Source organism: Prunus mume, linkage group LG8, assembly GCF_029339155.1.
Source record: "Prunus mume cultivar Tortuosa linkage group LG8, ASM2933915v1, whole genome shotgun sequence".
NCBI lineage: Eukaryota > Viridiplantae > Streptophyta > Magnoliopsida > Rosales > Rosaceae > Prunus > Prunus mume.
The window spans coordinates 7,174,493-7,295,149 of record NC_142705.1 but is presented as its reverse complement, the minus strand read 5'-3'; the positions used below and the strand labels follow the sequence as shown (position 1 = coordinate 7,295,149).

Sequence of the window (120,657 nt, the reverse complement as noted above, 5' to 3'; positions counted from 1 at the left end):
TTGACGGCATGGGCTAAATTGGCCATTTAAAATAATTCGAAGGCTAAATTGGCCGAAAACATAATCTAGGGGGGACATTTCAATAGTTGATATAGTTTAGGGAGGTATTCGGCCGTTTACCTTAATTCATATTCACTTCTTCTCACCATTGATGGGTTTAAAATATTTTGCTTTGTTACGAATTTTGGGTTCCGTTTTCAACCATGAATATTAGGTTCCTCTATAATTTCTAGAGTTCATTTTCATGTGTACAGTTCACGTGAATAGTATCAACCATAGAAACATTTTTATTGATTTTCCACCTATTGCAAGGACAAATGGGTGAAAGTTCTCTAAGAAAGCAAAAATCTAACAAACAACACCAACCCATTGCTTCAACCTAACTCCAACACCTGCCCATCACAAAATGAATGAAGTTAAAGTTCTACCCCAAAACTAGTTGGCAAAGAGAGAATAGCCCAACTCTTTATAAACCCAGGCTAAGTCCCTTAAGTTGTCAATGTAGGACAAACACTCTCACGACCCCGCACATTTGGCAAACTTTCAAGCCTAACACGTGGACAACATATAGTAGGTGATGTAGGAGCACGTGAGGCTGTTGGGCCCAACACTTAAAGCGTTGCTCTGATACACTGAAAGAAGTTGAGGTTCCACCCCAAAACCAGTTGGCAATGGGGGGAGTAGCCCAACTCCTTCTAAATCCAGACTAGATCCCTTAACTTTTCAATGTGGGACAAGTATTTTCAACACGGCCCAACATGTGTAGCGAACTTTCAAGCCTAACATGTGACAATACATATTGGGTGACGTGGGAGCAAGTATGACCATTGGGCCAACACGTGAAGCCTTGCTCTGATACCACGAAGGAAGTTAAAGTTCCACCCTAAAACCAATTGACATTGGGAGAGTAGCCCAACTCCTGGCTAAGTCTTTTAACTTTTCAATGTGGGACAAATACTCTTAACACAACAGTCTCATCTCTATCTCTGTCTCTGTCTTTGTCTCTCTATGTCTCTCTCTCTCTATCTAACTTTTTGTTCACTGTGTTGATTCTAAAAAATGACGAGAAAAGAAGAGGAGGGAAATTTGGAATTAAAATAGGCTATCCAACAGAACTACACAACTTTCTAACCGAAAAAACAAATCAAATTCAATTTTCAAGAATGTCCTGGCATCGACAAGATGATGAGGTCGGTTGGATAGAAGGATTTCAATTTGGTGAGGAAGCAAAAGTGGGGGTTGTGGTTGACTACGATCGAAGTGGGAAATAAGGTTGGGCTGAGTTTGAACTATTTGGATCTGGTGCAGCAAGGGAAGCTTGTGGCGGTGATAAGCAGAGGCGTTGCTGCTTTGGAGGGTGCATGGAAGATGAAGGAAGATAGAAATGGAAGAAGAGAGAGAAAGAATGAGATGGATTTAGGGAAGAAGGTAAGGTCTGTTGGAGATTATTTTTATTTTTATTTTTATTTTCATGAAAAGCTGGAGATGAATTTTGAATTTTAAAGCTTTCCCTTTGTTAAAATTTTTTTAAAAAAATTTTAAATATTACATTTTATATTAAAGTTAATTATTTTGAACATCATATTAAAAATCAAATATTTTTCCTTAAGTCCTTAGAAGTCTTTTTATAAAGGAATTTGTCTTTAAAATTTTGAAGATAAGATGGGTAGGAAAATATGACAGGTGGGTGAAAATAACAGCACTCTTCCTTTTTCCTACAATGGGCCCAAATGCGAAGAAAACTAGCAAGTGTTTTTCATTGCCCAAACAACTCCAATCTGATCTGGGCAACTTGAGAGTATGAGGCCCAAAGTTTGTGGAAGACCAAGAGACGCAAAACATGAAAAATGTTTTCCTCTACATCCATAATTAATTGGAAAAATGTCACTTTTGGTCCTTCTAGCTTGACAGATTTTTTTATTTTAATTTTGTCAATTTAACTCATGAAGTTTGTTCTATCATAAGTCAAGGACACATCCAAATGTCCATCCAAAACTCTGTCCAAAATACTCCTCCATGTAAGAGACAAGTGGTTATTCCATCAAGAAATTGGACAAAAATTTGGAAATGTCCTTTAAATTGCAATAAAATCAAACTACATAGGTCAAATTGCAAGAATTTCGTCAAATTAGATGAAAAGTGAGTTTTTGCCTAACTAATTTGCTTCCTCTTTCATTTCTTTACATTTTGGAAAGAAGCATAATGCATTTAACTTTTTTTTATAAAAGCTACAACAAGTTGACAGAGGGGCCATATAACAAAGTTCATTTATATCGTTAATAAAGTCAAAACTTTGATCCTATACTGTAATATAGGATTCAAATAAAACTTCACTTAATCAATGGTATAATTTGACTAACAATACAATGTTACAAAATCCACTCCGCGACGCAATCCCACACAAGTTTTATTGGTTCTCCATGCTTGTTTATAGAACTTAACAAACCCTCCCATTTTAGGATCCTATATTTAACCCTCCCAACTATATAAATATGCACAATCTCATTTCTCATTTCAATCAACATCTAACTGTCCAACCTTCTCTGATACAAAGAAAAGACCTTAAACTTCTCATATCAAGAAACAAAAATGGCGTTCAACACGAAGCTTCTTTTGGCCATCTGCTGCGTTGCATTGGTTTTCACTCTTGTCTCTGCAAACATTTCCCAAGCAGAGATCGATGGCTTCCTAGAGGAGCACAACAAGGCTCGTAAAGAGGTCGAAACAAACCCCTTAAGTGGAACACGACCTTGGCCCAGTATGCCCAAGAATATGCCAACAAAAGAGTTGATGACTGCGCTATGGAGCACTCAAGGGGGCGTTGGGGTGAGAACTTGACCTCCGGCGACGGCATGACCGGCGCAGCTGCCACTAAATATTGGGTCACCGAGAAAGAGTTCTATGACCCCAAGTCCAACAAATGCGTTAAAGACGAATGCGGTCACTACCTTGCTGTGATCTGGGGCAAAACCACCGAGGTCGGATGTGGCATTTCAAAGTGCAAGGATGGAAAGAACTACGTCGTTTGCAGCTACGATCCCATGTACCAACCCGAGGACGAGCGCCCATACTAGACGCTTTATGTACACACACCTACATGAGGCTTGTTGAGAGGTCCCATGTTTTTTTTTCTTTTGCGAAATATTTAGAAAAATAAAATGTAACGAGTGTATACGAATACTTCCCCACACTCATAACTTTCCTTTACGTGACTAGCACTTGATATGGTATTGTGAGAGGTTACAAGAGAATCAATAAAAAAAAATGAAAAAGAATAATATTATTTCATTTTCGTAAATTCTAACCGAATTATTATCTCATTCTCCTTATGTATCTCTCTCTTTTTGAAATATTATCTCATTACCTCATTCTTTCATTCTTAAGGTTGAAAAACTATACATATTTCCTTTTGAGTGCTGCAATTTTCAACCCCCCATCTCCCCCCCAATCTTATTTGAAGGAAGTTGAGGTTTCACCCTAAAACCAATTGGCAATGGGGGGGAGTAACCCAAATCCTTATAAGCCCTTGCAAGGTTTTATAACTTTCCAATATGAGACTTTTTACCTTCACGTGTGGCAAATTTTCAAGCCTAACACGTAGACAACACATTTTGGGTGACATGGAGCACGTGTGGCAGTTGGGCTTTCACATATGGGCAACCTGCTCTGATACCATGACGAAGTTGAGGTTCCACCTCAAAACCAATTGGTAATAGGGAGTAACCCAACTCCTTATAAGCCATTGGAAGCGTTTTTGACTTTCCTATATGAGAGTTTTTACCTTCATATTCTCACAGTATTTTCTCACCCACCTTATCTTACCTCATACTACGTAAATTTGAAAAACACAATCCTATCTTTTCACCCACCATTATTCCTAAAATACCATAGCCCACTATTATTTCAAATAAAATTTATAAAAATGGGAATTTTTTATTAAAAAAAGTAAGAGAACTTCCAGCGTGAGGTCTAGCCTTGGCAAAAGGCTGCCTAGGCCAAGAAATGCACCTCTAGCGATACAAAACAGCCAAGCCAAGGCTTGGGCTCCACCAATCTGTGGTAGCCCCAAAGACAAGAATAGCTCGAGCTCTTCTGAGGGCTATGATGTCAGCGACAAATTTTATTTATTTATTTTTTTAAATCACAAATTGCTTCGGCACAAAATAAGAACAGTCCTTCCATGCATAAATGGTTGGGAATTAATATTCTCATCATCTTTGGTAAAATCAAGTCCGCTGCGGAGACGTTCATAAACTGCTATATTGTAATTCTTAGTGGATGATCCCAATTTAAGTTTAATAGTACATCATAATAGGGGACGACCTTACTTGTTCAATTTATCTCTCTCAACTTGGATCTCATGAGGCAGGTCTTGAAAAGTTTTAACATAAGCATGAGGGATTTGCAAATCCTCCAGATGTAGAGCGTGCATGGCCTTGAACCCAAACATGTTGCCTACAATGAAAGTAAACGGGTTAGTAACAAAACCTTCTTAGAAAAGGTCACATAGAGATTGTCCTTTTCATGATAACCTTTGAAATAATTTGGGAAATCATATGAACTTTCGTCCAAATTTCAATAATAATATTATTGACTGGGTAATGGTCTTCACTTCCAGAACTTTATCTACACACACAAAATTACGATTTTTTGGAAACTTTAGGAGGTTAGGATTTTTCAAATAAAAAAAAATGTTTTATATGAATTTTGGAATGCTAAGAATTGTATTGGGAGCAAGAACAAAATTAAAAATAATTGGAAAGCTCCACGGAACTTTTATATAATTAAAACATACCGGACAAGTGGCGGCAAGTCCCTTGTATTAAAAGACTAGAAAGGAAATAATGTTAAAATTTCAGCCCTAAACATGGTTTACTTTGGATGTTACTTGATATTTTGACAAAGGAATTAGGTTAAAGCTTTTGTCAAATGAAGCATGGGAAATATTCAGATATGTTCATCTATGCTTATATGTTTATTCTTTTTCAAAATCCTAACATAGTAAGAAACCTAAATCCTAATTACATAAGAACTCGCCGATAGTTACTTATAAAAACACCACGCTTCCTTGCTTTCTCCTAACCCTCTTAGACCAACTAGCTATTGCATTGCAAGGTCAAATAATAGTCAACCTCCCACGATGGTTGACTATTACATGCCCACGGCGGCATCCGCGTCGGTATGGTTGTCCGCCTACGCCTCTTTTGCTGGGTTCATGATGCTAGTCCGCTCCATGGCCACCGAACTCATGCCCCAACCACTCCGCTCATACATGTCCTCAGTCTTCAATCACCTTTTTGCCCCTTTCTTCTCCCGCGAGGTCACCCTCCTGTTCGACGAGCACTACGGCATGACCTATAACGAACTCTACGAGGCCATAGAGGTCTACCTGCGAATGAAAATTGGCCCCTCCGTGAGGTGCCTCCGCGTCAGCAAATTGCCCCGTATCAAGGCGATCAACGTGTCGATCGACAGGGACGAGGAACTCGATGACACCTTTGACGGCGTTAAGATGAAGTGGTGTTACGTGGTGACCCTCGAGAAGCCCCGCAACGGCAGTAAGGATGAAAAGGAAAAGGAAAAGCACCGGTTCGAGCTGACTTTCCACAAGAAGCACAAGGACAAAGTGATCGACTACTACTTGCCCTACGTGCTGGCTCGGGCCAAAACCCTAAAAGAAGAGCAGAAAACGCTCAAGCTTTACACTAACCTAGATTATTGGTGCGGCGACGGCGACGAGGACAATGAAAACTGGGGCTCCATAAATCTGGATCACCCGTGCACGTTTGACAAGTTGGCCATGGATCCGGAGCTCAAGAGAATGATCATAGAGGATTTGGAGAGGTTTGTGGCGAGGAGGGAGTTTTATAGCAAGGTGGGGAAGGCTTGGAAGAGAGGCTACTTGTTGTATGGCCCACCTGGCACTGGCAAGTCCAGCTTGGTTGCGGCCATGGCTAATTATCTCAAGTTTAACGTCTATGATTTGGACCTTGCTGCTATTGAAGACAACTCTGAATTGAAGAGGGTCATGATGTCCACTACAAATCGTTCTATTTTGGTCATTGAAGATATTGATTGCAGCATTAACTTGCAAAACCGGGATGATGATCAGGACAAGTCTAGTAAAGAAACGTATTCTTATAAAAAGGTCAGTAGGTTGGCTACTTTTATTTTCCTCCGTTTTGTTTTTTATCTGATCCAACTTTTATAATAAAAAATTCTCTGTGTTCATTATAATTAATAAATTTTTGGATGATAATTAATGGCAGCCATTGACACTCTCGGGCCTATTGAACTGCATTGATGGTTTGCGCTCAAGCTGCGGTGACGAAAGAATCATAATCTTCACCACAAACCGCAAGGAAATGCTTGACCCTGCCTTACTGCGTCCTGGTCGAATGGACGTCCACATCCACATGTCCTATTGCACTCCAAGCGGGTTCAGGGTCCTGGCCTCTAACTACCTTGGTATTCGCGACGGTGAAGATCACCGCCTGTTTGGAGAAATCGAACGGTTGATAGAGAGCACAGAGGTCACTGCTGCACAGGTTGCTGAGGAGCTCATGAAGAGTGACGACGCTGAAGTGTCGCTTGGAGGGCTTGTCAATTTCCTCAAACATAACCAGGCCGAGAGGGAGAGAAAAAAGGAGGAAGAAGAGGCTAAGGAAAAGAAGCAGAAAAAATCTTCTAGGTTTTCTCTTTTGAAGAAACGTTTGAAAATATTTTCAACGAACTCCTGAAAGTATTTTGAAGAAACCCGTTTGGGAATAATTGGTTGTTTTTCAGCCATACATTGTTACATTGTTTTTTTGAGGGAATGTTACATTGTTTAGGATATCTGTTATGTTTGCATCAGGATTTAAATTTTTTTGGGGTCTGTTTTTGGTCAATAGTGTTTTTAGTCCATTGCAAAATAAATAATAATAATAATAATAATAATTGTGTTATTAGTCTTCATATATATAGAGAAATAAATTTTATAAAATCAGCTATTAATAACTTCATCCCATGAGCTGCAACTGACACCAAGTCAACTCATGAAGACTTATGAGTTGGATAAAGGTGCAGATACGGTCAAGACAGTCATGACCGACTTTGAGCTTTGCAAACTAAGCAACTACCCTTCATTAATGAACAAAAGATTCTCCTTGCACCTCAAGTTGTGGCTCATTATAAATCTCACCTCACTTGCTACCCTTTGGGATTTGAATTATAGGGCAACATAAATGTTTTCTCTCAACAATGTCATGCCGGAAACGGCGTCGTCTATGTTTTCAGCCTATGCCTCCTTTGCAACCTTCATGATGGTCTTCCGTTCCATGGCCAACGACTTCATCCCGGACCCTCTCCGCACCTATATTTCCTCCTCCCTCAGTTACCTTTTTAGCCCTCTCTCCGGCTCTTCTCGCCTTCTACGAGTACTCCGACATGTCCCGCAACCAAGTCTACGATGCCGCCGCGGTCTACCTCGAGAAAAAGATCGGCCCCGCCACGCAGCGTCTCCGCGTCAGCAAAACTCCCCGGAAGAAGTCCATGGGCGTCGCCATCGACAGAGACGAGGAAGTCATCGACACGTTCGACAACATCAAGCTCAAGTGGAGGCTCGTCAACAACAACAGGCTGCGCTACTTTGAGCTGTCGTTCCGCAAGAAACACAAGGAAAGAGTGATGGGCAGCTACTTGCCCCACGTGCTTGCCCAGGCAACCGCCATGAAGCAAGAAGAAAAGGTTCTCAAGATTTATACACGTCATATCTTGTCATGGGAGGACGTCGTTGAGGATGGCAACACTGAATGGGGATCCATAAACCTGGAGCACCCGGCTACGTTTGAGACAATGGCGCTGGAGCCAGATCTCAAGAGAACCATTGTAGAGGATTTGGAGAGGTTTGTGAGTCGGAGGGAGTTTTACAAGAAGGTGGGCAAGGCTTGGAAAAGAGGCTACTTGTTGTATGGCCCGCCGGGCACCGGAAAATCCAGCCTGATTGCGGCCATGGCTAATTTTCTCAACTTTGATGTGTTTGATTTGGAGCTTACTAGCATTCGCAGCGACTCTCATTTGAAGAGGGTTTTGCTGTCTACCACAAACCGTTCCATTTTGGTCATTGAGGACATTGACTGCTGTAAGGTGGATGTTCAAAAACGAAAACATGATTCGGATTCTGATTCAGATTCAGATTCGTATTCTGATTCGGATTCAGATTCAGAAACGGAGAAGAAGTCGAAACCTAATACTAAGACCGGGGTTAGTATACTTTATATTTGTTTGTTATATATTTTGGTGTTATAGATTCAATCAATATGTTGCACGATGCAGGTGACGCTATCGGGCTTGTTGAACTTCATTGATGGTTTGTGGTCAAGCTGCGGTGATGAGAGAATTATTGTCTTCACCACCAACCGCAAGGAGAAGCTTGATCCTGCATTGCTACGTCCTGGCCGAATGGACCTCCACATCCACCTGTCGTATTGCACGACAAGTGGGTTCAGGATCTTAGCCTCTAACTACCTCGGAATTCGTGACGACAACCGCCCTCGCCTCTGTGGTGAAGTGGAAGGGTTGATAAAGAGCACAGAGGTGACACCTGCTGAGGTTGCGGAGGAGCTCATGAAGAGTGATGATGCTGATGTTGCTCTTCAGGGACTTGTCAATTTCATCATAAATAAGAAGATTGAGACTGAGAGGTACATGAAGAAATTGAAAACCAAGAAGAAACGACGTCGTAGAAGACGGATCAGAAACTTGTTCAACTTCCATCTTTGGTGATTTTGACTGTCCAATATGACTGTGTGTGCGTTTGGGACTTTGCTTATTTGTTTAACAAAAATTTGTTCTGAATGTTGGGTTTTGTAATTTGTATCTGAATGGTCCAAAGAATTTTGGAACTGTGGAAATGGGCTTTGTCAAATTCAGAGGAAATCAGCAGGGTGAGAGAAATGTGCTTTGAGCAACTACAGTCTCTCTCTCTCTCTCTCTCTCTCTCTCTCTCTCTCTCTAGATGTGGTTCCAACTCCAATCTCTCTCCTGTAGCAGTACAGTCAAACAACGTCTTGATGCATTCAAAATATGTGGACCAAAAATATCATGCCTTTTTGTGTGTGGGGGAAATGCAGTTGGTATGCTCCTTGGACAGCAAGTCTTTGCTATATATGCATTTGAGCTTAATTACTGACAACCCTTTGCCAGTTCTTCTTTTAGCACCAAAATGAGTGCATAGCTGCTCTCTGAAACTCTGCAACTCTCTGAAACAGAGATTGGGACATCAAACAAGCTTTAATGTCGCTAATTCATAAATAAAATTACACAACATCAATACTTCTTCTTAGCCAACCTCCTCTGCCAAAAACCCATCTGTTTGAAAACAAACAAAAAACAACACAATGTTTTCTCTCAACGATCTGAAAGATCAGATGCCAACAACACCATCGGCTCTGCTTTCAGCCTATGCCTCCTTCACAGCATTCATGATGCTGGTGCGCTCCATGGCCAACGAGCTCATCCCGGCTCCTCTCCGCTCCTACATCTACAAGGCCATCAATTACATTTTTGCACCTTTCTTCTCCGTCGAGTTCACTCTGCTCATCGACCAGTACTTCGGCATGACGCGCAACCAAGTCTACGATGCCGCCGAGGTCTATCTCCGGACAAAGATCGGTCCCTCCACTGTGCGCCTCCGCGTTGGCAAAACGCCCCGGAAGAAGACCATCGGCGTCACCATTGACGAAGACGAGGAAGTCACCGACACCTTCGACAATGTCAAGCTCAGGTGGCGTTTCTTGGTGGAGACCAAAAAGCTCGGCAAGAGCGACATGACTTCTACGAAACGTTTCTTCGAGCTGACCTTCTGCAAGAAACACAAAGACAAGGTTTTGAAGGCTTACCTGCCCTTCGTGCTTGCTCAGGCCGATGCCATCAAAGCAGAGGAAAAGGTTGTCAAGCTCTACACTCGTCATTACCGGTCGCGCAGTGATGAGGACGACGACGGCTGCTCCGAGTGGGGCTCGGTGAACCTGGAGCACCCGTCCACGTTCGAGACAATGGCGCTGGACACAGAGCTGAAGAGAACCATTATTGAGGATTTGGAGATGTTTGTGAGGAGGAGGGAGTTTTACAAGAAGGTGGGCAAGGCTTGGAAAAGAGGCTACTTGCTGTATGGCCCACCTGGTACTGGAAAATCCAGCCTAATAGCAGCCATGGCTAACTATCTCAAGTTCAATGTGTATGATTTGGAGCTTGCTAGTATTTATAGCGACGCTGTGTTGAAGAGGGTGTTGCTGTCCACCACAAATCGTTCTATTTTGGTAATCGAGGATATTGATTGCTGCAGAGTGGATGTTGGAAACAGGGCATCAGATTCGGATTCGGATTCGGATTCAGATGACCAGGTGAGTACCTTTTTTATTTAAAAATACTTAAACTTGACGATGAAAGGTTCAATTTTTAATATATGTAAGACTAATTTACAGTTTTGATTCCACTAGTTTGAAGTTTGAATTCCCCTCAAGTCCCTTTAGTTTTATTTTGATAGTTTATTTCGTGTATGGAATTTGGTCATTTGTCCTGTTAATAACAGAGTTTGATATACATGTTACTGTGGCCTTGACATGGTGCTACAGGTGACACTATCAGGCCTGCTCAACTTCATAGATGGATTGTGGTCAAGCTGTGGCGATGAGAGAATTATTGTGTTCACCACAAACCACAAGGATCGGCTTGACCCTGCACTGCTGCGTCCTGGTCGAATGGACGTCCACATTCACCTGTCCTATTGCACCACCAGTGGGTTCAGGATCTTGGCCTCTAACTACCTTGGCATTGGTGACAACAATCGTCACCACCGTTGCGGGGAAATTGAAGGGTTGATAGAGAGCACAGAGGTGACCCCTGCAGAGGTTGCCGAGGAGCTCATGAAGAGTGAAGATGCTGATGTTGCTCTTCAAGGACTTGTCAATTTGCTCAAGCGTAAGAAGGCCGAGAGCGAGAAAAAAAAATTGCTTATCAAGAACAAGAAGCCACGAGGCAGAAAAGGGATAACAAAGTTGCTGAGGTTCATCTTCCCTGCAATGCATTCTGATGCATGATGATGATGGCCTCCCATCTCCTAGTTTAGGTTTCAAATCTTAGATAAAACCTAAACCCTTTTGAGATACATATTGCTTTCGAGCTCATCTCCTAGTTTATGTTTCAAATCTGAGATAAAACCTATAGCTTTAGAGCACTCTTTATGCTATTTTATCTGATGTAATGACTTAAATGCAGAACTTGATTTTATGAACTCAAGAAATGAAAGCACACAGAACCAATGGCAGATAGCAAAGTGAATCACACACCATCTCATAAACTAATTCACATACAGGAGAGAAATATTAAAATCCTAATACTTTTAATTATGATTCGAATATGACTTGCTTTTTGTCCTTAATTGTGTTGTTTGATTGATGTAATGACTTGCTGAACTTGGTTTTCTAAATCGATCAAGAATGGAAAAACAAGCAAATTAATTAACTTGTATGATCCAGAATTCCAGATGCATGTGATGTGTGTGGGAAATGCTAATATGCAAGTAGGATATAGAGATGATAGTATAGGGTCATTTGCAATTACAGAGCTCCGAGATTTCAAGCAATTATAGCCTGTTTATTCTTTTCTAATTTATATGTGAATGGGCCAATGAGTGGGGACTCTGGAAGTGTGCATTGTCCTATAAAAATTCAGAGCAACAAAGCAGCAGCGTGAGAAATGTGCTTCAAAATTTAATCCAAAGCAAAGGATTAGTGGATTGGAGTAATTACTCCTTTGCAAGGTTTTGTGTTAGTCTTTCGTCATATGTTTAATATACTATTACTCAATAAAAAATGTCATATAAAAAAAGAACAATCTAAAAGGCCCAAATCAATTTGACAAAAACAAAAAGGCCCAAATCAAGGAAAATTCCATCAGAGCTTGAGAAACCCAAATCCAGGAAAAGATCAATGTGGTCAAACTCACGATTCCAATCTCTCTTCCTCATGAGGGAAGTTGCAGAGCAGCAGAGTCAAACCTCTACAATATTCTCTTCATGCAATTCAAATTATGCGTGACAAAAAATTTCATGCTTTTGTTGTTGTTGAGGAAATGCACTTGGTATGCGTTTAGTACAAACAAGTCTTTGCTCCTATATATGCAGACAGATGAACTTACTTGCTACAAACCAATCACCAATTCTTCTAGCAGCAAAAATGAGTGCATTTCTCTGAAACTCCGCAACTCTGAAACACAGAGAGACTCTTTCTGGTAATAAAAAAAACTGCTGCCCTAAAGAATAAATACCATCTCAAGTTTTCGAAACAAACACAATGTTTTCTCTCAACGATATGAAAGGTCAGATGCCAACAACAGCATCCACTCTGTTCTCAGCCTACGCCTCCTTCGCAACATGCATGATGCTGCTCCGTTCCATGGCCAAGGAACTCATCCCTGAGCCTTTCCGCACCTACCTATTCTCGGCCATCAATTACCTTCTTACCTTTTTCTTCTCCACCAAGTTCACTCTAATCGTCGACGAGCACTCCGGCATGATACGAAACCAAGTTTACGACGCCGCCGACGTCTACCTCCGGACAAAGATCTGCCCCTCCACCGAGCGCCTCCATGTCGGCAAGACGCCCCGCAAGAAGGCCATCTCGGTCGCCATGACGAAATACGAGGAGGTCGCCGACACCTTTGACAACGTCAAGCTCCGGTGGCGTTTCTCGTCAGAGAGCAAGAAGGTGGGCAAGAAAAACAAGAATGTTGAGAAGCGCTTCTTTGAGCTCACGTTCAGCAAGAGGCACAAAGACAAGGTTTTGAACTCTTACTTGCCCTTTGTGCTTGCTCGAGCCGAAGCCATCAAGGACGAGCAAAAGGTTGTCAAGCTTTACACCCGCCATCTCTGGCCAAGCAGCAGCCACGACGACGACGACGAGGAGGAGGAAGGCAATTCTTACTGGGGCTCGGTGAAACTGGAGCACCCATCTACATTTGAGACAATGGCCATGGAGCCGGAGCTTAAGAGAGCCATTGTAGAGGACATGGACAGGTTTGTGAGGAGGAGGGAGTTTTATAAGAAGGTGGGGAAGGCTTGGAAGAGAGGCTACTTGTTGTATGGCCCTCCTGGTACTGGTAAATCGAGCTTGATTGCGGCCATGGCTAACTATCTCAAGTTTAACTTGTATGATTTGGAGCTTGCAAGTATTTACAGCGACTCTCATTTGAGGAGGGTGCTGCTGTCCACCACAAATCGTTCTATTTTGGTAATCGAGGATATTGATTGCTGCGGAGTAGATGCTAGAAACAGGGCAGCGGATTCGAAATCGAAATCGGATTCTGAAGACAGGGTTAGTACCTGTTTTCTGTGTGTTTTTATTTTTATTTACCTGTATCTTATTTTGATGATCATAGGTTCAATCTTTTACTATATGTAAGGCTAAGTTACAATTTTGATTCCACATCCACTAGTTCGAAGTTTGAACCATATTCCACTCAAGTCCTTTTAGTTTTATTTTGACAGTTTTATTTCATATGTGATTTGGACATTTGTCCTGCTAAAAAAATTAGATTTTTACGTGGCCTCATGATCTAATTGCAGGCGACACTATCAGGCCTCCTGAACTTCATAGATGGTTTGTGGTCAAGCTGTGGTGATGAGAGAATTATTGTGTTCACCACAAACCACAGGGATCTGCTTGACCCTGCATTGCTGCCTCCTGGTCGAATGGATGTCCACATTCACCTGTCCTATTGCACAGCAAGTGGGTTCAGGATCTTGGCCTCTAACTACCTTGGCATTGCCGTTGACAACCGTCACCGCCTCTGCGGAGAAATTGAAGGATTGATAGCGAGCACAGAGGTGACCCCTGCAGAGGTTGCCGAGGAGCTCATGAAGAGTGATGATGCTGATTTTGCTCTTCAAGGACTTGTCAATTTGCTCAAGTGGAAGAATGCCGTGGCAGAGAGAAAGAAACTTGCCAATCAAGAAGCCACGGCGCAGGAAACAAAGAAAATTGCCAATCAAGAAGCCACGGAGCAGGAAACAAAGATAATTGCCAATCAAGAAGCAACGGGGCAGGAAATGGATAACAAAGTTGCTGAGGTTCCATTCCATCTACCGGAACTACACATTCTGATGCATGATGATGGCCTCCCATCTCCTAGTTTATGTTTCAAAATCAGATTAAAACCCTCCTAGTTTATGTTTTAAAATTAGATAAACCCCGCTTTTAGATCATCTTAGCTTTCAAGCTCTCTCTTACGTACGATATCTTATCTGATGTAACCTACTTGCTGAACTTGGTTTTATGAACTCTATGAATGAAAACAATGGGAAGTTATATCTACGTCACATAGAAGAAGAAAAATTACTATACATTAATTTATGTTGGTTCTTAGGCCTAGCTAGAAAGCAATCCGTGTCAAAGTTCACAGCAAGAATGAGCTCCATTAAAGTTTGAGAGAGCCAAATCCAGGAAATGTCCAAGACTGGGCCAGACTTTTCAGTCTCCTCTCTCTCTCTCTCTCTCTCTCTCTCTCTCTCTCTCTAATGAGGGAACTTGCTGCAGCAGAGTCAAACCTTAACATAGTGTCTTCATGCAATTCAAACCATGGTATGCTTGTACAGCAAGTCTTTTGCTATATATATGCAGATGAAATTAATTACTAAAAACCAATTACCAATCCTCCTTCTAGCAACAAAACGAGTACATAAAACTGCTCTCTGAAACAGATAGATTCTTGCAAAATAAAACAAACTATAATTGAATGAACATACACTCCACCAGAAATGACTCTTAAGGCATGCATACATTGTGCACTGTAAAAAATCATTTTTTATGGCGCGCATTCAACGCAAGCCGTGAAGAGTGATGATGCTGATGTTGCTCTTCAAGGACTTGTCGAGCAACAAAGTGGTGGATGAATTCATTGAAGGGACTGAGAGAATATATCTATGTCACATACAGGAAGAAGAATTAATATTACATTAATTCATGTTGGTTCTTAGGCCTAACTAGCAATCAATCCGGGTCAAAGTTTGAGAAACTCCAATAGGTGTGGTCCAACTCGCAACTCCAATCTCTCTCCCTAATGAGGAAACTTACAGCTATCTTTTTCTATTTTATTGTCTTCATGCAATTCAAAAAGTATATATCATGCTTTTTCTATTTTTCAGGAAACGCAGATTATTGTATGCTCAAATTCTTCTTTTAGCACCAAAAGACTACTCTCAACAAGGCCAGTCATCTCTCATCACTAACTTTTCATAAATTTTCTTAATCTAATTTTTAGTCAACATTTAACTCGACCTTCGATTCAATAAATATGTTATTATCCTTGATTTATTTTAGGTTAGATGATCTAACTTTATAATTAACGTGGTGACCAGAGAGTTTTTTGTGTTTTAATAATCAAAACTATGTTGCAATGCAATTGACATGGTCGGTGTTATATATGTAACAAATTGGGTATTGCAGTTGACACTCTCTGGCCTACTCAACTTCATAGATGGATTGTGGTCAAGCTGTGGCGATGAGAGAATCATTGTGTTCACTACAAACCACAAGGATCGGCTCGACCCTGCATAATATTGCTGCGTTCTGGTCGAATGGACGTCCACATTCACCTCTCATATTGCACCACAAGTGGGTTCAGGATCTCGGCCTCTAACTACCTTGGCATCCACGGTGGCGGCAACAACCCTCATCCTCTATGCAGAGAAATTGAAGGGTTGATAGAGGTTGCAGAGGAGCTCATGAAGAGTGATGACGCTGATGGTGCTCTTCAAGGACTTGTCAATTTTCTGAAACGTAAGAAGGTCGAGAGTAACAAAACCGAGGATGAAATTGAAGGGTCGACTGAGAAAGCAAAGAGGCAGAAAACTGATGAGGGTGAAGAAACAGAGTAAATTGCTGGACTTGGGTTTCTGATCAACTCAGACAATGAAAATATAGGGAGACTAGATGAGTAAAGTTTGAATTGCCGTCCGCTTCTTTGTAGCTCTTTTGTTTTGTTTGAGTTTTTATTTTATTTAATAAATTAGGTACATACTTTTGAATATCTTGTTCGAAATATTTTTTTTACTCTTCATATTAGTACTTCACCCCCATTTACTTCTCATTAACACAATCTACACCCCCATTTACTTTTTTTGCCTATATATTTTTACCTATCTAATATAGGTGCATATTGGTCAGTAGTTTACCTATATATTTTTACCTATCTAATATAAGGTAAATGTACCTATCTTTTTTTTTTTCTTTTTTTGTTTTGTTTAAGAATAATGTACCTATCTTTTTCTTTTTCTTTTTTATTTATAAATAATTATGTACCTATCTTTTTATATATAAATAATGTACCTATTTTTTCTACATAAATATGTCTTATCAATTTACCTATCATGTATTGGACATGTCGGTTTTTTTTGGGCATGTATCACCATAATTTTCCAACAAACAAGATCAATACTTTGTTGGGAATAAAAATAATTTATATTGGGCGCATGCAGAGAGAGAGAAGATATATGTTTTTTTTAATTTTAATATCTGTCAAAAAATTTAAATTCTTTTTAAATATATTTTTTTAAAATATTTAATTACACCTAAGCTAAAAAGTGACTCTGCTTTGCCACATCATCATTTAACAGAAGATCAAACGTCAAACTGACAAAATGTGTAAATTGGTCGAATTTTAAAATGTTAGGCATAAATTGACAAAATTAAAATTTCGTGGCCCATTTCAAGAATGACCACAAACCTTCGGGGGGTAAAATGATGTTAGCCCTATTATTATATGTATTAGGTTATTTATGTATATTGGTGTGTGTCCATTAATTTATTTTTGGTTGAAACTTTTTTTTGATGCTCACATCTTGGAGCACCGCCATTAAGTTTTTAAACCCAGAAAGAACAGGGTCAAAAAATAAGTGTTCTAAAAATAAGTGCCCAAGAATAGGTTCCAAAATTCAAAGCAATTAAATATAAATGTTAAAAATAAGGGATTTGACAAGTAAAATAGATGGTAAGTACTTAATAAAAAAAAAAAATGATTTTCCCACTCATATTTTAGTTATAAAAAATGAGTGCAAGTAGATAAAATAAGAGAAAAAGAAGTGAAATCACCACTTAAAAAAAAAAAAATGGTAAGTACGATGAGAGTAAGTATGAACCAGCACAGAGAAACTTATTGTTGGACTTGGGTTCTGAACAACTCAAGCATGAAAATGCAGGGAGACTAGGAAAGTGAGGTAAAGGGTTTCTTTAAAATGAGCTTCAGATACGTAATTAACTAAACCAGTTAGCTTTTGTCTACTTTTTTATATTTGGACATAACTTTGCGTGTTATTTTGGTATCCAGTTCGAATTTGGACTAGTAATCCATCTGTTGCTTATATGTTTTAGTTCATCTTAACTTAGTTTATAGCTGCTTTGTTTTTTTTCAGTTGTTGTTTTTTTCAATATAAACAATAGTCTAAACTAATACACACAATTAAAATATTATGAGAATTCATATGCAAATCAAAGCAACTTTTTATTAGAATAGGCCCCTTTAGCCTTTTTATACATAGTACGTCTTCATGGGTTTGAATTATTTGGAGAAATTTATATATATCATGCGTTGCCGAGTCAATAACGTTGGATGCTTGCTTGTGATTGGTCAAATTAACAACATTGCTGTCTAAAGTAAATGATTGAAAGCATCAAATCCATCAAATCAAACATGGATGGTGTGCATGCAGTAGGCTTCTTCCTCGCTCTTGCTATGCAATTGTGACTGTGGTTGCACTTGCTATATGAACTTCCTTCCCGAGTAAGTATCAACCCCAATATACATATCTTTTAGCAAAAAGTTGAAAGCTTTGCTCTCCCTCTCTCTGTGAAAACAGAGAGAAACTACTAGGAAATCAAGCATTCATGGTCAATAAAAAATAGTTTATTGCCACTACATACGTCATATTGAATAATAGTTTTCTGCTTACACTAGTGAAAAAAACAGGACGACACATACCACGCGTGCTTTGCCCACAAAAAGAAAAAGAAAGAAAGCATTAGTGTTGTCTCATCAACTTTGGCACTTATAAAAAAGTCGGTGTGTATTTACTTTTCAACAGGCCATTAGCATTATGTCTGATAAGTTTAATGGCTTGTTGTATCCATTTTTCTCCATGCTGCTTTATACAATTTGACCCAAAAAAAAAGAGCTTTTTACAAAATTGAAAAAGAAATATTTGTATATGGGGAGAAAAATAATCAATTATTGGGATCATACTTTTTACAATAAGCATTATAACTTTACAACAACATTAATATAGAAACGAAAATAATGAAATATCTACTTATATTATAATACGTATTATATATACCATACTCGGTACTTTAGGTAGCCTTTTTTTTTTTTTTTTTTTAAAGTGCCGAAAGGAAGGTAATGTTTGACTAGGACGCTACAGATAAGACTAGTGATGGAAAAGAAATATCATATCCTACTCAGATTGCTAAGAGAAAAAGGAGGGACTTGGTCAACAGAACGACAACAAGAAACTCCTAAGCAACTTCTCAAGCACCAACTCAATTATTATATATATAATATACTAGGAGTTTTTATCGAGAGATCTCTCAAATTAATTTATTTAAAGAACACTCTTGTAGGGTTCATTCCGTATTGTATTTCACTAATTTAAATTATCTATTTTGTATATACTCATTCAAAAATCATATTTACAAAAAAAATTACTTGAATTTGATATCATTTGACCACTCAATTAAATTATTGAAATTTATTACTTTCTTGAAGTATCTTTGTAGGACACAATTGGATATCGAAACGGTTTTAAATTTATTTAATTTTTTTGTAAAAATATATATAAATGTATATTTGAAAAATAAATTGTTTGGATCGTTGAAAATAAATTTATAATGGACACGAAAAGGTGTTCCTCAACAAAAATTATTTGGGGAAGAAAGGGTCTATACGTATATATATCATCTCCTTGTTCTCTCAACCTTTACTGCCTTCCTTCCTTTCCCTTGCTTGCAGCATATCCATCCATAATGATTTTCATCGTGGAACAACTCATGCTCTTCATTTCTACTGCCCTCAGTTACCTTTCTACACTTTTCTCCCCTCATCCTCGCCAATGCCATGACCTTACTCTCATCATCCACCAGACCAACGCCCCACCCAACCAGGTCTACGAAGCGGCCCAACTCTACCTCCCCACCATTGACTTGATCAATCCCTCCACCCGAACCATCCAAGTCAGCAAAACGCCTCGCCAAGAAACCGTCAAGCTTGCCATCAACAGCGGTGAGCAGATCGCCGACACCTTTGAGGACATTAACCTCAACTGGCTCTACGTGGTCCAAACATTCCCGAGCGGCCAGGTAACACGTCACTTCGAGCTAAACTTCCACAAGAAACACAAAGACAAAGTCCTGACCTCCTACTTGCGCCATGTGGTTACTCGGGCTGAAGCCATTAAAAAAGAGGAAAAGATTCTCAAACTTCGCAGCGTTAACTCACCATCACGAGTGGATCTGGAGCACCCAGCCACGTTCGAGACGATCGCCATGGAGCCCGACCAGAAGACAAAGATTGTCAAGGACTTGGACAGATTTGTGAGGAGGAGGGAGTTTTATAAGAAGGTGGGGAAGGCCTGGAAAAGAGGCTACTTGTTGTATGGCCCTCCTGGCACTGGCAAGTCGAGCTTGATTGCAGCCATGGCTAATCATCTCAAGTTTGACGTGTATGAATTGGAGCTCGACGGTATTTGCAGTGACTCTCAGTTGAAGAGAGTGTTGCTGTCCACTAAAAATCGTTCTATTTTGGTGATTGAGGATATTGATTGCACCGTCCGCGACATGCAAAACCGGAAATCGGAGCAGCCCACGGTTAGTACATACTCTTTTTTTATATGTAGATTTTTTTTGGGCGTTCACATAGTGTTCTGTTGATATTTGCAGTTCACACTCTCAGGCCTGCTAAACTTCATGGATGGTCTGTGGTCAAGCTGCGGTGACGAGAGAATTATTGTGTTCACAACAAATCACAAGGATCGGCTAGAGCCTGCACTGTTGCGTCCTGGTCGAATGGACGTCCACATTCACATGTCCTATTGCACTCCACATGCGTTTAAGGTCTTGGCCTCCAACTACCTTGGCATTCAAGACTTGAATCATCATGGCCTTTACGGAGAAATCGCAGGCTTGCTAGAGAGCACAGAGGTCACCCCTGCTGAGGTCTGTGAGCAACTGTTGAAGAGAGATGATGATGTTGACGACGATGATGCTGATGCTGCTCTTGCTGGACTTGTCAACTTTCTCAAACTCAAGAAGCTTGAAGAGACTAATAATATTGATAAACCAGAAACTCAAGAAGGATCTCAATGTTAAAGATGTTGATGGTGACAACTCGTCCACCTAGCATGAGCTAGGGCAGTAGAATAAGTTGGTGTCGTATGTCCCATCTGATTATGAAGTAATTTATGGTTATATTCAGACTCTTCCCTTTTTTTCTTTCTTAATTATAGCCTACCTACTACCAAAGTAGATAAATTATGTGGAAAAAGACATGCAAACAGAGACCTTGACTTTTGGTCAACAAGGAAGGCAAAGAGAAGCGACCACCAGCATTTGATGGAAATTTCTATTAACAAGTCTCGTTGACTTAGGGTCCCTTTTTGGGGTTGACACGTAATTGTGAGCATAAACATAGTTACCATGTTGCATTTTCTGAAACGAAATGCATACCAAATGATCTTTCTGAACCTCTTGCTCTGATCAAACATGATCAAATGGTGTGCAGAGAAAATTAACAAAGTGACAAAACCCGAGTAACGTAGTAAGTTTTATATTTTTTCTTACATCCTTAATCAACCAATGCAAATATATTCCATTCCTTATCAGTTGTCCCATTCATATATTTATGAAATACCATATCAGTTTGCAAACATTTTTAGATTTGGTTGAGCTTGAGACATGGTTGTTCAAGGGAATAAGGGGATTGAGAATTGTTGATTTTCAAGTAGGAGTTTGAGACATGGTTGTTCAACCTCACAACTTAATAAGCATATATACTTCCACAATCAACACCACCTCACTCTATCAACACTTGATTTCGTTGAATTAAACTAATCTCTTTGCATTAAGATACCAAGTTGACAACTCCTAAATTATCTTTTAAGTTTATTGCCTTGCTACCACTTGGTATCGATTCCAAGTTGCTAGGCTAGTTTATTTTCCTAAAATCAGTTTATCAGTCTGTCAAAGGTACTTTGCAACACTCTATAAAATTCATTCGTCTTAGATCAAACATGCTTTTCCACTATGTTATGACCCATTAGCTTCATACTCTCATGTTTCACTCTAGAGTGCAAGTGGCTATTTTTGAAATGAAATAATTAACAACACTTACTGTCTTAATTATATCATAGTTTACTTACCAAAGTGGAGAAGATTTATATTTTTTGTTGTACGTCTTCATAGGGTTTGAATTTTGGTGCAACCCGAAGCTTTTCTGTGTGTTGTTTGATGTGAATGATTGGAAAAGAATGGCAACTCTGTGCGAATTGCTCAAGTTAAAGATCAATCCGGTATGATTGAAAACATCAAATCCATCAAATTAATCATGGTCTGGACTAGGTTCCTTCCTCGCTCTTGCTATCTTCCTAAGTACCAACCCAATGATCTTCTGAGCAAAACAATTGAACGCATCCATCCATGCATGTGCTGGTCTCTATGAAAGCCGAGAGAAACTACCCACCCTTACGTTCAACTTTACATGATGATGAATCATGAATCATTTCCCACTCTCAGTCCAAACACAATCAAATATTTATTGAATATTTATCCAGAGACTTACCTATAAACTAGGTCAGCTAGCACACCAAAAAAAAAAAAAAAACACCATGTACAGTTAAAAAAAGACATCTAGCATAAAGAGAAAAAAGAGTTCGTCAACTAAACGACAATAACCTACACAAAACACAATGCACGCGGTTTTGACTGGTGGTGTACTAGTAGACTTCTTTGTCGATCTTGCCATGTGCAATTGTGGCTGTGGTTTCACTAGTACTGTATATGAACTTGCCCCCTAAGTAACAAACCTCAAATATATATCCCCAAATTTGATTAAAAAATTCCCCCAACAAGAACATCTCCTTCTTCTTCTTCTTCTTCTTCTCAACCTCTGCCTTGCTTACCCTGCATCTATCCATCCGCCATGAATTTCATCGTGGAGCAACTCATGCTTTTCATTTCCACTGCCCTCAATTACCTTGCTACCCTTTTCTTCCCTCGCCATTATCACCATGACCTTACTTTCATCATCCGCCAGAACAACACGCCACCCAACCAAGTCTACGACGCCGCCGAGCTGTACCTCCCATCTATTGAGTTGATCAATCCCTCCACTCGTACTATCAGCGTCAGCAAAACACAGCGGCAAGAAGCTGTCAAGCTTGCCATGGAAAGCGGTGAACAAGTCGCCGACGCCTTTGAGGGCATTAACCTCAAGTGGCATTACGTGGTCAAAAACCTCCCGAACTGCTGTATAGAACGTCGCTTTGAGCTGACGTTTCAAAAGGAACACAAAGACAAAGTCATGACCTCCTACTTGGCCTATGTTGTTCGTCGCGCCGAAGCCATTAAACAAGATAGCAAGATTATCAACCTCAGCAACGTTTACTCAAACAACGAAGTCGAGTTCGAGCACCCGGGTACTTTCGAGACCATCGCCATGGAGCCCAGCCTAAAGCAAAAGATTATAAAGGATTTGGAGAGGTTTGTGAGCAGGAGGGAGTTTTATAAGAAGGTGGGCAAGGCTTGGAAAAGAGGCTACTTGTTGTACGGCCCTCCTGGCACTGGAAAATCCAGCTTGATTGCGGCCATGGCTAATTATCTCAAGTTTGATGTGTTTGAATTGGAGCTTGATAGTATTGACAGTGACAGTGAGTTGAAGAGCGCGTTGCTGTACACTACAAATCGTTCCATTTTGGTGATTGAGGATATTGATTGCTCCGTCAATGATGAGGAACGCAGGGTCAGTTTTTTTGTGAATTTTTATTTTTAGAAAAAACACATATATGAGGTTAAGTGCATCTCTTATTTAGGTATTTGATAATTTTTTGAATTTGTGTTATGTTGACATTTGCAATACACACTCTCGGGCCTACTAAACTTCATGGATGGTCTGTGGTCAAGTTGTGGTGATGAAAGAATTATTGTGTTCACAACAAACCACAAGGATCGGCTTGAGCCTGCATTGCTTCGTCCTGGTCGAATGGACGTCCACATTCACATGTCCTACTGCACTCCGCATGCGTTTAAGGTTTTGGCCTCCAACTACCTTGGTGTTGAGGACTTGGACCGTCATCCCCTTTATGGAGAAATCGCGGGGTTGTTAGAGAGCACAGAGGTCGCCCCTGCTGAGGTTTGTGAGGAGCTATTGGAGAGAGATGATGGTGTTGATGCTGCTCTTGAAGGAGTTGTCAAATTTCTCAAACTCAAGAAGCTTGAAGGGGATAATAATAATAATATTGATAAACCAGAATTACAAGAAGGAAAAAGGCAAGATATGGATGTCAATGTCAATGATGACAACAGTGAGAGCTCAAGCACCTAAAATAATCGACCATAGCTATGGCTATCTAGGCAGTAAAATAAGTTTGCGTCTTCCGATGGCCTAGCTAGTCCCCTTTTTTTTTTTCTTTTTTTTTTTATGAACTGGGGGGTTAAAACCCCAAGACACACAGCAACTACTTACTGCAGACTAGCCGAGTCCTAGTGACTCCAAGCAGATCATCAACAAGACTTGCATCAATCCAGCTTGGAGCCATATCAAGAAGACAAACACCCAAGTCCGGATTGTAGCTCCACTGAGCAATATTGTCAGCCTAGCTAGTCCCTTTGGCTTTAAGTGCTTTTGTATTTGGTTTTGTTTGGTGTAATGTTTCTCCTTTCTGTTTGGCTATCCTTGCGGGGTGCTATGCTATCCTTGTCATGGTTATTATATGTGATAGTCACTTGAACTTTTTGCTAGTCTAATGCTATGACATTGGATGTCAGTCAAAACACATGGACATTGGGTGTGGGTGGGTGTAGAGAAGAGAGGGAAGTGCTGGTTTTTTTTAAAATTATTTATGAAGTTTTCTTATTTTAATATAAATTTTCAACATTGCAAAGTAAAAAATAAAAACATTTACAAGGTGCAAATGTAGCTCCCACCTCAGCAAAATGTGGGCCCCGCCCTAACCATGTCATCACTTAACAGCAAATTTAACGATTAGGTGATACATTGCAACATGGAGGAAAGCTTGAGTGTCACATTTGTCAGAACAAATTTTTTAGGTGGTATTTATGCACAATCCTATAGTTGATGTGGTATTTGTGCAAAATTCTCATATATTAATATGAAAATTCTCAAATAATAGTGATTGTTGCCACTTTATTTTTTTTGTTTAGTGTTGAAATGAAATAATTAACAACAGTTACTTTCTTAATTATATCATAGTTTACTTACCAAAGTGGAGAGGATTTATATTTTTTGTTGTACGTCTTCATAGTGTTTGAATTTTGGTGCAACCAGAAGCTTTTTCTGTGTCGTTGCAATTTGAATGGTTGGAAAAGAATGGCAACTGTATGCAAATTGATCAAGTTAAGATCAATCCGGTATGATTGAAAACATCAAATCCATCAAATTAATCATGGTCTGCACTAGGTTTCTTCCTCGCTCTTGCTACCTTCCCAAGTATCAACCCGAATAATCTTTCGAGGAAAAATTGAACGCATCTATCCATGCATGTGCTGGTCTCTGTGAAAGCAGTGAGAAACTGCTAGGAAATTAAGAAGGGTGATTCCCGAAAAGTCATTATTACCAGGGAGGAGAAAAGTAATATCCACTCAAAAAAAAAGTTCTCGTAGGGTCCGAATTTGTGGAAAAATAAACCTCTAAAACTCTGAAAGAGCCTCACTAAGAAAATTGTTTTCCATTTCTTTATTCATTTTGGCTTTAGGCATTATAAAAGCATAACAATCTAATCAAACAACTCACCCAACCCAACTCCTACGTTCAACTTTTCGTGATGATGAGTCATGATAGGAGAAAAAGAGTCAAGCATTTCCCACTATCAGTCCTAACACAGTAAAATATTTATTGAATATTTATCCAGAGACTTACCCCCTAAGTAACAAACCTCAAATATATGAACTTCTACAGGTCTTTGTCGATCTTGCCATGAGCAATTGTGGCTGTGGTTTCACTAGTACTGTATATGAACTTCTTGCCCCCTAAGTAACAAACCTCAAATATATATATATATATATATATCCCCAAATTTGATTAAAAAGTCCCCCAACACGAACATCTCCTCCTTCTTCTTCTTCTCAACCTCTGCCTTGCTTACCCTGCATCCATCCTTCCGCCATGAATTTCATCGCGGAGCAAATCATGCTTTTCATTTCCACTGCCCTCAATTACCTTGCTACCCTTTTCTCCCCTCGCCATTATCATCATGACCTTACTTTCATCATCCACCAGAAGAGTACGCCACCCAACCAAGTCTACGACGCCGCCGAGCTCTACCTCCCATCCATTGACTTGATCAATCCCTCCACCCGAACCATCCAAGTCAGCAAAACGCCTCGCCAAGAAACCGTCAAGCTTGCCATCGACAGCGGTGAGCTGATCGCCGACACCTTTGAGGACATTAACCTCAAATGGCTCTACGTGGTCCAAACATCCCCGAGGGGCCAGGTGACACGTCGCTTCGAGCTAACCTTCCACAAGAAACACAAAGACAAAGTCTTGACCTCCTACTTGCGCCATGTGGTTACTCGGGCTGAAGCCATTAAAAAAGAGGAAAAGATTCTCAAACTTCGCAGCGTTAACTCACCATCACGAGTGGATCTGGAGCACCCAGCCACGTTCGAGACGATCGCCATGGAGCCCGACCTGAAGACAAAGATTATCAAGGACTTGGACAGGTTTGTGAGGAGGAGGGAGTTTTATAAGAAGGTGGGCAAGGCTTGGAAAAGAGGCTACTTGTTGTATGGCCCTCCTGGCACTGGCAAATCCAGCTTGATTGCAGCCATGGCTAATCATCTCAAGTTTGACGTGTATGAATTGGGGCTTGATGGTATTTATAGTGACTCTCAATTGAAGAGCGTGTTGCTGTCCACTGCAAATCGTTCTATTTTGGTCATTGAGGATATTGATTTCAGCGCCAGAAATGCGCGAAATCGGAAGTGCGGGGTTAGTACCGACCTATACCTACTTTTTTCTTTTTCTTTTTTGGGTGAATTAGGTGTTTGATAATTTTTGCCTTTTGTTTTGTGTAACATAATAAAAATTTTAATTACTATGTTGATATTTGCAGATCACGCTCTCAGGCCTGCTAAACTTCATGGATGGTCTGTGGTCGAGCTGCGGTGACGAGAGAATTATTGTGTTCACAACAAACCACAAGGATCGGCTTGAGCCCGCATTGCTGCGTCCTGGTCGAATGGACGTCCACATTCACATGTCCTATTGCACTCCGCATGCCTTTAAGGTTTTGGCCTCCAACTACCTTGGTGTTCAGGACTTGGACCGTCATCCTCTTTACGGAGAAATCGCGGGGTTGCTAGAGAGCACAGAGGTCGCCCCTGCTGAGGTTTGTGAGGAGCTATTGAAGAGAGATGATGATGTTGACGATGATGATGTTGATGCTGCTCTCCAAGGAGTTGTCAAATTTCTCAAACTCAAGAAGCTTGAAGGGGATAATAATAATAAAAATATTGATAAACCAGAATTTCAAGGAGGACAAAGGCAGGATATGGATGTCAATGTTAATGATGACGACAGTGAGAGCTCAAGCACCTAAAATAATCGACCATAGCTATAGCTAGCTAGCCCCTTTGGCTTTAAGTACTTTTGTATTTGGTTTTGTTCGGTGTTATGTTTCTTCTTTCTGTTTGGCTATCCTTGTTATGGTTATTATATATATCGATAAATAATGAAGTAATGGAAGACATGTGTATAGTCACTTGAACTTTTTTCTAGTTTAATGCAATTGATGATAAAAAATAATTAATATATAAAGCCCCAAACCCTCTCTCTCTCTCTCTCTCTCTCTCTCTCTCTCCTCTATGTGTCTCTTCAGATTCAAAACACATAATAGCTTGATCTCGAATTTAAAAATAGAGGCAAATTAATCTAGAAGAAATGGGGTGGGGGAGCGTCGAGTGGGGCTGAGAGGAAGAGAGGGATGCGCTGGTTTTTTTTTAAAAAATTATTTATAAAGTTTTCTTATTTTAATATTAGTTTTCAACATTGCAAGCTAAAAAATAAAAACATTTACAAGGTGCAAATGTAGCAGCCACCTCAGCAAAATCTGGGCCTCACCTTGATCATGTTATCACTTAACAATAGATTTAACGATTAGGTAATACATTACGACATTAAGGAAAATTTGGATGTCACATTGTTATAATAAATTTTTTAGGTGGTATTATATATAATCCTTATAGTTCATGTGATATTTGTGCAAAATTCCCATATATTAAGGATGTCCTCCTCTTGTTCACTAGCAAAATTAATCGAGCACCATCGGATGGATGTCCTCCTCGCGCTCTCCTTCTAGCAGAATTGATATGGGTAGATGGTCCTAATATTTATCTAGAAGATTTGGCGGGCTGAAAATGAAATTTCCTATGTTGAGATTTACAAAATTCACATATTGTTATAGAATTTGAGCTCGGAATTTTGGATTGTGAAATCTCCCAACATTACCCGCATGTAATTTGCAAAATTCTGAGTTGATAGTATTGGAAATGCTGCAAAATGCTCCGTTTTCCATGAGTGAAATCCCGATTTTTGCCAAAGACAATGGCTGCTATTGGAAATGCAATAATTAACAACAGTTTCTTTGTTAATTATAGTGTACATACCAAAGTGGAGAAATTATGTGTAAGAAGTCGTCTTCGTCGCTATTGCTATGCAAATGTGTGTGGCTGAACAGCATGACATTGGGCTTTTTGCGGTTCCATGTCTTTTACTAGGGATTGTGGGGTCTACCGAAACCTGAATTTTTTTTTTCTTTTTCTTCTTGCAAATCAAGCAAACCTCTGTTAGGAAAAATCTGTAAATGTCTTATACTATAGAATCACTATATTATAACACAACTCTAAAAGTAGACAGTAACAAAATATATTGTATAAACAGGCTTAAGAGATTAAAAATTATTTAAATATTATTAATCAAGGATAATATGGTAAATTCACAGTTTTTCATATAAAAAAATTAAAATTAAAAAGACAAATCAGATAATAGATCTATTTTTATAACACAACTATCATTATCTTTTTAAATTCTAAAACAAATTTAAAATAAAAATAAAAAAAACCTCCGCACATGTGGAGAGGCTAGTGCTTATAAAGCATGTGGAATCTTTTGTTTTATCCAATGTGAGACATTTGCTTTCAAACTTCCAACAACCTCAACTATATATAAACCAAATTTTGATATTAAAAAAAAAAAATTTCCACCCAACAGGAGCATCCTCCTTCTTCTCAACCTCTGCCTCCCTTGCCCTGCATCCATCCATGATCCATCCGCCATGAATTATCATCATGGCCTTACTTTGATCATCCGCAAGGAGGGCTCGCCATCCAACCAAGTCTACGACCCCGCCCACCTGTACCTCCCAACCATTCAGTTGATCAATCCCTCCACTCGGACAATCCGAGTCACCAAAACACCTCGCAGAGAAACAATAAAGCTCGCCATTGAAAGCGGTGAGCAAGTCCCCGACACCTTTGACGGCATTGACCTGAACTGGCTTTACGTGGTCGAAAAACATCCGAACGGCTGTGTTGAACGTCGCTTTGAGCTGACGTTTCAAAGGGAACACAAAGACAAAGTCATGACCTTCTACTTGGGCTATGTTGTTCGTCTCGACGAAGCCATTAAACAAGAGAGCAAGATTCTCAACCTCCGCAACGTTAACTCGTACAATGAAGTCGAATTCGAGCACCCGTCTACGTTTGAGACGATAGCCATGGAGCCCGGCCTAAAGTGAAAATTATAAAGGATTTGGAGAGGTTTGTGAGCAGGAGGGAGTTTTATAAGAAGGTGGGCAAGGCTTGGAAAAGAGACTACTTGTTGTATGGCCCACCTGGCACTGGAAAACCCAGCTTCATTGCAGCCATAGCTAATTATCTTAAGTTTGATGTGTTTGAATTGGAGCTTGATGCTATTGACAGTGACTCTGAGTTGAAGAGGGCGTTGCTGTCCACTACAAATCGTTCCATTTTGGTGATTGAGGATATTGATTGCTCCGTCAATAATGATAAGGAAAACCGCAGTACCTACTCTTTGTTTGTAAATTTTTATACCAAGCGACACTGGGAATCGAATTTAGAACCTTGGATCCTGGGCTGAATTTTTATTTTTATTAATTAGTATATTTGATAGTTTTGTGATTTTGTTCTGTAAATAATAAAGATTAATATTATATGTTGATATTTGCATGCATGCAGTTCACACTGTCAGGTTGCGGAGATGAGAGAATTATTGTGTTCACAACAAACCACAAGGATCGGCTTGATCCTGCATTGTTGCGTCCTGGCAGAATGGATGTCCACATTTACATGGGTTATTGCACCCCAAGTGGGTTTAAGGTTTTGGCCTCCAACTACCTTGGCATTCCTGACTTGGACGGTCATAGACTTTACGGAGAAATCGTAGGCTTGCTAGAGAGCACAAAGGTTACTCCTGCTGAGATTTGTGAGGAACTACTGAAGACAAATGATGAGGATGATGATGAAGATGCTGATGCTGCTCCCGAAAGACTTGTCGACTTTTTCAAACTTAAGAAGCTTGAAGGTGATAAACCCGAAATTGAAGAAGCAAAAAAGCAGAAAATGGATGTCGATGTTAATAATGTTCCGTTCGGTAATGTTTTTAGAGCCTGTTTTCTGTTTTTGTTTCACAAAAACACGTTCGGTGCATCGTTTTCGTTTTCCCTCACAAAACGTTTTCTGAAAACAAATCTGACTTTGTGAACAAAAGTTGAAAATGAAAAAAAGTTGTTTTCAGTGATTTCATTTTCAGTGTTTTCCGAAGACACAAGAATGCATCCCATCAACAACTCTAGCTCTCTCTCTTGACAACCGATAAACCCACCAACAGGAACAACACCCATCTTCTCTGACCCAAAATAAACAGATCTGCAAATTAAGAAAAAAAAACAGAGGAAGAAGAAAAAAAAACAGAGACAAGAAGAAGAACCACCACATACCCAACTCAACCACCATCATTACCCAATCAAACCATCACAACCATTAATTAGTGGATCAAGAGAGAGAGAGAGAGAGATGGGTGGGTGTATGGGATTCATGGCATGGAAGGAAGGAGGAGTGGGTGTAGCCTGGGAAGGAAAGGAAGAAGAAAAGAGGAAGAAAAGGAGAAAAAAGAAACGGCCTGGGGAAGGAAAGGAAGAAGAAAAGGGGAAGAAAGTAGGAAATAGGAAGAAAAAGAGAAAAAAGAAGCAGCCATGTGAAGGAAAAGAAGAAGAAAAGAGGAGGAAAGAGAGAAAATGAGAAAAAGAAGAAAAAGGAAAAAAAGAAAAAAAGGAGATAAGATAGTTTTTGAGCTTAAATTTTTTTCATTGTTTACAATAATTTTAGCCTCTAAAAATATCAGAATTAAAAAAAATTAGAACTGAAATTAGCAAAAATACACCTGAAAAACAATTGTTCTACCAGACACGTTATTGTTTTTGTTTTAAAGATGTTTTAATTAATCTACAGACGCATTTTCATTTCAAAATGCAAATTTGTTTTCTTGTTTTCATTCTCCAAAATATTCTCGAAAACATTCTCCAAAACGTTACCAGACGGGCCCTTAATATTTTCAAGAGAGAAGAAGAAAGAAGGCAGGAAATAAATGTCAAAGTGAATGATGACATAGAAAATAAATGATGGTGATATATAGATGCTGGAAAGTGTTTGGTAGCAAAAATCAACTATATAATATATATATATGTATTAATTAATCTTCTTCATTATAATGGAAAAAGAGTTGAATTAATTATTGTATGGTTAATTATGGTAAGGTGGTTGAGAAAAAGGAAGGAAAAGAGAAGCAAACAAATGAAAGTACTGGGCGTGGAATGTCTGTGCAACCAAATGAAGGCTTTTTTTGTTTGTTGCGCATGTGAATGGTTAGTCAAGCATTTGTATTGTTATTGTACCACTAGCAGTCCAAAAATAATCAATCAAATATTTATCCAAAACACGAGGAAAGGGATGACTTTAGTCAACAAGATGACAATAACGTACTGGGGATTGTGTGCACGCGGTTTTGGGTCTAAGAAACTTGCAAATTAAACCACCTCACGTAAATATCCCCAACTTTGATCCAATTTTAATTTGTAAAAGATGTGATTAGAGAAGGTGCATGTATACATTTTGACTGATAAAAAGGCTACAGTCAAGACTAATGGGCATTGTGGCTCAAATTTTTGGTGTGCTCTTAAGTGATTTGGGTTCAAGTCTCATTGTATTTATGCGTGTGAGTTTCTCATTCCTCCTTCCTAACTTTGGCCCCCAAAAAAATAAAAACTACAATCAAGTGGTGTTGTCTTAACAAAAATTTGGCAAAATGGTCCTTTCAAGAATTTATGCTGGTGAATGTGGTTACAACAACGCTTCTTCAGAAGATAATGGTGATATAGTTCATTTAAGCACCTGGATTATTTTAGAATTCGACTATATTGGATTTGTAGAATTTATTTGAGATTATGCGTAATTATAAAATGATGTGGACTATTAATTTTAATGTGGTTTTTGTAGGTTTTGATTTTGGCTTTAGAGACTTTGGTCACATTGGAAATCAGAAAAAAAGGCAGACTAACAAGAGGAAGGCAAGGAGAAGCAACCACGAACCAGCAGCTGGGGTGATGCATGTCAAGGATATGGACCCACTCCACAGTGAAAACTTGCCGTGGATGCAGGTGCAGCACACGTAGGCACAAATGCCCTATTGGGCTATGGCTAGCCCTCTGTCTTGTTTATATCGTACTCGGAGTTGGGGGGTCTACCCAAACGCTGTTGTGGGTCTGAAAACAGCTTGCAAAGTAAGCAACGTCTCATCTATATATATATATATTATATATAGAAACGACCCTGCAACACCATCCGCATCTTGTTCTCAAGCTGTGCCTCTCTCTCTCTCTCCCTTGCTGCATCGATCCATCAGCCATGAATTTTATCTTGGAGCAGCTCCTGCTTCTCATTTCCACTGCCCTCAATTACCTTGCTACCCTTATCTCCCCTCGTCATGATCTTCATGATCGTCATGAGGACCTTACTTTCATCATCCGCCGGGACTACAGGCCACCCAACCAAGTCTACGATGCCGCCGAGCGCTACCTCCCAACCATTGACTTGATCAATCCCTCCACCCGAACCATCCAAGTGAGCAAAACGCCGCGGCAAGAGACCGTCAAGCTTGCCATGGAAAGCGGTGAGCAAGTCCCCGACACCTTTGAGGACATTAACCTCAACTGGCGTTACGTGGTCGAAACATTCCGTGACGGCAGCGTAGAATATCGCTTTGAGCTAACGTTCCAAAAGAAACACAAAGAAAAAGTCATGAGCTCCTACTTACCCTATGTGGTTGGTCGGGCCGAAGCCATTAAAAAAGAGGAAAAGATTCTCAAACTTTCTAACCTTACCAACTCATCAGTGGATTTGGAGCACCCAGCTACGTTCGAGACGATCGCCATGGAGCCCGACCTGAAGAGAAAGATTATGAAGGACTTGGACAGGTTTGTGGCCAGGAGGGAGTTTTATAAGAAGGTAGGCAAGGCTTGGAAAAGGGGCTACTTGTTGTACGGCCCTCCTGGTACTGGAAAATCCAGCCTGATTGCGGCCATGGCTAATCATCTCAAGTTTGATGTGTTTGATTTGGAGCTTGCTAGTATTCGCAGCGACTCTCATTTGAAGAGTGTGGTTCTGTCCACTACAAATCGTTCCATTTTGGTGATTGAGGATATTGATTTCACCGTCCATAATAAGGATAACCGGGTTAGTACCTACTTTTTTTTTCTTTTTTTTTCGGTGGTGAATTTTAATTTTTCTTTAAATATAGTGACCTTAAATGCACCTCTTAATTATGCATATTTGATAATCGCATTTGGTGATTTGTTCTGTAAATAATAAAAATATTATTTACATTCAGTGTTATGTTGATTTTGCAGTTCACACTCTCAGGCCTACTAAACTTCATGGATGGTCTTTGGTCAAGTTGTGGTGATGAGAGAGTTATTGTGTTCACAACAAACCACAAGGATCGTCTCGACCCTGTATTGCTGCGTCCTGGTCGAATGGACGTCCACATTCACATGTCTTATTGCACACCGAGTGCGTTTAGCATTTTGGCCTCCAACTACCTTGGAATTCAAGACTTCGACAGCCATCGGCTTAAGGGAGAAATCGTAGGGTTGCTAGAGAGCACAAAGGTCACCCCTGCTGACATTTGTGAAGATTTCTTGAGGCAAAATGACGATGATGTTGATGGTGATGATGATGATGTTGATGTTGATGCTGCTCTTGAAAGAGTTGTCAAGTTTCTCAAACTTAGGAAGCTTGAAGGGGCTAATAATGTTGATGAGACAGAAACTCAAGAAGAAGAAAAAGCAGGAAATGGATCTGAAAGTGAATGATGAAGGTGATAACTCATCCATCTAATATGAGCTATCGCGAGCCCCTTTGAGATGGTTTTGAGTTCAAGTACTTTTGTTGGAAAAATAAATATGGATGTTAGATTCCTAGGTTTTGTTTGGTGTCCTTTTTCTGTTGGGTCCATGTTTGGTGTTGTCCTATTATCCGATCTGATTATGATGTAATCACTTTGGTTATATCGATAAATAAAGTAATGGTGTGATTAACCCTTTTTCGTTTTTCCTTTTTCTTGTTCTTTTCAAATTGATCTTCTTACTTTAACATTAAATGTTTGAGATTATGTTCGCAATTTTACATCCCCATATAATTGCATACAACCCACTTGAGTAAAAATCCCATATAGTTTCACTGGAGATGTAATTTGGTATTTCAAGAGATTAAGGATAAACGTAGTAGTTTTTCATGCTTCAGAGTACAAGTGTCTTTTGAAATTACAAAAATTAACTGCTTTTTTCTGTGACCGAATTTTCTTTCACTGAGAATTTTCAAGGCAAGGTTTTAATAAGGCTTAGCCTGTATCGGTTTGCAAGGAATTCTTGTATTTGAATGACTATTAAATGAAATTTTTCTTTCCTTAGTGGTGTTAGGGAGTTACAATTGTATTCTTCCCATTACAGTAGTCAAGTCCATTAATAATAGGCAATGGCCGGAAGGAGGCAATTGTAACTCCCTAACAAGTGGAAAAAAGTTTAAGGAGAGAACTGTTCGCAATTTTTTAGTCCAAAATAAAATGTTCTTGTCATGTCGTAGATTAATACCAAATAGAGGAACTGAGGAAGAGGATGAGTAAGAAATAAAAGTGTCATGTCCCATATTCATGTGGCAAAAGTCATGCAAACTGAGACTTTGACTTTGGTCAACAGGGAAGGCAACGAGAAGCAACCACCAGCATTTGATGGAAATTTCTGGTCTTACAGAAATTCTTCAAACATGTCGCGTTGACTTGGGACCCTTTTACGCGTTCACAAGTAATTGTGAGCAGAATTACCAAGTTGCCTTCTGAAATGAAATCCATACAGCGGCTAGGATCACATAGACATGGATTGTCTCGTAAATTCATTTATGAGCTAGCCTCTTAACTTTGCATCTCCCTCTGTCTTTACCCTGACTCAATTCCTTTTTTTTTTCCTTCCATCCTTAATCAACCAATGCAAATACATTCCATTCCTATCATTTTCCAAATATTTTAGATTTGGTTGACACATGGTTGTTCAAAGGAAGAAGGGGGGATTTGGGAATGAGGTGTATTTTAATAACATTCTTGAATTAGAGAAAGATGAAATGAAGAGAGAATTTGGATGTTATCATTCACTAATTTTCAATTGTATGAATGCAAGCAGGCCAAACTCAATATGTGGAATTTTGGGTCCAAAGTCACTCTAAACGTTTGTATAGCGTCATATGTTATTTTTTCACTCATATCTTAAATAATGTGTTATTTTTTCACATTTACGTATCGTGTGTGTGAGTTTAGTATGTTATTGGTCCTCTCAATAAAAAATGCCTTTAAAAAATGCAATTTAAGATGTAAATGCAATTTTATACATTCCAAAAGATGTTAGAGAACTCAAGGATAATCATAGTAGTTTTTCCTGCTCCTCCTTGGTTCATGCATAGAGTGCAAGTGGCTACTTTTAAAATGCAGTAATTAAAAGCAGTTCCTTTCTAATTATAATACCAAACTGAAGAAGAAGAAAATCTATTATACACCTTCAATTCATGGGATTTGAAATATGTGGTACTTTCTAAAGTTTCTATATATATATATATATATATATACAATAACTCAACTGCAAGGAAGGAGAAGCAACCACCAGCCAGCAGCTTCTGTGTGGTTTGATGCATCATGCATGTGAAGGAGATGGACCCACCCCACAGTAAATACTTGGCAACTGTACTCTCATGCTGCATGGCCTGGAAATTGTATATATTTGGCTATGGCTAGCTCTAGCTCTATGCCTGTTTCATATTCGTACTGGGAGTTGTGGGGTCTAAAAAGCTTTCAAATTAAGCAACCTCAAATATATATGTCCCCAAGTTAATTGATCAAAGAAATTCCCCCAACACCATCCTCCCCCTTGATCAAGGAAAAGTTTCAGGCCCCATTCATTCATATGGCAAAAGACACGCAAACAGAGACTTTGACTTTTGTCAACGAGGAAGGCAACAGGAAGCAACCACCAGCATTTGATGGAAATTTCTCCCCTGTCTTGTAGAACTTCTCCGAACTTGTCTCGTTGACTTGGGTCCCTTTAGGCTTTGACAGACAAGGAATTGTTCTGTAAATTCCTTTCTGTGCATCTGCCTTTTTCCTCCATTTGAGCCAAATCAAAGCTTGCAGAATTCTTGTGTTCTAGGAAGCAGAGAAACACAGAGGACTGTTCAGAATTCTTTTGTTCTCTAACAGGGTTCAGTTGTAAGTGTCTCTATATTTGTCAATCGTGAACCCTTTTTTTCCTTATTTATTGGTTGCAGAAGTTTTGCTCCTTTATTTATTTATTTGATGATAATCTTGGTCTGATCAAACATGATCCCAGGGTGTGCAGAGAGAAGATTAACAAAGTAAACAAAACCCAATTAATGTAAGTTTCACTTTACCCTGACTCAGTTCTACAATTTCTTTTTGCTTACATCCTTGATCAACCAACCAATATGTAAATATATTCCATTCCTATCAGTTCTTCTGTCAATATAATTAGGAGACACCATATCATTTTCAGTAATATATTTTTAGATTTGGTTGAGACTTGGTTGTTCAAAGGAAGAAGGGGATTGAGACATGTTGATTTTTGAGTAGGAGCCTTTGGGAAATTGATATCAAGAAACAATAGTCCATAATTGTAAAAGATAATTGATAGTTTGCTACACTCTTGAGTGTTATATGTTCAAAATGTGAGAAAGTCTCAGTTTTTTTTTTCTTTTTCTTATTAGATTTGTGCAAGATGGTGGATGCTGTAGTAACAGTGTTCTTGGAGAAGTTGTTGGGAGCTTTATCAGAGGAGAGCCGTGTTTTCAGTGAATTCAGGGACAAATTTGAAACATTACAATCTGAGCTTCAACTGATGCAAAGCTTTCTCAAAGATGCAGAGAGGCTCAAGAGGAAGAAAGAGACCGTTCGTCGCGTAATGGCTAATTTGAGAGAATTGATTTATGAAGCTGAAGACATACTAGCAGATTGTCAGCTTCAATCAAGAGATGATGGGCTGTTTTCCAGCGGTTGGTTTATGTGCACCAACCCTTTTAAACTTCCATTCCAATATCAAACTGGGAAGAGCCTTGGAGAAATCAATAGGAAAATTGCCAGCATTAAGCAAGACATTTCCTCCTATCTTGGAGTTCCACTGCTGAATCAACTGGAGCCAATAAATGCACAAAATGACCTGATGCCTAGATGGAGCAGTCCTGTGTATGATCACACCCAAGTCGTAGGTTTGGAAGGCGATGCGAGTAAGCTCAAAGAATGGTTATTTGAAGCTGATAAGGGGATACTAGCTATTGGAGTTGTGGGCATGGGGGGCCTGGGGAAAACCACTATTGCTCAAAAAGTATTTAATGACAGGAAGATTGAGGAGCACTTTGATAGAAGAATTTGGGTTTCTGTTTCTCAAAATTTCAGTGAAGAGCAAATCATGAGAAGTATGTTAAGGAACTTGGGAGATGCAAGCGTAGGAGACGATAAGGGTGAATTACTAAAGAAAATAAATGAATATCTTTTAGGCAAGAGGTTTTTGATTGTGATGGATGATGTGTGGAGCTTGGATGTCACTTGGTGGCTCAGAATTTATGAAGCATTGCCAAAGGGAAATGGAAGCAGCATCATTATCACCACAAGGATAGAGAAGGTTGCACAGAAAATGGGAGTGAAGGAAGCAAGATTGCATTGGCCCAAATGCCTCAGCAAGGATGATAGTTGGCTGCTATTTCAGAAGATTGCATTTGCAGCTGATGGAGGTGAGTGTATGCATCCAGAACTGGAAAATGTTGGAAAGGAGATTGTTGAGAAGTGTAAGGGTCTTCCATTAGCAATCAAGGCAGTTGGAGGAATAATGCTCTGCAAACCATCACGCTATCATGAATGGAGGCGAATTGCAGACCATTTTCGTGATGAATTAGCAGAGAATGATAACTCAGTTATGGCTTCTCTACAATTGAGTTATGATGAACTCCCATCTTACTTGAAGTCATGCTTTCTTTGTTTGTCTCTTTATCCTGAAGATTGTGTCATAACCAAAGACCAATTGGTACATTGGTGGCTTGGAGAAGGTTTTATTCCGCTGAGAAATGGTAGATCAGCAATTGCAGCAGGGGAAGATTGTTTCTCGGGGCTAACAAATCGATGTTTGCTAGAGGTGGTGGACAAGACTTATCATGGAACAATCTCCACATGTAAAATTCATGATATGGTTCGGGATGTGGTGATAAAAATGGCAGAAGATGATGCATTTTTCAACACAGAAGGTAAAAACTGCCGCCATTTGGGTATTGCAAGTAGCATGGCTCAGAAGGCCAATCACAAGCTGCGTGCATTGTTATCTACAACTAAGACAGGTGAAGTGAACAAGATTGCTTCAAACACTGCAAAGAAGTTTTGTAAGTCTAGAAACCTTCGAGCAATGGATTTGTCCAGGTCAATCTTTGATACACCTCTCTCAGGCCTTTTACATCAGATTGGTGTTCTTCAACACCTAACCTACCTTAGTGTAAGCAACACACATCCGTTGGTTCAACTCCCACCTTCACTTGACAAGCTTAGCAACCTTCAGGTTTTGGATGCCAGCTACTGTCAAAACTTAAAGATACTCCCCCCTTGTATTATGACTTTCAAGAAGTTAAGGGTCTTAGATGCCAGCCATTGTGGTTCACTCGAGTATCTACCTAAAGGCTTGGGAAGGCTTTCAAATCTTGAAGTGTTATTGGGATTCAAACCAGCCAAATCAAGCCAGTTAGAAGGTTGCAGGATTGGTGAGCTCAGAAATTTAATTCGGCTTAGGACACTAGGGATTCGACTGAGTTGCTCTGATGAGATTGGAGATACTGAGGTCAATGTATTGGTAAATCTACAAGAACTGCAGCATCTGTCAATAAGTTGCTTTGATAGTCATGGTAATAATGACCTCACAGCCAAGCTTGACAAGCTGTTCCCTCCTCAACAGCTCCATGAGCTCAGCCTAGAATTCTATCCAGGAAAGATTAGTCCATCTTGGCTCAATCCCATCTCACTTCCTATATTGAGGTATCTTTCAATATCATCAGGCAATGTTGCAAGGATGAATGAAAAGTTTTGGGGGAATGACAACACTGTCTGGAAAATTGAGGGCTTACTGTTGGAATCTCTTTCCGATTTCGAAGAAGAATGGGAGAGGCTTCAACAAGTTATGCCAGCATTGAGAGTCGTCAATGTGAGCTGGTGCCCAGAGCTGGTATCTTTTCCAATTGAGAATGTTGGGTTTAGAGGTGGTGTCTGGAAGGAGGAAGTGCACAAAAGCTAAATGCAAATGTCATGTGCTAGCCAGCTAGTGCTACCATTGAATTTTAGCAAGGGTTCAATTCAGTTTTCCTTGTAAATAAGCATGAGGGCATGTAATATATGTACATGCTCTATGTTGCATAAATGTCCTTAGCTTGTGGTGGAGTCTCTAAACTGCCATTTTTAGAGGTATAATTAGAAGAAGAAAGACGACGATGGATATCATGAAGGTGTTCATGGGACAGTCAAATCCTCTGTGAATCTTGATTCCGATTCAGACTGAAAAAAGAGGAAAGACAAAAAAAAAAGAAAATGATACCTGAGTTTGCAATGCTTTCTGACTTGTATACTTGTTGCCACATCTAATTTAAGTTACCTTCTGAGTGTATCCTTTCTGTTTTTTTTCTTTCTGAGGAACAAAATTGCATTGGAAATATATTCTTCCAGGCCTATTGACTAGAAAGTACTTTGTGATTTTTCTTTATGGAAATTTTTTGTGTGACTATTGCAACAATGGAATGACAGTTTTTCAGGAAAGCCAACTCTATCCTACCTGGATGGCCAAGATATCAAAGGGAAGAATCAAGGCTGAATGAATTTGAACTTCCAGTTTTACTGTAAAAGTGCGTGGCTGTGAGTCAACTCAAGCTCACCTTGTTTGAGCTAAATATTTTCACGTCCAACCAACATGCAATTTCAGCCAACAAGGAAACAATCAAGCAAAATCCTTGGAGGTTGGTTTAGTTTGGAAAGAGAAATGACAATAAATCAAGAAGCTTGGTAAGCAACCAGAAAATACTGTAAATTTTGAATCCATGGTGTAGAATTCAGGGGAATTAAGAAAAATATCTGGTTTTTTTTTTTAAAATGCTGAATAATCATAAATAATAACAATGTACATTTGGATTAATCGAATTAAAAGAAAGAGATTGAATATTAGCAATAAAGTTAGAAAAGTTAATGAAAAAATGACTATAAAAACACAAAAAGTAAATGGGTGAATTTCTTAACTGGCATAGAAATCTCTCGAAGTGCATGCGCCGAAGATATTGTGTCACATTTTGTAATTAAAATGGCTAGATCCAATGAAGAATTTCAAATATATATATTTCAGATTTTCTTCTATTACAACTTGTAGTAAATACAACACAATCCAAACCAATCAAATTCAAATCTATAGATTTGAAATCACTATCTCCAAATGCACACTATATAACAAAGGGTGTTTGTTTCTAGCCCAAAAGAAAGTCACTTGGTGAAGAAAACAGACGAAGAGAACACAATGTATGTCTTTCTTTAATTGAGTTATGCTTGTTCTTGTTTGTTTTAGGTTGTGTTTTTCGATTTCGTTTTAGTTAGATTTTCTTTTGAGCTTCAATCTTAACATAATACTCTTTGTAATTGTTTGTTTGATCTAACAAAGAATCTAAACAAGTTAGTGTTCACATAAACTATGTCTGAAAGTAGTGAGAATAATTTTCCCGGGAAACAAGCAAAACAGACTTTAGTGGTCGAAGTTAGTCAGCTCAGTTATCTAGGATTTGAGTGGAGTTGCCTTGCATTTCGCCAACTTCTCTTCTTCTCTGTCTCTTTCTCTGTTGTTGGTTAAGAATAACACAAGACTAGCAAAATGAGCATGGCGTTTTTGAGACCTCGTCAACACCAAGCTCTGAATCGAAACCTTAAAAAAGAAAACAACATACTAATTTCTGTCTCTCTTCGACGTGTCTACCTCACTGTCTCTCCGTCATTTTCTAAGCATGGTCAAATCCCAACTATGTTTCAGGATATATATACCCATTGTTGTCTCTCTGCCCCAATCCCCCCTTGATTTTTTTTTTTTTTGGACTGACCACCCACTGTGTTTATCACCAGAGGTAATAATCTTCTAAACCCTCTATCCCACTGTCGTTTTGTTCAATTTGGTCCCCTAAATTCTGCTCATTTTTATTTGAATTAATTTGCCTTCAGTTTGGTTTTGATGTTTTTTTTTTAAAAAAAAATTTAGGTATTTATAAATTTGAGCTGCATTTGGTTGGAAATTAGCATAATTAGTATAATTTGGTCTGTTTTGTGATCTTGGTTTCCAGAGTGGGAATGTAAATGCGGGCATTTGGGCAGGGCTTTGGTTCCAGGTCTGTATCTGTGATATGAGTGCTTGATTCTTCTGCCCTTTGGCTAATTTTGCATAGATTTTCAGAGAAGGAAACCGTTTTCTAACGTGTGACGCCATGTCTGTATCTCTCTCTGCAAGACCAGGTAATAAAACTGCCATTTCTGTCTCATATTGTTCATCAATAATCATTGAGAATCAATGTATATTCACAAGACACGTTTATATTATGTATATATAACTAGATGCTTCAAATGTTTGGATTTCTCTTAAATATATAATGTGCATTGACACTTAAAAGGACCTTAGGATGTTGAAATAACAAAACCTTGGATGCATTGATATAGGTAGACTCATAAATTCATGATCTTTGCATATTTTGATGTCTCATGTTTGATGTGCATAGAACAATCATCTTTTGTATAATTTCAGTATCTGATGTCGAAATTTCTGAGGAAGAGGGAAAGACTAGAGTTGCGTCGTTGAGGAAGAAAGCAATGAATGCCTCTGCTAGGTTCAGAAAATCTTTGTCCAAAAGGGGTAGAAGAAGCAGTAAAGTCTTGTCTGTCGAAATTGAGGATGTGCACGACTCTGTGGAGTTACAAGCTGTGGACTCATTGCGCCAGGCACTTATATTGGAGGAGCTTCTTCCTTCCAAGCACGATGATTATCATATGATGCTCAGGTTTCTTCCTCTTGTTGTTCCACTTGCAGTTTTGTGGATACTTTTTCTGATTTTTCAGTTTTCTTCATCTAAAATCATTGTACGACAGATTCTTGAAGGCCAGAAAATTTGATATCGAGAAAACCAAGCAAATGTGGTCTGACATGCTCGAGTGGAGGAAGGAATTCGGTGCTGACACAATTATGGAGGTAATCACTGTAAAAATAGTTGGTAAGGCTTTTGAATTTTGCTGATTGTTTTATTTTACATCTCTTCATTTTTTAAATGTCTTCTTTTAGTTTAGATCATATTTTCATTTTTCCCAGTAATAGACTCTCCAGCAGATTCTCATTTGCTTATATTTATTCATCAATTTAGTTACTCATTTATCCATCTTTTTGTCTAGGATTTTGAATTCAAGGAACACAGTGAAGTCTTGCAACACTATCCCCAAGGACATCATGGAGTAGACAAGGATGGACAACCTGTGTATATTGAGAGAATAGGGCAAGTAGATGTGACCAAGCTGATGCAAGCCACAACCATGGACCGCTATGTGAAATACCATGTCCGGGAGTTTGAAAGGACATTTGCTGTTAAGTTCCCAGCTTGCTCAATTGCAGCAAAGAAGCACATTGACCAAAGCACAACGATCCTCGATGTGCAAGGAGTGGTATGTGACAACTATAATTACTATGGAAAATTAGAGAGAAGTTGTTATGTTGTTTAAATGTCAACCATTATGGATAATGACTGCAATCAATCTTAAGAGGCATACACAGTTTAAGCAGTGTGCATATTTTACATAGCGGTCTCACAAGTTCTTCTGTCTTTGAAGTCATGTCTTTTCTTTTTTTCTTTTTTTTTTTCACCATTTCATTGCATGGAATGAACTATTTTAACAAATTTTATGCCTTAGGGACTTAAAAATTTCAATAAAGCTGCCAGGGATCTTATTGCTCGCCTTCAGAAGATTGACGGTGACAATTACCCTGAGGTACTGTCTTAAAAGTTGACATATTTTGGTCTATAAATTTCCGGATTTTTAGAACTTTTATCGTCGATAGCAGAATTGTGATGCCATGAAAAAATGTTGTGAACAATGCAGACCTTGAATCGCATGTTTATCATCAATGCTGGTCCTGGTTTTAGAATGCTGTGGAACACCGTGAAGTCCTTCATTGATCCCAAGACAGCGGCAAAGATAAATGTGAGTACATAGCTTTTGATGCTACAAATGCTAGTTCTTGTCAGGGCCATATTATTAATAAAGGAAAGTTATTATCATCCAGGTCCTTGGCAATAAGTATCAGAGCAAGCTACTTGAAATAATTGATGCTAGGTAAGTCTCTAATTGTGCAATTTATCTTGCACTCTTAATTTTGCTAACCCAGGATTTATAACCTGTATTGTTTTCAAGTGTTCCCAAATGGTGTCGTCTGTTTAAATGCGCCACGGTGCTGCTTCAGTTTGTTTATTTTGATATTCCCTTTCTGGTTTGGCTTTGCTCCAGTGAGCTGCCCGAGTTCTTAGGTGGTACATGTACTTGTGCTGATCAAGGAGGTTGTATGCGTTCTGATAAGGGCCCCTGGAAAAAGCCAGAGATAATGCAGGTGGACAAACCATTCTGTTTCTGTTTTCTTTTCTATATAACATTGCAACTCCGTATACTTTCTTTAGTTTGCAGTTGAATTAAAATTATTATATATTTGACTTGTGCACATGCAGATGGTCCAAAATGGTGATCATAAATGTTCAAGAAAATCTGGAATTCAAGTAGGTCTTACTTGATTTTAACTGGTTTTGTAAGATACATCTCATTTGGTGCTTATTGTCGTAAAAAAAAGCTCAAGCTTATTTATATAATCTTCCCAGGAACGTGACACAGCTCCAACTCTAGCTGATAAGCGACCTTTCTCTCCTAGATTTACAATGGAGCATATCGAGTATCCAGGACTTTCTCGCTTTCAGGAAGAAGTAAGTATCAAAGACTTCCAAGTTCATTTTAGTTGCTACCAAATCTCCGTGTGTATGAAACAATTGCTAGATAAATCAGGCATTTATTTGTTTGCAATCTGAGTATGATAGGAATTGTTGGTCAAATTCAATTGTCAAAACATTCAGCATTTGAAGTGGGATACTTTATTTTTTTAGTTTGCAACAAGGTCTTTTAAGATAAACAATCTTCACAGGCATCCATAGCGAAAAATTTCCATGAATCTTACAAGTGCAAGGAACATGTCCCAATGGTTGGTAAAACTGTGGATTCAAGTTGGCAAATGGCAGGGAGCAGCAACTTTGCCCTATCAAAGGGTTCATCATCTAAGAACATAGGTGACCTTATATCTGTATTTTCTTTCTTTTTATGTGTCTTTTATTAAATAAATAGGCTCTGAGTTTCCTTTAACTTGCAGCAGGAGATTGTTTTTCCAGGGATGATGCTTGCAAAGTTCCTGATGGGTTCGGCTCTCAGATTTTGGCTGCTGTTATGGCGTTTGTTATGGGAATAGTCACCATGGTCAGACTGACGCGTAACATGCCAAAGAAGCTCACTGATTCCACCTTCTACTCCAGCACTGTTTGTGATGGTGACACAATGATCAAAACCCAGGGGCCTTCATACCCTGCCATCTCTGGTACAGATCTCATGTCTGTCATGAAGCGCATGGCTGAACTGGAAGAGAGAATGAGCATGCTGAGTGTGAAACCAGCTACCGTGCCGGCTGAGAAGGACAGAATGCTGAAAACTGCTTTAGGCCGGGTTGATGCCTTGGAGCAAGAGCTCATGGCAACAAAGCAGGTATCTTATCTTGGGTTTCTTTAAGTTCCTTTATGAACTTTTTTGAACAGAGCTGTTAAGCCTATCTGCACAAATGCTGCTGCTGCATCCAATAATAAATGTTCAATAGAGATGTGTATGATATCTCATTCAAATGGTTTCTTTGTTTAGGCTCTGGAGGAGTCGCTTACCCGGCAAGACGAGCTCTTGGGAAGTCTTGACAAAAAAAAGAAGAAGAAGAAGAATAAGATCAATAAGAAAATGGTATGCCACTGACTGACACTAAGATCACAACATCACCTATTTAGTTCCTAATAATAATTCAGCCTTAGATTTTATGTGGAGTTTGTGACATTTCTAATATGCTTTTGGCTTGCAATGCAGTTCATCTGGTGAAAGGTGAAATGTCAAACACAGAAGAAAGATGCATATGCTTTGTTGAATACTTTGAATGTTGTTGGCTCTCCAAAGCCACCCAAATGCACTCCTACTCTAATTATTGTTCCATAAACGTTTACCACATATCTGAATGAACAGAAGTTTTGGCCAGATACAGAGTTTGCCAGACCATCACCATTTTGCAGATTATTTCTTTCCTTTATTTTGGGTCAATGATTATGCAGATATATTTTTCAAAATAAATTTCTAAAGTCTAATAATTAGTAAAGCATATAGTGTTTGGTAGATACCCAATTGGATTTGGGGTGTTTGCATGATCTCTTCTCATCATGTTTTAGTTGTACGCAAAGACTTTCTTATGTTTGCTAGCAGGAAAGCAAGTGTGAAGTTGAGCTACTTAGATTATTTAGAATCTGGATAATAGAGTTTGATGAAGCTCAAGTGGGACCCCACCCACCAAGCAGGCTTAAGCTAGCAAAGGCAACCGGCCTCGGGCAGCTGCCACTTTACACGTGGCGCGCCGCTTGCTTAAGGGAGGAGAAGTGAGCATATAATGGGAATGTTTCTTTGAAAGATTCACACGAGAGAGAGAGAGTGAATGAATGAATTGTAGGGAAAGCAAAGGCAAACTTTCAACCTTGCCGTATCTTCAAGTTGGACTGCCACCCCTAGGGTTTTTTAGGCTTTACATTCCCAGCTGGCTAACTTAGAGCTCCCACCCACCATAAACTTTACACATAGTAATATACATCCGCATTATAAAATCACTAAATCATTCCTTTTTCGTTACACATAAAATAACAAAAAGAGTGTGAGCCATCTAGTTAACCTAATGGTTAATCTAAAGATCTTTAGATTCGGAGAGCCAAAATTTAAAACTTAATAGCAAATGACTTTATGATTATTATTTTTTTCCAAGTGTTAGAAGGGTTGTAAAAGAGGTGGGAGCCAAGGCCACCGCCACCTAGGGTGGGCATGACGCAGATATTGAACTCATACTGCTACACATCGTAAATTAAAATCGGTATGGTACAAGATGAAATTATCGTTTGCAAGGTTGGTACCGTACTATATCGTGCCAAATTAGTATCGATACCATTTCGTACCAAAATGAAACAATTAAAAAATGAACCAATTCAATATTCAACATATTCATTCACCAAAATAAGTGGCATGCTTGGTTTATTTTTACGTAAAGATTCTTGTTCTTATCTATAAAATTTGTCACAATACTCCTAATTTAAGTCCAATGTCGCTTGAGCAGTTCATAAAACACACAAACCATAAAAGATGATGTTGTTCATAAAACAGACATCTTATAATCAATTGCATAATTATAGAACTACAAAATAGACAAACCATAAAACAAACATCTTATAAACAATTGCCAATTTTTTTTTCTTTTGAATCTCCCCCACCAGCCAATACACAATTACTAGCATTTTAGTTCTCAGTAAAAATACATGACCACAAAACAGACAAACCATAATTATAGAACCACAAAACCATAATTTGGTGGGGTACGGTATTGACGGATACCAAATATTTGATACCGCTTATCATACTATACTCTATTGCAGATGCAGATCGAATATCCCCAATCCCAAATGAAACGGTATGAAATCGATATGGTATGGAATGGTTAGTGTACGATTTCGATATTTCGATTTAGATGCCCACCCCTACTGCCACTTGACTCTAGTTATGCTCGTGCTAATGGTATTTCTCTTCTCTTCTCTTTAAGTTTGAAATCCCTGTATACTATCAATGTACAATTCATAAAAATTAAGCTATAATTACTATTAATATTCCAAAAATGAATATTTTAGATCTCTCAACTATAATTTGTATACTAAATTTTGGTGATAATACTTTAAAATTAGAAAATTATTGTGCCGTTGAAGGCATAAATTTCCAAATAAGTAAGTGTTGAAAAAAGGTATATACATGAGTGAGAGAGACTTTCCCTGTTCCTTGTGATAAGTGATTGACTGATAAATAGTCAGCCAAACAAACCAAGCCGAGCTGACAAGGAGCCGCCGTCGGCAGGCTGCGTTGGCGTTGGCGCTGAGCGTGAGCGTGTTTGTTTCTTTAATTTCCATGATTTGGTTGTGTTGATTGCACATGAAAGAAGCAAGAAAACGAAGACCGAAAGAGAGATGGATGTTAAGAAGAGCTGTCGTTTCTGAGCAGTTTTTGTACCGAAATTTGCCGTCGTGTCATGGGTTTGGCTCATTCTCATTTCTCTGCCCCATTCCCCCAAACCCAAAACCAACCTTTCGTTTCTTCTCTATATAATATAACCCATAAGCCTCTCTCTCTCTCTATAGTATTTGCGTGCCATGGGGCATGTCGCTAAGATCTCTCACTGATCACGACGAGATAACGAATCATAACTCGTGATGATCTGATCACTACGAGCTTTTGAGCCATTTATATCTATATATATTTATAGATAAAGGAGGGATCTGCATAACTAAATGCCACTTGTCTCCACGACCTGAGAATCTCTCTCTGATTAATGTTGCTCGCCAATTATTGAGGTTAGGCCTTTTCTCTCTTCTGGGTTTTTGTTCTTCTTCTTCAATTTTGTGTAAAGTCGTAGAATTGAGCTGCGAATTCATGAATTGGGTATTAGGAAGTGAATTTGGGAGCTTCTTGTTGGGAAAAACCTTGCTTTCTTAGCTTAGCTTCGTTCAATTTTGAGTTTGAAGGCATGAAACAGATAGAGTGTAAAAGGTGGAGAGTTTTTGGTGTGAATGGGATTTGAGAATTGCTGGGTCGACAAGGAAAAGAAAAAAAATAAGGTTTAGGAGTGGACAGAGTGGGGTTTTAAGAAGAAAAAGAGAAAAGCCTAAAGGGGAAGTGAAATTTTTGTATAACTATAAAAAAGTAGGAAAAAGGCGACAAGAATAACTCAAACAGGGAAGAGGGTGACCGGAAAAGATCCAAGCCCAGAAGTGGTAAGGGCAAGTAAGGATTGATTCGATTCTAAAGCCTCCTTCTTCACACACGCATATACACCAAGACGTATTGTCTTCTAGTTTTGTATTATTTTCATCTAGTGCATGTCATGCACTTCAACTTTTGTCACTTGTTTATGTTCCTTGTCAAAATTGTTCTTCCAACCAGCTTCACCAGTAAGTTAATATGGTAATTCATGTTGTTTTTATTATATTTCATTGCCTGAAGGTCACTTAGAAGCATTTGTGGTTTTAAGTTATACTGGTTATTGATTCATTTAGACCATTTTATGGTGATTTGCAGAAGAAAAAAAATGGCAACTTTAGTTGAGCCTCCAGATGGAATTAGGCAACGGGGGAAGCATTATTACTCAATGTGGCAAACATTGTTTGAGGTTGACACCAAGTACGTTCCGATCAAACCCATAGGGCGAGGAGCATATGGCATAGTGTGCTCGTCCATCAATAGGGTAACAAATGAGAAAGTTGCAATCAAGAAGATCAATAATGTGTTTGAGAACCGAATCGATGCATTGAGGACTCTGAGGGAGTTGAAGCTTCTTAGGCATATCCGGCATGAAAATGTGATTGCTTTGAAGGATGTTATGATGCCTATCCACAGGACAAGTTTCAAGGATGTGTATTTTGTTTATGAGCTCATGGATACAGATCTTCATCAAATTATAAAGTCCTCTCAACCACTTTCCAGTGACCATTGCAAATACTTTCTATTTCAGGTATTAGCTTTCTCTCAACTAGTGTTATTTTACCTCATTAATTCTTTCAAGTAGGCATTCTAATTGGTTGATGCTAATTTTGTGCCAACTTAATTCGTGCATGCAAATGATTTTGGGAATAGGAGTGGGAATGAATAGAACGCATATTACCAATGAGACATTGCAGCTTCTTGCATTTTCTTATGTAGAAATTAACCTCTTGGGGTTCTGTGCATTTCAAAGCTTGAAAAAATGTGATTAGAGACCAAGCTCCAGTTAATTTTTTAGATCTATCTCTTCTAGTAGTTGTTCTGCTTGTGACTAATTTTGACTTTGCATTGTAGTTGCTTCGAGGGCTCAAGTATCTTCACTCAGCAAACATCCTTCACCGGGACTTGAAGCCTGGAAACCTGCTCATCAATGCTAACTGTGACTTAAAAATATGTGATTTTGGGTTGGCCCGAACCAGTGGAGGTACTGGCCAATTCATGACAGAGTATGTTGTCACTCGCTGGTATCGTGCACCAGAGCTGCTATTGTGCTGCGACAATTATGGAACATCCATTGACGTCTGGTCCGTAGGATGCATCTTTGCTGAGATTCTTGGTCGGAAACCAATCTTCCCTGGAACTGAATGCCTCAACCAACTAAAACTAATTATCAATGTTCTTGGTAGCCAGCATGAACCTGATCTTGCATTCATTGACAATCCGAAAGCCAGGAAGTACATCAAATCGCTGCCCTATTCTAGGGGAACACATTTTTCCCGTCTATACCCCCAAGCTGATCCGTTAGCTATAGACTTGTTGCAAAGGATGCTTGTGTTTGATCCAACTAAGAGAATCTCTGTCACAGAAGCACTCCAACACCCTTACATGTCAGGGTTATATGATCCAAGATGCAATCCTCCTGCCCAGGTTCCAATCAACCTCGACATAGATGAGAATTTAGCGGAACCAATGATTAGGGAGATGATGTGGCATGAGATGCTTCACTACCACCCAGAAGCTGCTTTTGTGAATGCCTAGGTAATTTTCAAAAGGCTTTCCAGTTTCCTCAACAATGCTTCTTCGTGCAATTGGTTTATAATAGAAAACCATGCAATAGAGAAATGTGGTGTTAGTCATAATGATCTTAACAAGATTTTGTATTATCTTGTTTGGTAGCTTGAGGTCTCTGAATGGGACATACTGTCTTGTAACTCTGTATATAATTGTGCTTTGTTATTTGAAGTGTACGACTATGGTTCTGTATTATCGATAATGCATGTAAGATATTTCCTAAGAAAAACCAAGGGAATTGAATAAAGATGCGTCTATTTTTATTATTGTTATTTTCTTCTCTCTTTTTTTCTTTTCTTGATTTTCTCTACTCAATCTTAATAGGTAGATGCATGGGGGTCACTTACTCAAGCATATTGTATATGTTGAAACGTTTGCTGGTCTGGTTTACCTGAAAGGAAGTTATACCAATCTTTCCTGAGTACTTTCACTTTATGATTTGGGCCATATGCTTAAGAGTTCAATGCCCATCCGAAGTAAGAAGGCCTATCCTAGGGCCAGCCCAAATGGTTCAAGAGTCATTATATGGTGAGGGCCTTAAGACCCTTAAATAAGGCCGTATCTCTTTATTATTAGATCAGATTAACTAATTTAATCTAACGGTTAACCAATTTGATCCAACAAAAAAAGAGATTATTATCAAAGCTCCTACATGGAACGGAATGGAATGCTGCTTTTTACGAAAGCACCCACCCTATATCCTACTCTAAAAAAGCATGTCACTTGCAAAAGTACTATAAAGAAAACAGAGCACACAATTTGGGACCCAAGACCAGATATGCGCCCAACTTTTCTTGACCCCCAAAACCCACTAACAGCCCACCACTGCCCAATGCTCTTGCCTGGTTTCCTTTTGCCTTCCTTCCCTTCTTTTCGAATAACTGGGTCCAAGCCTCCAGGGCAACTTGCAAGACCATGTGCTTTTTTAAGGCACAGAAAAAAGTTGCTTCAGATTTCATTGGTTGCTTGTGTTCACTGTTCAATATGAAAAGTACGCTTGAAAAAGAACCAGCTGTGCCTGTGGCTGGCATTTTTAAATGAAAGATTGCCTAAATCAAAGCACATGGGATATAAAGAGGGAAATTACTCACCACAATTCAATGGGTATTTTCATCATCTTTCTCATCACTTGACATGTGTTCATTGATATAACCATAGTAAACTCTTCGTTTTGTATTTATAGAACTATGATTATGTCCATAAACACATGTCAACTGTTGAGAATGATGATGATGGTACACTTTGAGTTAAAGTGATGAGCAAAAATGCATCAAAAAATATCCAATAAATCAATTCATAAAACAAATTGGTTGCTTAAATTTATATAAAGTCTAGAAAATGCATACAATTCAAACCAACGTTTTTGACCAATCCCACTCCCTTTTTTGTCTAATTGAAAATTGCAAGTTGTTGCTAAATTGTGATTGGAGTTGCAAGATTTCTCATGTTTATAGGGGGCAAATCAGAGTTGCTAACCACCTTGCTAATTTGGGGTATGAATTATTTTTAGGGCTTCATAATTTTGAGTCAGCTCTTGAGAGGGCTGTGATCTGTTAGTTTTTTCTTCTTGTTTCGTCTTGGCTTCGGACTCCTTCTAACCGCAAAAAAAAAAAAAAAGGCAGAAACACATGAGAAATTATTTTGAATCTCAAAGCAGCAAAGGTTCAATTTGCTTCTTCTTTTTTTCTTTTTTTTTTTCTTTTTTTTTTTCTGCTTGTGTCTTTTTAAAACACATAGCTGCAACTGCTTGCCAATGGGCACTAGTGTAGACTAGGAGAAACACTTGTGTAACGGGGATAACATTGTTTCTGCTATCTCCACCAATCACACTATATTACGCATGATAACTTTTTCATTTAGCATAGCGCGATTGATCAAAAATAGCAAAATAATGTTATCCCCATTTCATATAAATTTTTCTGGTAGACTATAGGATGGACCTGTCCTTTAAGCTGTAACCCTTCATTATTGATCAATATTTAGGGACCAGCTTTCAGAATTCTGACCCATACATGTGCCCTTTACTGCAGCAAGCTTATGCTTCTGGGATCTTTTTTTACCCTTCAAAAGAAAATGCCACATAATAAAACTTTTACTGTCATAACAATAGTTTCTCAAGATGAGATGAAATAGTGCTCCTTTTGAGCAGTTTCACTTACAAATTTACCTCAAAAAGTACATCTCCCTTATTTTTCATGCTCAGTTTATCTCACAAAATCAGAGGAAAGACTGACACATTGATTTTGAAGTATACATACCATATCAGTCAGGCTGCAACTTGGGGGCAGAAAATAGCAAAGTCTTGCTATTCTCAGTCAATCAGATTATGTTAAGTGGAAAAATTATGAAGCGTGACATAGTGTGATTAATCAGACATAACAAAATAGTGTTATCCCCGTTACACACAAGTGTTTCTCATTACCTTTTCCTTATAATTTTATATTGAGACAATGAGACATGTTCTTAAATATTCCTAATAGTTTATGTCTATATGGTGGGCGTTTCTGGTCTATATATTCAACCCTCCACCACTCTTCAAAACCTCCTCTTCCTTATCTTTTCTTCCTACCCTAAAATTTGGTCTAATCTCTATCCCTGTCCCTCTGCTTCTCTCTGTTTTCCTCTCATAGCTATCTCCCTGGTTCTGAAAACCTGTGTCTGCTTTAAAGTTCATAGCTTTGGGCACTTCTTTTTCTCCTTAAATGCTTAACATGCATAGATATAGATACAGTTCTTGATGTTTGAGCTAAATTGATGTCTCCTGTACTTAGTGAAATCCTGCTCTCTGGGTTTATGGTAAATTCCACTCTCAGGCGTAGAACCCACCTAGTTCAATCCTTCTCTGTCTGCTTCCTCTACTGGTTCTATGTGTTTTCATGAACACCATCTCTTCATAAAATAGCTCTGCATCACAACTTATAAGTAATTATATTGCTTATTTGAGGTTTTTTCATTTTGTTTTCAAAATTAGCATCTGGGTTGTTCAAATAATCATTCTAGTTTTATTAGGTAAAAGAAAAGATTGGTTTTTGATTTTGCTAAGCATATTTTCCACATGGGTTCTTCTAGTGGGGTTTCTTCAGGGTCAAGCATGCTTCAGAACTCAGGCTCTGATGAAGATCTTCATCAGGTCATGGACCAAAGAAAGCGCAAAAGAATGCTATCCAATCGGGAATCGGCACGTAGATCTAGGATGCGCAAACAGGAACATCTGACCGATCTGACGGCGCAAATTGGTCTTCTGAAGAAGGAGAACCACCAAATCATCACAAGCATGAATGTGACCAACCAACTCTACATGAACCTTGAGGCAGAGAACTCTGTTCTCAGAGCTCAGATGGATGAGCTCAGCAACAGACTGCAGTCTCTCAATGATATCATAGACTGCATTAACTCAAGCAAATGGCTTTTTGAGGCTGAAGAAGAAGACACTCAGATTATTGGTGGTGATGGATTTCTTAATCCATGGAGCACTCTCTGTTTGAACCAACCAATTATGGCTTCTGCTGACATGTTTATGTGTTAATAATCTTAATTTGTTCAAATCATGGGTTAAGTGAGCTTTTCTGGTGGTGTTTTTGAGAAATTAGTGGGTTCAAGATGTAAGTTAGAAGCCCATGTCATGTGTAAATTTGTTATTATAATGATGGATGGGTCATGGGTTTCAACTGTTCAACATGTAGGCATTGTGTAAGCAATCAATCTTTCTGGTTGCCAATTACTTGATTTAATAAAATACTATTTTGTTTGAATATGAATAGTTTCCCTTTCTTCTCCAGCTGCATTATGCTCATTTCCAGTCTAAATTGGGTTCTCTGCTGGCCCATTGTTTATTGCTTTTGTTTTGTTTGTATTTCATGGTTGGATTGGATCATATATGGTTAGACAAATTTAGTGGACTCTGAAAGTTTGATATTTTTATTTAAACTTTGCTTGGGTGCTTTGTTGGTGGGATGATGCTTTCTTCTAAGCAATGTTGGGAAGCATAATGAACATTACTTAATTATAAGATCATAGTCATCAGACCATTATTAATATAAAACCTCTTCTCATTTTTATACGCAGGACCAAATACTAATAACTCATCTATTGTCCTACCTGTTATGACTTTTCTTTCACACACAATACCGTGTCACGGGGTTCAAACTTAAATCACTATTCTGCAAATCAATGCACTTTTCCACTAGACTTAGACCCGGTTAGCAAAACTGATGTTGTTTGAAGACAAATCCTGTGACGTTTTGGAGTTTATCAAGCAGGAATATTATGTCCTGTCATTTTTTTTGTTTTATCAGGAAAAGAGAAGAAGAAAAAGAGGCTCATGAATTGAAGTCAGAAAAGAGGTGCTCATTTAGTTCTGTTGGCAATCCAACAGAGTGCCCATTGTGCCACTGAGTGATAAGATCACATTGATCAATAAATTTTTCAAAGCAATGAAGAATATAAATTAAGGCTGAAGAATATAAATTAAGGCTTTGAGCCCCACTTACTAGTATACTATGAACATAGACTACAATACCTTTGAATAACAAAAACGCACGTTTTTTTTATAAATCTAGTTCTTAATGGGGAAAATGATTTCAATGCAAAAGATTAAAAATATATCGTTAAGGCGTAGACCTAATAGAGGTGATTAATTAAGTGTCAAACCATGCTATTACGTATGTGTTGTTGGGCATGGCACTTGCTCACCCACAAATTCAATTGAAAAAGAAAGGCTAATTAAGCATATGATAAGTTTCAATGTCCATGGAAGGTGATGAAAGCATGTGGCCAACCAATTATGACAGAATTGCTCACATGGGATAGAAATTTAACTATAATTTGTGAAAGCTAGAGTGCATGTTTTTTCTTTTATTTTTAGAAAATAAAAAAGGTAGGCTTTGATCAGAGAAATAAAAAGCCATCTTTCCTTGGAAAAGGAATTGCAATTATTGGCTTGACATGCCTTGTTTTTTAAGTCTTTCTTCTTTTTAATATAACCTTAAAAACTTAACCTACATTTGCCACAAAGAAGTTTGAACAGCATGTCATATTTTAGGTTAATAGATTTCCTTTCTTAGTTGAGACAACAATTACCGTACCTAGTAAGGCAATTTGCCATTTCACTTTGCAAAATGCTTCAAGAGCATCTCTAATTACATTGTAATTCCTACTACAACACTAGTGGGAAGATTGGACTAGTTTGGATTGAATAATTTGAGTATTTACGGTATCGTAATGTTAGCTGGACCAGAGCTTAAGATTATATGACTTTCATGTTGAACAAGAGAATAACTGTTCTTTTCCACTCAGTCATCAAGCATATCGCATCCCTTAACACAACATTAAATTTAATACTGGAAACAAAACTACCTCTGCTTACACACGAGTAGAGGTACTTCCAAGGCTGTGAAGGGTATCCAAGTCATAAAGATTTCAAAACTGCAAGACCTCTACAGGTAGGCACTTGTTTGTTCCCTAGAAAATGGAAAAGCTCTCAGGTTTAAAGAGCAAAAAGAAAAAATAAACGAAAAAACAATTCCTCATTCATCTTCTAATTTAACCAGGTCAAGACCCAGGTGGGGTTCTGCTCTTCTTGATGTAACTCCCAAATCTTTGGGCAACTGCAGCATCGTATGATGTATCCCATACCTGAAAATTCAGCCATATTGAATTAGCAATCATCATCCACCATAGAAAAGCCTTTCAAATATCCAAAAATCCACCCATAAACAAGATACAGAAAGATGGCTCACTTCCAGAGTCCCTTTTGAGCCTCCTATGGCAAGCAAAAACGGGTTATCTTCCGAGAACGAAACAGAAAACACAGCTCCCTGACAACATTCAGAAGAGAGTCCGACAATCAATCTCATTGAAAATAAACAAATAAGAAAAAGAAGAATAACTCATTACATTAGCATATAAATCATATGTCACTTACAGCTTTAGGGTTCCTGGATGAAATGCATGAGGGTTGGTTGTTTGACACATCCCAAAGCTTTACCTGCAACAAATAATAGTGGAACAATATTAGGATATCCAAATCTGGTTGGTATACAGACTCAGCAGGTAATGGGAAGAACATAATACCATTTTGTCCGTGGATCCAGTTGCAAGAAGCTGAAAAGAAAAGCACAAATGTGAGATTACACATAAATCAACAACATAAAAAGTACCCAAAAGTGAAGAGAAAGAGGACTATACATTAGGTGCTGAGGGGTTATAGGAGATTGCACAAACAGCTTTGTCGTGTGCATGAAGAGTAAAACTAGGTTTAGACTCAGAAGTAGAAGAAGATGTGGCAGCCCGAATATCAAAACCTTTGACTGTGCCGTCTTCAAGGCTCACCTAGATGGATTTACAAAATGAATGATCATCAATAAATGATAATTCTTATCTAGCCAGAGAGTAACTGTATCCACATTAAAAGTACATATAATACACACACACACAGGTGTTGATACAAGGAATCAACCAAAAAAAAGCAAAGAACTTCGTAATTGAGTATGAAAAATGACTGTCTTAAGAACCAAAGCACACACCACAAATGAATGCTCAGTGTGTGGATCCCATGCTAAGCTTTCTACATCAGCTGTGACTGTCCATTTATAGCCAGAATGTGATGACGCCCTCCCATCTTTCTGGAATGCGTAACAATTATAAATTCACCAGTCAATGAAATTTTCAAATAAGAAAGTTCCTTGACAATGTCTAAAGTTTGTCGGAAAACAAATATATGAAAAGAATGTAACACTCAAGTAAAAATAATATACCAAGACTACTGAATGATCAAAAGAACCACTAAGAAGAACTTGATGGGCAAAATGATTCCATGCAACTGCCTGAACCTGTAAAAATTTGTATGAAGAAGTTAAAATTGAGGTTAAATTGCTAAAATTGCAAGGAAAAGTCAGCTGAAATCCTTAAAATAGAGAGCTAAAGATTGCATTTGTTCTATAGCACACCATCCAAAATATGATTTTGGGATAAAAGATATAAATGCAATTCTGTCTAAATTCTTGCCTTGTCTGTATGATGCTCCATGGTAATAGTACATTTTCCGGTAGCCACATCCCAAATCTTAACTTGTTTGTCAGCACTTGCACTAGCAAGTACATTTCTGTTTATGGGAAAAGACAACATCGAATATAAACCTTCCACTGAAGCAACAAGTAGTACAAAACTATAAAAGAGTTAACAAACCTGTAGAACTTATTCCACGCAAGCCCAAGAACTGAATCTCTGTGACTGCCTTCTTTGTATTTGATTGATGCCTAACACAAAGCAAGATGCAGACTTGGTAAAAGGAAGTGACAAAGAATTGCATGATTATCAAACCCAGGCATCGAAGGAATTAAGCATCAAACCTTCTTTCCTTTCTTTTTCTTCATCTCAGCAATACCACCCAATACCACACATGGTTGTACTTCATCAATCTGAAAAACAGAAAAAATGTTTAGAAAAAGCAATAATATCTCCATCAATTTCCTACTTAAACCTATCTAACGAGAGTAGAAGGCATAAACTACATACAATGTCAAGATCCCAAATCTCAATGGAAGGTTCATCCATTAAACCAACAGCTATGAAATTCCCTGTCAGCATAAAAAATAAAAAAATTTAACCATCAATTAAATACAAAGGTAAAGCAATGCAGAAACTGAAAACTTATCTACGTTTTAATAAACTTGTAAAAGAACAAGCTGTGGCTGGCATCTTTAATTGAAAGATTGCCTAAATCTAAGCACATGGTATCTAAAAAGAGGAATATCCCATATACACATGAATTTGAGCAAGCAATATGTTAATGGAAATGGAGTAGACCTCAAATATCGATAAAAATCAGAAATGATCCAATAAACCATACAAGGTTCATAAAACAAAATTGGTTACTTAAATTTATGAAGTCTAGAGAATGCATATGATTCAAGTTTAAACACATGAAAAATTACCCTGAATCTCAAATTACTATGAAGTCTAGTGAGAAATTACAATGCATAAGATAATCACCATTTAAATTTGCCAAAAAGAGAGATAATGGGTAACAGAAATTTCGAGATGAAGAATCTAAATTTTAACAAAATTGTAATTGATATCTAGGAAAACAACCAATGAAGATGAACAATAATCAGATTCACCAAATAGAGGATAATGATTAACAGAAATTTAAAAGAAGAAAAAGAAAATATTACATTTTTCTTAAGAGAAGAATAAATTACAATTGTAAATTCAAGCAACTTCAACCAAAATGCATAATATCACATGATTCGCACCTTTGTCTCCACCTTTGAGAGGACAATCAAGCCATGCTGTGCAAAGGGGGAACGATGAAATGATGACGTCATGGTGCACATAAACATTTGATTCACCATCTGCTGATTCGACATACAGCCAAATCTGCTCATACATAATTTAATTATTATCAGTAACAAACCGACAAAGAGAAATGAAACAATAGTTTCAGCTATCTATTACATGCCTCAAGCTGGCTGACATCATCCTCATTGCGGGCGCAGACTATGACTGAATCAGTCGGGTTAATGGTCATGTCATCACTGTCTTCCGACTCCTCATCCTTTGATAAAATAAAAAATTGAAAATGAAAAACCGAATCGCTCTTCTAGCCTCACAAAACAAAAGAACAACAAAAACTGGAACAAAAGCAGTGGCATAATTAAGTTGTAAAACTTACATCATCCTTATCCTTGAGATATGGATCCATATCATTACTAGGGTAGTAAAGGTCTCCAAGCCCACTACTAAACGGGTCAATGCCTGAGGTTAGACATAAGAAGAAGCACTGTTAGCTATATATCTTAATTGCCACTCATGAGAGGAAACATATAGACTATAGTACTAATAAAGCCATTTAAAACTTAAAGCAAATTACTACTCTGTAACTTCAACAATGCTTCAAGTTCAACCTTGTCTAATAGCTTAAACTTTGATCATGTCAACAATGCTTCAAGTTCAACACCTCCAGCTTAAGCAACATTGTGAATAATCCCCCTTATACTCCAAAAATGAATTCAAGAAAATAAAGATAAAATAGAAATACCGTCTTCCTCATCATCATAATGTTCCATGTCAAGTTCCCTCAATCCATCGGTTATATCATCAAATTTGGTCCCTGACTCTGTAACTTTAGAAGCTTTGCCGAGTGCTTTTGCTACCTCTAATGCTTGGGAGATTTGATCACCCTTCTTGGGAGTTTCAACATCCATTTCTCCATCACCGTCCTCACTTTCACCATCTTCACTGCACAAAACAACACCCACCACAACCATACAAGTCAGGAAGTCGAAAATCAACACCAAAATGCATGAACCCTCTTTGCCAAACAGCAAACACATGACAAATATACTCCATGAAAAATTCAATCTTTTCCTTTTGCTTCAAGAAAGAAACTACCAACCCCATAAAGAACAAGACCAACAATTTGTTGCAAAAGAAGTGATCGTCTTTAACAAAAAAAAAAAAAAATCAATGAGATCAGAGCTTAGCCTCAGAACAATAACAGCTATCAGAACAGACAATGGTCATTCAGCATCAATAAAGCACTCAACGATCACAAAAATTAGAGAACTTCACCTTCTCTCCAAAGCACCGGTTTTGATTAACTCATCGATTTCCTCTTTGGTGGGCGGGTCGGCGACTGAGGGAACTGGCTTTGAAACTCCTCTGGGCACCCAAGAAATTGCTGATATCATTTCCTCTCCTTAGTTTTTTAAAACTTGGTTGAGCTTAATAAATTGCTGTGTTTGACATAGGTGGAGGTTTCAGGAGCTATGAAATTTGGCGGTGGAGCAACGAGGACTGTATTTCTGTTGCCGCTCCTCGATGGTGAAAAATAGGGTTTTAATAAAATTTGTGACCTGTTTGGTTATAGGGATATTCCTAAACCCAATCAGATTAGAGTTTTGCTAACGTTTTCTTCATTTGTTTTTTTGTTTTTTTTAAGTTTGGGTTTTGTTTTGTTTTTCAACTACTTCTGTTAACGTCTTTATTTTTTTTATTTGCCAAAGTTTACACATGGAGGTTTGAACCCTACACCACTTGGAAACACACCAAAGACTTGGGCCAATCTAACACCCTAAACTTAGGCCAATCTAACACACACTCCATTGATAATGTGTCATTTTTTTTTGTATGAATGTTTTTTTTCACATGTCAATTTGCCCAAATCGTCAAATAACAAATATTTTGATAGAATATTTTTGTCCGCTTTATTTTTATATTTTTTAGCTTGTTAGTTTATTGTCTTTTTAGGGTTTGTGTGTCTTATTGAAAATGTTGTAAAAACTATGTGTATTAAACATTAGAAATACGTACGTACATATATAATACGACTATTATACGTTTACTTTTTTGAAAACGTGAGATGTGTATAGAACACGAATGTATTATTGAAAAATACGTATTTACATATATATATGCAAAAGACTATAGCTGTTAGTCTATACTATTTATTAAAGACAATTTTTATATATAAAAAACCAATAAAACCGTTTGGCTATAATATTTTCTAAAACAAATTAGAAAAAAAATCGAGTCTATTTACTAAAAAAACAGAGCAGTTGCACAGCGCCTAGGCGACCATGTGTAAAATGGTATAGCCGAGCGGCTGAACTACTATCTAAAACAAATTTAAAAAATCGAGTATAGCCGCATGGGTATACTATTCACTAAAACAAACAGAACTGCTGCACAGCGCCTAGGCAAATAGTACAGCCGAGCGGCTGTACGCTTGCATTCAAAAAATCTGCGTATAGCCGTACGGCTATACTATTTTTTAATATTAAAAAGCAGGAACCCCCCCCAAACGCCACGTGTCAAAACAAGTATATTTTTAAAAAATTAAAAACACGGCATATAGCCGGGCGGCTGTACTATTCTTTTAAAAGAAGACCCTCGATCGATTAGGTGTCAACAATAAGTATAGCCGACAGGCTATACAATTTTTTTAAAATAAAATCGTAGTATAGCCGGAGGCTCCACTATTTAAATACATTATATTTAAGCGGTATAGCCGAATGGCTAGACTATTTAATAAAAATATGAAAAATAAAATAGGACCCTCCTAGTTGCATTAGTTTGTACCTTATAAATATTAATTTGCTAGGTTCAATATATCCAAAGTAGATATTAATCTTCCACTGTATAATATTTTAATATAATTTTTGTAACCTATGTTATTCTTATTCAATAATATGTGAGAATTATTTGTATCATATGTGAATTTTGTGTGTCTTACTGAATTATTTTTTAAAAATACATGTATAAAACATTACAAATATGTACGTACATGTACAATACGATTATTGTATGTTAGCTTTTTAAAAAATTTGAGACGTGTATAGAACACGAATGTATTATTCTAAAATATGTATTTACATACATATATATATGTATTATATATGTAAAAGACTATAGCTGCTAGTCTATACTATTTATTAAAATATTTGGGTATCAAAGCCAAATATCTAAGATTTTATTAAAATATTTAATACTAATTATTCACTAAATGTGGATGTGTATAGAACATGAATGTATTATTTAAAAATATGTATGTACATATATATATATGTGTGTATATATATATATGTAAAATCATCTATTTTTTAGCTTCATTCTCGGAAATTTATTACAAGGTGCTTCACAATTTCGGATTTGATTGAGAAAAACAAAAATAGATGGTTTGGATTAGTGAAATACAATCCATACAGCCCTCAAATAAGCCCGTATATATGCTATACTATTAGACTAAAAAACAACATTACAGCCGCCCGGCTATACTATTAGCTAAAACAAATTTTATAAACGGGTATAGCCGCACGGCTATACGATTCACAAAAAAAGAATGCTGCACATCCCGAGGCACCGCGTGTGAAATAGTAAAGCCGAGCGGCTGTACGGTTTGGAAAAGAATTCAAAAAACGAGTATAGCCGGTCGGCTATACGATTTTTAATATAAAACAGGAGGACCCCCAGACGCCACGTGTCAAAACAAGTCTACTTTAAAAAAAAAGGAGTTTCACTAAAACACCCAAAATGGGGGGTTGAAATTATAAAAAAAAATCCAAGCACTATTTGAACATATAAACACACCCAAAACCCATCATTACACACACTCAAAACCCATTTATAAACACACCCAAAAAGTTGACTTTGGGGTTGATTTTGAGTGTGTTTATATGTTTAAATAGCGATTGGGTTTTTTTTATAAATACATGTCTATGATTGGGTTTATTTATAAATTTGTATTAAAAAAAAAATTAAAACCACAGAGTACAGCCGTTCGGCTATACTATTTAGGAGCCGCCTAGCCCGCCTAGCCCGCCCAGGCGGCCGATTTTCTGTTCAAGTCTGGATATTTGGATATGGTTGTGTAGGCTAAAATTAGAGGGAATGGCTCCAATTCTAAGATGATTACATTAACTGGGTCTCTTTTCTTTGACTGAATTCTTAATTATTTATGAGTTTTCTGTCAAATGTTTTTGGTGTTTAGAACTGTAAGTTTTGATATGGAAATGGGTTTTCTGCGCAAGCTTGAATTTGTAGATTTGGTTGTGTTGGCCCCTGTAAGTTTGGTTGAGTTGGTTGTGTTGGCTCTCTGTAAATTTGGTTGAGTTGGTTGTGTTGGTTTAAATTAGAGAGAACTCGTTATAAAAATCTCAAGACTCTCAATTTTTGAGGGAGCATCACTTGTGATGATGATGATAAAGGTTATATTGTATGAGGGATGTGGTTTAGTCTCATAAATCATTAAGGGGAATATTCCTTTTGCTGCTCTTTTCTGCACTAATACTTGTACCTGCAGGTTAGGCTTGAAGTGATGGGAAAGAAGGCAAAGAATGCAACCAACATTTCTGGAAATGAGGCTGGGAAAATTTCCAAAGAGATTTAGAAAGTGGAGAAGAGAAGGATTGTTAAGAGTACTCTTTGCAATGAAAGAAGTTCTCGGAGCCATTGCATGGTAGGTTTCCCTTGGACTTTCAAATATATGACAATTCTTCCAGAGGTCTTGTCACTAGTTGGATATAACTTGCTTTCTATTTCTGCACAGATAATCCTTTGAAGTCCGAACAGTAAGAGGACGCTTGATGCTTGTGGACATGGCTGGCTCTGAAAATATTGAGCAAGCTGGCCAAGTTGGATTTGAGGCAAAAATGCAGGTAATGTCTTGGTGGTGCTTAATTTATGCTGATACTGTATGCAGCACTTTCATTGTCATTGTAACAAATGTAAAATTATGGTTATATTGAATTCACAGACTGCAAAGATCAACCAAGGAAACATAGCTCTCAAAAGAGTGGTTGAATCCATTGCCAATGGTGATTCTCATGTGCCTTTCAGAGACAGCAAACTGACCATGCTTCTACAGGTAACTTTTATTCACACTAATGTCAGTTACTAGGGATTATATGGTGCCCTGCCCTCTAACCTTGTATGTGAATGACAGTTCTCATGTTCTTTTTGTGCAGAATTCTTTCGAAGATGTAAAACAAAAAATTTAGCGGTACTGTGTGCAAGCCCAGACCCAGAGGAAATACACAAGACAATCTCCACCCTTGAATATGGTGCAAAAGCAAAATGTATTGTCTGTAGTCCTCATACAATAATTATTAATCAAGGATAAAATTGGGACTGAAGATTCATCTGCTGCTATTTTAGGATCAAGGATTGCTGCCATGGATGATTTCATCCTTAAACTGCAAAGGGAAAATAAGCTCAAAGAGAAAGAGCGAAATGAAGCACACAGGGAGTTACAGAAGAAAGAAGAGGTTGCTGCACTGAGAGCTAAACTTGAGCTTATGGAAGGGACGAGATCTGGGAAAAAGGAGGAAGAAATCAACTTGAAGGTGACTGACCGTGAGTTGGAAAAGAAGTTGAAGGAATGCCAGCGTATGGCAAATGAGTTTGTTGAATTGGAGAGGAGGAGAATGGAAGAAAGGATATTGCAGCAGCAGCAGGAAGCTGAAATGCTGAGGCGGCGGTTGGAGGAAATTGAGCTTGAGTTATGCCGCTCAGGTGATGGAAATGGTAAGGAGAGTGGGACAAAGGACCATGATGGAACCCAGTTTGCCAAAAGGTTGTTAGGGATCTATGCCAGTGATGATGCAGGAGGAATGGTAGAGTCAATGGATTTGGACATGGGTGATCAAGAACCTTTTGCTCGTGAGGTGAAATATGTAGGTGGGGTTGCTTATCAATCTGACAGCAGTATTGTAAATGCTGTAAACATTGATTCTTTTGAACCAAAATATGCTGATACGGTATGCCTAAGCACTGTTTTTGAGGAAGAAGAAATGGAAGAAGAGGAAGGACTTAAGGAAAATGCGGAAGCTGAAGAAGTGGAGAAAGAAGTTATACAGGAATAGAGAGTGTGCATGGTTGATGGGTCTAGCCTCCAGAGTAATTATAATATGGGATCCCTGACATCTTTACCTAAGGATTATCAACATACACCAACTGTGAATCGGCCAACCAGAAATCCAGGGGAAGAAGATGGCAAGGGGGACCAGATAATAGGCTTGTCAGGATCCGCAACATATTTACACTATGTGGAAACTACAGAGAGCTCTCTCAACATGTGACAACTCCAGCACCTACTGTTGCATCAGTTAAATAAGAAAATGAGCAGAAACTGACAGAAGAGTTGAACAAAAGTCGAGTATGTGATGAGATGGCATTGGCTTCCAAGGAGAACTACAACCCTTCACTGATGCAGATACTGAAGTGTATGTGAAATGGGAGGCTTCAAAAGAGAATCCAGGGAAGTTCATTACAACACTTACGGTTGTAAAAGATGCAGGCCTTGCTGACCTGCGAGAACACTGAAGGGAATGCAAAGCCCAAGTCAGCTCCCTTTAATTCCTCTCCCATTGAAATCTCTGGAAAATAGACTACCACTAATTAAAATAATTAAAAAAGACTAAGATTTTACTTAATAACATAAATTAAATTAAAGAAGATCGCCAAAAAACAAAAGTAAAGAAACTAATTTTATACTTTTAAATAATTAAGGGAGTTTCACTAAAACACCCAAAATGGAGGTTGAAATTATAAAAAAACCCAATACCCAAAACACTTTATAAACACACCCAAAACTCATCATTACACACACTCAAAACCCATTTATAAACACACCCAAAAAGTTGAATTTTGGGTGTGTTTTTATGTTTAAATAGTGCTTGGATTTTTTTATAAATACATGTCTAGGATTGGGTTTATTTATAAATTTGTAAATAATTAATTACATTTATTAAGTAATTTATTAAATCAGTAAAATATTTAAATATTCACTAAAGAAACAATAATTAAAATGTAATAACTAATTAAGGTAATTAAAAAAGACTAACATTTTATTTAATTATATATTTAATTACATAAATTAAATTAAAGAAGGTTGCCATAAAACAAAAGTAAAGAAACTTATTTTATACTTTTGAAGCGTATAGCCGAGCGGCTATACGTTTTAGAATATTCTTTTTAAATCGTATAGCCAGGCGGTTAGACCTTTAAAATAGAATAGCCGTTTATAGTATATCACCAACAATAAAAATAGAGAGTTTCACTAAAACACCCAAAATGGAGGCAACACCCAAAACACTTTATAAACACACCCAAAACCCATCATTACACACACTCAAAACTCATTTATAAACACACCCAAAAAGTTGACTTTGGGGTTGATTTTAGGTGTGTTTCTATGTTTAAATAGTACTTGGGTTTTTTTTTTATAAATACATGTCTAAGATTGGGTTTATTTATAAATTTGTAAAAAAAAATATGGATTTATGTGTAGCAAAAATATGGATTTATAGTGTCATATTTCCTTAAATATATTCGAAGATTTGAGTAATTTATGAAATCATTAAAATATTTAAATATTAACTAAATAATAATAATTAAAATATAATTATTAATTAAAGTAATTAATAAATACTAAGATCTTACCTAATTACATATATTAAACAAAAATAGTTGGTGAAAAAAGGTAAAGAAACTAATTTCAAATAAAATAAAAAAAACCTTCCCTAAGAATGATAAGACCTAAGTTGGCAAACATTTGCCGGATGAGATTTCTTTTATCAATGTTGGCCGGTATAGGTCTATGATATTACTAATCAAAGTAATTAAAAAAAGCTAAGATATTACTTAATAACATATTATTAAACTAAAGAAGTTGGCAAAAAAACAAAAAAAAATAAAAAAAACTAATCCGGCAATATCAACTAAAGAAAGTAATGCCATATATAAATTTTGATACAATCACAAATCTAACCAGGCTTTGAATCAAATGTCATGGGGATATAATAGGAATTCAATAAAGGATTTCATTGATAAGATTAAAATGAAATGTTTTCAAGTCACAAAACACACCGTTTCATTAAAAGGATTTCATTCCCCAAATTCAAAACAGCGTCCTTTCATTTTGGTATTATCAGAACGAAAACCAGGGTGCAGTGGTCATCTTATTCACAAGAACTTCGCCTCAGGCAGCCTCAGTTGCAGCTGCAAGAGATTTTCCGGCGAGGGGAGGTGCAGCTGCACCTCCTTGAGCCTTAATAGGTCCGCCAGTAACAGCTTTGGTTTGCAGCAATGGGAACTAAGGGCAGCTTGTGTTTTGCAAACAGCATGGAGCCGCTGTAAAAGAGAGAAGCTTCAAAAGTCTCCCAGGTTGGCTAAATAGGGTAGTCTTTCAGCCACCGATCACCATGCTGTCTCAGAAACACAGCATAAGTAGGTATGGCTAATAAACTGTTAAAGCATTGATGTAATTCAGGCAGTGTTCGAAAAATCTGCCTAGGCGGAAGGACATTGCTGACCAAACTTGTTAAGCTACGGCTTCAACATTGTTATCAAGCCGTTTTGTTTCAGAGTGCCTGCTCATTTAACCAGCCAGTGTTTGAAAAATCGGCCTAGGCTACGTCTAGGCACTAGGCGGCCGCCTAGGCGGCTGCCCAGAGGGTTTTTATGGTGGCTGTTTTATTTCTCATGTTTTGATGATTTTAGATTCACATGTTAAGCTATGGCTTCAACATTGTTATCAAGGCATTTTGTTTCAGAGTGCCTTCTCATTTAACCAGCCAGTGTTTGAAAAATTGGCCTAGGCAGCCGCCCAGAGGGTTTTCATGGTGGCTCTTTTATTTCTCATGTTTTGATGATTTTAGATTCACAAGATAAGCTACGGCTTCAACATTATTATCAAGGCATTTTGTTTCAGACTGCCTGCTCATTTAGCCAGTCAGTGTTCCAAAAATGGGCCTAGACGACACCTAGGCGCTGGGCGCCCCCTAGGCGGCCTGGGCGTGTCTGGGTGTGTCTGGGCGAGTCTGACTCAGAAAAATGAGATGATGATGATGCTATGTGTGTGAGAGAGAGACGAAGATTGAAGAAGGAAGACAGGTCACGGGTTATGTCTGAGCGAGAGAGAGGAGACAGCTCGGGTTAGACTTAGGGTTTGAGAAGGAAAATTTTGACATCTTGCGGCCAGCCTATACCTCGAAGAAGGTAATTTATGGGTACTCTTTCCTGCTGAAGGCAATTTATGGGTCCTATCAGTAAAGAAAGAAAGCTAGTCTCATGCCAGGGATATGTTTCTATTTCTAGACATCCTAAGAAATGTTAAATATAATTGAAGCAAATCAGGGAGTATTTTTAGAATGCTGACTTGTTGGATTTTGCTATTGTTTTTAGAATGAATGTTGCTCTGAAAGTGCTGTCATGGGCATTTATCTATAATCACTTGGGCGGCTGTTGCAGTTTCTGAGACCCTCCGGAAAGTTTGTATTCTCTATCTTCTGGGTTCCGTTTTTACCTTTTCACAGTTTATCTTATAACTCAATTTAATCAAAGATGTCTGCATGCTAGAAACATGATAATTGTATAGGTGAATCTTGTGACCAGGCCTGGCAGAGAACTCCTATTTACTGTTGTCTCACAGGACGAAAAATACAAAGCCAAGTCACAAGCTTCTAAATTCTTTTTTACATAGAAAATCAAATGCATTTGGTTTTTTTATAAAATAAGTTCATCTACGAAACTATGTCACTTGGTGCTTGCTGCTGTTGGTGTCCTAGTTTCCTCTATATGAGAAAGTGCTTTAATAACTTTGGTGCATGCATAATGTATTGGCGTGCTTGCTTTGCTACTATAGTACTATATAATTATAAAGTAAAACACCAAAAAAGATGTCTTCGCTGTAGCCATTCCACTCAAGACAGGATCTCTTATTTGGCGTCTTATATTGCATTAATTGTGTCATGTTCAACTTTAAGCGGATCACCAAACTATTTGAAACGCTGTTTCACTAATTACATGATACTGCAGGTTTGCATTGATGTATTTGTTCAAATACTTGGAGATATGCTTCAGCAGCAGAAATGTACAAGCTAGCTTTCAGCACTACTAGTACTGTTAATGGGAGAGCATCAATTGTGTCTCTTTACGGCCTATGCCTTTATGGGAGAGCATCACATGTTTAGCTGTTTATATACTGTAGATGAATCATTCATGAGCTTTTGAACAAGTACCATTACAAGAAGTTGTGTTAGCTCTGTTGTTAGACATTACAGCAAGGGCAGCTTGCCAGTCAGTCTTTCGTATACGATGTCATATGAAACGCAAGTGCGTTTAGCAAACGCATGAGTAAATTAACAAGCCAATATTAACGTCTGTATCTACTTCGTTTATCCATGTAAGCATTGATGATTAATTGGAAAGGAATTGCACTTTACAGATTCATTAATAATATCAGATTTGCCATCTCAATGCCGCAGTCAGGTTTGAGTATTTAAACAGTATAGCCAGGCGGTTATAATTTAAAAATATATAGCCGCGCGGCTATACTCTGTAAATATTAATATATTCGAACATTTTAAGAGTATAGCCGCGCGGCTATACTGTTCAAATATATTCAAAACAAACACAAAGCATGCACTCGCAGAGGAAGGATTGCAGTGATAGCCATTTCGCTTCTCTATCGTCAATTTGTTTTCTTCGTGTTGATGCAGAGAAAATTAAAAGAACAATATTACCCGGAAAAATTTGTTGTGAAGGTGTGAATGATTATTGGGATTCCGTACTAAGTCGCTCTCTTTAAGACGTTTCTTGGCTCTGCCCAATTTGTGCAAGCAATTTAGAAAATGCCACTACATCCCCATGATAAAACAGCCCCAGAATCTCCTCTGTCTAGGTTCTTCTTTACACTGAGGAAGGACCGAATACAAACACCTTTCTACTACGTTTATCCATGTAAGCATTGATGATTAATTGGAAAGGAATTGCACTTTACAGATTCATTAATAATATCATATTTGCCATCTCAATGCCGCAGTCAGGTTTGAGTATTTAAACAGTATAGACAGGCGGTTATAATTTCTAAATACATTGGAATATTTTTAAATGTATAGCCGCGGCTATACTCTTTAAATATTAATATATTCTAACATTTTAAGAGTCTAGCCGCGAATACTCTTTAAATATTAATATATTCGAACATTTTAAGAGTATAGCCGCGCGGCTATACTGTTCAAAACAAACACAAAGCTTGCACTCGCAGAGGAAGGATTGCAGTGATAGCCATTTCGCTTCTCTATCGTCGATTTATTTTCTTCGTGTTGATGCAGAGAAAATTAAAAGAACAATATTACCAGGAAAAATTTGTTGTGAAGGTGTGAATGATTATTGGGGTTGCATACTAAGTCGCTTTCTTTAAGACATTTCTTGGCTCTGCCCAATTTGTGCAAGCAATTTAGAAAATGCCACTACGTCCCCATGATAAAACAGCCCCAGAATCTCCTATGTCTAGGTTCTTCCTTACACTGAGGAAGGACCGAATACAAACACCTTTCTATTGCGTTTATCCATGTAAGCATTGATGATTAATTGGAAAGGAATTGCACTTTACAGATTCATTAATAATATCAGATTTGCCATCTCAATGCCACATGTTAGATTTTAAAGAGTATAGCCATGCGGCTATACGTTCTAAATACATTTGAATATTTTAAATGTATACCCGCGCGGCTATACTCTTTAAATATTATGCATAATTACAAGTTATATTATTGCATAATAGGAACTTATTAGGTAAATTATATATAAAAAAATGCATTTATAAAAGTTGGGTATATTATTTGAACAATAAGTGAATTGATACTAGGTACATTATTTTTAGTAAAAGAAGTAATAGGTACGTTATTTTTTAAACTACTCTTCTATGCAGGGGCGGAGTTATTCATAGGCCTGAGATGGCCTGGGCCCCCCCACCATCTTTTAACCTCTTTGACTATATAAAGAGTGTAATATATATTGCACAAAAAATCCCATAGTTTTAAGCTTGTGGCCCCCCCCAAATATCAAACTCTACCTCCACCACTGCTTCTACGTACACTATTACATTTATAAAATAATAATATAATAGATAATTAATCACATACACTTCATAAATTAATAAATAAAAACTTTTTTTTAATTAAATTAACTGATTAGGTATGTTAAATATGAATTTATTGTTAAATTTTAAAAGGATTCCAAATAAATTCCTACATCCATTTGGAGATCTTTCCAAATTCAACATGTCATTAGTTACAATATATTAAAATTTATTTCTATATTGGTTCCTACATTAATTTTTTGAAAAAATACAATAATCGCAATAGAAAAAGTACAATAAATTCGATTTTGCGCTTGATTAGATAACTTTTTGAGTTGGATCCTAGTCATCGGGTTTTATTTAGAAAAAATAAGATTTCATTCAAACAAAAATGAAGAGAAGGGTTGTCTTGTATTTGAGGAAAAATGACTTTGAATGGGTTAAGCTAAATTTACTTTTTTTATTTTCTTTTCCATTTATATTTATTTAAACAAAAAATGCTGAAACTTCTTCTGAGTACTTGGAGAACAAACTTATGATGAAAAGCCAATTATTAAAATAAAACATGCTTTTGGATGCCAATTATCATTGAAACCATAACTTTGCCTGCATGAATAGTATAGTCCCATGTCGGCAGACGGTTTCAAAGCCAAAGTTGTCAATGATGAGACGACAAAGGAGCATCAGGTAGGAGATTAAGCAAAAGCATTTATAAGAAAATTGATCACTTAATCACATTCTCCCTCATAATTTCATGACTTTACAAAAACTTTGAATTCTCAATCTCAAGGAGGAGTAGTAACAAAAACTTATAAATATCTCTTACACATAGGTATCCTCCAAATGCACGGAGGTGGGTCAGCGTCACGAGCCTTGACTTACTTTAAATCTTATCGTATCCATGGACCATGCACCATGCTGCACCATGCACCAACATACACTTGTCGTGTTATAACATTGCCACGTGTTCCAGTTGTTAACGTGGCACTAGGATATGAAATCAGTATCCAGGTATGTGTAAGAATTTAACCTACATGCACATCATGCATGCCTTAACGTAATTGCCTATATAAAGCAACCCCTATTCTCACTTTCAATTTCAAATCCATCCAATCCAAGACAACTTACTTTCTACTCAAAAAATCAATCTACAATCTCAATTGTTTCTTTGTGTTGTTGTGTGATCCTTGAAAATGGCGAATTACCAGAACCAATATGGTGCAACTCCCCAATCTACAAATGAGTATGGGAACCCACTCACCACCTACACCAGATCAGAGCCCCAATCTACAGATGAGTATGGGAACCCACTCACCACCTACACCCACTCTACAGATGAGTATGGGAACCAATCTACAGATGAGTATGGGAACCCAGTCACCACCTACACCAGATCAGAGCCCCACTATACAGATGAGTATGGGAACCCAGTCCGCGAAAGGGGGATGATGGACAAGATCAAGGAGAAGCTCCCAGGTACTCATGACCCCTACTCATCTCATTCTCAGACAACCTACCCCACTGCACGTTACGGTGAAACCGGATACACTGGATCGGAGCAGCACCATGGGAGGATGGAGAAGATTACTGACCCCTACTCATCTCATTCTCATACTGCACCGGTGAAACCGGATACACTGGATCTGGGAGGATGGAGAAGATTACTGATCTCATACTCATACTACCGATGGAACCGGCTACACCGGAACAGAGTACCGCCAGCGGAAGGGCACGATGGACAAGATCAAGGATAAGCTGACTGGGACTGGGGGACATAGGGCGGATGATCCCTACTCATCTCATTATCATACTCATATCAACCGCCACCACCACACCTTACGGTGACACCACCACCACACCTTACGGTGGCACCACCACCACATCTTCACCTTACGGTGGCACCACCACCACATCTTCACCTTACGGTGGCACCACCACCACACCTTCATCTTACGGTGGCCCCACCACCACACCTTCATCTTACGGTGGCCCCACCACCACATCTTCACCTTACGGTGGCACCACCACCACACCTTCACCTTACGGTGGCACCGCCACCACCACCTACCCCCGTGAAAAGAAGGGCATGATGGACAAGATCATAGACAAACTTGATGGACGACATTATTAAATCACTTCATATATAATAATAAATAGGGTTATGTAAGAGATAGATACGCTAGGTGTCTTTTTGTGTTCAATGTTTTAGTATGATGTGTATAATAAGCGGTGCTTGGTATAGTTCTTATGTTTGTGAACACCGAGCTCTGCGGCATGTCCTTTGTATTTTGTGATGCGTACTTTGTATGTCCTTATATCTAGATATTTGCTCTTCTTAACAATAGTTCGTGTGCAAGCAAGTTTTAATTGTTTGGAGATGGATTTATTAAAACCAGCAATAGTCTAATTATTTTAAATTATTCTAATTTACAGGGAATTAAAACTTGAGGCTCACCTCTGCTATTATTCATGGTATTCACAATTGGGTTGTAGATAAAGAATTTTATGGCTATACGTTGTGTGGTATTTTATGGCACTTCGACAATAAAGTATCTTTTCCACACAAAAAAAAGTTGGTTCATGTCACGATCATTGACTTAACCCACGTATATTTTGAAACTCAAATTCTTAACCCACGTATACTTTGAAACTCAAATTCTTTTAAGTAAAAGCATTTAAATCTGGAGTCATACCATAACGAAGGCGGCTTTTAGATGAGATATTATCTCTTAATTGTTAAATTAAATTAATTATTTTAATTTAAAGATTAACTAATTTGATCTAATAATTAAGAGATAGGACGCCATCTAGACGAGACCCATACTATAAAATTTTACAAATTTATAAATAAACCAAATCCTAGATATGTATTTATAAAAAAACTCAAATATTATTTAAATATAGAAACATACCCAAAATTAACTCCAAAATCAACAATTGTATATTTTTTGAGTGTGTTTATAAATGGATTTTGAGTGTGTATAATGATGGATTTTGAGTGTGTTTATAAAGTGTTTTGGATGTTAGATTTTTTTATAATTTCAGCCCATATTTTGAGTGTTTTAGTGAAACTCCCGATGCTTAACAACAGATTGGTCCGTTTCATGTCGGCCGTTTGTAGACCAAACTGCTGAAATTGGGCCGGTTCAATTCAATAACCCTGTAGGGCTAGAACCAATGGATAACATCCACGTGGAACTTCATACACGGAACGATGAAATCCCTCTTATGAATCTTAGCCATCCAATGAGTCGGTCTGTGTGACAAAGATCAAGATGATGGCCAACTTTTACAAGGGTCAAAAGCTAGCGGAGTGGAACGGGTACAGAGGTAAGTTGTTCCTCCTGTCGTCATCAATTCCATACAGACGCGGTGAAATGACACCAGCTTCAAGATCAAGACAACGAGAACCACTCATTTTATCTTATCTTAATCGTAATCTTTAATCTTATGCTCGACGTAAAAAGAAAACAAAACATAAAGCAAAATATCTTCCTATGTGCCGACACCGGCATACACCTGTCCTGTCTCAACAGCGCCACGTGTCTCAAATGTGAATATGAGGCAGGTATGAAATTTACTTTGCTAATTATGTACGTGGGTACGTGTAAAGATTAATGAAATTATTTTATTCGTGGCATGGCATGCGCGTTATGCATAATGCATGCATAGCCTTTGGGTGTAGGTTCGTTGCCTATATAAACCAACCTCAGTTCTGCTTTCAAGTACATCACTTCATCCCAAACAAAGCCAGTTTCGTTCATTTGGTTTTAGTCAGGAGTTGTTTTTTCTTGTGTTTGTTTTTTGTTCGTACTTTGAAAAATGGCGCATTTTGGTTCAACACCCGAGCCTACGAAGACTGATGAGTATGGGAACCCGGTTCATCACACCACCACCGGAACCGGTCGGACAGACGAGTTCGGGAACCCGGTTCAGCACGGTGTGGCGGACACCGGGTACGGAACTGGTGCAGGGTACGCCACTCATACAAAACCTGGTGTTGTTGAGCATCACGGCGTCCCTGCTGTGCTTCATTCCAAGGATGACCAGTACTCTCGTGACACCCAGACAGCCACTGGAGGTTACGGTGGGGACGGGTACACAGGAGGAGAGCACCAGGAGAAGAAGGGTTTACTAGGCCAACTCCAGGACAAGCTGCCAGGTGGGAACAAGGATGGCCAGTACTCTCATGACACCCAGACAACCACTGGAGCTTATGGTGGGGCAGGCTACACAGGAGGAGAGCACCAGGAGAAGAAGGGTATAATAGGCCAAGTCAAGGACAAGCTGCCAGGTGGGCAAAAGGATGACCAGTACTGTCGTGACACCCACCCAACCACTGGAGCTTACGGTGAGACCGGCTACACAGGAGGAGAGCACCAGGAGAAGAAGGGTATAATAGGCCAAGCAAAGGACAAGCTGTCAGGTGGGCAGAAGGATGACCATTACTCTCATGACACCCACCCAACTACTGGAGCTTACGGTGGGGCTGGCTACACAGGAGGAGAGCACCAGGAGAAGAAGGGTATAATAGGCCAAGTGAAGGACAAGCTGCCAGGTGGGCAAAGGGATGATCAGTACTCTCATGACACCCACCCAACCACTGCAGCTTACGGTGGGGCTGGCTACACAGGAGGAGAGCACCAGGAGAAGAAGGGTATAATAGGCCAAGTGAAGGACAAGCTGCCAGGTGGGCAAAGGGATGATCAGTACTCTCATGACACCCACAAAACTACTGGAGCTTACGGTGGGGCCGGGTACACAGGAGATGATACCCGGGAGAAGAAGGGTATAATAGGTCAAGTTAAGGACAAGCTGCCAGGTGGGCAAAGGGATGACCATTACTCTCATGACACCCACCCAACCACTGGAGCTCACGGTGGGGCTGGGCACACAGGAGATGATACCCGGGAGAAGAAGGGTGTAATCAGCCAAGTTAAGGAGAAGCTGCCAGGTGGGCAAAATGTGCACCCAACCACTGGACCTTACGGTGGGGGTGGGGTCGCGGGCACAGTAGAGACCCGGGAGAAGAAGGGTGTAGCGGAGAAAGTGAAGGAGAAGCTGCCAGGTGGACATAAGGATGACCAGTACTCTCATGACACCCACCCAACCAAGCCAACCAGTGCAGCTCACGGTGGGGTCGGAGAGCCCCAGCTCCATGAGAAGAAGGGCTTGATTGAGAAAATCAAAGACAAGCTTCCTGGTCACAACAACTAGATGGGATGGATCATTATTCGAATTTCCTATCAGATAATTATCTGCTGTGCTGCTGTGTATAATAAATCGGTGCTTCTTGTTGGTCTGTGACCTCTGAGCATTGTACAATGTCGTATTTTGTAATATTTGGATGTCGTTTGTGTTAATATAAATGTGCTCTTCTGAGTGCAGTGTTTTGCTTCTGTAACTATTTATTCTCTGCTGCTTTCAAGTATAAATCTCAATTCACATATATTATTATTATTATTATTTTTGTGATCAAATAGGTTTAGTTTAAATGAAATCTTATCCAAGGGTTGAAAATCAAATTTTCTGGAAAAAGGAACCCAAAGGCTCTACTTTCTGCACCTGCCCCTTGAAAAAGTCAAGTATTCGAAATGCCAAGAGATCTTGTGACTCTGGTGGTGGCCCGTCAAAACCTTGCTTTAAGCTGTTGCAGCAATATCACAAGCTACAACCTTCATAGCTATCCTTTAACGTTTGATGGACTGCCTTTGCCCTCCGCTATCTTCTGAGTGAAGAAGTTGGCTTTTTTGGCCTTATCTTCTTGTTCCCGCTTTGTCAGAGTTTTGTTTTTTCTTGCTGTTTGTTTGGTTGCCGTCGACTGGTTGCTTGGTCTCGGTTTGTTTGTTCTCTTGACTCTTTGGTATTTGTTTAGTAAAGTACAACTTTGCCCCCCAAAAAAAAAAAAGTAATTCAATTTACAATAAATTTGGCTTACACCCTATTTAAAACTCTTCACTTTTTGTTCCTATAAATAATACCCAATTTGTATAAGTAAAAACTCATGACTAGGATCTAACTCAGCAAGTTACCTAATTAAGTATAAAATCTAATTTATTGTATTTTTAGATTCCAAAAATACCCCTAACTAAGTCATTATTGCATTTTGTATATTAATGTAGGAATTAATATGGAAATAGTTTTTAATTGGATTGTATATAATGACAGACGTTGGATTTGGAAAGATCTCCAAATGGTTGTAATGGATGTAAGAATTAATTTTGAAATAAATTCAAATTTGGATAATCGGTTTGTTTAATAAAATGTTTATGTTATTTTCTTTTTATGAATTATACATGACTAATAATCCACTTTATAATTGTTTATGAATAAAACTATACATACTGATTATGTTGAAAAAATAATGTACCTATTACTTGTTTGTTTTATGAAAAATATAATTTACCTAGTATGAAAAGTGTACACAATTATCTATTCCAATATACCTACATTATACGACATCCAATATACCTACATTAATTTTAATGTACTTACAATTAGGATTTAGGTATTATATGTCATCCAATGTACCTACCATTTGAATAATATACCTATTACGAATAAAGTACCTATTATTTATCTAATTAATGTACCTATTTTTTTCTATAAATAATATAGCCTTTTTTCTTTGAATAAAGTACCTATTATTTGTTTTATTAAAAGCAATTTTTTTAAATAAACCTATTTTCTCTCTCCAAATAACGTAACTATTTTTTCCTCCAATAATATACCTATTTTTCCTCTCCAAATAATGTACCTATACACATTTACAGGTATATTGTAAAATAATTTACCTGTGGGTAAATAATGTACCTATATTTTATATAAATTATTGTGTACCTATTTTTAATTATGAAAAATATACGCAATTACAAAGTAACTGACTTTGTTTTTTTTTTTTTGGGTAAATAATATACCTATATTTTATATGTATATATTTATATTACATATTATATTGGATATGTAATTTACAGATTTTTTTTTTGTTTGCAATTTTAGTGGGCGAGATGTGAGAGGGAATGACAACTAAAAGAAATGGGGTGATTGATATGCTATTAATAGGGAGTATATTAATTACAATTATGGTAGTTAATGAAATGCTTGAAATAAAATTATGAAGTTTAGTGGCAACGATGTAAAAACATAGAAATACTACGACTTCTTATATCCTTACTGGTCATTTAAATTTGAAATTGGATTTTACACATAGATTTATAGAGTGATGGGTATATGTCTAGAAAATAGAAAATGTATAAGTCTATATTGGACAAACCTTTCAATTTAAGCAATGTTGGGATAAATTGAAGACTAATCGAACGACCTTTACAGCGCCACTTGTCAAATGACAAGGCAACAAGTTCCAATAATTTTCAACAGCTACAGTCTACAGAGAGGTAGCCATCGTCAAACAGGTTCATGTGCATACGCGGTCAAGTGTCACGAGCTTTTAACACCAAGACAAAGAATATTATTAACACATGACATGATATACACCTCTTATCTTATCTATAATGCAGCAACAAGATCCAATTGTCCTCTCACAGCGCCGGCAGGTGTCCCAGTGGCTAACGTGGCTGCATTGCATGGTGGAGTCACTATTCGCGTACGTGTTAGAATATGCATGCCTGGGCAATCCAATTGCCTATATATAACCCCCAAACCCCATTTCTCATTTCAAAACATCAAATCCCAAACAAATCTTGATTTAAAATTACGCAGAAGTTCAGAAGCTGTTTGTGTTTGCAGTTTGAAAATGGCGAGCTATGAGAAGCAGTACGGGGCAACACCGACCGACGAGTACGGGACGACCCGCCGCACCGACGAGTACGGGAACCCGGTGGGGCCCCGAGTGGACGAGTACGGGAACCCACTTGGTCATCACACTACTACGACTGGAACCACCGCGGCCACCACTGGCGCAGGAGGGTACAACCCTCATGACTTCGCCGCCACCACGGCAGCTGGCCAAGGCCAAGGAGTGCATGGTCACGACTATGACAGGAAAGAGCACCACGGCGTCACTGGCGCCGTGCTCCACCGCTCTGGTAGCTCAAGCTCTAGCTCTGTAAGTCCTCTTTTTTTATTTTCCTCTAATATATCAAATTATGGGAATTTAATTTCATGAATAATATGCTCGATTGCGCAATATATTTTGTGCTGCATCTCTAACAGTTGTTATAGATGTGGTCACAACTTTTGTGTCACATCAATATTTAACAGTTTGTGTCAAGTCTCACGGATCACACTATTTTGTATCACATCCATCTTGAACAGAAGTGAGGCTTGTCTTGTGTCACATTTGTTAGAGATAGAGATGCGTGCACAAAAATAATTTTATGGTGATTTTTTATATGATATGATAAAGTTGATAATTGATTGTGATTTGTAGTCTGAGGATGATGGGCTAGGAGGGAGGAGGAAGAAGAAGGGGTTGAAGGAGAAGATAAAGGAGAAGCTTCCGGGTGGAACCAAAACCGATACAACATACGGTGGAACTGGGACCACCGGGCAGCACCACCAGGAGAAGGGGACGATGGACAAGATCAAGGAGAAGCTGCCTGGGACGGGGGGGCATAGGGCAGATGACCCCTACCCATCTCAGACTCATACAACTGCCACCACCACACCTTATGGTGGAACCGCCTACACCGAAGAGCACCAAGAGAAGAAGGGGATCATGGACAAGATCAAGGAGAAACTTCCCGGACAACACTAGATATCATTTATAAGTGCTCATATAAATATGTATAATTAGTAATATTATGCCCTGTATAATAAGCTGGCGGTGAGCTCAGTTCTTTTATGCTCAATACGTAATGTCGTTTGTGTTTCGTAATGTACTTTGTATGTCGTTTGTTTCAATAAATAGACTTGCTTTTCTGTGAGCAACATATTTGACAAAAAAAAAAGTCGAAACAAATAGACTTGTTAGCAACCAGGAAAATTAAGGTCAAAAGTTAACAAATAAAATCTAGTTTCATTAGCACAAAAATAAATAAAATAATCAATCAAGCTAAATGAAACTCAATTCTACTTCTACATCTCTCAAAACTTATGCCAGCCGTTACGTTACATACAATTTGTCAACTGCGTTCCGTAAATGATATCATAGGCTCTAGAAAGACTGCATAATGAAACCCAAGGCAATTAGATAGATTTGTGTTTTTGAGCAACATTACCAAAAGCTACAACTTCAGAGCTAGCCTTCTACAACAACCTTCATCCTCCCGCAGGTTCAATCACCAAAAGTTACCGCAAGAGCATTTCCCATTACTGAAGTGATGGAATCTCATGTTATCTCTCACAACAATCTCCCTCCCGGCGACCTGCGATGCACCACACATGAACACATGACAATCTTCACAGATCCTAATGTTCTTCATAATCTTTATGGTGCTTCCAGAATCTGTACTGAGCAATGCATATGCCAGAGCTAGCTTTTCACTATGCGACATTAATATGCGCTTCCTCTCTTCAATCCCCAAATCGTAAGCCGCAGAATTCAGGTTTGGCTGGTACCCATGAGCCTGTAATCTGTTCAGAAGATCATCCAATGCCTTCTTAATCTCGGCGTACTCTGGATGGTTCGTTTCACCTGCATAGAATTCATGAATTACCCCTTTCTTCGTTTCGACCCAGCTATACGCAGGATTCTTTTTCAGACCCTTTTCCTTCATCATCTTCCTCACTCTTGAAACATCAGCCCACCTTCCTGCTGATGCATATATGTTAGAGAGCATTACATAGTTTCCAATACTATCGGGTTCAAGCTCAAAAAGATGGTTTGCAGCAATCTGAGCTATGTCAGGATTCCCATGAATACGACATGCTCCGAGTAGTGCTCCCCACACACCTCCGTGGGCAGCTATCGGCATTGTTTTGACAAGCTCAAGAGCTTCTTCCAAGCGCCCAGCTCGACCAAGAAGGTCTACCATGCAAGTATAATGATCAGCTGATGGAACAACATTATAGTACTTCTCCATGGTTGCAAATAACTGCCGACCTTGATCAACCATGCCTGCATGGCTGCACGCCGTTAGCACCCCTATAAAAGTAACCCGGTTAGGTCTTATCTCTGTTGTCAACATCTCTTGAAACAATTCTATCGCAGCGTTAGCACGGCCGTGCATTGCAAACCCCAAAATCATTGAGCTGTAAGAAAATACGTTTCTTTCCTTCATTCCTTGAAAAACCTTGTAGGCTTCATCCAAGCTCCCACATTTTGAGTACATATCTATCAATGCAGATCCCACAAGAACATTTTCAGTAGGCCCAAAACCATATTTCTCGGCAATGTCTCGAACCCAATTAGCATACTTAGATGCACCCAATTGTGCACAAGCTGAAATGAGACCAACCAACGTAATCTCATCGGTGCCCACACCAGCACCTTGCATTCTCTCAAAGCAATCCAACGCATCTCTTGGCCGGGCATTCTGGGCATAACCAGTAACCATTGCCGTCCACGCCACCATATCTTTCACAGGCAACCCCTCAAACAATTCCCTTGCTGATCCCATATCCCCAATCTTAGTATAAGCAACAATTAACTCGGTCCAAGAAACCACATCCCTATCAGGCATTTCATCAAACACCTTGCGCCCACAATCCAAAACACCGCACTTTACATACATATCAATCATGGTGTTGCCCACGTACAAATCCGCCGCAAACCCGCCAACCAAAATCGTCTGGGCATGTATCTGCCTACCCAAGTTCACGTCAAGCACATCCCCACAAGCCTTAAAGAGCGCCGAGAACGTAAACGACACGGGACCAGTCCCTGCTCTTCGCATACAGGTATAAAAATTCAGCGCCTCCGAAATGGGTCCCTGAACTGTGTACCCGCGAATCATAGCCGTCCAGAGAAATGGGTTCGGGTACTTGACCTGTAGGAAGACGAGGCGCGGATACGCGTCCACTGGGACGCCGAGCTTCGTGAGCGTGCGGACGAGCTTGGTGAGGACGTAGCAGCACTGGCTGAGGCCATGGCGGAGGAGGTGAGCATGAACCTCCTTGACTTGGCTGAGATTGGCGCAGCCATCTAGATCAGAGATGAGTTTGTGCTCCAAGAGCTTCCGCTTCTGCTGAAACTCGGAGAAGGGGATGAAGAATCTGGTTGGCTGTGGCTGGTGCTGGTGAAGCTGCTGAGGTAAAAGCTTGTGAATTGGGACTGTGGAGAATCGGCGAGAGAGATTTTGCATTGGACAATCCAAGTCCCTCTTGCTGCGCGCGGCTCTGAGAATGCATATGATTAAAGAGAAGGAGAAACTCCCGCTATACAAATTAAACGGTGCGTATCGGAATAACTCGAGGGAAAAGCAAAACGGTGCGTTTTGTTCCTCTCCAATCTCTACACTCTGTCCTCTTCGTCGCACAGTGACAGCATAACAGAACTCCTGAGCCCAAACTCCAAATTCCTCTGCCCTCCTCTAGACGACGTCGCATCAAGTCTCCTCCTTTCTTTTCTTAGAGAACTAGGTAGCTTCTCTGTCCTCTCTGGGTCTTTTCCAATATGATTATTGCTGTTTTGCTATATTTTTTTCCTTTCGTTTTGGAAATTTTGGAGGTAAAGTATTGGAGGCAGGAGGCTAATATCAAATTTTTGGGTTTCTCTTGTTTATGAAATTTGATGCTAGTTTCTTATGGATGTTGCATGATTGCTTCCTAACGGTTTAGAAAAGTTTGGGGCAGAATCTGATTAAATGATTGTTCTTGAAGACAATATTTATGATTTAGTTATCTTACATTGCGTTTGTGATTTCAAAATTTTAATTTAAAAGCTGTTTTAAGGAGACTTACTATTTTGATTTGATTGAAAACTGATATCCAGGATCATTCTCGACCTTCTGGTTTTAATATTTTTACTTGTAATCCCTACCAAACATATGGCTTACAATTTACATTTCGCTCTTCTGTTATGGAGAAGCACTAAATATTTTGCTCTGTATGATTAGGCTGGTTGATTTAGCAAATGGATAGTGATTTTCAAAGCAAATCATTAGAAAAAAGTGACAAGGAAGCATTATTTGGAGAAAGTGATGAACTAAGAGTAGGGATGGAGGTTAGTGATGAATCTGAAGCTTACCAGCTCTGCAACACCTATGCCTTTAACAAAGGTTTTAGTATTCGCAAGGGGCATCTTCGAAGAGATTCGCAAAATAATGTCCGGCAACGAGAATTTTTGTGCTCGAAGGAAGGATTTCAAGTAGATGAAGACTTATGTGAAGCGAAGAAAGTGAGAAGGCTAGATACAAGAACAGGTTGCAAGGCTGTAATTCGATTCACCGTGGAAAATGGTATGTGGAAGCTCTCCTACATCAATCCAGTTCATAATCACGAGTTTGCTAAGCCTGAAGAGCGACAATTTCTAAGATCAGGTCGAAATATACCAAGTGTTCGTGCAAATATCCTTGGCTGTAAGAGTGATGGGAGTATAAGACCAGCAAAATCACATTCATACTTGGGAAAAGAGTTTGGCAGTGATGAGAATGATGGATCTACTAATAAAGATTTACCTAATTGTTTGCAAAGGAGTAAGGATGAAATGATAGAACAGAATGGACAAAGCTTGATAAATTATTTTAAGCATAAACAGATGGAGGATCCAAATTTTTTCTACAGTGTTCAAGTGGATCAATTTAGTCGAATCACAAATTATTTCTGGAGAGATGGTAGATCAAAGTTGGATTATGATTGCTTTGGAGATGTTGTATGTTTTGAAACTACGTTTCGAACCAACAGCAATCTAGTTTGTAGTCCATTTTTGGGAGTCAATCACCATTGGAAGAATATCTCATTTGGTTGTGCTTTTTTATTGGACGAGAGTGCTGGTTCATTTATTTGGTTGTTTGAAACATTTTTGGAGTCGATGGGAAATAAACAGCCAAAAACCATTTTCACGGATGAGGATAAAGCAATGGAAAAGGCAAAGGCAATTGAGACTGTGTTCCCAGAGACACGGCATCGGTTATGCAATTGGCAGATCTCCAAGAATGCTACACAGCATCTGGCTAGTCATTGTGCTGATCCTGAATTCAAGAAGCACTTCAACAAATGCGTCCTTGATTGTTTTACTGAAGTAGAATTTCAAAATTCCTGGGATGACATGATTAAAATGTTCAACCTTGAAAGCAATTCGTGGCTGAAGATGTTGTATTCATTTCGAGAGAAATGGTGTCCTGCATTTAGCCTAGATACTTTCTCAGCAAATATTGGATCAAGTCAGAGGGGTGAGAACACAAACACAATTTTCCATCAAGTTTCTAGAAAAACAGTGGATCTCGTTAGTTTTGTACAGCATTATGAGCAAAAAACAAAAAAGATGCAATTCACAGAGTTGGAAGAGGATTTTCGTTGTAAAAATGCTATGCCTCATCTTAGAGTAAATAGTGGTATCTTTAAGCATGCAGCTACTGAGTACACTGTCAAAATGTATTCATTCTTTGAAAATGAGCTTATGAGTATTTTTGGGGTGAGGATGGTAGAAGTTGGTAACGATGGCAATCAATATATTTATGAAGCAATTGAAGAAGGTCTTCAAAGAGTCTACATGATTCAATACAACTCTACTACGTCCATGATTTCTTGTTCATGTAAGTTATTTGAATCCATGGGGTTGTTGTGCCGTCATGCCCTAAAAGTACTGGATTTTAAAAACTATACAAGCATACCGACACAATTCATAGTGAAGAGATGGACTAAAGGGGCAAAGAAAGGGATTGTGTGAGTAATGAGTTCTGTAAGTCATCATATAGAAAGGCCAAGTCTGCCCAATCGCTGCGCCTAAGTGAGTTGATGCATGAAGGAAATAATGTTTTCAATATAGGCTCATTGTGTGATTCAGGAACGAGGATTGTCAGACAAAAGTTAGCGGAGACCATAAAGTTACTGGAAAGTGATGAGGAAACTACCAACATGCTGGGAAGTTTGAGCAAAGTAGACGACCAATCTGTTCGTGATGTGCTTCTTGATAATGGAAGTGTGGAATCCCCCAGTTGTGATGGCTAAAGGACAAATGCTATATTGAAAAGTATATGTTCAGGGTATTGCTTACTTTTGTTCTGAAAATTGCACTTCATTGCGTAAGATGTTCAGAAATGAAAGGTTAGAGTATCTTTTTCTTCTTTGGCAGAAGCCAGCATTGTACATCCTTTTCTTTTTCAAGTAAATCTGTATTGATATTTCTGATAATATAGTGGAGGATAGTTGATAAAGTATATGGAGTTCTGTATTGATATTGATGTAAGTATATTTTTCGTAATTTCATCTCTTGAATATTCACTAGACAATAGACTATACAAAACAGGTGAACTGTCTCAGTATCATCTCTGGGGTCATCTTCGATATCATCAACGAGCATGATCCTCCTCTCAGTATTGCTGAAACCTGGGGTCGCATTAGGTAATTGGATTCCCATTTAAAAGTGCTCATTTACTATTTCAAACTGAATTCATTTTTCGATCTGTAACTTTGTACATGTTTGATGTAATTACCGTGTATGGATTGGCTGAATAAATGTCTAGGTCATTTTCATGAAGTTGGTTTGAGAGGATTAAGGAGCAGAAGTCACATGAAGATAGTGTGGAGGTGGATGAGGAGGCAGAAGCTTAGACTAATATTCAACCACGTAGGGTCTCAGAAGCAGTTTCTGGTTCTGGGTATGACTTGGTTTACAGAGCCCAACTTCAAGCAGCAGGCTAAACCAGTAAATGATTATCCACAACACAAGTCCCCTTGAAGTCTGAATTACTAGCTAAGAAGCTTTGCTCTGCATTATCAAACTTTGAATTGTTTTGCTGTAACACCTATAATGTAAAAAACCAGGGCTTAAGTGATCAGTTCTAATTCTCTCCCTTTCCAGTATGTCAATGATTCTCATATAGCATTATCCTACAAAAGTATACTTTTTTTAGTAAGGCAGGGGTAATTGTAGCAAAATAAATTCACCAAAACCCCTCCACCAGTAAAAACTGCTAATTTTATTTTTTTTCCTACAATCGATAGTGATAGTGGGAGAGGGGGAAATCAAACTAAGGATATCGAATTGAGTGCATAGATAAATCCTCTTAATCACTTGGGTCCTTAACCAATTGGGGCCGTAAAATTATTAGTAAAAATTACTCATGAGTTTGTGGGAACCCGCCATAAAAGAGAACGAACAACTAAAACATAAGCCGAAACGCAGCGTTTCGTTCGTCTCTAATCTCTTTCTATGGACTCTATTGTCTTCGAACAGCGAGCCAGAGACAGCATCACAGCACCTCAGCTCTCTCTCAGTCCTCAGTCAGTCCAAACTCCAAAGCCTCTTCTCTATTCTCTTCTTCACCGATAACCCAAATTCCCCCCGTTGCAGCTCGCAGGCCTCCTTCGAACGGCGACGTATCAAGTCTCTTTCTCTTCTCTTGTTTCTCGGCGAACCAGGTATCTCCTCTGTGGTCCTGGCTCATATGATCATTGATGCATTCCTGTTTCCTTTTTATTTTTCAAAATTGTGGGAATTGGAGTTCTGGTGGAATGAGATGTGCGAATTTATGGTATTTCGTTTATGAAGCTCGATGCTTTATTTTTTATTTTTATGGATATAGGATGATAAATTCGTAGAAAGAGACTTCTAATGGCTTAGAAAATTTGGGGTGACTTACATTGCCCTAGTGATTGATCTTGGTTCTGTTTTCAATTTTAATTTTTTTAGAATTTTTTTTAGCTGAAGTTGTGAACTTTGCTCGCTCTATTTGGTTAAAAAAACAATATGGACGGAATAAAATCACCAGGGTTGTATTTGGATTTGTGGATTCAAAATGGGGGCGTATAAATTAGGGTTTTTGGTTTAGATAATTAATAGGTTGAGCCTAATATGCTGTCACGTAATTTTTTTGTTTGCAAATAGATAGACAAACTTTTATTTGCAACGTATCTGTTACATTTTGGATTTTACTATCTGTCAATACAAGTACTGAAAAATGTGTTGTTTATGATTAGGCAGTTGGTTTAGATAATGGATTACACTTGTCAAGGGAAAATATTAGAGAGAAGTGACAAGGAAGAAATATTTGACGCAATTGATGAACTAAAAGTGGGAATGGAGGTGTCTAATGAAGCTGAAGCTTACAATCTATGCAACACCTATGCCTTTAGGAAAGGTTTTAGTATCCGTAAAGGGAATATTCGAAGAGATGCGCAAAATAAAGTCAGGCAAAGGGACTATTTTTGTTCAAAAGAAGGGTTTCAATCGGATGAAGATTTGTGTGAAGTGAAAAAGATGAGAAGATTAGACACAAGAACAGGTTGTAAGGCTCTAATTCGATTCACAGTGGATAATGGTATATGGAAGATCAGTCACATCAATCTAGATCATAATCATGAGTTTGCTAAGCCTGAAGAAAGACAATTTCTACGATCAGGTCGACATATACCATGTGTCCGTGCAGCTATCCTTGGCCCTAAGGTTGATGAGAGTACAAGACCAACAAAATCATACCCTTACTTGGGAAAAAAGTTTGGCAATGCTGAGAATGTTGGGTCCACTAATAAAGATTGTCATAATTATTTGCAAAGGAATAAGGAAGAAATGCTAGAAGGAGGGGATGGGCAAAGTTTGATAAATTATTTTAAGCATAAACAAATGGAGGATCCAAGTTTTTTCTACAGTGTTCAAGTGGATCAATATAATCGGATCACAAATTATTTTTGGAGAGACGGTAGATCAAGGTTAGATTATGATTGCTTTGGAGATGTTGTATGCTTTGACACCACATTTCGGACCAAGAAATATAATCTAATTTGTGCTCCATTTGTGGGTGTTAATCATCACTGCAAGAATGTCTTATTTGGTTGTGCTTTTGTATCGGATGAGAGCACTGACTCATTTGTTTGGTTGTTTGAAACATTTTTGGAGTCCATGGGATATAAGCAACCGAAAACCATTTTCACAGATGTGGGTGATGCAATGGCAGATGCAATTGCGGTTATGCTTCGAGAGACACGCCATCGCCTATGCATATGGCACATATCTAAGAATGCTACACAGTATATTGGATCTCATTATTCTAATCACGAGTTCAAGGAGCACTTTAACAAATGCTTTCATGATTGTCTCACTGAAGCAGAATTTGAAGCTACGTGGAATGACTTGATTAGAAAGTTCAACCTTGAGAACAATTCGTGGCTGCAAGAGTTAAATTCACTTAGAGAAAAATGGTGTCCTGCTTTTAGCTTAGACACTTTTACAGCCAATTTTAGATCCTCCAATAGAGGTGAGAGCATAACCAGTACATTCCATCAAATTTCTACGAAAACAATGGATCTCATTGGTCTTGTACAGCATTATGAGAAAAAAACAAAAGTGGTGCGGTCAGCAGAGTTGGAAGAGGACTTTCGTTGTAAAAATGGTATGCCTCATCTTAGAGCAAATAGTGGTATCTTTAAGCATGCAGCTTCTGAATACACAATTAAAATGTATTCATTCTTTGAAAATGAGCTTATGAGTATCTTTGGGGTGAGGATGATAGAAGTTGGTAATGATGGCAACCAATATATTTATGAAGCAATTGAAGAAGGTCATCCAAGAGTCTACATTATTGAATATAACTCCGCTACTTCCATGGTTTCTTGTTCTTGTAAGTTATTTGAATCCATAGGATTGTTGTGCCGTCATGCCCTAAAAGTATTGGATTTAAAAAACTTCACAAGCATTCCGACCCGGTACATAGTGAAGAGATGGACTAAAGGGGCAAAGAAAAGGATTGTGGAGAGTAGTGATTTATATGAGTCGTCATATAAAATGGGGAAGTCTGCCCAATCATTGCGCCTAAGTGAGTTGATGCATGAAGGAAATAATGTTTTCAGTATAGGCTCATTGTGTGATTCAGGAACGAGAATTGTTAAACAGAAGTTGGTGGAGGCCATGAAGTTGCTTGAAAGTGATGAGGAAACTACATCTATGCAGGGAAATTTGAACAAAGTAGATGATCAATTTGTTCGTGATGTGCTTCTTGATAACTGAAGGTATTGAATCTCCTACTTGCGAGGGCCAAACAAATCGAATGCTAGATTGAAAAGCAATGAAAAAACAGGAGAATGTAAAATTGTACTTTGTTGTGTAAGGTTTCGGAACATGGTTTTGTTTCTTCCTTTTTTCCTTTTTTGGGTCTATTTAGGTTGAAGCTGTCATTGTACATATTTTCGTTTCAGGTGACAGCTCCCATATGTTAGAAAGATTCTGTTATTGTGCTCCTTATATGTATGTGCTTTGTATTCGAGTTTGTTAACTTTGGTCAGTTTGGGATGAATTTAAGTACCATATCCTTTTGGTCTATGATATTTTGTGGTTCTTTCTTCTTATAGTTTAGTTCATGTGCATCTTGTGATCTTGTCTTTTTTTTGGAAAAGAGTTGCTTTCTTGGCATACTTTGTGCAACTCCATTATAAAGAGGAAACATGAGTTCTGTATTCATTTTGTCATCTGGGTGCTGAAGATGCTTGGGACAATACAAAACAGGTGCATTGTCTCTATATAATCGTAATAAACTTTTGAATAATGATTTATGGAGGAGATTAGTTCTCCACGACCAAAGAAATTAAACAAAATTTAAAAATACCGGGTATTGCCGCGCAGCCATACTATTTTAAAAAAGGACCCCAGCTATTAGGTGCCACGTGTCAAAATATGTCTGACCGCGCGGCTCTACTATTTTTTTTTTTTAAAGGACCCAGTAGCGATTAGGTGCCATGTGTAAAAATACGCACGGCCGCATGGAGCCCAGGTGCCCAGGTGAAAAACACGTATAGCCGCGCGGCTATACTATTTTAAAAAAAATTGAAACACCGGGTATAGCCGAGCGGCGGTACTATTTTAAAAAATAAAAGACCACAGCGATTAGGCGCCACGCGTAAAACAAATATAGCCGCGCGGCGATACTATTTTTAAAAAATTAAAAAGCCAAGTATAGCCGCGCGGCTGTACTAAAAAGCCTTAGTCGCCACGTGTCAAACAATTATAGCCGTGCGGCTATACTAAAAATAGCCTTTAGTCGCCACGTGTCAAACAATTATAGCCTATACTAAAAATAGCGTCGTGTCAAACAAATAGCCTAGCGGTGAGACCTTTTTCAGTAGAGCCGCACGGCTATACGTTTAAATATAATTTATTTAAATAGTATAGCCGGACGGCGATACTATTTAATGAAACATTTGAATAATGAATTTTGGAGGAGATTAGTTGTCCATGACCGAAGAAATGGTTCAAATCCTAATTAAATGAATTGCTAATCTCAACAACCCAGACAACTCAAACCCATTGAATTGCTAATCAAGCCCTTGGAGTTAGCTCAAGTGGTGAAGATCGATGCGGAAATGGGTTAGGGTTAGACAAGGTCAAGGTTGGATTCTTCCGTTCTAACCCGAAAAATAAACTATGAGCTCGACAAAATGATTTTTGGTTATTAAAAAGAACTAAATAAGTTTAAGGCTTTTTAAACCCACCCAAATGTTAGCGCTCTTGATAAACATTTTGCTTTGTTAGGTGGTAGGGGTGTATCTTTATAGCAAACTGAGATTTGGGTTTTGGAAAACAGAAAGTGGCAACATGTTTGGGACAGCGATAAGGTGTATTGCGAGGAAACCAAAACCGCAGATGAAACCCATAGAGCTCAAAACCCCACCTGAGCAGACGCAGACCATCACTAGGGCCATCTTCGATATCGTCAAGGAGCATGGTCCTCTCACCATTGCTGAAACCTGGGATCACGTTAAGGTGATTTGACTGCTGCTATTGTAATGATGTTCTTCATTTTTGGTGTAGTTAGGTATTGCGTACTAAGTGTTTGATTAAATGTCTGAGTCGTTTTCAGGAAGTTGGGTTGAGAGGATTGACGAGCAAGAGGCACATGAAGATAGTGTTGAGGTGGATGAGGGAGAGGCAGAAGCTTAGACTAATTTGCAACCATGTAGGCCCTCAGAAGCAGTTTCTGTATACGACTTGGTTTACAAAGCCCAACCTCAAGCAGCAGGGAAAACCAGTAAATGATTCTCCACAACCCAAGTCTCCTTGAAGCCTGTGGATTATTAGCTAAGAATATTGCTCTACCGTTATCAAACTTTGAGTTGTTGTGCTACATCCATCAATGTAAAACTAGAAGCTAAAGGGCTCAGTTGTAATGGGTCTCTCTTTCCTGTCAGTGATTCATATTTAGTTAATGGTTTGGAGACTGCTGAGACTGCTCGAGCTCGATAAGTCCCCCATTTTCGTAGTTCAAGGTGAATGGACGATGCCGAATTACAACAAATAAAAACCAACTTTTGTTCTGGATGTTCTTTTTTAAAAAATTTACCAAATAAAACGGGCAGAGACCTGAAAGGGCAGTCACGCATGCACGAGTGGGCAATCTCCTCCAGCTGTTGATGCAATCTGGGACTCATGCATCAACGACTGGAAGTCGTCCACTCACAACTAACTGGCAAATCACCATCCCCGACCATAAAAATATGCTAATGGTATAAATGCATCAAGGAAATCCATAACAAGAGAGTTTGCGCGTATTCAGTAAGTTACAAGCTTACAGCACACATCTCCTTATATGATTATGAATGATGCTGTGTTTTTACCTTATCCACCAAGCATTCTGAAATGCCAAATTTTCAAATCCATGCTCTAGCAAAATCGATCATGTCATTGTCAACCTTTTGAACAAGCTACTAGCTAGATGTCTTAATATGTACACAATGTACATAAGAAAGCGAAACCTGAGGGGCGATTATGTCACCATAAAAGAAAAATCGACCCACTAATCTAAGTGTAGTTCATCTTCTTTTGCTAACCAACGAAATCTCTAAAACAGGAGAAGAGAGCATGTGTAGCATTCTACTTGACAGTTAAAGGCCTCAAAGTGTTAGGAATCTGAGTGGCTCTTTGACTTGTGCAACACTTCCTTCAGAACGGCAGCAATTCTATTTGCCATATGGTGTTCTAGAAACCTTTCTTTGACCCTTTCGTAGCCTCTCTTCCCCATTGTAAGCCTCCTCTCAACATGAGTGGCAAGTTTTACAATATTTTTCGCAAGAGGAGTGATCCCTTCCTTCCCAACAGGATGCAACAAACCTGTTGTTCCATTCACTACAATCTCTGTGGTGCCACCTGCTGCTGTTCCCTGAAATAAATATTTGATTTGGAAATTAGAAAAATGGCAATGGGAACGGGTCAATAGGATTAGCAGTCGCAGCATGAGTTACAAGATATTACGCAAAATAACAAGAGGAATGTTCTTTACCAATACAGGCAGCTGAAATGCCATGGCTTCAATAGTTATCCTACCAAAGCATTCTCCCCGTGCCTATGGAAGGGTTTAAAAAAAATTAGAAGATGAAAAAGGAATATATTAATTAGATTTATGTAGTTTCAACCACATTAGGGTCAGACTTGCTGGGAAAGACATTAATATCAATGCCTAAGTATGATTACTGTTACGCTAACTGGAAATTTATTCACATTGAAAACTATGGTTTCACATCCTATATGTATCATATGTTCTTCTATCTGCAACTTTTTCTATAAATAAGATATTAAAAAAAAAACATTTAATAAGAGAAAATCTTTCTAATACCTGGGAATTTTGAACAAGGACATCAATTGCAGCCAGATATGGAGCTACAGTCAGAGTTTTGTCTACAAAATGAACACGATCTTGAATTTTCTTCATCGATACAAAGTTACGTAGTTCATGCTCAAACTTGGTGTGAGCAGTCATGTCACTCCCTACAATTACTGCATGCATTCTTGGCAGTTGCAGCTTCTTCACTTGGATCAATCGCAAGCTTTCATAGAAGGAACGCAAAAACAGATCTTGGCCTTTTCCACGTGAAACACCTGTAGTCATGAGGTGTACTTCAGTGTTCACAAGGTATGCACAAACTAACCATAAGACTCTTTTTTATTTTTCATTTCCTAACGGCAATTTAAATGGAAATTAGTAGACTTCCATCAAATAGTTTGAAATACTTACTGTTTATGATGGCAAATAGTAGATCTTCTCTTCGCACTCCAAGAGACTCCCGGACATGCTCACGCAAAACCCTTTTTGCTACACTATCTTCAGCAACTTCCATTAGTTCCTTGCTGTTTCCAAGGTGAACAACAAAGGTCTCTGGCATTTTGATACTGCAGAGAGCAAATGAGTGGAAATAGTAAACCAAAATTTGATATAAAAAAGAAAAAGAGTCAATATTTGAAGCCTACCCCAAACGTTCTCGAGTCCTATTCTCCCAATATTCTGCTGTAACATGCGAATCTATCATAGAACCTGCAACAAGCGGGAGGTGCTTGACATAATTCAATTTGAAGTAATGGCCGCGCATTTCATGGATCCACCACAACACTTTCGGGAGAACACGGGGAACATTTTCCTTAAGAACAACATCCAACCATTTCCCAGAAACTGCGGTGTTCAATACAACCAAATCAGCTTTGAGAGCTGTATTTACAGCTTCTTGGCCATTTTCAGAGAGGACCTGCAGATGTATAAAAGCATTATTAGAAACGTGCTGAGAAGTTAAGAGAAATCAAACCTATCAGAAACAGGAAATATCACGTAGAAGACCAAAGCCAGACAAGGCCATAATTTAGATAAAATCAAATTGGAAGATTGGTTTACTTCGCTAGTTTCCTTAACAAGTGGCCAGCGGTGTGAACAAAACAATGCTTCCGAGATCAAGAAATATTGAGATGATAAAGATAACTATGTAATGCATAGACAACTAGACTGCAAAAGAAGACATTCACAATAACTTTTGAAAAGAAATTAAGATTTTGTACCTGCACCCCTCGGTCCAACATCTTATGTTCCAAACTGTATATCACTACATCTGCATCTGACGGTTTCATGGTTGTAACCCAACAAACTTCAGTGCCAACACCTCTTAATAAAAATGCTAGCTCCATCAACAACAAAGGTCCACCTGGAAGAATGTTCAATATGTCATACCATCAGTAGAGTTTGTAAGATGTACGTAAAGAAAAACAATGCAGCTCTTTTCATTTAAAAAAAGAAAAAAATAATTAGGAGAAAGGGGTTTAGGAAAATATGATCCAAAATAGAGAGAAATAAAGAGCATAAATTGATTGGATAAAATACATCTTCAGCCAAATATTTGGTTAAGGAAGGCGATAAGCTTTCATGAGTTATGCTAGCCTAGAAAAAACCAATGTACATACGATTCCATGTTATTTCAGTATGCCAATGAATATAAGTAAATATAACAGAAGGAACATATGCACATTACTGAATGTTGGTCTGTTGATGCCTGTCAGAATATTCATCCAATATGAACACTACTGAATGTTGGTCTGTGTACTACAAAATGTATGGAAATATTCCTCATTTACATGATATTACATTAAATGCAGTAAGTTAGTGTCGAAGACACAAAAACAAGTGTATCCCAATAAATAGGCAAATATTCAAAAGACAACAGAAATTTCATGTCAAGCAGTTACACATTGCTGAGAAATTCCAGAATTTTTTTTAAATTTTTTGGTTCTCACCTAGAGCACACATCAGTACATAACTTATTTTTGGGCCTATTGGCCTCTGAACAACACAGAAATGGACCAATAATTATACGCCCCGGCCTATTAAGTTAATTTACGTAAGTTACAAATGAATGTACAAATAGCACAACATGGATGCCCTTTTATAAGAACCAACAATACCAGAGAAAATAAGGCACTACATTCCATAATCTTGACATCACATAATTCCCTAATGAAATCATCTTTAAACTCAAACAAAATGGAAGGACATGCAAATGCACCAACTCACGTTTCCCTAGTTTTTCACAGACAAATTAAACTCAACGAGATTAGAAAAAAAGAAAAAGAAAGCATTAGGACACTAGGGAACAAACTAGCTTTCACATCCTTCATCTCCATAAATACCAGATTAAAAAGCCAAAGCTAAGGGTGACTGGTGAGAAGGCACAAGAACTTAATGTTGAATGCGTTTTAAAAATCCATCCCATATTTGGAAACCCAGTAGCTCAAAAATTTATTACATATGAGTGTCTTTGCCATCTTAAGTAGCTAACTTTCTATGTACGTATAATCTAAGTAATCAAAAGCTTAACATAACTAATCACAACACTAATAGCTGAAATTGCAATCAATAACTTGAAGCACAATGAAACATCAATAATGCATTAAATTCATCAAATTAGCAATAAAATAATGGAGACAGAGACAGCACCAGAAAGAGAGAGCTCGTGCGAGACTAACAGCACGAGCTTGGACTTCATGAAGCTGAGGGGGCTAGGACTGGTCCCAATGGGCGAGCCCAAAGGAACCCTCTTGTCGACGACATCCATGCGACGGTCGCAGGAATCGAAGGCGGCTCTGATGAAGAAGGCGATCAAGGTGGAGACGGATAGCATGACGAGAAAGGCCAAGAGCCAGCGCTTCTGCGACGCGACCCACCCGACGGAGTGCTTGGCCATCTCTAGGGTTGGGAGAGTCGGCGAGGTCCGTTACTGCGAGTCTCAGCGGCATAATTCTAGGGTTTGGACTTTTGACTGCGACCGGTGGGTTTGGTACATTTGGCTTTCTGTGATTGAAGACACTTGTAAATAATAATAAATGAAAAGGCTTTTCGATTTCGAAGGCAGCTGTGTGGCTGGCTTTGGCGTTGAAAGCTTCAAATGTTGGTGATATTAATGGCGGATTCTGAAGCTCGTTGCTCTGCTACTTGTGTTGTTCAGAGAAACGGAGCACGGAGCTCAAGTTGAGGGGAGAGAGTTGCTTTCTTCTCCATCTTTGGCTCCTTTTTGGCATTACCAATACTTTTGCCTTTTTCGGTTTTCGGTTTTTAATTTTTTAATATTTCTTCTTTTGCTTTTTTGTTTAGGAATTAGGAATAATGCAAATGCCATTTTGGAAAATCTTTTTCTTTTTGGTTTTCTCTTTCCTTTTCCCCTTTTCTTCCCATTTTTAAACACTTGTTTGCTGTCGTCAAATTTCCCTTTCTCTTTTCTTCTTTTACTTTTGAAAACAAACTCTTTTTCTTTTTAAAAAGTCATCATGAACTTATCCAAGTGTAATTTTGTATCTTTATAACGAGAGGGTTTAACAACTATATGATTGTTTTAATCTCATATGACAAACTTCAAGCACACTCAAACCGACCCTCATTTTAGTGACGGATTGGATATGTACAAGCATAATCCATTTCCTATTTGCATACAACAGAATTAGAATAAGGAATTCGTTCATATACTTATTATTTAATTTCCTAGCTTAGGCTACCATATCTCGCGTATTAAATTAAATTATTTGTTGATTATCAATCATGTAAACCTCATGTTTTCTTGGTCCATTTTTTAATTTTGACTTGTGTCCCCAAAATACGTCAATATCATCCTAATCACATTAAATTAATGTTAATTTTATAATTTATATTCGGGACAAATTAAATCAAAACTACAATAACAGGGGTTCGAAACCTGTTGAAAGCATTTGTGGTAAAAAATAAGCTGAACCTTGAGCGGAGATTACTAACACCATCCGGGTGGGGGACACTTGTGGTATTTAATAAAAAAAAAATCAATATAACCATTATTTATTACATGAAAATTGTCTCGCGGGACAAAAGAGAGAAGACCCAGAATCTCACAGCGGTCGCGACCCAACAGTGGACGAGAGTGGCCTTCTTTCTTCTTCACTAGGCGCCGGTAGACTAACAGACAATACATGCCAAGCAATGCGGAGCCTACGACGCCGTTTCCACATTCATTCTTCTTCTTCTTCTTCTTCACATCGCATTTTGTTTGCACTACTTACAGGTTCGTTCCCATTCCTTCATGTTTTCGATAATCAACAGCAGCCTTTACATATCGTCATTTATGAATAAACAAAGGTTTCAATTACGAATATATATATATATATTTTTGTTTCAGTTCTTGTATCACAGGCGCTTCAAGCAGCCTCGCTCGTGGCGCCGAGATCCAATTGCTACGCTTTCGATAACTCTAGCCGCGTCGTCGATTTTGTATCCTTACGCAAAAAATTACTGTGGCTTGTTAATTAGTATGATTTCACAATAAAAATAGCAATGCTTAATGCTTAGTTTGGGTTTGATTTTGTGTGAAATTTGTTCTCTCTTAAGCTGTTAACCAGAGTAGCTGGATTGGACATCCGTTTGAGTACGACGGGAAGGTAATTTCAATTTCAATTCTGTTACGGTGATAATTGAAATTATGGTGCACATATGTTATGAATTTTAATAGTTCTGTAAAATTTCATAATTAGCTCAGTTCATACTCAGATTCCAGAGGTATCGCTTACTCATAAGTTTGTTTGGGATGATACAGGACTCCGACTTGGTGCTTCGATTTTGCAAAGATGTGGAGAGTAGATCACAAACGGTAGTCCATATCACCATGATCTCAAGTACTTTACCATTTGCTTTTATTTTTATTTTTTATTTTTTATTTTTATGTTCATTAATTTAATGAGCCTGTATTGGAAAGTTCGTATGTATATAAGCCATTCAGTAGTATTTCATGTAAAGCTCCTGTATATGCTTATTCTATTAGCTTCGTTGCTGCATTGGCTGTTAAGTTGCCACATTAATAACATATGAGTAAATTTCAGTTTGTGTTCGATTAGGTGTTTTTGTTTGAATTTGCTCATTTTCATGCAGGGATATGTAGATTTTGGTCGATTTGATAAGTTCAACTACTTTGTTTCTGGTTCAGGACAGGTTGACTTTGTTCAAGTGAGCTTCCTTTTTTTGGTTGAAAATGATACTACAGTTCGGTTTCTTTCATGTAATAGGAAAATGCAGTTGTCATATTTATCTCTATTTCTGAATGTATATAGGGGTTTTATAATGGCGACCTGGCGAATTGTGAGCACAGTTATGATAAATTGGGACGAACAGCTCAGGTTGTTTTATGCTGGAAAACTTCCACCCTCTAGCACCCTTATTTCTTTCTCCTGGAAGTTTTCATATATATATATATATATAAATATTTGGCAATCACTGTCATTCCACTTCTCTCATAATTCTTTTTTTATCTTCTTTAAATTCAGGTAAACATCATATGTGGAAGTTGTTTAAATGGCCAATGCACAGGTTTGTGTACCTTTCACTTCTAAGTTATATGTGCAGTCACCATTTATACTAGGAATTGATATGCCCCCTTTTGAACTCTGTCTTTGGTTGAATGGACAGCAGATAATATAAGAAAATTCTATGGAGACCATTAACAAATTGGAACCGTTGCGATTAAAGGGCCACTTGTTAGTAAGGTGGTGAGAATAATAAGTTTAAGTGGAGAAGGCGATGAGTTTCAGGAATAAGATTTAAGATATGACTAGGTCACTAGAAGAATTTTTGCAAACTGTTTCATCAAGAAAGATAGAGCACTAGAGAGGGAGAGGAAGAGAGAAAGCGGAAAGAGGAAACTACAAGTAACCCTGATATTTCATACCTAATTAAAACACTGATAGAAGGTCTCATTGCTTCATCCTGTTTTCTATCAAAAACTACTTACAATTTTTTTCCTCCTCAAGTTACATCTCTACCATTAATATTGTACTGCCTCTGACTCTGTCATTTTCAGTAATCTAAGACTGATTCTTACTATTGTTTGTTTTCAGGTGGACTTGGATGCATCTGCAATGTCAATTATGAGTCGAGTTGCAGGTCTTTTGAATAGTACCTTGATTTCCACTTTATGTTGCATTATAATGAAATGTGGTGTTAAATCTCTGTTAATTGAGTCAATCATTGCATGCTGGTGTTGGGATAACAGAAATGTTTCAATATAGGAGCCTTCATTTATTATGAGACACTCATGTTTCCCTGATTCTGTTTCAATTCCTAAATGTTTCAGAGTTTTTCTCGAACTAGCTATTCCATGCGAGAAACCAGGTCCACAAGTATTTAAGGGCTTCACTGTAGGTTTCCATCCACGGTCATGGGAACTTGTAAGAATTGTTTTATTCTCCCTGATGTATATTAGTTTTCCTAGGCAAAAGTAAATTATTTTCTGAACTTGCAGGTTTATGATGGCATGACTCAATTAGGCTATGAAAAGTCTCACCATGAGTTTAGGTATAGGAATTATTAAGAGTTGTTTTGCTTCATTTAACATCCCTTTCCCCTACCCAAAAGAAAATGTAGTATCCATCAATCTAAATAAAGTTTGCATTTTGCAGCTTTGGGACTGAGCAGACACATGTAACGCTTTATATGACTGCAATTGCTTCCCTTTCCACTTTGGTGCAAAGACCTATTATTAAGGTACTTGAATTCCTTATACTTTGATGCATGGGAAACCATTTATCATTGAATAAGTTGGTCCAAGTATGTATCCTTTGTTTAATAAAATATCTGCAGGTCTTACCAGAAAATGGTCTGGAGGTTAAGGTATCAGGGTCGGGAGCAACTGGGAGCCCTCCTACAACTTTGTCACCCACAATGTTAAATGTTGATTGGAGATGTAAGGGTATCCTTTGCTGCAGTGGGCTTTGATATCTGTTACAATAAAGTCTTCTTAGTTTCTTTTTGTAATTTTCAGGTGAAAAGGCTCGTGATACTCCATATGAAGTTAATATCACTATCCCAGTAGAGGGTTACGAGCCCATCCAGTTTTTTCTTGCCAAACTGTGTGGTAGGCTCATACTGCCGTCACTGTTAACTACTGCCTTCCCTCTTAATCCTTACTCTTCTGAAAATCCCTGTTTCAAATTATGGAGAGACATAACCAATCTTAATAGAACAAGTTCTGAAGATGCAATGTAGTACTTCATATTAAAGCTATCCTTCTTGCACTAGAACTTGCTGGTGAAACATGATTGGACTGTGTTCACTGTCTACCAATTAGGAATGAGTCCCTCAATAATGTCATCACTCTCAGAAATTATTACATTCAAGTTAAATGGCCAATAAGGGAAAGTGGAGACAAGGAGTAAATTTGTTGGAATTGAAAACACTAATGGTTTGAAATACTATCAACTGAAAGAGCTTGGTTCGTTCAATTTTGCAGAAAACAGGCAGAACCAAAATGGAGACAGTGCACGAGGATGGGCTATATTTGGGGTGTTATCCTGCATGTAAGGCAGTTCCTACTGAAAATTATAGCATTGATAAATTGTAGGAATTATGTATTATGTATTTTATCTGAAGTTTGATTTTTCAATGAACTGTCTTGGATCAGATTCGCTGTCTCATCGACCCTGTTTTGCTGTGGAGGATTTATTTACAAGACTCAAGTTGAAAGGAAGGTAGGCCCTTTTCTATGGCTTCAAAGTCTTGGATGGTTTCCGAATTTGCAGCTTTTCATCATGGTCTCAATTTGTATGTCCTCAATTATATATTTCTATTTGATCACATGCAGCGTGGGATTGATGCATTGCCGGGAATGACAATTCTATCCGCTTGTTTAGAAACTGTAAGTATACATCACTAACACAAATATTCCTTGTATTCCTTTGGCCCATTTTCCATGAGGCTCAAATTCTTTGGGACAAAAAAACCCTGCAAGATGCTTCAGTTTTAAATTGAAAAGAAACCTTGCAAAGCAAGGGAACTGAGTTATGAAGCAAATGGAAATACTATTTGCCACGTCCTCTGTAGACTTTCTAATGGTGTTGAATGTGGGGGGTACAAAAATAGGTGAGTGACGGAGGGCACAGCTACACCCGACAAGAAGACCTTAATACTACTTTTGCCAGTGAAGCCTCTTGGGAACGCTCTTCTGCTTCTAGTCAAGGAACATCAAGGCCGAACGAAAGAAAATACGGTGCAATTTGAACGTTACGAACTGGTGAGCCACGGCTAACTTGTATTAGTACATGAAATGTGAGGGTTTTGAAGTTATACAACCTGTTTGTCTTTTGACGAGACCAAATTTCATAGCATGTAATTTTGGATGTTGTAATCTCAAGTTATCAACTGAAATCAATATAGATCTCTTGCTCATTAATTTGTCATCTGCGACTTGGAAAGCCATTAGCAAAGTTGCTAGCGATATGCGAGCTATGATGGCATATGCTCATTTCTTTGAGGCCTGTAAGATGTCACTTGCAAATTTACAAATGAGGAATCAGATCCTTAAAGGAGTTGTTCTCCAACCCCGCCTATAATAATATCTTTTGTCATATTTGGATCGTCCAGATTAACCTAATATTCCCGTTATCATACTTGATTATAATTTAACTTTTCTATATGCCTCCGCACGCGTTTAACACACAACGACAATTTATTTACTAATATTGTAGATCCTGAAGTCAAAAAGCTACAAAATAAAGGAATCAATGTCAATTCATGGATAGTAGGGAAAAGAAAAAGAACAAGAAAGAAGACAGGAGATGAATATTAGGTGTAAAGAAATGTTGAAGGGCAGTCGCCTATCCAAGTGGACAACTTTCAGTTGTTGATACGTGGGGGGCGCATGAGCTTGCATCATTAAAATCCATACAATGAACATCTAGAAGGCCATTAACATTCAATGTGAACGTTTAGGGGAAAGGGGAAAAAGTGCCCAAGTACGAAGGGTTCAACCCTAATTTTGTGGCTTGCTCTAAGATACCTTTACAGACATTGACAATATCAGAAGCTCTGAGTCATCTAGTTTAGTTTGGGTAACTATATACTCTGTCAAACATAGTAGTTGAGTCTGCTCCTACTCTCTCTTTATTGTCATCACAAAACAATTAACAAAATGTTGACCTGCTTTTGTCCCATATGGAATCAGTAGTCAATTGCAATGCTGTAATCCAATAACACATGGGATGGTGGAATGTTTGCTTAACATATTTGACAAGAATTAACCAACAAAATTTGGAGTTCATTTTGCAAGTTACACAAGGTTTTTTTTATAATTATTTTTATTTATACAAGCGATATTAGGAGAGGGGAGAATCGAACCTGGAATTGCATGTGCAGTGATAAATGTTCTTAACCATTTGAGCTAGTTTTAACTTGAGAAAAGAGTGTTAGAAGAACCCTGATGTAGAACTCTGGCCAAAGTTCAAATCTTCTTATTAATCTTCAATACATGGAAAATTACATTAATGGACCTTCCAAATGCTTAATAACATGTTATTCTAATTGGAATTTTCTGAGACCAGGATCTAAATGAAGGTGGGATATTGTTGTAATCAATTAATGTAAAGTGCCTTTAACTGATGATCTAAAGGCCCACTGTACTGATATTTTTTCTATGTCAAGGATGCTTGGATTATAAGCCAAAAAGGTTTGTTCTTCTATAATCAGCTGATTGAGCTTAGACCTTGTATTAACATGATGATTAGTGACCCCAAAGCATGAAAGCTTTGTACCAACTCCAACCTTCTCTTCTGATCCTGTCTATTGATGTAGCTACCGATAGTAAGTTACCAACTCCAGCTTCTCTGTACCTCACTCTTCAAAGTTGTGTACAGTCTCCTCTATAAATACTCCCTAAGCCATCCCAACATTCATCAAAGCAAGTCCTGGGGAGAGCTTTATTTTCATTTGACAATTTCAAGTCTTCTTCTTCTCTAGGGGTCTTACTAGACTTGAACTAAGAGTACCCACACAAAAAAACATTATGGCTCAGTCTTTGAGCTTCCTTCTAGCTCTTTCTCTTCTTGCCTTTGTCCCACTTTGTTTATGTGATAAAACTCTTGGTGGGTATCTCTACCCACAGTTTTATGACCACTCTTGCCCTAGAGCAACAGAGATTGTAAAGTCTGTTGTTGCCAAGGCTGTTGCAAGAGAAGCTCGCATGGCTGCCTCTTTGCTTAGGCTGCATTTCCATGACTGCTTTGTACAGGTATCAGATTATAAAAATCAGCCGATTTGCTTCTAGTTAAATATTGTATCAAATCATTCTAATGCATCTCATTTGATAAATAAAAAAAGAAGTTATGTTAACATCTTATGATTGAGGTACTTAAAATCATGTTGCCAATTTTGAATGCTGCAGGGTTGTGATGCATCAGTTCTGTTGGACAGCAGCAAGAGCATAATCACCGAGAAAAGGTCTGTCCCGAACCAGAATTCAGCTCGAGGGTTCGAAGTAATCGATGAAATCAAGTCTGCATTAGAGAAAGAGTGCCCCAACACTGTGTCCTGTGCTGACATTTTGGCTCTTGCTGCTAGAGACTCCACTGAGCTAGTAAGTGTTACATTTTTAGCTTTGTAAGTTGCATGGTGTAAGAACCCAAGCCTAAATTCACATATGCTGACTATAAATTGTTGCTGCACATTGCAGTCTGGGGGGCCAAACTGGGAGGTTCCACTAGGAAGAAGAGATTCAAAAGGAGCAAGTTTAAGTGGCTCCAACAACAACATCCCTGCTCCAAACAACACCTTCCAAACTATTCTCACCAAGTTCAAGAGGCAAAATCTCAACATTGTTGATCTTGTGGCACTATCTGGTAACATTGCCAAAAAAAAGCAACATAGTTCTTCATTATTTACTAAAAATAAAATTTACCGAAAAAGCTAACATGCCCTGAGCTTTGTGTTTCTCAATCAGTTTTTTAATTTCCATTGATATGCAGGAAGCCACACCATTGGAAATGCCAGATGCACCTCATTCAGGCAGAGGCTTTACAACCAGTCAGGCAATGGCTTAGCTGACTTCACCCTTGACCAATCATATGCAGCACAGTTGAGAACCAGGTGCCCAAGATCTGGTGGAGACCAAACCCTGTTTTTCTTGGACTTTGTTAGCCCAACAAAGTTTGACAACAGCTACTTCAAGAACTTGTTGGCTTCCAAGGGCCTCCTGAACTCAGATGAAATTCTTATCACAAAGAGTCAAGTGACAAAGCAATTGGTTCAACAGTATGCTGAGAACACAGAGCTTTTCTTTGAGCAGTTTGCCAAGTCCATGGTTAAGATGGGAAATATTTCCCCACTTACAGGATCAAGGGGCGAGATCAGAAAGAGATGCAGGAAGATCAACTCAATCAATCGGACTGCATGATTTCAGGGCCACTAAAAGTTCATATGTAGTGTGTGTTTTTCTGCTTTTCCAAGTTATTTTTTTTCTCTCTTTCCCAAAATAAATTCTGATTGTAAAGCTTGATGTGGCTATTATATTGTAGACATCCAGTGATGCAAAATTAGTGCTTGTTGTGTTTTCATGGAACTTGTACTATTTTTCATCTTCAATAATCTTTAAAAGCTTCGATTTTAGTTAACATCAACAATCTACACCTTCGTTTTTTATTTATTCTTTGTAACACAATGCAATAATGAGTCTATTCACAAAGCTGAATTTGCTTTTAGTATTATCTCAAACCAGAATTACTAAGAGAATCTCCAAAGAATATGTCAAATTGTCAGGTTATTTTGACTCATCTTAATGTTCTTTTCGAAACAACAATGAATTATAGACTCAAATTAGAGCTCCGAGCCCAAACTTACAGAAGTTAAATTTTACTGTTTCTGAACTTATTAGGCATGTCAAACTGTACGATAATTTTACTATTTCTGAACTTATTAGGCATGTCAAACTGCTCCTCTATCGTACGTCTCTTATCATCTTTCTACGTACGTCATTTTATTGCACCTAATGAGGCTTTGGAGTTGGGACTAAGAATTGAGAGACATGAAGCCTACCTTTGATAATGATAATGCAGTCTGTCAAAAGATAGGAGAGAAGAGAAGTTGCTTTTTGCACAGATTCCTCAAGGCGTCCATTGGACAAAGTTTCAAGGTTTTATCTATCATCAACATTCCATCAGTGATCCTATAATCATAAAAAAATTTCACATTCCCATCCAAAGAATTAGAATAATAATGGAGAAAAAAGTGAAGTTCTCGGAAGCATGACCGGAAGACAATCGTAGTGATTTTTCTAAAGACAGATCCTTGTCAACAAGTTTCCCTTCACCCTTAAGATGCTCCATTATTGGTGGTAACGTTAAAACATTACTTAGCTATGTAAAGTGTCGTTTGTGCTGCTTCTTTTAAGGCAACTATAGGGTAGGAGTAAGAATAGCAAGGTGTTGCTTTCTTTGAACATAAAGTAATCTTCTCTAATGAATACAGGCCATAAGACAAAAATGACTTAATTTGCTCCAATAATGCATGGTAGAAAAACCAATCAGTGCGAATGACACGTTGTGCAAAGGAGTTTGAGTATGGTTCGAGGGTTTTCGACAGAGATCGAGCAAAACCTCAAGTGATTATATCTCTAAATCTTTAAATAAATAGAGAAAGAAACTAAAAAATCTTTACTGTGCCACTAAAAAGTTTAGTTTTCCAAATTTTCTTAATAACCATGTAATCTAATATGTGAACATGCTATAATCTTAAAAATTAGATATGAGTATTCTGATTAACTTGTTGTGATTATATCTCTAAATCTTTAAATAAATAGAATAAAAAAAAATTCTGTGCAAAAAAGTTTAGTTTTCCTTTGGGCCAAGCTAGGTTCAAGGCCCAATAAATGGATTTGGGCCCATCATCCATTTTTGTCCGAAGTTCAGAGACCTTGGTGGAGGGCAACTTAAGCCTTCGTCCCCGTATAGAGTTTATGCCTGCAAGCGGTCACTCACACTCGCGCCATACCAGTCACACTCTTCTCAGCTTCAGAAGCCATGAAAGCACCAAGCTTATGCTAACCTAATCAGGACCACAATGCTCAGATAACATCCCCGATTGCCTGAAATCACACCCCCAACCCCAGAAAAATGAGATATTTACGGTTCATTTCCCCGCATTTTTCTCGTATTCACAAAACCCTAAACCCCCAAAGCCCTCCTCTATCCTCTCTCCAATCAAAGTCCCAGATTAGTTCTCATTTCGTGTGCAATTACACCACCGCTGCACCGGAGCAACGGCCACCTCCGTCCGAGACGGTATCGGCGATCGCGGATGAGATCTCGGCCCTGACTTTGCTCGAAGTCTCGGACCTCACGGAGGTTCTGAGGGAGAAATTGGGCATAAAGGAGATGCCAGTGATGGCGATGATGATGCCGGGGATGGGATTTGGCGGTTTGAAAGGCGCCGGCAAAGGTGGTCCGGCGGCGGCTAAAGGCGAGGAGAAGGTGGAGAAGACGGCTTTTGATGTAAAGCTCGATTCTTTTGATGCTGCAGCAAAGATCAAAGTGATTAAGGAGGTGAGGACGTTTACGAGTTTGGGGCTGAAGGAGGCCAAGGACTTGGTGGAGAAGGCGCCTACGCTGTTGAAGAAGGGGGTTACAAAGGAGGAGGCAGATTCGATTGTCGCGAAGATGAAGGAAGTTGGTGCCAAAGTTTCTATGGAGTGAGGTAATTTGGGAAATTTTTTGCTTATACGTTTTGTGAATTTGAATTTGATTGTGTGGTGTGGGTTGTAGTGTGTGTAGTTTAGTGAATGAGGTTGGCAACAGGAGCTAGCTCTCATTGTTTTTTGGGGTTTGTTAACTCAGAAAGTTTTCTAGTAATCTGGTTTAGAAATCCCTGTTTTGGTCAATATGATTAACAAAGATGTTGGGAATGGGGCACAAAGCACATTAATGAAAACTCCGAGCTAGTCTTAGGCATTTTGTTACTTATGTGTAAAGGTCACTGAAACTTCCGAGCTCCTATATAGGCACTATGAGTTTAGAGTCATGTCCTGTGTTCGGAGCTGCTAATCTAGGCACTATTTGGGGCTTTATAGCATGACATTGTTGGGGATGACTTGGAGGATGTCAGGGAAGAATCAGAAAGAAAATCTGTGTTTTAACTTGCAAACTAATATGAGTTGGTGGTTTGTGAGGTACATCATTGGCAGTGGCCTATTAAATGACTAATGGGCAGAAATATGCAATATTTCTATTTTAGTGTAGAATGATATTGATTGTCTGGCTGCAGCACACATAAATGTGTGAGCGGTTGTATATGCATCAGTTTTGCGGTTAAACTTGAGTATCACCTAAGTAGCCTCATCATTGTCAATGTTTTCTGGCAATCACCTTTGATAGCACTCGTTAGCATTGCACCGTTACCACATTTTCTTTCTTGTTCAATGCAGTTATGCAACTTGAATATCTGATGGTTTATATTTTTTGGTGACTTTCCAGGGGGAGAGAAGAATGTAGAAGTTCAACGTTCAGGTGGCAAATTGTTAAAAAATGTAGAGTAGCAAATTAGTGGTTCATCACACTGGATGTGCAATTGACATAGTCTCATAGAAGACTACTGGAGATCTTCATGATGCAAAGCAATCTTTAGTAGAACTGCTTTGCTTATCTTTCTTCGAGTTAGAATAATGTATTTGCGGAAGCTTTGTTTCATTTTTTTTTAAACAATCAATCCTTTCAGTTACTTCATTACTTTTACAAACCAACAGTTGTAGACCTAGCATTTTGATAATAGGTTCACAGAGTTGAGGTTTATGATATGTACTTTGCATGTTTCTCCAAACCAAAGATATTCTGACTGCCAAGAACATTTTTACAACTTGACCTTGATCCATGTCTACACCGCAAATTATAACCTGATCCAACCTAGAGAAATGCCATTGACTTTGTAGACCTTTTCATGCTGCAGTGAGCTCAACTTTGTCCTGTTCTTGAACAATGTCTGCAATCTGGCAACCTTCTCGAAGTGATCACAAAACAAGGCTTTTCAGTTTGGGCATTCCCGAATGCCCACAGGGTAACAACATCTTTGAACTTTAGGCCATGATGTCGAACAAAATATCGGCAATAAAGCTTATGATTTTTGCGAATTTTTGTGGTCATGAACAGCATACTGTGCTCATTATCAGCAATGTCTTACGTTGTGACCCAGATGCCTTGTGTAGGATCTTCATTACCATTCATCAATGGGAAGGCGTGTTCTTCTGCGTCACACTTCTTCATCTCTAATGAGAACATCGCATCAGATTTTGTCAAGTGTCTCTCAAAAGGCGTGCTGCATATTTGAATCAAGTGTTGGATGCTCGGGACTGGTGGAGATCAGGAGGGACATACTTGCAAAATCCATGGCATGAACCTAATTCTAGTTCTGGCTGTTCTTGTGTTGCAATGGTTTGTTGGGATTGTTGGACTCGTGGAGCTGCATGTTCTTCAAATTGAATTGAGAGTTGGAGGCTCGGGATTGGTGGGAAATCACGAGGCACATAGGTTCCAATTCCATGGAAAGATTCTAGTTCTAGTTGTTGTGGTAGTTGAGGCGTGCCTTGTGCTGCAGAAATGGCTTATTGGGCTTGAAGGGCATATGAGGCTGCAGGTTCTTGAAATTGAATTGAGGTTTGGAAGCTTGGGAATGGTCGGAGATGACGATGAGGGACAGAGTTGTGAATTCCATAGTATGAACATAGCGCAATGGCTTCTTGGGCTTGCAGGACATGTGGAGAACAAGGTTCTTGAAATGGAATGAAGTCATGAGGAGGCACATAGTTTCCACAGAACCAACCTAGTCCTAGTTCCTGTAGTAGTATAGGCATGCCTTGTTGTGCTGCAATGGCTTCTTGGGCATGCAGGGCAGCAGGTTCTTGAAGGCTCGGGACTAGTGGGACAGCATAGTTTCCATAGAAGAAGGAACCTTGTTCTGGTTCTGGTTGTTCTTGTTCTTCTTGTTCTTCTTGTGTTGCAGCAATGGCTTCTGTGCCTAGTAAGAATGCTTCAAATTCTTGGATTTTCAATGCTAGTTGCTCATTTTCTTCTGCATGCCCATCTTCTTCCAACTCATCATCAGAATCCAAAAGCACGTGCTCTATGTAAGAAAGAGCTTTAGCCATGTGTTCATCATCATGATCATTAGCCATGCCTGGCCTGGTGCTGTTTCCTGAAGCCACTTTTATGGTTTCTTGTTTCATGAGCTTTCTCACAAGAGGAAGTCTTCTTGGGAGATTTTTTTTTTGGAGAAATGGGAAATGGGAAATGTGAAACGGGAAGTGCTTTCTGTTTCGTCACCTGGGCTATATAGATATCTTTCGAGAAAAATTGAACCCAATTTCATTTAGCTTTGGCAATGCAATTGGAACCCTCGTTGGTGTCTAACTAACAAATTGGTTTTGATGCAAAAATAAAGTAGAGTAAACAGTAACACCGTAAAATCCCATCCACTAAACGAGATACGATGAGTCAAAATCTAAACACTTACAAACGACGCCTTCCCCGACCTGACCATTTTCCTGAAGTTGGCGCTACAAGAACATTTTGCAAAGGTGGTCATTTTTTCATTTGGCTATCAAGTAGTTCATAGAAGATAGGACAGGACCGGATTATAATTGTCATCAAGTTTGCTTTGCTTTGCTTTAATTTGATAACTTTTGATCAGAAAGATGAGCCAAATTATGATATATCTTGCATATATGTCCACTCAACCCAGAGCTTCACCACCATTACAAATACCAAACCAGAAAGCTTCCTGTTTCAAGGGAATTTGCAATAACTATCACTTCAATGCATGTGCTCACTCACCTGTCTGTGACATGTCTGTTTTAAATTTAGAGAATTTTTCTTCTATGTGCTTATGTTCATAACTTTTTTCTGTCTTTTCAAAATCATATTTCAGATGCCTTAAGAACCATAATGGGAGAGGAAGAGTGGGCTGCGCTTTATAAAGATGTTCTCTCCAGTCTTTTTCAGGTATGTTATTGTTTATGAGCTCAGCATACACACATTCCTTGTGCTTGTTCATCTGCGGTTCTGCTCCATATGTGGGTTTATTAATAACACAGCATTTCAACTCTACCTAGTAGTGTGTTGTAGGATTATTGAAGCAGTGTATATACTAGCATATTTCAGAAATGGGAAGCTATCTTGTTAATTCACTATTCACTACGTTTTTATTTCATGTCTTCGACACTTGTTTTCATGGGGGAATTTTCGTTTAGTTTCTTTGTCCACTTTTTTATGTCATCACCTGGAGAATTTGGAATTCTTGCTTTATTAAATTTACTTACTTGAGCATATTAAATTCATGAAGATATTCATCTGTGAGAAGTCTTAAGTGTTTTCACAGCTACTGTAGTGTAGATCATCATTTGTTGAAACTTGAATGGTAATTTACGTCTCGTTGCTTTTTGGTTACATCTGTTCAAGTTTAAGAGTCTGCTAATCAGACCTTGGATTGAGACTCATTAGGCAAATTAACCAGTCTGATTACGAGGTCTCATGGTCTATTTCTTTTGGCACAGAATTCAGTTGACTGTGCAGCTTTGGGGGCATCATCTAAAATCTGGTTTGATTGATAATGAACGTTATAAGAGATCAAGTAGCTACTCTTCTATCATATCCATTCTGAACCAAAGGAATACCAACTGCCAGGAACATTTTTACATCTTGAACTTGATCCATATGTATATACAATACACCTCTAATCACAACTTGATCCAACTTAGAGAAATGTCATTGACTTTGTTGACCTTTTCATGCTGCAGTCCATATCTCAACTCTGTCTTGGTCTTGAACAATGTCTGAGTTTTAAAAAAAGGGCAGCCTTCCCGAAGTGATCACAAAACATAGCTTTCCAGTTTGGGCATTCCTGAACGCCCACAGGGTTGTTGAGATATCACCGAAATCCCTATAGTTTAGGTTGATTGATTTACAATTGATTCTTGTATAAGATCTTCATCGCCATTCAACAATGGCCAGACATGCCTTTCTACGTCACATTTCATCAGCTTTAATGCTTGTGTTGTCACATCATAGTTTGACAAGAACTTCTGAAAAGGCTTGCTGCATATTTGAATCAAGTTTCGGAGGCTTGGGACTGGTGGGAGAGCAGGAGGGACATAGTTGCCAGTTCCATCGAATGAACCCAGTTCTAGTTCTGGTTGTTCTTGAAATTGAATTAAGCGTTGGAGACTCGGGATTGCGGGGAAATCCGAGGCACATAGGTTCCAATTCGGGGGAAAGATCCTAGTTCTAGTTGTTGTGGTAGTTGAGGCATGCCTTGTGCTGCAGCAATGGCTTCTTGGGCTTGCAGGGCATGTGAGGCTGCAGGTTCTTGAAATTGAATTGAGGGTTGGAAGCTTGGGAATGGTGGGAGATGATGATGAGGGACAAAGTTGTGAATTCCATAGTATGAACCTAGTGCAATGGCTTCTTGGGCTTGCAGGACATGTGGAGAACAAGGTTCTTGAAATGGAATGAAGTGATGAGGAGGTACATAGTTTCCACGGAACCAATCTAGTCCTAGTTCCTGTTGTAGTATAGGCATGCCTTGTTGTGCTGTAATGGCTTCTTGGGCATGCAGGGCAGCAGGTTCTTGAAGGCTCGGGACTAGCGGGACAGCATAGTTTCCATAGAAGAAGGAACCTTGTTCTGGTTGTGGTTGTTGTTCTTGTTCTTCTTGTGTTGCAGCAATGGCATCTGTGCCTAGTAAGAATGCTTCAAATTCTTGGATTTTCAATGCTAGTTGCTCATTTTCTTCTGCATGCCCATCTTCTTCCAACTTATCATCATAATCCAAAAGCATGCGCTCTATGTAAGCAAGAGCTTTAGCCATGTCTTCATCATCATGATCATTGGCAATGCCTGGCCTGGTGCTGTTTCTCGAAGCCATTTTTATGGTTTCTTGTTTCATAATCTTTCTCACAAGAGAAAGTCTTGGGAGATTTTGTTGAAGAAAAAGGGAAATGGGAGGTGCTTTCTATTTCTCCACTTGGGTTATATAGATATATCATATATCCTTCCATCATTTAGCTTTGGCAATGGAATTGGAACCCTCATTACTTAGTGTCTAGACTAAAATCTGTTATAACCAACTAACATGCATTAACAACCTTTTATCACAAAAATTTTTAAAAAAAAATTAATAAAATAAAACAGAGTAATCACCGAATCAAAACACTTCCAAAACGACACCGTATCCAACCTTCCACTTGAAACGACGCCGTCTTTCGCATCTGACAGCACTCAAGACAAGACTCAGAGGCAAAGCCCACCTCGTTACTCAGTAGTCGTTCATCATATAACGCCGTCGTTTTAGGATTTCAAATCGAAACCGCCAGGTCTTGTACCGGTAAGCGATTGCAGAGAAAAGCCTGTTGCTTTCAGAACCCAAGCTGCAGAGCACAAGGCAACAGTGGTGGTTTAAGACCTGCCGGCTGCCGCTGTAGTCGGAAGCATCAAGCTTTTGAATCTGCCGTGAAATTCAAATGTCGTCGGCGTCGCAGTGGCAGTGGGAAACTGCCACCGCCGGCGCCGTCGCCGGGTTCGCCACTGTCGCTGCGATGCATCCTCTAGACGTTGTCCGTACGAGATTTCAAGTCCACGATGGTCGAGTCTCCAATCTTCCAACTTACAAGAACACGGCTCACGCCATTTTCACCATTGCTCGATTGGAGGTATATGCATATATCCTCGGTTCACATTGTCAAAACCCACCTTAGGGTTTTTGTTGTTGGTGATGATTTGGTTCACATTGCTTTGTCTTGCAGGGCTTGGGAGGACTCTATGCAGGCTTTTCTCCTGCTGTTCTTGGTTCCACTGTTTCATGGGGCTTATATTTCTTCTTGTAAGTAACAATGTATGGGCTTTTAGAATATATGCCTTCAGCTCCAGTGTAAATTGAATTTTTTTACTTGATGAATGTTCCTGCCACGCATACCAATTGATTCTATCTTCGCAATGCAGTTGTAATTGGGTTTTTTTCATTTGGATTTTTGTGTTTTTTGTTTTTTCGGTCTTGTTTGCTGAAAGATGTTACGAATTAAACAAAATCTCTGTATTATGTAGCTATGGAAGAGCGAAACAAAGGTATTCTAAAAATAGGGATGAGCAGCTGAGCCCTGGTCTTCATCTCGCTTCTGCAGCAGAAGCTGGAGCTTTGGTGAGTATTCTGCAAACGTTGATTGAAAAGACATTAATCGAATTTTTTTTTCTTCTGAAACTGTTATCTGATCCTGGTGGTCGGTTTTATTTGCATATGGCACAGACATGATTCCCGCACTCTGCATCCTTAGGTTTCCAATTTTTTGTACTTTGAAATCAAGACACTTGTTGAAAATTTTAACGAAAATATCTGGTTAGTTAAAAGAATCCTTGAATATACCAGACTCCCAGTTGAAGGTTAGCACCTTCCTGAATTTGGTGCTATAAGTACATTGTTCTGAAGGTGGTCATTTTTGTCATTTGGCAAGTGTTTAGAGGAATATAACTCCATTTTCTGTTCCCTTCTAATATTTTTAGAAGGTAGGCAGGATTTTAGCACATGGTTACCTATAGATGATAGCAACCTTGTGATTTTGTCAGGTTTCTTTGTGCACAAATCCTATTTGGCTTGTAAAAACAAGATTGCAGCTTCAGACTCCTCTTCATCAAACTCAACCATATTCTGGGTTTTATGGTCTGCTCCATATCTTACTTTAACTTGATAGTGATGCCTGCAATTAGTTTTTTTCATGCTAAATATTACTTATTTGTTTATTTATTTAGTTTGTGCTGAAGATAAACTATCCCTGATGTAGACTTCTAGAATTTGACTCTTTTATAAGATTGGTTTTCTTGGTTATCAAGTAGTTCATAGAAGATAGGACAGGATTATAATTGTCATGAAGTTTGCTTTGCTTTAATTATATGTTTTTATCAAAAGCCAATAAAGATATCAAGCATACGTGTTCAGTCAACCCCAAACTTCACCACCATTACAAATACCAAACTAGAAAACTTCCTGGTTCCAGGGAGTTTGCAAAAGCTATCACTTAAATGCATTTGCTCAATCACCTTTGACATGTCTATTTCAGAGAATTTTTCTTTATGTCCTTATGTTAATAACTTGTTTTTTCTTTTTCTTTTTAATCATATTTCAGATGCCTTAAGAACTATAGTGAGAGAGGAAGGGTGGGCTGCGCTTTATAAAGGTCTTCTTCCCAGTCTTTTTCTGGTATGTTGTTGTCTATGAGCTTTTTCTATGGTGGTCTGTCTTTGTTTTCTTGCACAGATGTACAGTATAATATTTAAAGATCAGAAAATAATGACTCTCTCTCTCTCTTAATCATATGGAACAATCAATATGGGTATATCACTTTATCTACAACTAACAACTAACAAAGAAATATTTGGTTTTCCTTAATCATTTTTAAGAGTTGTATAGAGGATTTGGGGTTTACTGTGTTTTCTTCCCATGGACACTTAAGAGCCTCTGTGTACAGCTTCTAACCATCACTAAAAGAATACCATGGTCATGATTTGTGATGTTATTCAAAGATTTTGGACACTTAGAGTTAATCCATGTAAAAGGAAACTGAAGAAAATTGCGAAAAATTTGTAGTGGGAAAATAAGGTGGGGTGTCTTACATATCTGATGATATACACTGCTGAGTGGCGAGATGGAAATGCTTCTGGAGATTATTGTGTACTTCTACACTTTAATTGCATTTGAAGATTATAAGTGCATTATATTATACACATGCATCACTCATGCCAAAAATCTGTTAGCCTTTCATGCTTCACAACTTTGCAGCTTACAGATCTTCGTGTTGTTTCAGCAGGTATCTCATGGTGCTATTCAATTCACAGCATATGAAGAACTCCGTAAAGTAGTTGTTGACTTCAAGTCTAAAAAAAGCAGAAGGCATTCTGGAAGTGCTGATTCAGTGTTGGTAATTCTCTGTTCATGCAGTTAATGTTCTGTAGTAATGGAACTATTTTAATCCATAGATCTTCTTGTTCTGGAATTCTTAATCTACATTCCCATTTCACATATGGTTCAATACAGAGGTCCCTTTTGGTAGTTGGTAAATTTATTCTCTAGTCAATTGTCTAGTATTTACTGCACCAAATGAAGAATCCCAGGTTGGTGCGGAAATGTGATTTGGTAATTGGTGTACAAATTTTTGTATATGTACGTATGGGCTTGTAGATGTTTGGCAATAACATGAATCAGATTATAGTACGTCTCTTCTTCTCACTATGCCTGTTTTTTGTTCATGATTGAGGAAACACACATACATTCCTTGTGCCTGATCATCTACTACATATATGGGGTTAATAACACAGCATGTTAACTCTACCTAGTGGTGAGGTGTAGGATTATTATAGAAGCACGTATACTATATATTTTACTAATGGGAATCAATCTTATCAATTCACTGTCATTTTAATTTCTTTTCTTCTACACTTACTTTCATGGGGTTTTAGCCAACCGTGGTTTAGTTTTTTTGTCCACTTTATTGGTTTAGTTTTTTTGTCCTGAAGAATATGGAACCTTTGCTATATTGAATTTACTTGTGGGAGGATATCAAATTCATGAAGATGCATCCGGGAGAAGTCTAGGTGTTTACACAGCCACTATAATGTAGATCATCTTTTGTTGTATGGTAATCTACGTTTGTTGCTCTTTGGTTCCATCTGTTCAAGTTTAAGGGTGTGCAAATCAGGTCTTGGATTGAGCTCATAAGGAAAATTAACCAGCCTGGTTACGAGGTCTTATTGTCTATTGTTTTTTGCACAGAATTCAGTTGACTATGCAGCTTTGGGGGCATCATCTAAAGTTGCTGCCATTCTTCTATCATATCCATTCCAGGCATGCATAAATATATATTTTTGGCATTGATGTAAAATTCTTCTAGATGTTCATTTCATTTGTAGATTATTATGTGCTTGTGATGACTTTTTTCTCTCTTTTCTTTTTTCAGGTGATGCGATCTCGATTGCAGGTATATCCATAATGTTTTCTCTATATATGGTCTCAATATATAGAAGTTTCCCCAGTCTGAAACAGTCCGAGCTTTTATTACTAAAACCCTTCAGCATAACTTTTGAGATTCTACATGTTTTATGGATTTTGCTCGTATTCCTTATTAATGAGATTTTTCTCATTTTGTCAGCAACGACCTAGCAGTGAAGGAATTCCAAGATATATGGATAGCTGGCATGTGATAAGGGAAACTGTACAGTAAGTACGAAATTTAGCTTTCATATGATGCAAATATCTGGAAATAATTTCTTTATGCAAATCTCTATCTGATTCGATTGGTAATGAATGTTACAAGAGATCAGGTAGCTAGATGGCCTTTCCTTCCATGATATATATCCCCTTCGATTTTTCTTTTTCTTTCTTGTCTTAGGATGCTAACCTTTCCTTCTTTGTTGGGGCTGTAGGTTTGAGGGCGTTAGAGGTTTCTACAAGGGAATCACCCCAAATCTTCTGAAAAATGTTCCTGCTGCTTCAATAACATTTATTGTATACGAAAATGTACTGAAATTTCTAAAATTTGCTAGAACGAATGAGTAAGGTCTCCTTTTGATCCTCAATTTTGAGCACTTGTTCTAGCTACAACAACGACATTATTTGAGGTTGGAAATGTGGTAATAAGATGTGTTGAAAGGTATATTCAACAAAGCATTTCAGTTGTGAAAAAGAGGAAATACAAAACTCATTCAAAGTGGAGGAAAGTCCTATTATGTCGAAAATTTGCACAGGAAGGAAAGAATTTCGTTGGAGACTTCTTGAGCCTTCTCTTGGTGGATAAAATGGTGGCCATCTAAAATCACGACTTCCAGGTCTGGCACAAGACTCTTGAGAACACTTCCTTTCACATATTCCCTTGTGCCCAGAATTTCAAAGCCAATGTCTTTGTCACCTACAATCAACTTTGCTGGAACACTTATCTTTGATCCTTGCCATGGTCCCATGAGCTCCCAGTACCTGTTTCCCATTTTCAAAATTAACAGATGTAAAAGATTAGCCAACTTACATCAATAAAGCTCCTGAAAGCAAGACAAATCAAATTGGGATTTTCTTAAAATTCAAAAGCCATTTGAATATTCTTCGCAGTTGACTTGTCAATTAAGCTAGCTAACAACCCACCCCACCACCAAACCAAACCGCGTAGAAAAATTTGTGCAGGTAAACTATAAATTCTTCAATTTGTTAAAGCTGATACGATATGATATGATCCTATTTCTACATTTTTTATGGCCAAAATCCAAATAAAATTGGGGGAATTTTGGGTTGTTAGTTGATGTGTCGACAGACTCTGTACTTACAGCTCAATTGTACGGAAATAATTGAGGGCACCAGTGAAGCCAGATTCTTCGAACTTTTCAGCATAGACTTGGAGGTCCTCCTCAGAAATCCATAGTGGCAACACAGCTGGTGTCTCCAAATAATCAATGATCTCCATTCCAGGAGGAGATACCAAATAATCTGTCTTGTTGTACAGCAAGAATTTCTTCATCACTGTCAAATAATCATATCTTGCAAACGACTTTTCTGCTCTTCCTGGTTCCTACCACCATACACAAATTACAAATACAATTACACAAACACATAACACAATTGCTAAGTGGAAGAACATATTCATGTCTTGACTAAAAAAGAACCTGAAACTGATAAACGTAACAGCCGTCACCAAAAATTCGCCTCACAGATTCAGAATCCCTGGTGCTTGAAGATCTTTCAAAGTATGGAGCAGATAGTGCAATCAGGGCCTTGACTCTGTCAGGCCTGAACAGGCTCAGATGCCAAGCTGCAATGGCTCCAAAGTCATGTCCCACTACAAATGACTTTCAAATAAGAGAGACAAACAATCAAAACAGTCACTATAAAATAAAACACAGAAGAAGAAAACAGGAAAGCAAGAAAAAAAACCTTTTGTTCACCAAAATGATCAAGAATGCCAATAAGGTCTCCAACAAGGTGTTGAATAGAGTAGGAGGTAGGACTCAGAGGAGAGTCAGTGTCACCATAGCCTCTCATATCAGGAGCAACAACATGGTAGCCATGCTTAGCCAAGTAACCAATCTGGTGGCGCCACGAATACCATATTTCGGGGAAGCCATGGAGGAGAAGCACAAGAGGGCCTGTCCTTGCTCTGCTATGTGCATCCATATCCCATTTGTCTTGATCCTTTGGTGAGTCACCTCATTCATCTTCTCTTCTCTTCAAATCTCAGAAAATAAAATTAAAATAAAACCAACTGGTGTGCTTAATGGTGTGAATGGACTGGCTTTTTATAGCTCAATTATATATGTGTAATTAATATGAGGAAAATGATTTGGCGACTCTCTGAATTTCAAACAGTCAAAGATGAGAACTTTGAAGCAGACCAAAGGTGAGAGTAACGTATCAAATTCTCCAAAGCTATTCATGGTGCAGAAAGGTACAATTTTCTTGACCTGATTGCTGTTCTTATTTGCTGGATGGTCTCAATTAACTTTTATTGGTCTTCTCTATTTCTTAGTTTTCATGTACTTGTTGACAATTCCCGTGGTTCCACAGGAAACTAAATATCAGTGCTTGACAGTCTCCTCTTGATTATTTTCCTGGAAACTACCATCTACCATTATTTTTATTTTCTTCTTTTTTGGTGTGTAAAATTGTTAATAGTATATGGCTGCCTGCTTATATGGTTTCGTATGTTACTATTGCAACCCATCTTGTGCTATCTTTCCGTCTGCGTTTGGTTAAACTATTTGTAAAAACAAAATTGTGTAGGTGTAGAATTATCTTTCAAAAGTTTTTAGTATTTTAAGTACAAATTAACAGAAGGATTTGGTTGTATTGAACTGCAGCCAAGAAATATGAACTATTTTCTTTGTCTCAATCTATGAATTTTTTGGCTTTCGTTACGGAACAAGGCCTATACCCTTCACCAAATCAACAAGTTTGAATGCAGCCTACTTACAATTAACAAAATCTTTGGTTATGATCATGTCACTGATAAATTTAAAATTTTCCAAAACTTATTTTACAAATCCAGGTGGTAGTTAATTTGGCATGCCAAGTGTAATTCCCCATATCAAAGAGGCTATCACATTAGGTTATAAACAGAATTTCTAAATGCCTTAAGAAGAAGAAAGAACAAACCCAAAGCACAGAAAATCATCCAACCCTGATACAGAACAAAGAAAAGGATGGTTCTAATTGAACCCCATATTGGTTCAATGTACCCCAAAAACCATTTGGGATTTATTCAGAAGCACACTAAACAATTTCATTGATCTACAGGATGTTCACGCAGGAAGGAAAGTATTTGGCTGGAGACTTCTTGAGGGTTCTCTTGCTCTATGAAATGGTGGCCGCCTATAACAACCACTTCAAGGTTGGGGACAAGACTCCTGAAATCATCACCTAGCACATATTCACTTCTTCCATCTGACTTAAAGCCGAAATCTTTGTCACCAATCATGAACTTCACAGGTACCGTAATTTTCGATCCTTGCCAGGGTGCAAGAAGCTCCCAACTCCTGTTTATCACAATCACTCGTATCAGTCAACAAAACAAAAGGACCAAAAGGTACTGCAGACCAACATGGGTGAGTTGGTCTGTTGTATTGGCCAAAGCCTGCACAGGTGAGCTGGCTGCATTTTCCTTAATAGAAGGCTTTTCTTTCCTTTACCTTGTATTTTATTCTGGCTGAAGGCAGGGAAGAGACTTGGGATTCAATTTCATGTGTTATCAAAGTGAAATGGGGTTATTATCCTTATCCTATATGTTAATAGAATAAAAGCTTGTGATTAATTAAGTATATTAGAACTGGAACAGAATAAGTATCTTTGCATATGATGGTTGTACCTAAGGCCTAGCTTGGAAAGAGCATCTTTCCAGAAAGGAAGAACCAAGTAAATTTTCTACACACTTACAAGTCCATTGCACGATAGTAGTTAAAAGGACCAGTGAATCCAGATTCCTCAAATTTTTCAGCGAAGACCCGGATATCCTCTTCAGTTAGCCATGCTGGCAATGCTGATTTTGTGTCCAGGAAATCAATAAATTCCATGTCCGGAGGAGCTATCATGTTGTCGGTTATCAGCAAGAACTTCTTCATCACCGTCGTGTAGTCATACCTTGCAAACGCTCTCTCTGCTCTTCCTGGTTCCTTCTCAGCCAAGAAACCATAACTAAAAGTGACACACACATACACATATACATATGCATACAAGAATTGTGGAGAGAAATTAAGGAGGTACCTGGAATTGAATGACATGAGTCCCATCTCCATACAATTCTCTGATTGCTTCTGTAGTTTTAGTTGTTGGAGATCTTGGAAAGTATGGAACAGATAGATTTACCAGCCCTATCACTCTATCAGGCCTAAACAAGCTCAAATGCCACCCAGCAACCGCTCCCCAGTCATGCCCCACAACATATGCCTTCTCAAACCACAAAACATATAAGAATGTCAAAGAATCCTTAAACACCTCACTGAAACATAAATCATGACATGAACATGTTCATAAAAATTCCTAAACAGAACAGTTTTATAAACTTTTTGTTTAATTGGGGTTGGACAAAAGCTTCTCACCTTCTGTTGACCAAAATGGTCAAGTAGGCCGACAAGGTCTCCAACTATGTGTAAAATGGTGTAGGAGTTGGGGTTGAGAGGAGAGTCAGAGTCACCATAGCCTCTCAAGTCAGGCGCCACCACATGGTAGCCATTCTCGGCCAAGTGGTTGATCTGGTGGCGCCAAGCATACCAGAGTTCTGGGAAGCCATGAAGCAAGAGAACAAGAGGACCTGTTCCTTTTTCTGCTACATGCAGCCAAATTCCATTGGTTTTGATCCTCTGGTGATTTACTTCAACCATGTAATCCATGATCTCTGTACAAGTCCTCAAGTCTCACAGAGAGAGAGAGAGAGAGAGAGTATGTTCAATGGCCGGCAGTGATGATCAAGGTGCTCTGTATATAATTTAATTAATGTACGTTGAATAAAAAGGATGGCGTAGTTGGTGGATTTGGGGGCAATAATAGTCAAAGATGATGAACATCGTATTAGACTCTGGATCAATTTGACCAAAAAAGACTCTGGATCAAGGTGCTTTGTACATCACTCAAAAATTTTAGTCAACAATTATTTTATATTTTATCTCTTAAAATATCAACCCAGCCCATCAATACTTAACCAAGCCCAAGATAAACAGCCCAGCTCAGCCCATTTTGAGGAGCAATCTCTACAATGTTCTAGAAGCAACCAGAAGTCTGAAGAACAAAGTGATAATGTCAGCTGGACCAAAAAAAAAGTGATAATGTCAGTTACCACTAGAAATATACAGATGTAAATATGGATAGGTTGAAAATGAGGAGTAAAATTGAGTGAAGTATCATGTTTTACAAAAAGTTGAAGACTAAGACTACAGTTATAGTGGCGCTAATTTGAAAGGGAGAATGAACATTTTAAACCACTTATTCGTTATACTAAGTGCCCATATTCTAATACCGCACAATAATTTCTCTTTGCTTTATGTATCTCTGCATTTTTCCCCTAGGTGGAACTTTTATGAGTTAGTCTAGCACATGAGAGCAAAACCTATTTCTTCTAAATAATCAAATTGTTACAGGTTGGAAATTCAGCTAAGATTCAACTCAAAATGAACATCCGGCTAATTGCCTTGCAACGTACCATCACAAGTTCGTCGTCTCTATCAGGCTGCAGCAACAAGAAATGGCGTTCCTTAATCTTGTTAAGGAAATAGTCTCAGTAATATTTAAGAAAGAGCCTAACTTGCGAATATCGAATAGCTCTGTCAATAACCGGAG

General features: G+C 38.4%; 25 protein-coding genes and 5 pseudogenes across 44 annotated transcripts; 24 read left to right on the top strand and 6 right to left on the bottom strand.

The window, feature by feature from the left end:
- The first annotated feature begins 2,529 nt into the window (after window positions 1–2,529).
- On the top strand, window positions 2,530–3,309 carry LOC103340127 (pathogenesis-related protein 1A-like; annotated as a pseudogene).
- A 1,846-nt stretch (window positions 3,310–5,155) lies between these two features.
- On the top strand, window positions 5,156–6,825 carry LOC103340280 (AAA-ATPase At2g18193-like). Its single transcript, XM_008243673.2, has 2 exons — window positions 5,156–6,148; window positions 6,270–6,825. The coding sequence occupies exons 1-2, from the start codon at window positions 5,156–5,158 to the stop codon at window positions 6,738–6,740; spliced, it is 1,464 nt and encodes a 487-aa protein (XP_008241895.2). The 3' UTR covers window positions 6,741–6,825.
- A 348-nt stretch (window positions 6,826–7,173) lies between these two features.
- Window positions 7,174–8,951, top strand: LOC103340282 (AAA-ATPase At2g18190-like). Its single transcript, XM_089042608.1, has 2 exons — window positions 7,174–8,244; window positions 8,317–8,951. Exons 1-2 carry the CDS (start codon window positions 7,429–7,431, stop codon window positions 8,764–8,766), a joined length of 1,266 nt encoding a protein of 421 aa, XP_088898734.1. The 5' UTR covers window positions 7,174–7,428; the 3' UTR covers window positions 8,767–8,951.
- A 122-nt stretch (window positions 8,952–9,073) lies between these two features.
- LOC103340128 (AAA-ATPase At2g18190-like) lies at window positions 9,074–11,275 on the top strand. Its single transcript, XM_008243503.2, has 2 exons — window positions 9,074–10,385; window positions 10,617–11,275. The coding sequence occupies exons 1-2, from the start codon at window positions 9,381–9,383 to the stop codon at window positions 11,079–11,081; spliced, it is 1,470 nt and encodes a 489-aa protein (XP_008241725.1). The 5' UTR covers window positions 9,074–9,380; the 3' UTR covers window positions 11,082–11,275.
- A 928-nt stretch (window positions 11,276–12,203) lies between these two features.
- On the top strand, window positions 12,204–14,369 carry LOC148914612 (AAA-ATPase At2g18193-like). Its single transcript, XM_089042607.1, has 2 exons — window positions 12,204–13,355; window positions 13,607–14,369. The coding sequence occupies exons 1-2, from the start codon at window positions 12,336–12,338 to the stop codon at window positions 14,204–14,206; spliced, it is 1,620 nt and encodes a 539-aa protein (XP_088898733.1). The 5' UTR covers window positions 12,204–12,335; the 3' UTR covers window positions 14,207–14,369.
- A 4,619-nt stretch (window positions 14,370–18,988) lies between these two features.
- On the top strand, window positions 18,989–20,527 carry LOC148914611 (AAA-ATPase At2g18193-like). Its single transcript, XM_089042606.1, has 2 exons — window positions 18,989–19,895; window positions 19,968–20,527. Exons 1-2 carry the CDS (start codon window positions 19,056–19,058, stop codon window positions 20,394–20,396), a joined length of 1,269 nt encoding a protein of 422 aa, XP_088898732.1. The 5' UTR covers window positions 18,989–19,055; the 3' UTR covers window positions 20,397–20,527.
- Window positions 20,528–22,087: 1,560 nt separating this feature from the next.
- On the top strand, window positions 22,088–24,041 carry LOC103340284 (AAA-ATPase At2g18193-like). The gene is made up of 2 exons (XM_016796067.2): window positions 22,088–23,043; window positions 23,158–24,041. Exons 1-2 carry the CDS (start codon window positions 22,225–22,227, stop codon window positions 23,623–23,625), a joined length of 1,287 nt encoding a protein of 428 aa, XP_016651553.2. The 5' UTR covers window positions 22,088–22,224; the 3' UTR covers window positions 23,626–24,041.
- Window positions 24,042–25,056: 1,015 nt separating this feature from the next.
- LOC148914610 (AAA-ATPase At2g18193-like) lies at window positions 25,057–27,076 on the top strand. The gene is made up of 2 exons (XM_089042604.1): window positions 25,057–26,253; window positions 26,378–27,076. The coding sequence occupies exons 1-2, from the start codon at window positions 25,426–25,428 to the stop codon at window positions 26,861–26,863; spliced, it is 1,314 nt and encodes a 437-aa protein (XP_088898730.1). The 5' UTR covers window positions 25,057–25,425; the 3' UTR covers window positions 26,864–27,076.
- A 1,400-nt stretch (window positions 27,077–28,476) lies between these two features.
- LOC103340285 (AAA-ATPase At2g18193 pseudogene) lies at window positions 28,477–32,011 on the top strand (annotated as a pseudogene).
- A 155-nt stretch (window positions 32,012–32,166) lies between these two features.
- On the top strand, window positions 32,167–33,947 carry LOC148914609 (AAA-ATPase At2g18193-like). The gene is made up of 2 exons (XM_089042605.1): window positions 32,167–33,071; window positions 33,245–33,947. The coding sequence occupies exons 1-2, from the start codon at window positions 32,244–32,246 to the stop codon at window positions 33,707–33,709; spliced, it is 1,293 nt and encodes a 430-aa protein (XP_088898731.1). The 5' UTR covers window positions 32,167–32,243; the 3' UTR covers window positions 33,710–33,947.
- Window positions 33,948–35,627: 1,680 nt separating this feature from the next.
- Window positions 35,628–39,658, top strand: ZAR1 (HOPZ-ACTIVATED RESISTANCE 1). 2 transcript variants are annotated; one of them, XM_089043172.1, is made up of 3 exons: window positions 35,628–36,105; window positions 36,267–36,310; window positions 36,660–39,658. In XM_089043172.1, the coding sequence occupies exon 3, from the start codon at window positions 36,671–36,673 to the stop codon at window positions 39,215–39,217; it is 2,547 nt and encodes an 848-aa protein (XP_088899298.1). In that variant the 5' UTR covers window positions 35,628–36,105; window positions 36,267–36,310; window positions 36,660–36,670; the 3' UTR covers window positions 39,218–39,658. The 2 variants fall into 2 exon arrangements, with proteins under 2 accessions (XP_088899298.1, XP_008241727.2); XM_008243505.3 differs by having other exon boundaries at window positions 35,628–36,144; window positions 36,266–36,310.
- Window positions 39,659–40,294: 636 nt separating this feature from the next.
- Window positions 40,295–45,302, top strand: LOC103340132 (phosphatidylinositol/phosphatidylcholine transfer protein SFH12-like). Of its 9 annotated transcripts, none has more exons than XM_016796336.2 (16): window positions 40,295–40,479; window positions 41,286–41,330; window positions 41,396–41,454; window positions 41,735–41,993; window positions 42,082–42,181; window positions 42,379–42,645; window positions 42,892–42,969; window positions 43,081–43,182; window positions 43,265–43,314; window positions 43,486–43,585; window positions 43,701–43,748; window positions 43,848–43,949; window positions 44,165–44,306; window positions 44,390–44,772; window positions 44,923–45,015; window positions 45,136–45,302. In XM_016796336.2, exons 2-16 carry the CDS (start codon window positions 41,299–41,301, stop codon window positions 45,145–45,147), a joined length of 1,827 nt encoding a protein of 608 aa, XP_016651822.2. In that variant the 5' UTR covers window positions 40,295–40,479; window positions 41,286–41,298; the 3' UTR covers window positions 45,148–45,302. The 9 variants fall into 9 exon arrangements, with proteins under 9 accessions (XP_016651822.2, XP_088899303.1, XP_016651823.2 ...); XM_016796337.2 differs by having other exon boundaries at window positions 40,298–40,479; window positions 41,741–41,993; window positions 44,387–44,772; XM_016796334.2 differs by having other exon boundaries at window positions 40,298–40,479; window positions 44,387–44,772.
- Window positions 45,303–47,100: 1,798 nt separating this feature from the next.
- MPK7 (MAP kinase 7) lies at window positions 47,101–50,162 on the top strand. The gene is made up of 3 exons (XM_008243509.3): window positions 47,101–47,693; window positions 48,418–48,850; window positions 49,174–50,162. The coding sequence occupies exons 2-3, from the start codon at window positions 48,428–48,430 to the stop codon at window positions 49,855–49,857; spliced, it is 1,107 nt and encodes a 368-aa protein (XP_008241731.1). The 5' UTR covers window positions 47,101–47,693; window positions 48,418–48,427; the 3' UTR covers window positions 49,858–50,162.
- Window positions 50,163–52,397: 2,235 nt separating this feature from the next.
- Window positions 52,398–53,644, top strand: LOC103340134 (bZIP transcription factor 44 pseudogene; annotated as a pseudogene).
- Window positions 53,645–55,129: 1,485 nt separating this feature from the next.
- LOC103340135 (putative WD repeat-containing protein C17D11.16) lies at window positions 55,130–59,732 on the bottom strand. Of its 2 annotated transcripts, none has more exons than XM_008243511.2 (16): window positions 59,464–59,732; window positions 58,931–59,130; window positions 58,565–58,647; window positions 58,352–58,447; window positions 58,146–58,269; window positions 57,406–57,467; window positions 57,240–57,308; window positions 57,076–57,146; window positions 56,896–56,992; window positions 56,646–56,720; window positions 56,415–56,513; window positions 56,077–56,220; window positions 55,963–55,992; window positions 55,814–55,876; window positions 55,629–55,706; window positions 55,130–55,524 (listed from the first exon to the last, which is right to left on the bottom strand). In XM_008243511.2, the coding sequence occupies exons 1-16, from the start codon at window positions 59,580–59,582 to the stop codon at window positions 55,441–55,443; spliced, it is 1,494 nt and encodes a 497-aa protein (XP_008241733.1). In that variant the 5' UTR covers window positions 59,583–59,732; the 3' UTR covers window positions 55,130–55,440. The 2 variants fall into 2 exon arrangements, with proteins under 2 accessions (XP_008241733.1, XP_016651599.1); XM_016796113.2 differs by having other exon boundaries at window positions 58,931–59,125; window positions 59,464–59,604.
- A 3,210-nt stretch (window positions 59,733–62,942) lies between these two features.
- Window positions 62,943–64,989, top strand: LOC103340136 (kinesin-like protein KIN-10A pseudogene; annotated as a pseudogene). Its single transcript, XR_514712.2, has 3 exons — window positions 62,943–63,047; window positions 63,146–63,256; window positions 63,357–64,989. The product of XR_514712.2 is annotated as a kinesin-like protein KIN-10A pseudogene (transcript).
- Window positions 64,990–71,345: 6,356 nt separating this feature from the next.
- Window positions 71,346–72,599, top strand: LOC103340287 (uncharacterized). Its single transcript, XM_089043260.1, has 3 exons — window positions 71,346–71,877; window positions 71,939–72,057; window positions 72,275–72,599. Exons 1-3 carry the CDS (start codon window positions 71,449–71,451, stop codon window positions 72,384–72,386), a joined length of 660 nt encoding a protein of 219 aa, XP_088899386.1. The 5' UTR covers window positions 71,346–71,448; the 3' UTR covers window positions 72,387–72,599.
- Window positions 72,600–73,975: 1,376 nt separating this feature from the next.
- Window positions 73,976–81,478, top strand: LOC103340137 (uncharacterized). The gene is made up of 3 exons (XM_089043259.1): window positions 73,976–75,471; window positions 77,585–78,320; window positions 78,645–81,478. Exons 1-3 carry the CDS (start codon window positions 74,078–74,080, stop codon window positions 78,969–78,971), a joined length of 2,457 nt encoding a protein of 818 aa, XP_088899385.1. The 5' UTR covers window positions 73,976–74,077; the 3' UTR covers window positions 78,972–81,478.
- On the bottom strand, window positions 79,213–81,459 carry LOC103340138 (Pentatricopeptide repeat (PPR) superfamily protein). Its single transcript, XM_089042311.1, has one exon. The coding sequence runs from the start codon at window positions 81,457–81,459 to the stop codon at window positions 79,495–79,497; it is 1,965 nt and encodes a 654-aa protein (XP_088898437.1). The 3' UTR covers window positions 79,213–79,494.
- Window positions 81,479–81,590: 112 nt separating the features above from the next.
- LOC103340139 (protein FAR1-RELATED SEQUENCE 5-like) lies at window positions 81,591–85,120 on the top strand. Its single transcript, XM_016795992.2, is given in 4 exon segments — window positions 81,591–81,736; window positions 82,213–83,979; window positions 83,982–84,658; window positions 84,781–85,120. Coding segments are annotated over 2 exon segments (2,034 nt in total). The 5' UTR covers window positions 81,591–81,736; window positions 82,213–82,229; the 3' UTR covers window positions 84,266–84,658; window positions 84,781–85,120.
- A 263-nt stretch (window positions 85,121–85,383) lies between these two features.
- Window positions 85,384–88,571, top strand: LOC103340141 (protein FAR1-RELATED SEQUENCE 5-like). Of its 2 annotated transcripts, none has more exons than XM_008243517.3 (2): window positions 85,384–85,678; window positions 86,241–88,571. In XM_008243517.3, exon 2 carries the CDS (start codon window positions 86,253–86,255, stop codon window positions 88,257–88,259), a length of 2,007 nt encoding a protein of 668 aa, XP_008241739.2. In that variant the 5' UTR covers window positions 85,384–85,678; window positions 86,241–86,252; the 3' UTR covers window positions 88,260–88,571. The 2 variants fall into 2 exon arrangements, with proteins under 2 accessions (XP_008241739.2, XP_008241738.2); XM_008243516.3 differs by having other exon boundaries at window positions 85,388–85,678; window positions 86,237–88,571.
- An 891-nt stretch (window positions 88,572–89,462) lies between these two features.
- Window positions 89,463–90,559, top strand: LOC103340142 (thiamine-phosphate synthase). 3 transcript variants are annotated; one of them, XM_089042849.1, is made up of 3 exons: window positions 89,463–89,628; window positions 89,830–90,008; window positions 90,106–90,559. In XM_089042849.1, the coding sequence occupies exons 1-3, from the start codon at window positions 89,601–89,603 to the stop codon at window positions 90,304–90,306; spliced, it is 408 nt and encodes a 135-aa protein (XP_088898975.1). In that variant the 5' UTR covers window positions 89,463–89,600; the 3' UTR covers window positions 90,307–90,559. The 3 variants fall into 3 exon arrangements, with proteins under 3 accessions (XP_088898975.1, XP_008241740.1, XP_088898976.1); XM_008243518.3 differs by having other exon boundaries at window positions 89,463–89,634; XM_089042850.1 differs by having other exon boundaries at window positions 89,484–89,634; window positions 89,778–90,008.
- A 168-nt stretch (window positions 90,560–90,727) lies between these two features.
- Window positions 90,728–95,089, bottom strand: LOC103340143 (uncharacterized). The gene is made up of 7 exons (XM_008243520.2): window positions 94,492–95,089; window positions 93,063–93,205; window positions 92,487–92,758; window positions 92,254–92,408; window positions 91,855–92,117; window positions 91,522–91,584; window positions 90,728–91,401 (listed from the first exon to the last, which is right to left on the bottom strand). The coding sequence occupies exons 1-7, from the start codon at window positions 94,736–94,738 to the stop codon at window positions 91,144–91,146; spliced, it is 1,401 nt and encodes a 466-aa protein (XP_008241742.1). The 5' UTR covers window positions 94,739–95,089; the 3' UTR covers window positions 90,728–91,143.
- A 773-nt stretch (window positions 95,090–95,862) lies between these two features.
- On the top strand, window positions 95,863–100,231 carry LOC103340144 (G-protein coupled receptor). Of its 3 annotated transcripts, none has more exons than XM_089043433.1 (17): window positions 95,863–96,079; window positions 96,194–96,285; window positions 96,414–96,452; window positions 96,608–96,686; window positions 96,950–97,014; window positions 97,119–97,184; window positions 97,332–97,374; window positions 97,902–97,947; window positions 98,138–98,201; window positions 98,306–98,358; window positions 98,463–98,547; window positions 98,644–98,746; window positions 98,825–98,917; window positions 99,293–99,359; window positions 99,464–99,530; window positions 99,644–99,697; window positions 99,922–100,231. In XM_089043433.1, the coding sequence occupies exons 1-17, from the start codon at window positions 95,998–96,000 to the stop codon at window positions 100,057–100,059; spliced, it is 1,236 nt and encodes a 411-aa protein (XP_088899559.1). In that variant the 5' UTR covers window positions 95,863–95,997; the 3' UTR covers window positions 100,060–100,231. The 3 variants fall into 3 exon arrangements, with proteins under 3 accessions (XP_088899559.1, XP_008241743.2, XP_088899558.1); XM_008243521.2 differs by having other exon boundaries at window positions 95,864–96,079; window positions 96,608–96,661; window positions 96,940–97,014; window positions 98,138–98,231; XM_089043432.1 differs by having other exon boundaries at window positions 95,864–96,079; window positions 98,138–98,231.
- Window positions 100,232–101,721: 1,490 nt separating this feature from the next.
- On the top strand, window positions 101,722–103,451 carry LOC103340145 (Peroxidase superfamily protein). The gene is made up of 4 exons (XM_008243523.2): window positions 101,722–102,064; window positions 102,218–102,409; window positions 102,506–102,671; window positions 102,798–103,451. Exons 1-4 carry the CDS (start codon window positions 101,840–101,842, stop codon window positions 103,223–103,225), a joined length of 1,011 nt encoding a protein of 336 aa, XP_008241745.1. The 5' UTR covers window positions 101,722–101,839; the 3' UTR covers window positions 103,226–103,451.
- A 1,311-nt stretch (window positions 103,452–104,762) lies between these two features.
- Window positions 104,763–107,888, top strand: LOC103340146 (Ribosomal protein L12 family protein). Its single transcript, XM_089042600.1, has 2 exons — window positions 104,763–105,519; window positions 106,296–107,888. Exon 1 carries the CDS (start codon window positions 104,940–104,942, stop codon window positions 105,516–105,518), a length of 579 nt encoding a protein of 192 aa, XP_088898726.1. The 5' UTR covers window positions 104,763–104,939; the 3' UTR covers window position 105,519; window positions 106,296–107,888.
- Window positions 107,889–110,019: 2,131 nt separating this feature from the next.
- Window positions 110,020–110,754, bottom strand: LOC148914608 (uncharacterized). Its single transcript, XM_089042599.1, has one exon. It carries the CDS (start codon window positions 110,752–110,754, stop codon window positions 110,020–110,022), a length of 735 nt encoding a protein of 244 aa, XP_088898725.1.
- Window positions 110,441–115,518, top strand: FOLT1 (folate transporter 1). Of its 3 annotated transcripts, none has more exons than XM_089042598.1 (10): window positions 110,441–111,517; window positions 111,611–111,687; window positions 111,909–112,002; window positions 112,425–112,518; window positions 112,982–113,055; window positions 113,660–113,773; window positions 114,625–114,696; window positions 114,809–114,829; window positions 115,001–115,072; window positions 115,275–115,518. In XM_089042598.1, exons 1-9 carry the CDS (start codon window positions 111,329–111,331, stop codon window positions 115,070–115,072), a joined length of 807 nt encoding a protein of 268 aa, XP_088898724.1. In that variant the 5' UTR covers window positions 110,441–111,328; the 3' UTR covers window positions 115,275–115,518. The 3 variants fall into 3 exon arrangements, with proteins under 3 accessions (XP_088898724.1, XP_008241750.2, XP_008241749.2); XM_008243528.3 differs by having other exon boundaries at window positions 113,663–113,773; window positions 115,001–115,068; window positions 115,275–115,427; XM_008243527.3 differs by having other exon boundaries at window positions 115,001–115,068; window positions 115,275–115,427.
- Window positions 115,478–117,114, bottom strand: LOC103340148 (epoxide hydrolase 3-like; annotated as a pseudogene). Its single transcript, XR_016122625.1, has 4 exons — window positions 116,767–117,114; window positions 116,499–116,681; window positions 116,163–116,404; window positions 115,478–115,821 (listed from the first exon to the last, which is right to left on the bottom strand). The product of XR_016122625.1 is annotated as an epoxide hydrolase 3-like (transcript).
- A 764-nt stretch (window positions 117,115–117,878) lies between these two features.
- Window positions 117,879–119,897, bottom strand: LOC103340147 (epoxide hydrolase 2-like). The gene is made up of 4 exons (XM_089042597.1): window positions 119,424–119,897; window positions 119,089–119,271; window positions 118,762–118,997; window positions 117,879–118,364 (listed from the first exon to the last, which is right to left on the bottom strand). Exons 1-4 carry the CDS (start codon window positions 119,712–119,714, stop codon window positions 118,112–118,114), a joined length of 963 nt encoding a protein of 320 aa, XP_088898723.1. The 5' UTR covers window positions 119,715–119,897; the 3' UTR covers window positions 117,879–118,111.
- Between the last annotated feature and the right edge of the window lie 760 nt (window positions 119,898–120,657).

Excerpts from the sequence above, each read along its gene's own strand:
- LOC103340144 (XM_089043432.1), top strand. The coding sequence starts at position 95,998 with ATGCGGAGCCTACGACGCCGTTTCCACATTCATTCTTCTTCTTCTTCT. Across the intron at positions 96,286-96,413 it reads CTAGCCGCGTCGTCGATTTT|AGTAGCTGGATTGGACATCC; the intron begins GTATCCTTACGC and ends GCTGTTAACCAG. Across the intron at positions 98,747-98,824 it reads GTTAAATGTTGATTGGAGAT|GTGAAAAGGCTCGTGATACT; the intron begins GTAAGGGTATCC and ends TGTAATTTTCAG.
- LOC103340132 (XM_016796334.2), top strand. The coding sequence starts at position 41,299 with ATGCGGGCATTTGGGCAGGGCTTTGGTTCCAG. Across the intron at positions 41,994-42,081 it reads GATTATCATATGATGCTCAG|ATTCTTGAAGGCCAGAAAAT; the intron begins GTTTCTTCCTCT and ends ATTGTACGACAG. Across the intron at positions 42,646-42,891 it reads TCCTCGATGTGCAAGGAGTG|GGACTTAAAAATTTCAATAA; the intron begins GTATGTGACAAC and ends TTTATGCCTTAG.
- LOC103340284 (XM_016796067.2), top strand. The coding sequence starts at position 22,225 with ATGAATTTCATCGTGGAGCAACTCATGCTTTTCATTTCCACTGCCCTC. Across the intron at positions 23,044-23,157 it reads TCAATGATGAGGAACGCAGG|TACACACTCTCGGGCCTACT; the intron begins GTCAGTTTTTTT and ends TGACATTTGCAA.
- LOC103340282 (XM_089042608.1), top strand. The coding sequence starts at position 7,429 with ATGTCCCGCAACCAAGTCTACGATGCCGCCGCGGTCTACCTCGAGAAA. Across the intron at positions 8,245-8,316 it reads AACCTAATACTAAGACCGGG|GTGACGCTATCGGGCTTGTT; the intron begins GTTAGTATACTT and ends TGCACGATGCAG.
- LOC148914608 (XM_089042599.1), bottom strand. The coding sequence starts at position 110,754 with ATGAAACAAGAAACCATAAAAATGGCTTCGAGAAACAGCACCAGGCCA.
- LOC103340141 (XM_008243517.3), top strand. The coding sequence starts at position 86,253 with ATGGATTACACTTGTCAAGGGAAAATATTAGAGAGAAGTGACAAGGAA.
- LOC148914609 (XM_089042605.1), top strand. The coding sequence starts at position 32,244 with ATGAATTTTATCTTGGAGCAGCTCCTGCTTCTCATTTCCACTGCCCTC. Across the intron at positions 33,072-33,244 it reads TCCATAATAAGGATAACCGG|TTCACACTCTCAGGCCTACT; the intron begins GTTAGTACCTAC and ends TTGATTTTGCAG.
- LOC103340280 (XM_008243673.2), top strand. The coding sequence starts at position 5,156 with ATGCCCACGGCGGCATCCGCGTCGGTATGGTTGTCCGCCTACGCCTCT. Across the intron at positions 6,149-6,269 it reads AAACGTATTCTTATAAAAAG|CCATTGACACTCTCGGGCCT; the intron begins GTCAGTAGGTTG and ends AATTAATGGCAG.
- LOC103340147 (XM_089042597.1), bottom strand. The coding sequence starts at position 119,714 with ATGGATTACATGGTTGAAGTAAATCACCAGAGGATCAAAACCAATGGA. Across the intron at positions 118,998-119,088 it reads CTCATGTCATTCAATTCCAG|GAACCAGGAAGAGCAGAGAG; the intron begins GTACCTCCTTAA and ends TTGGCTGAGAAG. Across the intron at positions 118,365-118,761 it reads TACTATCGTGCAATGGACTT|GAGTTGGGAGCTTCTTGCAC; the intron begins GTAAGTGTGTAG and ends TGTGATAAACAG.
- LOC148914610 (XM_089042604.1), top strand. The coding sequence starts at position 25,426 with ATGAATTTCATCGCGGAGCAAATCATGCTTTTCATTTCCACTGCCCTC. Across the intron at positions 26,254-26,377 it reads CGCGAAATCGGAAGTGCGGG|ATCACGCTCTCAGGCCTGCT; the intron begins GTTAGTACCGAC and ends TGATATTTGCAG.
- LOC103340145 (XM_008243523.2), top strand. The coding sequence starts at position 101,840 with ATGGCTCAGTCTTTGAGCTTCCTTCTAGCTCTTTCTCTTCTTGCCTTT. Across the intron at positions 102,065-102,217 it reads TCCATGACTGCTTTGTACAG|GGTTGTGATGCATCAGTTCT; the intron begins GTATCAGATTAT and ends TGAATGCTGCAG. Across the intron at positions 102,410-102,505 it reads CTAGAGACTCCACTGAGCTA|TCTGGGGGGCCAAACTGGGA; the intron begins GTAAGTGTTACA and ends TGCACATTGCAG.
- LOC103340138 (XM_089042311.1), bottom strand. The coding sequence starts at position 81,459 with ATGCAAAATCTCTCTCGCCGATTCTCCACAGTCCCAATTCACAAGCTT.
- FOLT1 (XM_008243527.3), top strand. The coding sequence starts at position 111,329 with ATGTCGTCGGCGTCGCAGTGGCAGTGGGAAACTGCCACCGCCGGCGCC. Across the intron at positions 111,518-111,610 it reads TCACCATTGCTCGATTGGAG|GGCTTGGGAGGACTCTATGC; the intron begins GTATATGCATAT and ends TTTGTCTTGCAG. Across the intron at positions 115,069-115,274 it reads GTGATAAGGGAAACTGTACA|GTTTGAGGGCGTTAGAGGTT; the intron begins GTAAGTACGAAA and ends TTGGGGCTGTAG.
- LOC103340287 (XM_089043260.1), top strand. The coding sequence starts at position 71,449 with ATGGCGAATTACCAGAACCAATATGGTGCAACTCCCCAATCTACAAAT. Across the intron at positions 71,878-71,938 it reads CTCATTCTCATACTGCACCG|ACCGATGGAACCGGCTACAC; the intron begins GTGAAACCGGAT and ends CATACTCATACT. Across the intron at positions 72,058-72,274 it reads GATGATCCCTACTCATCTCA|CACCACCACCACACCTTCAC; the intron begins TTATCATACTCA and ends ACCTTACGGTGG.
- MPK7 (XM_008243509.3), top strand. The coding sequence starts at position 48,428 with ATGGCAACTTTAGTTGAGCCTCCAGATGGAATTAGGCAACGGGGGAAG. Across the intron at positions 48,851-49,173 it reads GCAAATACTTTCTATTTCAG|TTGCTTCGAGGGCTCAAGTA; the intron begins GTATTAGCTTTC and ends TTTGCATTGTAG.
- LOC103340137 (XM_089043259.1), top strand. The coding sequence starts at position 74,078 with ATGGCGCATTTTGGTTCAACACCCGAGCCTACGAAGACTGATGAGTAT. Across the intron at positions 75,472-77,584 it reads CTTCCTGGTCACAACAACTA|CGCCACTTGTCAAATGACAA; the intron begins GATGGGATGGAT and ends CGACCTTTACAG. Across the intron at positions 78,321-78,644 it reads GTAGCTCAAGCTCTAGCTCT|TCTGAGGATGATGGGCTAGG; the intron begins GTAAGTCCTCTT and ends TGTGATTTGTAG.
- LOC148914611 (XM_089042606.1), top strand. The coding sequence starts at position 19,056 with ATGATTTTCATCGTGGAACAACTCATGCTCTTCATTTCTACTGCCCTC. Across the intron at positions 19,896-19,967 it reads GGAAATCGGAGCAGCCCACG|TTCACACTCTCAGGCCTGCT; the intron begins GTTAGTACATAC and ends TGATATTTGCAG.
- LOC103340135 (XM_008243511.2), bottom strand. The coding sequence starts at position 59,582 with ATGATATCAGCAATTTCTTGGGTGCCCAGAGGAGTTTCAAAGCCAGTT. Across the intron at positions 59,131-59,463 it reads ACCGGTGCTTTGGAGAGAAG|TGAAGATGGTGAAAGTGAGG; the intron begins GTGAAGTTCTCT and ends TGTTTTGTGCAG. Across the intron at positions 58,648-58,930 it reads TTATGATGATGAGGAAGACG|GCATTGACCCGTTTAGTAGT; the intron begins GTATTTCTATTT and ends GTCTAACCTCAG.
- LOC148914612 (XM_089042607.1), top strand. The coding sequence starts at position 12,336 with ATGTTTTCTCTCAACGATATGAAAGGTCAGATGCCAACAACAGCATCC. Across the intron at positions 13,356-13,606 it reads AATCGGATTCTGAAGACAGG|GCGACACTATCAGGCCTCCT; the intron begins GTTAGTACCTGT and ends ATCTAATTGCAG.
- ZAR1 (XM_089043172.1), top strand. The coding sequence starts at position 36,671 with ATGGTGGATGCTGTAGTAACAGTGTTCTTGGAGAAGTTGTTGGGAGCT.
- LOC103340143 (XM_008243520.2), bottom strand. The coding sequence starts at position 94,738 with ATGGCCAAGCACTCCGTCGGGTGGGTCGCGTCGCAGAAGCGCTGGCTC. Across the intron at positions 93,206-94,491 it reads GCACGAGCTCTCTCTTTCTG|GTGGACCTTTGTTGTTGATG; the intron begins GTGCTGTCTCTG and ends ACATTCTTCCAG. Across the intron at positions 92,759-93,062 it reads TGTTGGACCGAGGGGTGCAG|GTCCTCTCTGAAAATGGCCA; the intron begins GTACAAAATCTT and ends ATACATCTGCAG.
- LOC103340146 (XM_089042600.1), top strand. The coding sequence starts at position 104,940 with ATGAGATATTTACGGTTCATTTCCCCGCATTTTTCTCGTATTCACAAA.
- LOC103340128 (XM_008243503.2), top strand. The coding sequence starts at position 9,381 with ATGTTTTCTCTCAACGATCTGAAAGATCAGATGCCAACAACACCATCG. Across the intron at positions 10,386-10,616 it reads ATTCGGATTCAGATGACCAG|GTGACACTATCAGGCCTGCT; the intron begins GTGAGTACCTTT and ends ATGGTGCTACAG.
- LOC103340142 (XM_008243518.3), top strand. The coding sequence starts at position 89,601 with ATGCGGAAATGGGTTAGGGTTAGACAAGGTCAAG. Across the intron at positions 89,635-89,829 it reads TAGGGTTAGACAAGGTCAAG|AAAGTGGCAACATGTTTGGG; the intron begins GTTGGATTCTTC and ends TTTGGAAAACAG. Across the intron at positions 90,009-90,105 it reads AAACCTGGGATCACGTTAAG|GAAGTTGGGTTGAGAGGATT; the intron begins GTGATTTGACTG and ends AGTCGTTTTCAG.